Below are 144179 nucleotides of genomic sequence, written 5' to 3' on the forward strand. Positions count from 1 at the left end.
ATCGGCATGTGTGTAGGGCCTATAAGGGAGTAGGCTCAAAGGGAGAAGAAATATAATTTTAATATCAAAGCCTGAACTTAGCCTGGACGAAAAACTTACAAGAAAACATCAAGCAACACAAACAACAACAGATGAACTACTTATCAATATCAGCTGTATATGCTAATTTATCACCCTCCAACTTTCACTCTGTGAACACTATGCAATCCATTTGCAGAAAGGAACATATGTAAGATCAAGTTTCCATGCATAATCAGGATCACAAAGATCTTCATTTGGACAATTGTGAGTTCACCTTCTTATCACACCTAACAACTCCTGTCTGTCTAACCTGGACAATAGGGGTCATTCCGAGTTGTTCGCTCGTTATTTTTTTCTCGCAACGGAGCGATTAGTCGCTAATGCGCATGCGCAATGCGACTGCGCCAAGTAAATTTGCTATGCAGTTAGGTATTTTACTCATGGCATTACGAGGTTTTATCTTCGTTCTGGTGATCGTAATGTGATTGACAGGAAGTGGGTGTTTCTGGGCGGAAACTGGCCGTTTTATGGGTGTGTGCGAAAAAACGCTACCGTTTCTGGAAAAAACGCGGGAGTGGCTGGAGAAACGGAGGAGTGTCTGGGCGAACGCTGGGTGTGTTTGTGACGTCAAACCAGGAACGAAACTGACTGAACTGATTGCAGATGCCGAGTAAGTGTGGAGCTACTCAGAAACTGCTAAGAAGTGTCTATTCGCAATTTTGCTAATCTTTAGTTCGCAATTTTGATAAGCTAAGATTCACTCCCAGTAGGCGGCGGCTTAGCGTGTGCAAAGCTGCTAAAAGCAGCTTGCGAGCGAACAACTCGGAATGAGGGCCAATAAGCACTGTATTTTTATAGTTTTTTTTTTTTTTAATTTCCTTGAGTTACTTGTATGTTTACTTGCAGTATTCACAAACATCTTCATGCACATGCTGAACCTATATCATTTTGGGCGGGATGTACTAAAGCAAAAATGCAGTAAAACCCCCGAAAACGGGGTTTTTACCGCATTTTCAAATATACTAAGACCGTACTGCAGTGTTTTCGCCATCCAGGGTATCGCCATCTCTGGATGGCGATACCCTATAGAAGCCTATGATCTTCTTATCGCTGACCGCCGCAACCCGCCGACAACGCCGACCCCGCCGCAGACGCCTCCCCCCCCCCCCCGGCTTACTTTCCTCCAGGCTGCCCTGGACCCGGAAGGTCATCTCCTCCTCCCCCCTAGCAACGCAGTCGGACGTCCTTCCTTCTTTGCTTTACACACCTGCAAATCCAGTCTGAATTGCCTTTTGCTTTTTGCTAACCCTCTCTTGTCTTCTCATTTCTAACACCTCCTTCTACTTCAATTTCTGCAACTACATAAACTTTCTGCTGTAACCTAATTACTGCCACTGAACACTTCCAAAACTGCCCTTTCACCTGTATTTCTGCTATCCTACTGCTCTGTTCATCTTACAACCACCACTCCTATTTCCAAATTTATCATACTATTTACCTCCTCCACACTACAGCATGTCTAGCCTGTCACTATCACCCCCCAACACTGCTTGTCTGCCCTATCCTTTCTCTGTCCCCTGCTCCCACCTCTATCCTTCTCCCCTAATCTCCTACATTTCCGCCTCTCTCCCCTCCTTTGTCTCCCATCCACTCCACTGCCTCACTTCCACTCCTCCCCTGACACCCCACTGTCATTCACCTCTACCCGTACCTTGCACCCAATCATCCACCACTCTGCTCTGCTTCCTCCCTCCTCCACCTACCTCACCTCATACCCCTCTGTACCACACTTTACTCCCTCCATGCTCAACTGCTGCAGTGTCCCTTCCTAGCACAGGAGCCAGCGCCCTCACTACACCCTCTGTATCCCTGTCTTCTAATTCCATCTCACCTCATTGCTACAGCAACCCTGATAATCTCATTCACATCACTCCCTCAGACTCTCTCCTGTGCCCTCTGGAATGCCAGATCTGTCTGTAATATACTGGTCCCCACCCATGACCTTTTCATCTCAAATTCCTTGCATCTCCTAGCCATCACTGAAACTTGGATCACCCTCTCTGACACAGGGTGTCTCACATTCTCACACACACACACACCCAATCTGGGGGTCACCACGGTGGTGGTGTTGGGCTCCTACTACCCTCTAGCTACTCATACCAACTCATACCACCAGAACCATCCCTTACATTCTCTACATTTGAGGACCATGCCATACGCCTCTTCCAACCTGTTCATCTTTGAGTAGCTGTCATTTACCGCCCCCCTGGCATGCCCTCCAAATTCCTTGACAACTTTTGCTTCCTGGCTTCCTCATTTCCTCTCTTCTTACATTCCCTCCATTATCCTAGGTGATTTCAACAGTCCTATCAATAACCCCATAAAATCACCTGCCTCTACACTCCTTAACCTCAACTCTTCTCTTGGTCTCTCCCAGTGGACCTCCTCCCCCTCCCATGTGAGTGGAAACTCACTGGATCTGGTTTTCACTCACCGCTGTGATCTTTCTGATTTCTCTAACTCCCTGTTCCCTCTCTCTGACCATCACCTGCTCACTTTTAACCTATCTCTATCTGCTTCTCCATCTTTACCACCTAAGACTACCATCACTAAGCGTAACATTGAGGCTATTGACACCACTTCCCTATCTTCCCTGTTTGACTCACTGCTCTCTCCTATTCTCTCTTTTTATTGCCCTGAACAAGCTAAGTCCCTTTACAATGCATCCCTTACCTCTGCTCTTGCCTCTGTCGCCCCACCAATCACTATTCACCCTAACAGATCGACACCTCAACCCTGGCACGCCAAATGCATCAGATATCTGCAAAAATGCTCACGTACCGCTGAGCGACAGTGGAGGAAATCATGCAATAAGGCCAACTTCCTCCACTTCAAATTTATGCTCTCATCCTACTTTGCTGCCCTTACCCTCTCTAAACAATCTTACTTCAAATACCTCATCTCCTTCCAATCCTCAAACCCCAGGTGCCTCTTTGCCACTGTCAACTCGCTCCTCTGCCCACCCCCGCCTCAACTCCCCTCTTCACTTTCTGCTCTTGACTTTGTCACCTACTTCACATCCAAAATGAACTCTATTTGTCAGGTCATAACATCTCACCAGAACCTGAGCAACCCCCCTCCTCCATTTCTCAACCCCCATCTCCTTCCCTCCTACCAACTTGGACATCTTTCTTCCCTGTATCTGGAGAGGAAGTCATGGTCCTCATCTGGTCCTCACCCCCTCCACCTCCCCACTTGACCCTATTCTGTCCCACCTTCTCTGCTTCCTCTCTTCTTCTACCTGTTCCCATCTTGCCCATCTACTCAATCTCTCACTCTCATCAGGCACTGTGCCTTCTGCCTTCAAGCATGCACTTGTCTCCCCAATTCTTAAAAAACCTACCCTTGATCCAACCAATCTCTCCAACTACCGACCCATCTCTCTTCTCCCTTTTGCCGCCAAATTCCTTGAGAGTATTGTCTACAACCGCCTCACTGTCTTTCTTTCTTCCCACTCACTGCTTGACCCTTTCCAGTCTGGTTTCCGTCCTCAGCACTCCACTGAAACTGCCCTCACAAAAAAATGCCCTTTGCTCCCTTGGTTTGCATGATACTGCTCCCTCCTGGCTGTCCTCCTACCTTTCTGAACATTCCTTCTCTGTCTCCTCTCATGACACCACCTCCCCCCCCCCCACTTCCTCTACCAGTAGGTGTCTGTTCTTGGGCCTCTCCTTTTCTCTCTCTACACATCCTCATTAAGTGAGCTCATTAGCTCTTTTGACTTAAAATATCATCTCTACGTTGACGATACTCAAATCTACCTTTTCTCCCCTGACCTCTCCCCTGCTCTCTCTCCTCACTCGTATCTCCAACTGTCTCTCTGCTATCTCCTCCTGGATGTCCCAGCGCTTTCTTAAACTTAACATGTCTAAGACTGAGCCGATCGTCTTCCCTCCCTCCCGCATAACCTCACCTCCCACAATTTTATTTTCTATTGATGGCCCCCAAGTGCGATGTCTTGGAGTAATCCTTGACTCCTCCCTCTCCTTCAAACCACACATTCAGTACCTCCTAAAAACCTGCCATTTCCATCTCAAAAACATCTCCAGGATTAGACCCTTTCTCACCCAGGATGCTACTAAGACCCTTATCCACTCACTGGTCATCTCCTGATTGGACTACTGCAATCTCCTCCTATCTGGCTTCCCTCAAAAATGCCTCTCTCCACTTAAATCTATCCTCAATACTGCTGCCCGTCTCATCTTCCTCACCAAACGTACTACATCCACATCCCCTCTCTTGCAGGACCTTCACTGGCTACCCTTCCCATTTAGAATCTAATTCAAGCTTCTCACACTCGCCTACAAAGCCATCACCCACTCTTCTCCCTCTTACATCTCTGACCTTATCTTTACATTCCCATCCATCCTCTTCGCTCTGCTAATGCACGCCGTCTCTCCTGCCAGCTGATTACCTCCTCCTACTCCTACCTACAAGATTTTGCACATGCTGCTCCTTATCTCTGGAATGTTCTACCTCTCCCCATCCGATTCTCCACCTCTCTACAAAACTTAAAATGGGCTCTCAAGACCCACTTCTTCACCAAACCCAGCCAACTCTCCTCCTAACCCTCTTGTCTATGCTCACTGTCTACCCCTTCTGTGTCACTTCGGTCTGTAAGCCCCTCACCTTTTAGATTGTAAGCTCGCAAGAGCAGGGACTTCTCTCCAAATGTGGCTTTCCTTTTCTTACTTACACTATCTTATACGCCATACTCCCTTTGATGGCACCTAACCCTGGGTTTTCTATATCTGTCCTATATTGTCTTGTACTGTAGGTGCTGTTTTCTTGTTTGCTCATTTGATTATGTACTGTGTAATGGACGCTGCGGATCCCTTGTGGCACCATATAAATAAAGGATGATAATAATAATAATAATAATAATAATAATAATATGCCCTTAAAGTGCCAGATACACATATGCCCACACTGGGCCAGATACACATAGGCCCCCACAGTGCCAGATATACATAGGCCCCCACTGTGCCAGATATACATATGCCCCCACTGTGCCAGATATACATATGCCCCCACAGTGTCAGATAACATATGCCCCCACAGTGTCAGATAACATATGCCCACACTGTGCCAGATATACATATGCCCACACTGTGCCAGATATACATATGCGCACACTGTGCTAGAAAACACACACTATGCCAGAAAACATATGGCCACACTGTGCCAAATATATATATGCCCACACTGTGCCAGAAAACACACACTATGCCAGAAAACATATGGCCACACTGTGCCAGATATACATATGCCCACACTGTGCCATAAAACATATGCCCACACTGTGCCAGATATACATATGCCCAGACTGTGCCAGAAATCATATGCCCACACTGTGCCAGAAAACATATACCCCCAATGTGCTCACCGCTGCTGCTGCCTGTTGCCGGGGATGTCATACCTGGCTGTGTGTGAGGGCAGAAGAGAACAGCGCGCGCCTCTCCTTCTCCTCAGTCCAGTCTCCGGTGGTGGCGCGAGAATCTTAAGATAGGCGCCGGTTCATGAGCTAATCAGAGCTCGCGGACCAGCAGCTCCTGATTGGCTGCCGTTCTTTAAGCTCTGATTTGCTCACGAACTGGCATCTGATTTTAGATACCCTCGTCGCCGCCGGAGAAAGGTGGTCAGGCTGCCCAACCACTGCCCGCGGGCCATAAAAGTAAGTGGAGGGAGCCGCATGTGGCCCGTGGGCCACGAGTTTGACACCCCTGGATTAGAGAAATGGTCAAGAGTGTGGCAACAACAGTTTAATGCCAAAAAATGCAAAATCATGCACTTGGGTTTCAAAAATCCAAAGGCTAAATATAATATAAACAGCACTATATTGGAAACTACTGAGGTGGAATAGAATCTTGGAGTCACTATTTCAGGTGACGTAAAGGCAGGCACGCAATGTAACAAGGCAATAAATAAGGCAAGTCAGGTACTTGGTTGTATAGGGAGAGGAATTAGCAGCAGAAAGAAAGAAGTAATAATGCCCCTGTATAGGTTATTGGTACAGCCTCATCTAGAATACTGTGTTCCATTCTGAAGGCCTGGGGACAGGATGTTGGCCGAACCCAGACGTTTTTTAAAGAGGCATTCACTTACAAGGCAAAACCATGCCTTGTAAGTGATTGCTCCTATTAAAAAGCGTCTGAGTTCAGCTGGCATCCCACGCATTTGTCGAATATGGGCAGCATTACATCCCGCCCCATATCTTCAATACGGAATGGAAGCAAATGCATCCCACTTATCTGCATACCTCACAACTTTTGCTCCCATGAACTTCATAGACACATGCAACAGTAAAAGAGGCATGGTTTTAGACTTTAGGGGTGTGGCCTTGGATGGGAGGGGTGTGGCCTCATGCCATGAACCTGTTTTTAGCATTATGAAGGCACAATCGCACAGCATCTATTCATTGATCACTGATCAGTGCTGATCAAAGTCTCCCCCAACCTCCCCTCCACCTAGGGGATACTGCGGCCTGTGGGTGGAACAGTATTAATATTGCATATTGTGACACAAAGTACTGATTATCGGTACTTTTCGCATGCGCAAGATCCATTCTGCACGTGCGTGAATGGGTTCTGCGATGCAGGACGGCAGCAGGCTGTCAGTTATTGACAGTCTGCTGCCATCTGGGGTAGCAGCGACAGCCTTCATTTGTGAAAATAGAGGCATGTTTCCACCGATTAGGGGGAGGGTCAGGGATTTCCGTTGTGGGACGGAGATTTCCGGATATCTGCCGCGGGTGGCTAGCGCAGCACAATGGGTGCAGTAACCAGCCCGATGATGACTGAGTGATCCAATGCTGCATCCTAGGATGCAGGTCAGATCACTTCTGTAGTATGAGGTGTCTGCTTGTAATAGACTCCTTCTGCTGCATCACTGTATAGCGCTATCACTGCTGCTTCCAAGGAAACAGCGATAGCAACTCCAACCGCGTCTGAAATAGGCCCATTGTGTGCTGTTAAAACTTGCAGAGTAAGCACAAAGTTATATAATGCAGCTTCTTTTTGTGTTTTCTCAGTGGCACTGGCTACGCAACTGTTGCTGCTTTGCATTCCAAAGACTGGCTGGTCACACTGCTTTCTTGAGAAAGCTCAGGTGCTTCTTCTGTTGCAGTAAAAGTAGATGGCTGAAATAAAAATAGAGAAATATTAAAGAAATATATTTTCCAAAGGATACATGATGGCTGGGATACAGTAGGTCCAGGGTATTAGACAGAACACTACCTTTATAGACATTGTGACACACATTAGCATTATGACACACATCAACATGCAGCCCTCCATTATGACACACATCAACATGCAGCCCTCCATTATGACACACATCAACATGTGGCCCTCCCACCCTTAACCATCTCAGTACTGTTCATTACAGTATAAATTGATAGATGATGACAGATGATGCAGCACTCACCTGAATCCATCTTATTCCCATCACATCACAGTGGAAGGGTGTGAGGGTGCCATCTGCGCCCCCCACCCCCCCTCCAGCCTGTGCATTTTTTTATAATTTTGGGGCCGCTGAAACTCGTCATCCCATACTTATGACTGAAAACAGAGGCAGGCAAACAGGGTGATAGCAGTCACCCTCTAGATGCTGTCACCCGCCCGCTGCCAGCATATTTGCAAACTGCACTGCAGCACCAGCGCCCAGCAGTGCGGTGCTGGGCTGCTGTTCCCTCCCAGCATCTCAGGCTGGAATGCGTGTGGCATGATTGGAGTGGCCGTGGGAGAGGACGGAGTATCGAGCAGCCAGCAGCAGTGCATCTCAGCGCTGGGAGTAGCCTCAAACAACGGTGCACTGCATCGCGTCGCCCATGAATAGAGGACAACTGGTAGCTGCTGTGAGCCAGAGCTTGCCATCTGCTGTGTGGAGGAGACAATTTCTGCAAGTGCCCTGTCAAGGGGAGGGGAGGAAGGTGCTTACATATACAGTATATGCGAAGTCACATGTCAGTGTGAGTTGGAAGCAGAGCAGTGGAGGTGTTTGTGACAGAGCTGTCAGTGTGGTTGTGGTGAGAGTTGTGTGTGTGTGTGTGTGTGTGTGTGTGGGGGGGGGGGGTGATGAGTGTGTTAGAGTTGATAGTATTGTTAGTATGTGGGTAAAATGAAGTTGGGAGGAAAAGATGGGGAAGCGAGAGGAGATATGGTAGCGACAGGTCGGGAAGAGAAAGCGATAGGGTAGCAATAGGTGGGAGGAGGAGGATGGAGATGGGGAAGCAACAGGTGGGGAGGAGAAGATATAGAAGCAACCGGTACAAAGGAGGAGATGGTTAAGTGAAAGGTCCAAAGGAGGAGATGTGGTAGCGACAGGTGAGGAGGAGGAGGAGGAGGAGGAGGAGGAGGAGGAGGAGATGGGGTAGCAACAGGTTGGGAGATGGAGGAGATGGGGAAGTGACAGGTGGGGAGGAGAAGATATAGAAGTGACAGGTCCAGTGGAGGAGATGCGGTAGCGACAGGTCTGGATGAGGAGGAGATGGGGTAGCAACAGTTCAGGGGGAGGAGGAAATGGAGTAGCGACAGGTGGGGAGGAGAAGATATAGAAGCGACAGGTCCAGAGGAGGAGATGGAGGAGATGGGGAAGAGACAGGTTGGGAGGAGGAGGAAATGGGATAGTGACAGGTCGGGGGGAGGAGGAGAAGATGGGGTAGCAACAGGTGGGGAGGAGAAGAGATAGAAGAAGTGACAGGCTAGGAGGAGGAGATGGGGAAACAACAGTTTAGGACAATTACCAACTATATATATATATATATATATAAAACCAAAAGAAAGCGGCGCCACTTGTGATGATGACCACCAGTACAAACAAAAAAGATATTTTTTGCTTTGAGTGACACTCCTAAATGATATAGGCGTCAGCTGACCCTTAAGTACACAGTACTGGTAAGATACTGTAACAAACAATTGAAAAAAAGGGGGATAGGGGTTCAAGCGACCAATGGTGTCTATATGCTAGTATGTGGCTCTAATGAGCAGGACAAAAAAGTTTTTTCAGAATTTTTTTTTCAGAATAAGAAAGGGGAATTTTATTTTAGACAGAGTTTAACAATTGTTATAAAAATATGAATATATAGCAATTAATTACGTATATTAATAAAAAGTTGAATAAAAATCGAGATGTATAAAAAGTAGGTTCTTAGCTTAGTAAGCAGGAGGTCATAGAGGGAAAGTTCAACGCATTTCGTCCTTTAGACTTCTTCAAGGGGTTTTATATAAATATATATATATATATATATATATATACTATAGCAGTTGGCAGCACTCACGGCTCCAGTAGAAGGAAGACACAGACACAGTCTAAGTCAACGTTTCAATGTTAAAAGTGTAACATTTTCATCAGGACAAAGCACAATAAAAAAACACATACCTTTATATCCAAGTCCAACTGTCCATGGAGCCGCGCCCGCCGCACCCCGCTCAGATCAAATGACGTCATCATGGAGCGCCGGCAGCAGCATCACGGAGAGTTACAGACACCTGGGTACATCAAACAGAACAGTGAACTAACACCATAGAAAAGTAATGAAACATGGAAACTGTAACCACTTAATAGAGCATCTGAATACAAAGCAACTACAATGTATCAAGATACAGTTACAAAGCGCAACCACATAGCAGATAGAATCATAAATCCCATACGCATGTATTGTAGACCTTTTAAAGAATATTTCCACAATGGTTATATACTCTAAATAACAGGTCTAGAGCAAATACAATATACATCTCAAAGGAAGCATGTTAACCCTGTATGTTCGTTTAACCCTTTAGGAGAGAGGGTGTCAAGTAGGTATATCCAACGTGCTTCAGCCTTCAGTAATACAAGACCCCGATTGCCACCCCGTTTTAAGGGGGGGACATGATCAATAATGCGATGTCCTAAAGACGCCAAGGAGTGTTTGGCAGTTGCAAATGGTCGCTATGGCCAGAAGCTAATGCTGCCCTAATGGTGGTCCTATGTCCTGCCATTCGTTCTTTAAAAGAACACTCAGTTTTCCCCACATAGTGGAGACCACAGGGGCAGCTTAATACATAGATCACAAATTTAGACGAGCAGGTGACCCGGTGGCGGATTTTATACCTCTTTCCAGTATATGGGTGACAGAAGCTGTCACCAAAAAGCATATGATTACAGGTGGTACACCCTAAGCATTTAAAACACCCAGGTCTCTGCGGGTTAAGAAACATGTCAGATGTTGCTTGCTTAGATGGTGGATACTGTAACAAAGTTTTGACCAAATGATCCTGTAAGTTTTTACCTCGCTTGTATGCTGGCATCAAGGGAGTGTTAGATAGTGAGCTCAATTGTCAGATTGTATAATAGGCCAAAATTATTTACTGATATGATTAATTTGATGACCAGAGGCACCACACCTCACACCTCCATTACCCCCAATTGGGGTAATGGAGGTGTGAGGTGGGGTGCCTCTGGACTGGCTGAGCTGGATGGCCTTAGTGTGGCATACCTTTACATTCTATTAACACTTTTCACTTATTAATTTTTTAACACTATTTCTCTATTTTAATTGCATTTAATTTTTGTATCACTTTCTCTATAGCTTCGGCTTCCTAAATACTAATTTATTAACACTATAGTTTTTTCACTGGTATGCTACGCTGGGCTTTCTGGCTTATGCTGGTGTTTTGGGGTGCCACACCCTGCACCTAGATATAGCGCTAGGGACCCCAAATATACAGAGACGCCTTGATGCGGCTTTGGGGCTTATTCACACATTTGCGCAAATATGTGTAACGAAGATCTCTGAATTCTATTATTATGTGGAATTTATATCTGGTTACGGTTATCATTCAGGGTGCTGGGGGAAACAAATGCCTTTTTTTCTTGCATGTTTCTTAACCCGCAGAGGCCTGGGTGTTTTAAATACCTAGGGTGTACCACCTGTAATCATATTCTTTTTGGTGAAAGCTTCTGTCACCCATATACTGGAAAGAGGTATAAAATCCGCCACCGGATCACCTGCTCGACTAAATTTGTGATCTATGTACTAAGCTGCCCCTGTGGTCTCCACTATGTGGGGAAAACTGAGTGTTCTTTTAAAGAACAAATGGCAGGACATAGGACCACCACATTAAGGCAGCATTATCTTCTGGCCATAGCGACCAACCGATCGCAAGACATTTTGCAACTGCCAAACACTCCATGGCGTCTTTAAGACATCGCATTATTAATCATGTCCTCCCCTTAAAATGGGGTGTCAGTCGGGGTCTAGTATTACTGAAGGCTGAAGCACGTTGGATATACCTACTTGACACCCTCTCTCCTAAAGGGTTAAACGAATATACAGGGTTAACATGCTTTCTTTGAGATGTATAATTTATTTGCTCTAGAACTGTTATTGCGTATGGGATTGATGATTCTATCTGCTATGTGGTTGCGCTTTGTAACTGTATCTTGATACATTGTAGTTGCTTCGTATTCAGATGCTCTATTAAGTGGTTACAGTTTCCATGTTTTATTACTTTTCTATGGTGTTAGTTCACTGTTCTGTTTGATGTACTCAGGTGTCTGTAACTCTCAGTGATGCTGCGGCCGGCACTCCATGATGACGTCATCTGAACTGAGCGGGGTGCAGTGGGCGCGCGGCTCCATGGACAGTCAGACTCGGATATAAAGGTATGTGTTTTTTTATTGTGCTTTGTCCTGATGAAAATGTTACACTTTTAACATTGAAACGTTGACTTAGACTGCATCTGTGTCTTCCTTCTACTGGAGCTGTAAGTGACGCCAACTGCTATAGTACATGTTTGGTCACCATAAGGTTTTACCTGTGGAGGGCACTGGCTTTCTCATGCTCTTATCATGTATTAGTTTTGGAGTGCTGCTTTCACTGCTATGAAATATATATATATATATATATATAGCAAAGATGCGGCACTCCAGGCTTAAATGATTCACCACAAGCAAGTAAATACTTTTCCAGCAACGTTTCAGTAGTCGCACCTACTGTCGTCAGGCTTTATTACAAGATTAAAATAGTGTACATGCCTTTATACTGTCACCCCCCGTGTGAATTCCCGCCGACTCGTGCCGGGACTCCTCGCCCGCTGAGCCGCATAGCGTCTGACGTCATCGTCAAGCGACGGCGCCGTGAAACAAACACACCATCACCATAGCAACCAAGAAGCGTGCAGTGTAACATACGAGGTTAACTGTAACAATGTAATGACAATAAAATAACAGTATATTATCCTATATATTAATTTCACAAGTTGTTAAAAAACTTATATATATCCTTGTTAACTTACTTTAATAAATATTGAGTCTTAAAGCAACAGAACCTCTCAATGGTTAACACTTTCGGCTATTACCCACTCTGTTATTATTTTAGGAAACATGCATATGAGATATTTTCATTGAGGCCTTTGGGATATATTACATCTAAACGCAATATCCATCTTGTTTCTAATTGCAATAATCTTGCGCCTCTGTTGCCTCCTCTCATGTCTCCCACCACACAGTCTATCATTCTATATCTAATACTGTGTAGTGGATGTTTATTTTGGGCAAAATGCCGGGCTACAGGCTGTTCGCTATCACCTGTGTCCAAGGCATTACGGATGGCTGACCTGTGAGCTGACATTCTTTCCTTAAATTTTCGTTCAGTCTTGCCGATGTAGCTCAGGCCACATGGGCAAATAATTTGGTATATTACAAAACTCGAATTACAGGTTAGCTGATGTTTAATGGAGATTCTTTGTCCCGTATGTGGATGGTTAAAAGAATCTCCTGTCAGAAGATATTGGCAAGTGACACAAGCACATTTGATGTTACCTAATTTAACTGTCATCGACAAAAAAGTTGTTTTTTTAGAGGAGTCTCGCTTTAATTTTGCCATATCTGTTTTTACAAGTAAATCCCGCAAGTTTTGTCCTCGCGAATAACAGGGCATTAATTTGGTATCACTGAGATGTAACATATTGTCTGAACTTACAATCGACCAATGTTTTTTGGATATAGAATTAATATGCGTAGAATTAACATTATATTTATTAACCCATGGTAAAACTGGCCTATCTGCCCTGGTTTTCTTAGTTGTATTTAATAGTGTGTCTCTATTGAGGGCCATAACTCTGTCTTTTGAGCTTTTTAGACTTTTTCTAGAGTAACCTCTATCTACCAACTTGTCTATTAGACTATCTATCTGTTGTTCTGCCGTCTCCTTACTGCTGTTAATGCGTCTAATTCTAACCATTTGAGAGTACGGGAGACCTCTCATCATTGATTTTGGATGACAACTCCTAGCATGAAGTAGTTGTTGTCTATCAGTTGGCTTCATATAAACAGTAGTGGTAAGTGTATAATTTTTTATCTGAATATTCACATCCAAAAAATTAATAGCCTGCTGATTCATACAATAGGTGAATTTGATGGGTCCCTCTGTGGCATTGTACTCCGTGATAATGTTCTCCAATACTGTATGGTTACCTTTCCACACGATGATTAAATCATCTATGTACCTGTTAAACAGTAACGCCTGTGCTGTAAACAGTGGGTTGTTATAAAACAGATCCTCTTCCACCCCAAACATCACTATGTTAGCGTACACTGGAGCCACAGAGGACCCATCGCACACCCCTTAACTTGCAAGTAGAATTGTTTGTTATACAAGAAGAAATTCATTGTCAAAATTAATTCTAACAACTGTAATATCACATCTACCTTAGCCAAAGTAAATGTGTTTTTCTTCAACAAAAATCTTTTGACAGCATTTAATCCAAACTCGTGTGGAATTGATGTGTACAAACTTACTACATCTACTGTAATTAACCATGTGTCCTCTGGAATTAAAGTTAATCTCTTTAAATTATTAAGTAAGTTGGTTGTGTCTAGCAGAAAACTTGGTTCGTTCCGAATTAACGGCTGCAATAGAGAGTCCAACAGACAAGCTGTCGGTTGCAATAACGACCCTCTGGCCGACACAATTGGGCGGCCCGGTGGAGGATCCACCCCTTTGTGGATCTTAGGAATCAAATAAAAAATTGGTACCAATGGATACTCGGGAATAAGAATCTTAAATATATCTTCTGATATTAAATCTACCGTTAATGCTTGTTGTAAAATAACTTCCAATCTCTTTTTACAAACATTTGTAGGGTTAGATTGCAGTTTTGTATACACCTGTAAATCAGACAATTGTTTAAGAGCCTCCTTGTTATAATCAGTGAAGTCCTGGAGGACAATTGCTCCCCCCTTATCAGCTGACCGAATTATCAGATTATGATTGTTGGATAATGATTTCAACGCCTGTCTTTCTTGTAAGGTTAGATTAGGATGCTTGAACTGTCATTATTGGTGACAGCTTCCACATCCTTTTCCAGCAATCTCATAAAAGTTTTGATACTAGGGTTATATGATGTTGGTTCAAATGAAGATTTTGGGACAAATGATCTTAGTTGTTTAGGAATTGGATTTTCTTCTCCTCCTGATTGTCCTTTGTCTTTGAAATGTTCCTTCAGCTTGATTTTTCTCTGCAAAGAATGTTTCTCTATATTCCATTGTAGTGGATCAAATTGTACTGAGGGAATAAAAGATAGACCTTTATTGAGCAAACTGATTTCTGTCGGTGTCAGTTCATGAGAAGACAAATTGACTATGTTGTCTTTTTGGCTGCTGGAGGACGTCCTGCTCTTCCTCTGTCTTTCGTTTTGCCCACTTCTCCTGGTGCGCCATCTTTGTCTGGGAATCTTTCTCCCCGTGTTTTCACACCTAAAGGGGCAGCGGCCTTATTAGATCTATCAGTGTCGCTGTTGGTCTCTTGTGATGACTCTGTGTCAAACCTAGCAAAGGGTCTCCGATCTCTGCGGAAGAATGGTCGTCTCCTCCTCTCAGGTCTAGTGTCTGAGAGCCATCTATATACAGAATGTTTTTCATAGTCCTGTTCCACCTTTTTGAGTTTCTCTTGTTTAAAGGCTATCAATTCCCTCTTGTATTGGGACACTTGTTGTTGGATCTTTTCCATCCAATTTTCCTCCTTGTCGGCTATAAGTGCCGAAGTGTGCACCAATTCATAAGCTGATATCTTGTTTTTGATTACTTCAATTTCTTTCTTGGACTGCTCTATGACCAGAAGTATTAGATCTAATGAGCATTTGTTTAGTATAGCCGTCCAGCGTCGACAAAATTGAACATCATAGCGTCCAATAGTAGGACAATTCCTAACCCGAAACCCTCGGGGAATTTTCTTAATCTTATAATGATCACTGAGTGATAATCCGTGAAGATAGAAGTCTACTTCTTTCTTTTTTAATTTAAGTAGTTCTTTAAAGATATGTTCTACTGGCATGGCTTCCGCTTCGTCATTGATACCTTTATCACATAATATTCCCTCTGATTCAGAGAAAGTCAACGTGTCACCCACAGGGAATTTGAAGTGTCCAAATTGATCATCCGCTTGCTCCATGTTAACATTAGGGTAAATATCACCCCGCAGTGTAATCACAGTACTGCCTGTAACTGAGACCTCCTATAGAGCACTGCACAAAAACACTTGGCTGTGTGACTGTTAAAAACAACAAGTTCTAGATAATCCAGAACCACAGGAATTGCCCGGTAACAGAAAATTCTTTCAATAGCTGGGTGCCTTGACAGGAAATCAACTCTATTCAGTGATGATTCCAAATATATTCAACACAAAGCCTGGCACTCCCCAAGCATACTTCCAACTGCAGCCGGTGCCCTCATAGAAATGTAAACATATATAGCAAAGATGCGGCACTCTAGGCTTAAATGATTCACCACAAGCAAGTAATTTTAGGAAACATGCATATGAGATATTTTCATTGAGGCCTTTGGGATATATTACATCTAAACGCAATATCCATCTTGTTTCTAATTGCAATAATCTTGCGCCTCTGTTGCCTCCTCTCATGTCTTCCACCACACAGTCTATCATTCTATATCTAATACTGTGTAGTGGATGTTTATTTTGGGCAAAATGCCGGGCTACAGGCTGTTCGCTATCACCTGTGTCCAAGGCATTACGGATGGCTGACCTGTGAGCTGACATTCTTTCCTTAAATTTTCGTTCAGTCTTGCCGATGTAGCTCAGGCCACATGGGCAAATAATTTGGTATATTACAAAACTCGAATTACAGGTTAGCTGATGTTTAATGGAGATTCTTTGTCCCGTATGTGGATGGTTAAAAGAATCTCCTGTCAGAAGATATTGGCAAGTGACACAAGCACATTTGATGTTACCTAATTTAACTGTCATCGACAAAAAAGTTGTTTTTTTAGAGGAGTCTCGCTTTAATTTTGCCATATCTGTTTTTACAAGTAAATCCCGCAAGTTTTGTCCTCGCGAATAACAGGGCATTAATTTGGTATCACTAAGATGTAACATATTGTCTGAACTTACAATCTACCAATGTTTTTTGGATATAGAATTAATATGCGTAGAATTAACATTATATTTATTAACCCATGGTAAAACTGGCCTATCTGCCCTGGTTTTCTTAGTTGTATTTAATAGTGTGTCTCTATTGAGGGCCATAACTCTGTCTTTTGAGCTTTTTAGACTTTTTCTAGAGTAACCTCTATCTACCAACTTGTCTATTAGACTATCTATCTGTTGTTCTGCCGTCTCCTTACTGCTGTTAATGCGTCTAATTCTAACCATTTGAGAGTACGGGAGACCTCTCATCATTGATTTTACTGTTATTTTATTGTCATTACATTGTTACAGTTAACCTCGTATGTTACACTGCACGCTTCTTGGTTGCTATGGTGATGGTGTGTTTGTTTCACGGCGCCGTCGCTTGACGATGACGTCAGACGCTATGCGGCTCAGCGGGCGAGGAGTCCCGGCACGAGTCGGCGGGAATTCACACGGGGGGGTGACAGTATAAAGGTATGTACACTATTTTAATCTTGTAATAAAGCCTGACGACAGTAGGTGCGACTACTGAAACGTTGCTGGAAAAGTATTTACTTGCTTGTGGTGAATCATTTAAGCCTGGAGTGCCGCATCTTTGCTATATATGTTTACATTTCTATGAGGGCACCGGCTGCAGTTGGAAGTATGCTTGGGGAGTGCCAGGCTTTGTGTTGAATATATATATATATACACACTGTATATATATATATATATATATATATATATATATATATATGTATATATATGTATGTATATATATATATATATATATATATATATATATTAACAAATATACGCACATTTATTTCATGCTTGACTACTGTAATAGCCACACACATAAGAAACAAAATGGTTCCTGGTTAACATTAAAGGAGAGGAACAACATGCAAAATGGGGAGAAAGTAAATAAACTTAATTATGTAATAGATACAGTATATAATACTGTAGTGGTTAATAATTTTCTGAGTAGGGGTTAATTGCTAATGAGGAAATTACATTGTATGGTGTCAGAAATACTCTGTATTGTATGATTACTTTTAAGCAGTCTGTATTAACAGCAGTTACTGTGATGCTCTCTGTATTTTATGTCTCTTTCCCTCCCAACCCTATCTTGTGATTCTACCTGGCGTAACATGTAAAAGGGACTCTACCTGCCATAATGTGTACAAGGGACTCTACCTGCCGTAATGTGTATGGAGCTCTGCCTGCCGTAATGTGTAAAAGGGGGCTCTACCTGAAGTAATGTGTAAAAGGAGACTCTACCTGACGTAATGTGTGACAGGGGCTCTACCTGTGTACTGTGTGGCCTAATTTGAATAATGGAGACTACTGTGCAGCATAATATGAATTGGTATTATTTTATGGCCATGTCCCTTCCCCATGACGCCTACGGCGTGCTCTGGCCCTATTTTTAATATGGGGGGCACCAATGGAGTTTCTTGCACACAGCGCTAAACTGTCTAGTTACGGCACTGTCCAGTAGTATATTCACATTACGTCACAAAGTGGAGATCTGCCACAGTCATGGACCTTATAACACATTATGCAAGAGTAATGCACCACATAACACATTAGGCCACAGTAATGTCCCTTAGAATAATTTCTGCCACAGTTACGTCCCTTAGAATAAATTCTGCCACAGTAATGCCCTTAGAATACTATCTGAAACACAAATCTCCCTTACAATACAATCTGCCACAGTAATGCCCTTAGAATACTACAGTATCTGCAAAAGTAATGCCCTTAGAATATATTCTACTGTACCACAGTAATGCCCTTAGAATACAATCTACTGTACTGTACCACAGTAATGCCCTTAAAATACTACAGTATCTGAAACACAAATGTCCCTTAGAACACAATCTGCAACATGAATGCCCCTTAGAACCTCACCATACAACACCTGACTGTCATTTAAAGTACATTAAGGCAAACAGTAATGCTGCTATGGTTGTAATACAGAAGATACTGTAGACATTAAAAAGACAGACAGTCATTTGGTCAGCAATAAAAGGTTGACAGTCAAAAGGGCGACACTCAATGTTTGAAAACATTTTTTAACCCCAATTTGTGGAAAGACATCAAGGTCGATATGGAAGAAGGTCAACATGAGTGTTTTATGTTTTTTGGGTGTCGTTTTCTTTGTAAAGTGAACGGGAACCCCAGTTAGTGCCCCGTGTCCCCTCGTCATGCTTCGGGCAAGGTGACTTGCTGTGGTCGGCACAGGTTGCTATTCACAATCATAGTCCACGTATAAACGTGTTAAAAAAAACAGTTCTTCAAAAACTCATGTCGACCTAATGGCCATGTCAAACTATATATGGTGTAAACCAATTGGTGTTGACCTAAGGTGTGTCGACCTAGGCGGTGGCGTTTTTGACATGGATAGTAAATGCAAAAAAAATTGGAAATTTTTTTGTTGTTGATCTTTTGACCCTGGTTAACGTTTGCACCTTGTTTAACCATTTGTTTACCACAGGTACTGTATAGACTGGATACCTGCTGCTACAGCAGACCTTGTTTTATACAGTACCTGTAATTACAGTAACTTAAAGTACAGCAATCTACTGTACTGTACTTACAGTCACGAATGGCCTGCAGGTGTCTTGGGGTCCCCTGGACAAGGTCACTCCATCACCTTTGGAGTGACCTCACGGTCCTACTCCAGTTTTACTTCCGGAGGATCTCCCTGCATGCCCTCCGGTATGCTCTCGCCTTCTCCTCATTGCTGGCAAGAGCTTGGTCCCACCAGCAAATGAGGAGTCGGAGCTCACCTAGGGAATAGGGACAGTCCCTGGCAGCCATCATACTGCAATGAGCATCTCAGACGTTGTGTATCTCAGATGTCGTAAGTCCCAGATGTCGTGCGTTCCAAGCGGCGTGCATCCGAGACATCTCATGTTGTTCATCTTGTGCCCAGGACGTCAGTTCCCCTTGGTTTTGATTACTGCATGCCTTGTCTTTGAACATGGTATTTACCACCGCCTCCCCTTACCCCCATCCCACTTCCCCCTTCCCCCATGGAAGCCTACACAGTTCATACAGTAGACAGGGAGAGAGGTCAGGTTACAATAAATGTGCAACACAATACTACAATATTCTGTATATGAAAATCACAGAGAACTGCAGTCGCATTGATAGGTGTGTAAATGGTACAGTAGCAGTGATCCCTTCTCATAAAGTACAACACAGATTCTCTATCGCCGATGATCTACAGCACTGTGTTGCTCGAAGAGTTAATTGCATCAGGATACACTGATTTATATTTATTGGTATGCCTACGGGTGCTCATTACCACAGTGTATTTTAGATAGCGGAATCAGACGCTCATGCAGATGTACCCTGATTTATGTGAAACCTGTGTGCACCCTTCCATTGAATTTATTACAATGGATTACACAGGGAAAAAAAGAATAAAGTGAATGTCAGGGGAAAAAGAATTAGATTGGCAGTTTGGCAATCGAACCCGGGACTCTCAGCGTGGGAGGCAGAAAACTTCACCGCTTGTCTTGGAAGATGCACAAGTTCACGTGTAAAAGTAATGCAAGCAGCAATTCCTTCCCATTGGTGTTCGTTTATGCTGTTAGGGGACTCGGACGCTCATATCCAAAACACAGTATTTTTCACAGCAAAACATGGTATTTAGTGCACTGTACATTCTTTAAAGTCAATGAACTACATTATTCCTTTCACACATTAGTTGCGTCTGCATACTCTATTGCTTTGTCTACAGGACTTGTATGCTTACATGCAGTAACACGGAAATTGACAAGTGTTTTAATACGTTCTTTTGTGTCTGTATAAACAATTTTTTTTTTACTCTGTCCATCTGACCATTTATCACCATCTGTGTGTACAGTATGCAGTACAGGACTGTATATTAACATTACAGTCATCACTGATCATTTGCCAGAGCTTGTACTGTAGATCAATCCGCCACTATTTGAACTAAAGTACTGGATTAGTGGAGCATTAGCCACCCAGTGGGGGAGATGTGTATTGCATGCTGAGTATGTAATCGTGCCTCAATTCGTCTGTCCGTGATTAAACTCCGCAACCTAAGCTATCGCCTAGGCGTGACTAAACCTCCGTATAGGCACAGAAACAGCCAGGATAATGGAGGACCCATCCATACAGTGTAGTACAGTACATAGAAACAGTCTACCAGCCACAGTGTCCATCAACGGCAGCTTCCGAATACAAAACTGTTGTTTTGCATTTTATTTACAGGCATTGTCTTGGAATTTGACGAAGTTGAAGACCGCTTCAGGAGAGTTCAAGTGAGTGGATTAAACATCCGTACATTAGTCTAGGGAATGTGGGGGAGACTGAGTTGTATGGCTCTGGCATGCAACAGTTGGGCAGTACGGATGGTATGGTTAGCATTGTTTCCTCACAGCACTCAGGTCCTGGGTTCAATTGCCACCATGGCCCTAACTGTGTGGAGTTTGTATATTCTCCCTGTGCTTGTGTGGGCTTCCTCAATGTACTTTGGTTTCCTCCCAAAATAAAAGAATATACCGGTACAGTAGGTTAAATGCCTTTCCACCAAAAATGAAGCCGAATGTGTGCATATACATGTAATTAGGGCAGACTAGATGGGCCAAGTGGTTCTTATCTGCTGTGAAAATTTCTGGATTCTAACAGTTATTAATATTTGGTGGTAGGGTCTGTGTTAAATAATTTTTCACCTCTTAAGACAAATTAATATTTTTACACCACTAAAATTACCCCAACAGTATTTGCTGCAGTGTGCATACAGCATAGAGCAGGGGTGGGGAACCTTTTTTCTACCAAGGGCCATTCGGATATTTATAAAATCCTTCGGGGGTCATACAAAAATTATCAACTTAAAAATTAGCCTGCCCCCAGTCACTTGTTATGCCCCATTAAATGCCCCCTAGTAGTGCCGTGTACACACACACATACACTAAATGAAAGGAAAAACAACCCCACAATGCTCACCATCCCTGCTCCTGCTTCCGAACCGCTGCCCTCCGTCTCCTCAAAACTATGGGAGATGTCATGACGTCTCTCCCATAGCGCCGCACAGCCACATATGTACACTGCCTGAGCCAGAAGCTGGAGCTCAGGAGTGATTTCCTGCCTCCGGCTGCTGCTGAGGAGCCAGGCGCCCGCTGGTGGTAAAATCTCAGCGGGCGCTGGGCATCTACTCTCGTTTAGGTGGGCCGGGCCAGATCAAGTGGCTTTAAGGGCCTTATACGGCCCTCGGACCTGAGGTTCCCCACCCCTGGCATAGAGACTAATAACCTGTCCTCCCGCATCACAGAATCAAGACATGCCCCTGGGAAACGCTGTCTTACATTATTATGCACTTTCATTGTTCCTTTAATTAGGCTGATGATATTATCACGACACTCATGAATTACACAGGTTCTGTGGCTGGCTGACTACAAGCCTGCATTTCACCTGGTTTTAAGCAGCCACAGAACCTGTGTTATTCATGAGTGTCCCAGGTTAAAAGGATAATATGGTCAGCCTACTTTAATCCCTATCTATCCTTGCTCTGTGGTTGAGAGAAATCTATATAATCAGCTATGACCTGTCCTGAGGTGGATATATGCAGCGGGGAAGAGAGGGGAAGGAGTCAGGACAATGGATTGCAGAAAGAGAGGGCCAGGGAAAGTGTTGGGGGAGGGAACCCTCGTCTCAATGGTCACTGTGTCTAATATACTAGTGTATGTAATGATGGAATATTGTCCCCATTACGCTAGCCACCACTGACACCCCCACCTCTGCTTAATCTAGTCGGCTGATGGTCACCTGTAACCTTTATGTCCATCTTGTATTTTCTGAATTAAATGTAATAAACCTGTAAATTTATTAAGTAGCTTGTATTGGTGGTTACACTCTATATTTCTCTTAAAATGTATTTTTGTCCCTGTACACAGTACCATCGCAGACTTAAGCAAATGGAGAAAAAGAGAAATAAATAAGTGACTTTCGTAGCTGCAGAATGCAAATATAACTATTGTCCACTCACTCATCCTTTCCCATATCTATTATTGAAACCTCCTCCTTACAGGCCTCCCTCACTCCCATCTCACTCCTCTAAGGAGTGATACAAAAATATAAGTTTCACTATTATCAGTCTCATGCTCTCATGTGTTTTTTTTTTTTTTTAGCACCAAATACAAAGAACAGAATGAGTAAACATACTGAAGATAGGACTAGTTACCCATTACATGTTAGGTTGCATACAGACTATATACAAGTCATATTTTTAACATCATTTAATTATTATATGAGTGCTTTATTTTATATCTTTAGAAAGGTGGTTGGTGTTTGTTATGAATATAATATGGTGTTTTTAATAGGACAAGAAGGGGGGAAATATATTGTAACAGGAGACTTGCTAGAATGTGCTCTGCTACAAAAATCCAACAACGACCGTCTCGAAGCTTGTGCAAAGACAACGGATACCTTTTATTCCGCTAGCTCAAAACAAAGATATACATAAAACAAAGATCACTGTCTTTAGTATAAACTACCAGGGAGGTTAGGCCCTGCCTCACTCCCACTGATTTAATAAGGAACCCTCCAAGTACCGGCATCCTGACTCTAGTGCCCAGCCCTCTGGATCCCACTGTCCCTAGCAGGCATATCACCTGGACAACTAACTGCCTTCAGGAGCCCTGTCTCATGGGAGAGACTCTGCTTTAAACCCAGCACACATGTGCTGGCTGATGAACCAGCTTCTTGGGCTAAGAAGCCTATAAGACCTGGTCTGGGCCAAATGGATGAGAACCTGGTCCATCCACACTTCCCATCCACCCCTAGGACCCTGTGTGTAGCTTACAGGTGGCAAAGTACCTCTCCTGCCACATACCCTTTCCCTCAGCTTTTCATGGCTCAGAAAAGTGACATGTGACATTGTCAAGGTTTCACATTTGCCAATTACTTTGGGCTGACAAATCTTTGGGACATAACTTGGGCCCATACACCTGGGTCCCAAGTTCCTCTCCCAAGTACACACCTGAGGCCCTTTTATCTGGCCTTGGAATCTATTCCCATTAAAGGTTGGTGGCACCGACTCCACTGTGCCACCTCCCCTTCCCCTCCACTTTGGCATGGTGGCCAAAGTGGTGGTTTTAATGGACAACTTCCTGTTGCCCACTAAACTTCCCCTTCTCTTCATCTTTCCACCTTTAGGGATGTTTTCCTTATCGGGCTCGGATTTACTGGCTACTGAGGAAGTTGCTTCATTCTTTTCTGGGTTTTTGTGACACCTGACATTAACCAACTCTGGACTGGGGAAGGTTTTTAAGTTCACTCTGGGACAATTCCACCTTTTATAGCCCAGCTCTTGGCACCGTTAACACCTAGTCTCTGCCCCAACTTTAATTGTTCTGAGGTCATGGTCCAACTTCACCCCCACCCTATCCTTCAGAGTGAGGCACTGGTCCTGAGTCTCAGAAAGTCCTTTCATTTGTTGAACTTTTAGTGCTTCCTTCAGTCTTTCCAGCTTTGGTAACATTTCCTTCATTAACGTGACTGCTTCGTCCTCTGATCTCCCATCTTTGACCCTAGTCACTGTCTCCTGCTGTTCTATGACCTGCACATAACCCATTTTGAGTCTCTTGTCCAGGTCTCTTATTTGACTCCGTAGTTTAGGAATCTCCTTCACTGTTTCTTTTAGCTGGCTATTAGTTAGGGCCAGCTTTTGGAACTCTCCCCTCAAGTTTTCCAGCTCTCGTGTCTCATATAGAGAACTCTCCCTGGGTAGAGCAACCTCAGAAATGGGACTCTGCACTGATTCTTCTGAGACAGGTTCTTGCTCCTTACTTAGTATGTCCTTTATGAACTGTCCTAGTTTAGCAATTGGATCTTGAGCCTCTCGTGGTGGATCATGCTGGGGTGCAACAACCTCAAGATCGAAATCATGCACCTTGTTGTCCACATACACGAGTGGAACTCCTTCAGAAGCAGGTTCCCGGATGATTTTGGAAGTAGACTCCTGTATTGACACTAGCTTAGCCATGACTAGCTCATGTGGGCGAGACACCTCCAAAGGTACGGTCTTTGTCTGTGATTCATCAAAGTCTCATATGTGCTCTGGATGTCCAGATCCTGGGTTTCCAATACCTCAACAGAAGCAATCTCTAGCTCAGATAAGACTTCCTGCTCTAGGATGGGCTCTTGAGTAGTCATCAAATTACCATCTGTCCAGGTAGATTCCTGGGGTTCATCATTCTGCCACAGATCCAGGAGATTAGAGGATTCTTGTTTTGGAGGTGGATGATCACTTGACATCAAGTAAACCTCTCCCAGCTCCATTACCACTTCTTCCTCACTCCCTGTCAACTGAGGAGCAGCCAGGCATCCCACATCCACATCTCGTGTCTCCATAAACACATCTTCTGTGAGCCCCTGTGGCTGCCATGCTCCATATTGAACAAGTTCTACTGAACTCAGGGCTTTGTTCGACTCTTCACCCAAGCTACTACGACATTCTTTTTCCGGAGAATGAGGTGGTGCTGCTTCGGAGGAACTTCTCACTGCAGTCCTAGGGGTTAACAACAAAACACTGTCATCTGATGTGGCTCTCTCTTGCTGCTTGAAAAATTCCCGTGGACTTTCTGTGCACTGCCCAATAATGGCTGCAGCTTCCTCCATGCTCTGGAACGGCAATACCAACTGAATGGACATTAGTGCCTGTAAATGCTCTACCTCTAAGGAAGGGCCCTCATTTCCACTTTCCAGGCAGAAGGCCTTACTAGTCGCATAGCAGGGAGCCTTCCGGGCCTTAGGCACTGGCAGCTCTGGCTCAACTTTCCTGTTCCTTATTATTATTATCCTTTATTTATATGGCACCACAAGGGTTCTGCAGCGCCCAATTACAGAGTACATAAACAAATAATCAAACAGGAAAACAGCAACTTACAGTTGATGACAGTATAGGACAAGTACAGGGTAAATAAATATAGTTACAACAGCAGATGACACTGGAATAAGTATCAGGTGGCAGAAGACTGCTGGATTTGGTGCAGTTGAAGATTACTAAAGTAAGAAAGGATAAGCACATGAGGGAATAGGGCCCTGCTCGTGAGAGCTTACATTCAAAAGGGGAGGGGTAGACAGACAGGGGTGACACAGATGGGGTACATACAGAGGGTTAGGATGAGATTTGGCTGGGTTTGGTGAAGAAGTGGGTCTTGAGAGCCCGTTTGAAGTTTTGTAGAGAGGTGGAGAGTCTGAGGGGGAGAGGTAGGGAATTCCAGAGAAGTGGTGCAGCACGTGAAAAATCTTGGAGGTAGGAGTGGGAGGAAGTAATCCGTAGGCAGGAGAGTCGGCGTGCATTAGCAGAGCGAAGAGGAGGGGTGGGAGTGTAAAGGGCGATAAGGTCAGAGATGTAGATGGGAGAGGAGTGAGTGAGGGCTTTGTAAGAGAGTGTGAGAAGCTTGAAATGGATTCTGAAAGGGAAGGGGAGCCAGTGAAGGTCTAGTAAGAGAGGAGAGGTGGACGTAGTGCGTTTGGTGAGGAAGATGAGCCGGGCAGCAGCATTGAGGATAGATTGGAGTGGAGAGAGGTATTTGTCAGGAATGCCAGTCAGGAGGAGATTACAGTAGTCAAGTCTGGAGATGACCAGTGAGTGGATAAGAGTCTTAGTAGCATCCTGGGTCAGAAAGGGTATGATCCTGGAAATATTTTTTAGATGAAAACGGCAGGTTTGTGAGAGGTGTTGAATGTGTGGTTTGAAGGAGAGGGAGGAGTCAAGGATTACTCCAAGACAGCGCACTTGGGGGCTAGAGGAGATAGTAGTGCCATAAATAGATAATGAGATTGTGGGAGGTGAGGTTATGCGGGAGGGAGGGAAGATGATCAGCTCGGTCTTAGACATGTTAAGTTTAAGAAAGCGCTGGGACATCCAGGAAGAGGTAGCAGAGATACAGTTGGAGATACGAGTGAGGAGAGCAGGGGAGAGGTCTGGAGAGGAAAGATAGATTTGGGTGTCATCAGCATAGATATGATATTGGAAACCAAAAGAACTAATGATTTTACCTAGTGAGGACGTATAGAGAGAGAAGAGAAGAGGACCAAGGACAGAACCTTGGGGTACCCCTACAGTTAGTGGAAGTGAGGGGAAGGTGGAGTCATGAGAGGAGACAGAGAATGAACGGTCAGAAAGGTAGGAAGACAGCCAAGAGAGGGCATTGACATGCAGACCAATGGAGTGAAGGATTTGCAGTAGGAGAGGATGGTCCACAGTGTCAAAAGCAGCAGAGAGATCAAGTAGAACAAGTAGAGAGTAGTGTCCCTTAGATTTAGCAGCATGGAGGTCATTGCATACTTTTGTAAGGGCAGTTTCAGTGGAGTGGAGAGGACGGAAGCCAGACTGGAATGGGTCAAGCAGTGAGTGTGAGGAAAGAAAGGAAGTAAGGCGGTTGTAGACAATACGCTCAAGGAGTTTGGAGGCAAAAGGGAGGAGAGAGATGGGTCGGTAGTTGGAGAGAGTGTTTGGATCAAGGGTAGGTTTTTTAAGAATAGGAGAGATGAGTGCATTCTTGAAGGCAGAGGGGACAGTACCTGATGAGAGGGAGAGATTGGGAAGGTGGGAAAGATGGGAACAAGCAAAAGGAGAGAAGTAGCGGAGGAGGCGGTAGGGGATAGGGTCAAGTGGGGAGGTGGTGAGGGGACAGGAACGAATGAGGGCCATGACTTCCTCTCCAGATGCATGGGAGAAAGATGTCAGAGTAGGTGCGAGGAATGGGGAGGGTTGGTAAGGGATGGAAGAAGGCTGGTTACTGATGGTCTGGTGTGATGTGATGTCCTGACGTATGGAGTCAATTTTGGATGTGAAGTAAGTGGCAAAGTCAAAAGCAGAGAGTGAGGAAGGGGGACGAGGTGGAGGTGGGCAGAGGAGTGAGTTGAGAGTGGCAAAGAGGCGCCGGGGGTTGGAAGACTGGGAGGAGATGAGGTTCTTGAAGTATGACTGTTTAGCAAGAGAAAGGCCAGCACTGAAGGATGAGAGCATAAGTTTGAAATGGAGGAAGTCTGCCTTAGAGCGTGATTTCCTCCAGTGTCACTCAGCAGTACGTGAGCATTTTTGCAGATATCTGGTGCATTTGATGTGCCAGGGTTGAGGTGTTAATTTGCAAGGGTGATTAGTGGTTGTTGGAGCAACAGAGTCAAGAGCAGAAGTAAGGGATGCATTGTATGCGGAAGTGGCTTGTTCAGGGCATGAGAGAGAGAATAGGAGAGAGAAGTGAGTCAAACAGGGAGTTAAAGGAATGTGGTGTCAATAGCTTCAATGTTACGCTTAGTGATGGTATCCTAAGGAGGTAGAGATGGGGAAGTCGAGAGAGATAGGTTAAAGGAGAGCAGGTGGTGGTCAGAGAGGGGAAATGGGAAGTTGGAAAAATCAGAAATATCACAGCAGTGAGTGATGACCAGATCCAGTGAGCTCCCATTCACCTGGGAGGGTGAGGAGGTCCACTGGGAGAGACCAAGTGAAGAGGTGAGGTTAAGGAGTTTAGAGGCAGGGGATTGTGTGGGGATGTCAATAGGGATGTTGAAATCGCCTAGGATAATGGAGGGAATGTCAGAAGAGAGGAAGTTAGGAAGCCAGGAAGCAAAGTTGTCGATGAATTTGGAAGCAATGCCAGGGGGGCAGTAAATGACAGCTCCTCTAAGATGGACTGGTTGGAAGAGGCGTATGGCATGGACCTCAAATGTAGAGAATGTAAGGGATGGTTCTGGTGGTATGAGTTGGTAGGAGTAACTAGAAGGTAAAAGGACGGGGGGGGGGGGGTGTGAATGTGAGGCCCCCAGCAGAGAGAGCAGCAGGAGAAGTAGTGTCAGAGGGCGTAATCCAAGTTTCAGTAATGGCTAGTAGGTGTAGGGAGTTGGAAATGAAAAGGCCATGAGTGGGGACCAGTTTGTTAAAAACAGATCTGGCATTCCAGACGGCACAGGATAGGGGGTATGAGTTTGTGGGAGAGATGTGAATGAGATTATCAGGGTTGCTGTAGCGATGAGGTAAGATTACTTTGAGGGCAGGGATGATGAGAGAGTAGTGATGGTACGGGTGCCTGAGCTAGGAGGGGAAACTGCAGGAGGTGGGCAGGGAGGGAGGTCAGTGTAATGTGGATGGGGGTGTGGGGAGGTGACAGGGAAGGGAGAGAGGGAGCAGGACCATGGGGCAGAGGTGAATGAAAGTGGGGTAACAGGAAAGGAGGGGGAAGGAAACGGAGTGATGGAGGGGAGACAGAGGAGGGGAGAGAGGAGGAGGTGTAGGAGACTAGGGTGGAAGGATAAAGATACATTATTAGGTAGATACTGAGTGATGTGGGGAGTATAAGAAGCCTTGACATAGTGTTAAGTAGGTAAATAGGTTGAGGGAAAGGGGAAGTAGGAGGGGAGACTGTAAGGCAGTGGTTCTCAAACTCGGTCCTCAGGACCCCACACAGTGTATGTTTTGCAGGTAACCCAGCAAGTGTACAGGTGTATTAATTACTCACTGACACATTTTAAAAGGTCCACAGGTGTAGCTAATTATGTCACTTGTGATTCTGTGAGGAGACCTGCAAAACATGCACTGTGTGGGGTCCTGAGGACCGAGTTTGAGAACCTGTGCTGTAAGGGAATCAGAGCAGAAGAATTGCAGAAATGCAGGTAAGAAAAGCAGTGTAGGCTCAATGGGTGTAGACTTAGTATGAAATGAGTCAAAAGCATAGATAAAGTGGGTGCAGAAATGTATTTGGACTGTAAGAAATGAAAGGATTGTGAGAGGGTTAAGAAGCAATGGTAATTCTGTTAGATTTTTTGAAGTGTTTGTAGATGAGAAGATGAACTTACAATTGTCCCAAAGAAGATCTTTGTGATCCTGATTATGGATGGAAACTTGATCTTACATATGTTCCTTTCTGCAAATGGGTTGCATTATAGAGATGAGCGCCTGAAATTTTTCGGGTTTTGTGTTTTGGTTTTGGGTTCGGTTCCGCGGCCGTGTTTTGGGTTCGAACGCGTTTTGGCAAAACCTCACCGAATTATTTTTGTCGGATTCGGGTGTGTTTTGGATTCGGGTGTTTTTTTCCAAAAACACTAAAAAACAGCTTAAATCATAGAATTTGGGGGTCATTTTGATCCCAAAGTATTATTAACCTCAAAAACCATAATTTACACTCATTTTCAGTCTATTCTGAATACCTCACACCTCACAATATTATTTTTAGTCCTAAAATTTGCACCGAGGTCGCTGTGTGAGTAAGATAAGCGACCCTAGTGGCCGACACAAACACCGGGCCCATCTAGGAGTGGCACTGCAGTGTCACGCAGGATGTCCCTTCCAAAAAACCCTCCCCAAACAGCACATGACGCAAAGAAAAAAAGAGGCGCAATGAGGTAGCTGTGTGAGTAAGATTAGCGACCCTAGTGGCCGACACAAACACCGGGCCCATCTAGGAGTGGCACTGCAGTGTCACGCAGGATGGCCCTTCCAAAAAACCCTCCCCAAACAGCACATGACGCAAAGAAAAAAAGAGGCGCAATGAGGTAGCTGACTGTGTGAGTAAGATTAGCGACCCTAGTGGCCGACACAAACACCGGGCACATCTAGGAGTGGCACTGCAGTGTCACGCAGGATGTCCCTTCCAAAAAACCCTCCCCAAACAGCACATGACGCAAAGAAAAAAAGAGGCGCAATGAGGTAGCTGTGTGAGTAAGATTAGCGACCCTAGTGGCCGACACAAACACCGGGCACATCTAGGAGTGGCACTGCAGTGTCACGCAGGATGTCCCTTCCAAAAAACCCTCCCAAAACAGCACATGACGCAAAGAAAAAAAGAGGCGCAATGAGGTAGCTGTGTGAGTAAGATTAGCGACCCTAGTGGCCGACACAAACACCGGGCCCATCTAGGAGTGGCACTGCAGTGTCACGCAGGATGTCCCTTCCAAAAAACCCTCCCCAATCAGCACATGATGCAAAGAAAAAGAAAAGAAAAAAGAGGTGCAAGATGGAATTATCCTTGGGCCCTCCCACCCACCCTTATGTTGTATAAACAAAACAGGACATGCACACTTTAACCAACCCATCATTTCAGTGACAGGGTCTGCCACACGACTGTGACTGATATGACGGGTTGGTTTGGACCCCCCCCCAAAAAGAAGCAATTAATCTCTCCTTGCACAAACTGGCTCTACAGAGGCAAGATGTCCACCTCATCTTCACCCTCCGATATATCACCGTGTACATCCCCCTCCTCACAGATTATCAATTCGTCCCCACTGGAATCCACCATCTCAGCTCCCTGTGTACTTTGTGGAGGCAATTGCTGCTGGTCAATGTCTCCGCGGAGGAATTGATTATAATTCATTTTAATGAACATCATCTTCTCCACATTTTCTGGATGTAACCTCGTACGCCGATTGCTGACAAGGTGAGCGGCGGCACTAAACACTCTTTCGGAGTACACACTTGTGGGAGGGCAACTTAGGTAGAATAAAGCCAGTTTGTGCAAGGGCCTCCAAATTGCCTCTTTTTCCTGCCAGTATAAGTACGGACTGTGTGACGTGCCTACTTGGATGCGGTCACTCATATAATCCTCCACCATTCTATCAATGTTGAGAGAATCATATGCAGTGACAGTAGACGACATGTCCGTAATCGTTGTCAGGTCCTTCAGTCCGGACCAGATGTCAGCATCAGCAGTCGCTCCAGACTGCCCTGCATCACCGCCAGCGGGTGGGCTCGGAATTCTGAGCCTTTTCCTCGCACCCCCAGTTGCGGGAGAATGTGAAGGAGGAGATGTTGACAGGTCGCGTTCCGCTTGACTTGACAATTTTGTCACCAGCAGGTCTTTCAACCCCAGCAGACCTGTGTCTGCCGGAAAGAGAGATCCAAGGTAGGCTTTAAATCTAGGATCGAGCACGGTGGCCAAAATGTAGTGCTCTGATTTCAACAGATTGACCACCCGTGAATCCTTGTTAAGCGAATTAAGGGCTGCATCCACAAGTCCCACATGCCTAGCGGAATCGCTCCGTGTTAGCTCCTTCTTCAATGCCTCCAGCTTCTTCTGCAAAAGCCTGATGAGGGGAATGACCTGACTCAGGCTGGCAGTGTCTGAACTGACTTCACGTGTGGCAAGTTCAAAGGGCATCAGAACCTTGCACAACGTTGAAATCATTCTCCACTGCACTTGAGACAGGTGCATTCCATCTCCTATATCGTGCTCAATTGTATAGGCTTGAATGGCCTTTTGCTGCTCCTCCAACCTCTGAAGCATATAGAGGGTTGAATTCCACCTCGTTACCACTTCTTGCTTCAGATGATGGCAGGGCAGGTTCAGTAGTTTTTGGTGGTGCTCCAGTCTTCTGTACGTGGTGCCTGTACGCCGAAAGTGTCCCGCAATTTTTCTGGCCACCGACAGCATCTCTTGCACGCCCCTGTCGTTTTTTAAAAAATTCTGCACCACCAAATTCAAGGTATGTGCAAAACATGGGACGTGCTGGAATTTGCCCATATTTAATGCACACACAATATTGCTGGCGTTGTCCGATGCCACAAATCCACAGGAGAGTCCAATTGGGGTAAGCCATTCCGCGATGATCTTCCTCAGTTGCCGTAAGAGGTTTTCAGCTGTGTGCGTATTCTGGAAAGCGGTGATACAAAGCGTAGCCTGCCTAGGAAAGAGTTGGCGTTTGCGAGATGCTGCTACTGGTGCCGCCGCTGCTGTTCTTGCGGCGGGAGTCCATACATCTACCCAGTGGGCTGTCACAGTCATATAGTCCTGACCCTGCCCTGCTCCACTTGTCCACATGTCCGTGGTTAAGTGGACATTGGGTACAACTGCATTTTTTAGGACACTGGTGAGTCTTTTTCTGACGTCCGTGTACATTCTCGGTATCGCCTGCCTAGAGAAGTGGAACCTAGATGGTATTTGGTAACGGGGGCACACTGCCTCAATAAATTGTCTAGTTCCCTGTGAACTAACGGCGGATACCGGACGCACGTCTAACACCAACATAGTTGTCAAGGACTCAGTTATCCGCTTTGCAGTAGGATGACTGCTGTGATATTTCATCTTCCTCGCAAAGGACTGTTGAACAGTCAATTGCTTACTGGAAGTAGTACAAGTGGGCTTACGACTTCCCCTCTGGGATGACCATCGACTCCCAGCGGCAACAACAGCAGCGCCAGCAGCAGTAGGCGTTACACGCAAGGATGCATCGGAGGAATCCCAGGCAGGAGAGGACTCGTCAGACTTGCCAGTGACATGGCCTGCAGGACTATTGGCATTCCTGGGGAAGGAGGAAATTGACACTGAGGGAGTTGGTGGGGTGGTTTGCGTGAGCTTGGTTACAAGAGGAAGGGATTTACTGGTCAGTGGACTGCTTCCGCTGTCACCCAAAGTTTTTGAACTTGTCACTGACTTATTATGAATGCGCTGCAGGTGACGTATAAGGGAGGATGTTCCGAGGTGGTTAACGTCCTTACCCCTACTTATTACAGCTTGACAAAGGGAACACACGGCTTGACACCTGTTGTCCGCATTTCTGGTGAAATACCTCCACACCGAAGAGCTGATTTTTTTGGTATTTTCACCTGGCATGTCAACGGCCATATTCCTCCCACGGACAACAGGTGTCTCCCCGGGTGCCTGACTTAAACAAACCACCTCACCATCAGAATCCTCCTGGTCAATTTCCTCCCCAGCGCCAGCAACACCCATATCCTCCTCATCCTGGTGTACTTCAACACTGACATCTTCAATCTGACTATCAGGAACTGGACTGCGGGTGCTCCTTCCAGCACTTGCAGGGGGTGTGCAAATGGTGGAAGGCGCATGCTCTTCACGTCCAGTGTTGGGAAGGTCAGGCATCGCAACCGACACAATTGGACTCTCCTTGTGGATTTGGGATTTCAAAGAACGCACAGTTCTTTGCGGTGCTTTTGCCAGCTTGAGTCTTTTCAGTTTTCTAGCGAGAGGCTGAGTGCTTCCATCCTCATGTGAAGCTGAACCACTAGCCATGAACATAGGCCAGGGCCTCAGCCGTTCCTTGCCACTCCGTGTGGTAAATGGCATATTGGCAAGTTTACGCTTCTCCTCCGACAATTTTATTTTAAGTTTTGGAGTCCTTTTTTTTCTGATATTTGGTGTTTTGGTTTTGACATGCTCTGTACTATGACATTGGGCATCGGCCTTGGCAGACGACGTTGCTGGCATTTCATCGTCTCGGCCATGACTAGTGGCAGCAGCTTCAGCACGAGGTGGAAGTGGATCTTGATCTTTCCCTAATTTTGGAACCTCAACTTTTTTGTTCTCCATATTTTATAGGCAGAACTAAAAGGCACCTCAGGTAAACAATGGAGATGGATGGATTGGATACTAGTATACAATTATGGACGGACTGCCACGGTTAGGTGGTATAAAAAAACCACGGTTAGGTGGTATATAATACAATTATGGATGGACGGACTGCCTGCCGAGTGCCGACACAGAGGTAGCCACAGCCGTGAACTACCGCACTGTACACTGGTTGACAAAGAGATAGTAGTATACTCGTAACAACTAGTATGACGACGGTATAAAGAATGAAAAAAAAACCACGGTTAGGTGGTATATATTATAATACAATTATGGTTGGACGGACTGCCTGCCGAGTGCCGACACAGAGGTAGCCACAGCCGTGAACTACCGCACTGTACACTGGTTGATAAAGAGATAGTAGTATACTCGTAACAACTAGTATGACGACGGTATAAAGAATGAAAAAAAAACCACGGTTAGGTGGTATATATTATAATACAATTATGGTTGGACGGACTGCCTGCCGAGTGCCGACACAGAGGTAGCCACAGCCGTGAACTACCGCACTGTACACTGGTTGATAAAGAGATAGTAGTATACTCGTAACAACTAGTATGACGACGGTATAAAGAATGAAAAAAAAACCACGGTTAGGTGGTATATATTATAATACAATTATGGATGGACGGACTGCCTGCCGAGTGCCGACACAGAGGTAGCCACAGCCGTGAACTACCGCACTGTACACTGGTTGATAAAGAGATAGTAGTATACTCGTAACAACTAGTATGACGACGGTATAAAGAATGAAAAAAAAACCACGGTTAGGTGGTATATATTATAATACAATTATGGTTGGACGGACTGCCTGCCGAGTGCCGACACAGAGGTAGCCACAGCCGTGAACTACCGCACTGTACACTGGTTGATAAAGAGATAGTAGTATACTCGTAACAACTAGTATGACGACGGTATAAAGAATGAAAAAAAAACCACGGTTAGGTGGTATATATTATAATACAATTATGGTTGGACGGACTGCCTGCCGAGTGCCGACACAGAGGTAGCCACAGCCGTGAACTACCGCACTGTACACTGGTTGATAAAGAGATAGTAGTATACTCGTAACAACTAGTATGACGACGGTATAAAGAATGAAAAAAAAACCACGGTTAGGTGGTATATATTATAATACAATTATGGATGGACGGACTGCCTGCCGAGTGCCGACACAGAGGTAGCCACAGCCGTGAACTACCGCACTGTACACTGGTTGATAAAGAGATAGTAGTATACTCGTAACAACTAGTATGACGACGGTATAAAGAATGAAAAAAAAACCACGGTTAGGTGGTATATATTATAATACAATTATGGTTGGACGGACTGCCTGCCGAGTGCCGACACAGAGGTAGCCACAGCCGTGAACTACCGCACTGTACACTGGTTGATAAAGAGATAGTAGTATACTCGTAACAACTAGTATGACGACGGTATAAAGAATGAAAAAAAAACCACGGTTAGGTGGTATATAATACAATTATGGTTGGACGGACTGCCTGCCGAGTGCCGACACAGAGGTAGCCACAGCCGTGAACTACCGCACTGTACACTGGTTGATAAAGAGATAGTAGTATACTCGTAACAACTAGTATGACGACGGTATAAAGAATGAAAAAAAAACCACGGTTAGGTGGTATATATTATAATACAATTATGGTTGGACGGACTGCCTGCCGAGTGCCGACACAGAGGTAGCCACAGCCGTGAACTACCGCACTGTACACTGGTTGATAAAGAGATAGTAGTATACTCGTAACAACTAGTATGACGACGGTATAAAGAATGAAAAAAAAACCACGGTTAGGTGGTATATATTATAATACAATTATGGTTGGACGGACTGCCTGCCGAGTGCCGACACAGAGGTAGCCACAGCCGTGAACTACCGCACTGTACACTGGTTGATAAAGAGATAGTAGTATACTCGTAACAACTAGTATGACGACGGTATAAAGAATGAAAAAAAAACCACGGTTAGGTGGTATATATTATAATACAATTATGGATGGACGGACTGCCTGCCGAGTGCCGACACAGAGGTAGCCACAGCCGTGAACTACCGCACTGTACACTGGTTGATAAAGAGATAGTAGTATACTCGTAACAACTAGTATGACGACGGTATAAAGAATGAAAAAAAAACCACGGTTAGGTGGTATATATTATAATACAATTATGGTTGGACGGACTGCCTGCCGAGTGCCGACACAGAGGTAGCCACAGCCGTGAACTACCGCACTGTACACTGGTTGATAAAGAGATAGTAGTATACTCGTAACAACTAGTATGACGACGGTATAAAGAATGAAAAAAAAACCACGGTTAGGTGGTATATAATACAATTATGGTTGGACGGACTGCCTGCCGAGTGCCGACACAGAGGTAGCCACAGCCGTGAACTACCGCACTGTACACTGGTTGATAAAGAGATAGTAGTATACTCGTAACAACTAGTATGACGACGGTATAAAGAATGAAAAAAAAACCACGGTTAGGTGGTATATATTATAATACAATTATGGTTGGACGGACTGCCTGCCGAGTGCCGACACAGAGGTAGCCACAGCCGTGAACTACCGCACTGTACACTGGTTGATAAAGAGATAGTAGTATACTCGTAACAACTAGTATGACGACGGTATAAAGAATGAAAAAAAAACCATGGTTAGGTGGTATATATTATAATACAATTATGGATGGACGGACTGCCTGCCGAGTGCCGACACAGAGGTAGCCACAGCCGTGAACTACCGCACTGTACACTGGTTGATAAAGAGATAGTAGTATACTCGTAACAACTAGTATGACGACGGTATAAAGAATGAAAAAAAAACCACGGTTAGGTGGTATATAATACAATTATGGTTGGACGGACTGCCTGCCGAGTGCCGACACAGAGGTAGCCACAGCCGTGAACTACCGCACTGTACACTGGTTGATAAAGAGATAGTAGTATACTCGTAACAACTAGTATGACGACGGTATAAAGAATGAAAAAAAAACCACGGTTAGGTGGTATATATTATAATACAATTATGGATGGACGGACTGCCTGCCGAGTGCCGACACAGAGGTAGCCACAGCCGTGAACTACCGTACTGTACTGTGTCTGCTGCTAATATAGACTGGTTGATAAAGAGATAGTATACAATACTACTAATATACTGGTGGTCAGGCACTGGTCACCACTAGTCACACTGGCAGTGGCACTCCTGCAGCAAAAGTGTGCACTGTTTAATTTTAATATAATATTATTTATCATGTACTCCTGGCTCCTGCTATAACAACCTGCAGTGCTCCCCAGTCTCCCCCACAATTATGAGCTTTATATACAATACATTGATGTGCAGCACACTGGGCTGAGCAGTGCACACAGACTGAGTCACTGTGTGACTGTGTATCGTTTTTTTCAGGCAGAGAACGGATATATTAAATAAAACAAACAACTGCACTGTCTCTGGTGGTCACTGGTCACTGTGGTCGTCAGTCACTAAACTCTGTCTGCACTCTCTTCTAATCTACAGTATCACAGCAATCTCTCTCTCTCTCTCTCTTCTAAATCTAATCTAAATGGAGAGGACGCCAGCCACGTCCTCTCCCTATCAATCTCAATGCACGTGTGAAAATGGCGGCGACGCGCGGCTCCTTATATAGAATCCGAGTCTCGCGAGAATCCGACAGCGTCATGATGACGTTCGGGCGCGCTCGGGTTAACCGAGCAAGGCGGGAAGATCCGAGTCGCTCGGACCCGTGAAAAAAAAAGTGAAGTTCGTGCGGGTTCGGATTCAAAGAAACCGAACCCGCTCATCTCTAGTTGCATAGTGTTCACAGAGTGAAAGTTGGAGGGTGATAAATTTGCATATAGTTAATATTGATAAGTAATTCATCTGTTGTTGTTTGTGTTGTTTGAGGTTTTCTTTCAGTTTTTTCGTCCAGGCTTTGATATTAAAATTATATATCTACTCCCTTTGAGCCTACTCCCTTCGAGTCCTACACCCTGGATCAATCAGCCAGGCTTAATCAGCCAACTATACTCTAAAATGAACTAACATTAACATGTGTAAGGTATAGGTTCACTGATTAAAACCCCACCCATTGCCCAACACCCACTGGTGGGCAATAAAAGCTAAAACAAACAAATAGTGATATTGGAGGAGGACATCCCAAATTCCCCAAATATCTAACAATTAAAAAGCCTAAATTCTGCATATAACAATAACTCCAGATTACCTAGGCAAAACAGACACTGCAAGGCTATAGTATCCTAGTTCACTGTGCAGCTGGTGAGAGTTGTAGTAATTGTTTTGATTACCTAGGCAAAACAGACACTGCAAGGCTATAGTATCCTAGTTCACTGTGCAGCTGGTGAGAGTTGTAGTAATGTTTTGATTACCTTATGGCTGGAACAGGGAATCCAGTATAGCCGGATTACAATACAGTATGGTACTATTCTTCCACAGCCTGCACCACCGTTGGCATCATTTTCCCCTAAGATGCCATCTCCATTTCGGCTGATAATGTCTCTGACCCAACCTTCGGTATAACGTCTTCAGCAATTGGTGTAGCTACGCCTATGTCTGAACTGAAACTAGGCATAGCCAATGCTTTTAGCTTAGAAACCTCCTCCTGAAGCTTCGCCAAGTCTTGCGACAGAGCCTTATTGGCCAGCACCAAACTCCCATATCGTGTCTGGTCACAGGAGATTTCCTCTAATCGTCCTTGGCTATGTACTGCAAAGTTTTCAAATCTGGGTTTAGCCTTTGCCAAGGTTTTCTGCAACTCTGACACCTGGCCTGAGACCTTGGCAATCTCTTCTCTACTCCTTCCCAATTTGGTCAGAGAGTCAGACAAAAGAGATTCCTTCTCCTCCAGCTTTTGCGTTAAGTTGTTCACCTGCTCTTGAAGAAAATCAGCTCTTCTAGCTCCTGGTCCTTTAATTGGACATTGCTTTCAAGGTCACTTATCGTGTGACACCAAAAAAAAGGTTCAATGCTAAAATCTTCCCCAAGATCTGGATTACTCCCCAATAAGCTCTCCACTTTACTCTCCAACTGTGGGGCTTTAATAGGGTCACTTAAGTTCCTGACCTGAGGGGTTAGAGCGGTCACCCCTTTTATTTATTTAGCATGAATTCTCTTTTTGTTATCCATTTGAAGAGACACTTCAGAATATGCTGTATATCTGAAAATCTTTATTCACCCTGTCACCTTTGAAAACTGTAAGTGAAAGGGAAAATAAAAATTCCTTTTTTTCTTTTTAGCACAGATTAAGCTTTTAGCAAAGCACTGAAATGTAGCATGTACATAGTGATCACAAATATCATACACTGGTAGTGCAAATAAACAACTTCTCCCTTCAGGCTCTTAAAACTAGAACTCAGGGATTGCTGGGACACATAGTGCCACAAAGTTTCTCTATTTAAACAGAACCACATTTATAAAAGGTTTCAACTTTGCTTGATTGGTTTTAATGAGCTAATTAACAGGGACACCAGACTCCCATTACCAGATTTTGCAGGCACAGGTAAAAATAAGCTTGGAAAAGAAATTCAGTCAAAAATGATCAACTGCTTGCAATCCCTTAGAGCAAATCAGCACAGCTACTTTCAATGAATGGTGCAGAGAATCAGTAGCGGATCTTGCCACGGGCAAGCAGTACTTTTGCCCGGGGCGCCGCCTTCCGGAGGGCGCCGCACCAGAGCAAGATCCGCTGCTGCAGTGTGTGCCCCCCGGCCCCCGCTGTCGCCCTGCTGCCGCTGGCCGCTGGGAAGGGAAACTAGACGCGTACGCGTCTAGTTTCCCTTCGTGGAGAGGTCCTTTACTGTGCGGTGCGCGATGACGTCATCGCGCACCGCACGGCCAAGGTCCTCTCCACGAAGGGAACTAGACGCTACGCGTCTAGTTTCTCTTCGTTGAAAGGACCTTTGATGTGCGGTGGCGATGACGTCATCGCGTACCGCGCATCATTCCAGTCTGTACAGGGGGCGTAAATGACCACGCCCCCTGTATGAAGCCACGCCCCCCAATGCCGCCCGGGGCGCCAGAAGCCCTGGAACCGGCCCTGCAGAGAATATAAGACAGAACAGGCCAGGCAAACTGTTTAACCTCTTTGCTGCCAATGCAAACCTTTGCACCATAATCAAACACATTCAGTTTAAACAATATATATCATTATTTTTACCCCGTGGGGTTGGGATTAACCACTACTCACAACACTCTTGGGCCCTCATTCCGAGTTGTTTGCTCGCTAGCTGCTTTTAGCAGCATTGCACACGATAGGCCGCTGCCCTCTGGGAGTGTATCTTAGCTTAGCAGAATTGCGAACGAAAGATTAGCAGAACTGCTACTAAATAATTCTTTGCAGTTTCTGAGTAGCTCCAGACCTACTCACAGAGTGTGATCAGCTCAGTCCATTTAGTTCCTGGTTTCACGTTACAAACGCGCCCTGCGTTCGGCCAGCCACTCCCCCGTTTCTCCAGACACTCCCGCGTTTTTCCATGACACACCTGCTTTTTTTCGAAAACTCCCGGAAAACGCTCAGTTACCACCCAGAAACGCCCCTTTCCTGTCAATCATTCACCGATCAGCAGTGCGACTGAAAAGCGCCGCAGGATCCACAGCAAAACTGCTAAGTTTTTAGTTAAATAACTAAGCGCATGCGCTCTGCGTGCCTTGCGCATGCGCAATTAGCAACAAATCGCAGCATAGCGAAAATCGGCAACGAGCAAACAACTCGGAATGACCCCCTTGGTCTGGTACTTATGCCCACAAGTTCAGCTTGGTCTGGAGTTCGCTGATATGTGTGCCGCTACCTTGCGGCTGTTGGGTCCTCTGCCACGTGTGACACGACTAGCAGAAGGGTCCCTGTTCAGGCGCCATTTGTAACAGGAGACTTGCTAGAATGTGCTCTGCTACAAAAATCCACCAACGACTGACTCCAGGCTTGTGCAAAAACAACGAATACCTTTTATTCCGGTAGCTCAAAACAAAGATATACATAAAACAAAGATCACTGGTCTTTAGTATACACTACCACGGAGGTTACGCCCTGCCTCACTCCCACTTACTTAATAAGAAACCCTCCAAGTCCCGGCATCCTGACACTAGTGCCCAGCCCTCCGGATCCCACTGTCCCTAGCAGGCCTATCACCTGGACAACTAACTGCCTTCAGGAGCCCTGACTCATGGGAGAGACTCTGCTTTAAACCCAGCACCCATGTGCTAGCTGATGAAGCAGCTTCTTGGGCTAAGAAGCCTATAAGACCTGGTCCGGGCCAAATGGATGGGAACCCGGTTCATCCACACTTCCCATCCACCCCCAGGACCCTGTGTGTTGCTTACAGGTGGCAACGTACCTCTCCTGCCACAATATACATATATATATATATATATATATATATATATATATACAATGAAAACAGAGTGCGCTATAACATAAATGTTGATTGAAAATTATTAAATTCAAGATACGTAACCAAACTTCTCTTGGGTTCTGTTCCTCTTAGTGGCTTCCCAATTAGGGCCTACAGAAAAGCCCACTCACCAGAGAAATAGTCACCCAACAAAAATACAACAATTAGTAACAAAGTATTGTTAAAAAGGATTTTAATACATAGTCATAATATTGTATGACATCATAAAATATAGACATAAAAATACAATCAATTGGACACACACCAAAATTGCTTTAGATGGTATAATGGAATAACTTCCTCACCTTAACGGTGTGAGCTCTAGGGAGGATATTCAAAGCAAGAGGATAGTATACAATAATTGGGGAACCCTATGCGTTTTGTCCTATAGGACTTCTTCAGGGGTAAAAGATGTCTAGGTGAAAAAAGGGGGTGAAATGGAAAGGGGTTAAGGAAAGTACTTTGAACACATTCTCCAATCTGAGAACTGTGAAGTGGGTACCCACCTAAAAACGTATCGTGCTGGGATCCACAAAGGAGACTAACGATTTGCAATTGGATTCATAGAGAACCGATGTGTCACATGTGCAACTGAATCTATTGATTGCAGTTACAGTTTACATTATCCTTTAATCTGTAGGTGTAACCATTGTCTAAAGTATAAACAAAAGGGCTTCTCTCTAGGTATTTGCAACAGATGCATTTGTTGCATGGACGACAGCCTGTTTTAGGATGTAGAAAAACATCTACTTTATTGGGATCGCTTTGTTCACATTTTTGCTTCAACCTACTTGGTGCTAGAATACTTTTCAGGTTATTCGCTTTTTTGAAAATTATCTGAGGTTTTTGAGGTAGACTTGGACACAAAACAGGATCCTTAAGTAAAATATTCCAGTGTCGTTCAATGACTTTTCTTATCTTTAAATTTTCCTTATTGTATTGCGTGATGAATGGTCTACTCCCAAAATCTTTACTAGGTTTGGGAGTCGAGGTAAGAAGCTCCTCCCTATTTCTGACTGAGGCTCTCGATATTGCATCATCAATTTTAGACAGATTGTAGCCTCTTGTTAGAAAACAATCCTTCAATACTGATGCCTGGGAATAAAAGTCATCCATATCGCTACAGTTTCTGCGCAAACGCAAAAACTGTGCATAAGGGACACTATTCAGCCAGGTGGGATGATGACAGCTTTTTGAAGGTATGAAGCTATTTGCTAAAGCAATTTTGGTGTGTGTCCAATTGATTGTATTTTTATGTCTATATTTTATTATGTTATACAATACTATGACTATGTATTAAAATCCTTTTTAACAAGACTTTGTTATTAACTGATGTATTTTTGTCAGGTGACTATTTCTCTGGTGAGTGTTTTCTTTTCTGTAGGCCCTAATTGGGAAGCCACTAAGAGGAACAGAACCCAAGAGAAGTTTTGGTTACGTATCTTGAATTGAATAATTTTCAATCAACATTTATGTTATAGCGCACCCTGTTTTCATTGTATTTATCAATTTTTAAGATCCTATTCACAGGGAAGCTTTCAGTAGTGCTGCTCACTTTCAGCGCAGGAAAGGTATTCGTTTTTTGCTATATATATATATAGATATATATATACTGCAAAGTGGTGACCGGCACTCAGCATAAATAAACAATAGCCCCAGAGCCATCCAAGCTTCAAGCATGTAGTAGGATAGTAATCAGCGGCACTCAAAAGGTCTTGATAAGGAAGAAACACACTGTGGCAGAGAAACTGCCACTGTTGCCGCAGTGTGTTTCTTCCTTATCAAGACCTTTTGAGTGCCGCCGATTACTATATATATATATATATATATATATATATATATATATATATATTTATTTAGTACAAGGGAAATATATATATTTATTACAAACTGATATGTTCTGTGTGTGTTAGTATTCCTGACAGGGGTATATATTTTACAAGCAAGGCATTGTCCATTGTCTGGTTATATGACACCAAAACAAAACAAGTGTTTGGAGTTGGACATATGTCAACATTGGAATGTTTGCGTCTTTATTTGGAGACAATGGTGTTTCATCTTGTGAGTTAATCTATATAATACATGTTAATCAATGTATATAATATGTTATTTCTAACACTCAAAATTGAGGCAACAGTGCCCCCACTTTTTCTTAGCATTTATGTATATTTCGTAATATGAACTTTGTACATATGAAATAAGCTTACTCAGGAGTTCTCCAGCCTGTATAAGATAGAAATTTTCAATGTTAAAGCAGCCTAGATAGCCTGGATGAAACACGGACTGCAGAAGTGCCAGGATGATCTGAATATAATTCAGCCTCTAGACGAGGAGTGCAAGGCTCCTGAGTATGCTGATGTGATTGCTGTATTCAACATCTGCTGAATTGATCAATAACTTTAGCTAAGTATATAATAAATTTATATTTATATATTCAAGTTATTTGTTGAAGAACTTTTCTGGGAATCCACCCATCTGGGTCTCCTCGAACTTAACCCACCTGTAACAACTACCCTTCAATATTTTCTCACTGCTCCACATCTGCCTCCTCCCACTGTCAAGCCATAGAAAAATAGAATTTGATGGCAGATAAGAACCATATGGCCTATCCTGTCTGCCTTATACCTACTCTCCTTCCCCTATGGAATACTCCTAAAATCCTCAGCTCACATACAAGGCCCCCTCCAGCTCCACTGCTCCCTACATCTTCAACCTCATCTTCATACATACTCCCTCCCGCTTTTCTTCAACTCTAGTAACTACAGCATTTTCCCAATTTCTTTCCCTTATAATGTTCTTATTTATGGCCTTATACACTGTTTGCGCTGTGTACATAAGTGCCTATGCCTTTGTTACATACAAGGTTTCTCTTCTCTTTATAGGACCAAGAATCCATGCCCCTCATGGGAAAGTGATATTCCCTATGAGAGGTTAACTTAAAAAACATCCCAAAAAAATCACTGGGGGGTGGGGGGATATTTCCATACTGAGGTGGATGTTGAGGCCAGCTGTGATCATGTGGTAATTTTCTTGACTCTAGGGGGTAAATTTACTAAGATGGGAGTTCTATTTAAGATGGGATGTTGCCAATAGCAACCAATCAGATTTCAGGTATTATCTTCTAGAAGGTGCTAGATAAATGAGAAGTAGAATCTGATTGGTTGCCAGAACTCTCTTCTTAGTAAATTTACCGCCTGGAGAGGCTGGTAGACTTGAGGAAGTGTTGGTACTTACCTTAGGTGTAACTGTGGGGAACAAACCCTTTATTACCGTTTGTTACTATTTTATCTGGTAACTCCCCTCAGCTACACCTAAGGCCTAAGTACCAACACTTCCTCCAGTCTGCCATATTTCTTCTGTCCTTTCATAGAGCTTTAACACATGATCACAGCTGACCTTAACATGCATCTCAGTACGACAATTCCCACCAACCCCACCCTCCCCCCATTGACTCAACTCACATGGATTGGAACTTCAGTCTGACCTGGGTGCATGTGGCTGGGCAATGTCAGGTGAAACAACACATTCAGCCTACCCAAAGACAATTACTACTTTGCCACTTATCCACCTGAGGAATGTGAGCAGGCTACCAGGACCAGCTGTACCTGCTTCAAATCTTAGGCCTTTCCACCTCCCGCAGCTGAAACCAGGAAGCCCATCTGATGCTCCTGCACTCAAAATGAAGACCAGCCCCCCTGAGGTTTCATGCCATCAAGAAACTAACATTCATGAACCAGGACAGTTAAGTGGTCTGGAAGTTTATTACATCGCTCCAATTCGTGCAAAAAAAATAAAAAAATACAAAAATAAAACTCTTGCTCTTTGCTGTCATTTTTGTGATGCATATTGGGCCTGATTCATATGCCGTCGCAAAGTGGCTTCTGTTCGCAAATCGGTTGATGTTTACTTACTGTCCACAAATCTGAGCCACACGAGCAGCGAGTGAAATGCAATGGCGGTTGCAACAAGAAATTAGTTGCAAAGGGAGGGACAGGAAGACACTGTTTGGGGGTGGTAACAGGGAGTGTTTGAATAAACGCAGGCATGTCATTGTTGTCCAGATGGGAAACCCATGAGCCCTCTGCATCACAGGAGAGCAGCTCAGCTTGTGTGTCTACAGTCACTCAGACTCTCTGACATGAGCCAATTTGCACTGATGGCATCGATGTGCAACTGCAGTGGACGTCCCTATGCTCAGGTTAGCTTCTGCCCATATTAACTTATACTCGCAAATGCGTACGGCAAAAGATAGCAACAGCAGCAGCAAGAACAACAACCGCACCTGAATTAGACCCATTGACTTTAACAAAATTTCTTGTTTGTGGGCACTAGTTTTATGGTCCTTACGCTACGTACACACTGGTGCAACCAGCAGTTGTGCTGATGTGCAGGGCGATTACCCTTTGCACTGCGCATTGGAATATTGCACACTAGGCAGATATTAATGAACCCCGGAACAATCACTGTTCTGTCTCTCATTAATAATCACTACATGGCATGCAAGGTTGTGTGATTCGCCATGCAGAAAGGCCAATCGCACGACCTCGCATGCGACGCCTGGAAGCGTGGAAACGGCCATACACACTGCATGATATGGCCGATTTGTCGTTCTGATTCGCCCGGATCAGAGAAATCAACACAATATCGTCCAAGTATGTACCCAGCTTTACTTACATTTTTACTTATATATTGTCTCTAGTTCTCCTGAAGTTAACCCATTAAGAAGGAAATGGACATTTTTATTGGCTAATTGGGAAAGTAACACAAATAAGACCGAATTACTGAAAAGAATGGGTACGCCATTCCGTTTAAAGGGGCCATTTGCGAAGTATCCCTGTGGGTATTTACGATCTTTGAAAACAGGTGTCCCTAGAGAGGAAAAGTGAGTCGCTTGTAAAGCCACAACATCTGCTTAAAAAAGATGGATACAGGGCCGGCGCTACCATTAGGCAGCTTTAGGCAGCTGCCTATGGGCACCGGCCACTGGAGGGCGGTGCTGCATGCTGCCGTTGAAAGAATGCTTCCTTTATTCCTTGAGCTCAGCTGAGTACAGATGCTGCACCGCCCACCTGTTATCATCCAGTGTTGACAGTGTGCATATAACCTTCCAGGCAATAAGCAGGACGGCTCTTGTTGTCTGTGGCATGCTCCTCTTTCCATAACCGCCCCCCGCCAAGATAGAACCCTGTATATTCCTGCCCAGCACCATGACAGCAGCCCCCCCCTCACACCCGCGACTACCAACCGCCCCCCGACCTGCGACTGCCTCCAGCATGTCATCCTCTCTTGACTGCCTCCCGCAGGTTACCCGCCCCCGTGACTGCCTCCACTCCTGTGACTACTTCCCACGTTACCCGCCCCCTCTAGCGACTGCCTGCCGCATGTTACCTGGCCCCCCTCCCGCGGCTGCCTCCCACACGTTACCACCCCGCAAATGCATCCCGCAAGTTACCCACCTCCACCTCCCCACTACTGCACCCGATGACACCGGTCTGCTGATGGATCGTACATCAGTTGGGGACATAGAAAAAAGAGACCGCGGCACTGTTCCATCGTGTCACTGCTTTTAGAGAAGGTGATCAGCCAGCACACACAAAGGGTATGGCCTGAAAACTTTTGTGGACCTGGGGGGGAGGGGGCAGGACAACTCCCCGCCAGAACACATCACTCACTATACAAATACCTGAGTTAGCATTTGGGATGAAGAGTTTCACTCAAATTAGGGATTTCTGGAGAGATTTATTAACCCTTGAATTAATGTCAATACTACTACCAGTAACATTGATACTGAGTGCAAGTGTATAGTACTCATGTATAAGGTTTTCAATGGCTAAGTTTGTTTTCTATTGATTGATATTATTGTATACATCTTTGTAATGTGCTCTGAGTAGAGATTGGAGCACTGTTACTCCATTTTACCTAATTAAAACCTCATTTAAATGACATGCTCATTCACACATTGGTGACTCATTTGAGCATTCATAATATCTAAATAGGAAATTTTTGGTAGGTTGGGTATAATATGCCGGTGGTCAGAATACAAACCACTGCATCCCGATGATTAGAATGCCGACGGGAAGGTAAGTATATTTACCTTCCCCACCTGGCCCCCTAACCCTCCCTCCCCACTGCCTAAATCATTAGTGATATCGTACAGTGTGTATGCACAATGGGCCTAATTCAGACCAGACAGAGTGAAAACCCACCCCGTGCAAGTCTGCATATGCAAAATTTCACCAGGCAGCGGACAGCTGCAAATACATTCGCATCTCACTCACCATCCAATGTTTTTTTCGGGTGTAGTATGTTATGCCAGTGCTTGGGATCCCTGCGCCGACATCCCAACCGCCAGCATCCCGACCACCGGCATGCAGGCAGTGGGGTGAGCCCAAAAGAGACCCCTGCGGGCACGGTGGCGTGCTATGCACGCCATGCTATTTATTCTCCCTCCAGGGATGTCGTGGACACCCCAAGAGGGAGTATAGATGTCGGTATGCCAGCTGTCAGGATTCCAGCATCAGTATGGTGAGCGCCGAGATCCCGACAGCCGGCATATCAAATGCCACCCGTTTTTTACAGTCTATGCAGTCTGTGCGCAGCCCAGGACTTACTTCTCCAGTGCAATAGAATCAGGCTGATCGGGGCCAGAGCCGACCACACACCCTCCCTGAAAAGGCTTGGGAACGCGTGCGTTTTTCCTGACACTCCCAGAAAACAGCCAGTTGCCACCCACAAACGTCCGCTTACTGTCAATCACCTTACGTACGCCTAGCGATCAAAATTTTCGCACCATTCTGTCGCTGTTTGAGCTCGTTCATATGCATGCACAGTCATTTGATAATCAGCCGCGGTGCGATTTTGCACAACAACGATCAGGTCTAAATTAGGCCCAATATTGGCCTCCTGAGAAGGTAAGGAAACCACTAGGCGATATCGCCCATGGAGCGTATTGCCTAGTGTGTATGCACCTTTATGTTTCTAAATAGAATCTCTCATGGCATTAGGTCCTATGAGACTCAACCCAACAAGTGTTTTTCTCGCTGAAAATGTGTGACAAAACTACATTTTGAGCTTGCACTGATTAATGTAATATGCGAAATTAGTACGTCTGTGCGCAACCAGGGGTTAAAGTTGGCCGGAATGAGGTGGGACTGCGTTCCGGCAGTTATAATTGGAGACGGGTCATTCCACCTCTGCTTGCCCACCTTAACTACACACAGCGCCACATAAAGATAGCACTCTACTCGGCTGTGACAAGTCAGCAGGTAGCCAGTGTCACTAACACAGCAGCACCAGCTTGTTTGGCTCATTTGCATGAAGTGTGCAGTGTGACGTCATGACGTCATGCCACAAATTACAAGTAGCGCAAACTGTGGTAGTGCTGGACCCCGTCGCAGATGGACATGGAATGGAAGGGGGAATGGTTGCAGGCTGCAGTTTTGCCTAGGGTGTCGAAAATCCTTGCACCGGCCCTGGATGGATATGTCTAATCTTCGCTTACTAGGGGAGTTCAGCACCTTAACATTTAATGATAGAACTTGCACCATTTAAACAACAGGAAGGGAACTATAGAATTTGAGGCAAGAACCCAGTAAAGACTAGGTGAGGCAGAGTCTATGGAGCATTTTCCTGAAAAATAACTCAAAACCCAAAGGGGACGGCGATATAACATAAAAAAGAGGGACAAATGTAACACCCTGATAAATAAAGGGTTAATGGTGTATAACCTGCAAATACAAATGTGCATTATACTGTATATCCATCCCAGAGGGAAATATAATTGTGGGTTTCACTGTGCATCCCTCACAGAGGTGAATATAATTATGCATGAGACTGGTTTCACTGTGTATCCCTCACAGAGGGAAATATAATTTACAAAAGGGTTCCCATAGAGGAGCGCTGTAGATGGGCAGCGCCGGCGGGAAGGAGAAACTGACGGCACGAGCAGGCTCTGGAGACCCGTCCCGCACGAGAAAAAAACGTTTGAGGAGGCTCGCGGGGGCTGGAGACGAGTGTGGCGCAGTTGAGAGTAGTCGGGGAAGAGAGAGGAGGTCGAGTACCTGGGCTGCGGTGACGGGACTTGCGGGAACGAGCGGCGGTGAGCTCCGGTCCTCGTCTCTACAACAGAGGAGTCTATGCTTGTCGGGACTCCAGTGACCACATACGGAAGGTGTCATAGATCCGCCCAACAGGCGGGAGTAAGCGGCAGCTGCCCCTGAAGAGGGAGACTGAAAGAGGCACGGCCTAGAGGTGATTGACGGCCCTGGGGCGGGAACGACACAGGAGCCGAGCATACAGTGACCAAAGGGGGACGGTCAGAGAGGCGGATCCGCAGACCATATAAGGATGAGCTAATTACAACAGCTGAAACTACTAGTCAGGTATAGTGAATGTTACAGTAACACTAGCCTGCATCCCAACAGAATTGTCATTTCAGCCAGGGAACATTGAAAGCAGTAGTAATAATAAGTGCACTTATTATAAATAAAGTACTTTATCCATTTCTCCCAGAACTGAGATCCTATTATATAAAAGTTTTACAACGAACTCATCTCTTGTAACCCTGGGAGCAACTACAGTCCATAGACGTGCTAGAGAGATTGGTCTACAGCTTATTATTTCCCTACCAGAACTAAAATCATCACAGTGATAGCTCAGGAGCAACTATAACCGACCCTATTCTAAGGTACAGCATAATTGTACTCTAATTGGTTGGCAAAGGAATCAGTCACTTAGAACTAGCGGCGGAGGACAAACTTGCAGGGAAAGTGGATTACAAATACCCTTTGTAAACTCATCCATAGATCTGTTAGACTCAGTTTCATCCGTTTTGGATCGTCTAAGCTATATATTAGCACAGTACCCACAGGAAGGCATTATAGAGCTGAGTGACACTCATTTGACCAGTTAATAGAAAATTCCTTACGGACGCACAGCCAAAGAGCCATATATAACTATCTTATTATAACATTCATAAGACATTAGTCTAATCTGTTGTTTATACGAAATATCGTGGTTAGTATATGTCAAGGGGTATAACATTAGATGATATTTTTCGACAAGCCTTAGAGTTGAATGCAGGGACTGATAAAGTATTGTTTATGTTCAGTTAAATTATATCCGTAGAGTATGAATAGTATAATTTACAGATTCACCGGGTATTATATGAGTTTATTCGTATAGTCATAAGTGATCACTACGTGTTAACCTTTAAAAATTTAGAAAACTATCTGCTGGAAAGAACGAGTCGACACGTCACGGAGCAGTTAAATAAAATTGTTTATTTAACCTTAGGGTACAATATTTACTGGAGATCTTTGATCTAATTTTGTTGTAACTATTATATAAATTTATGTTTATGTGATCTGTACAAAGCTTTATTCGTAACCCTTGATTCAATAAACAAAAATACGTATAACGTAATTTTAAAGTGACGTAAGTTCTTTAGAGAAACAGTAGCTGCACCTCTCTGTGAGGATCCAAGAGTAGAAAGATTCTCCTAAGGTATCGAGAGATAAAGGTAATCGTAGCGACATTTACTGAAGTACGTACCAGAACATCACATTAAAAATTGGCGTCCCACGAACAGGATCACGAACAAAACATGTCAACCAATGAACAACTACCTGTTGAAAGTACTCAACCAGCTACGACCAGTGCCAACATGAATTCTGGCGCTACAACAAGCAATCAACCTGCTATGGCCAGTGCCACCGTAAATCCGATTACACTCCCTTATTATTTCGGAGCCCCGTGGCTTCCTATTTATACAGGTGAGAGAAGAAAGGACTCGAGCACTTTCATGGAACTCAAACGGAAATTACAGTCAATGTTCCGGCTTTACCCATTGGCTGAACAACAGCGGGTAGAGATTTTAGTCGGGCAGTTAAAAGAGTCCGCATTGAGAGAAGTGCTATCCTGGCCCTTGGGAGAAAGACAAACTGCAGAGCAAATATTTCAACGACTCGCCACTACGTTTGATATCAGCACTCTGGCAGAGCTGAAGTCTCGTTTTTACGCTCGCAAACAACAATCTTTGGAATCCCTAAGAGACTTTGCTTTAAGCTTGCAAGAGGCGTTGCGAGATATACAAGAGGTAGACGAGTTGGAAGTGAGGGAACCCGATGAAGTTTTAGTGAATCAGTTCATAGACGGAGTTAATAGTGAAAGTGTTCGAACACAGTTGAAGCTATTAAGAATGCAAAAAAGTACGGATTCCTTCTTGGACTTCAAGGAAGCGGCAATTAAAGTAGTTGGTCCAATAAAACAGAAAGAAAGCTCTTTTCCTGAATTGCCCGGGTATCAGGAGCAAGCCGGGGGTAATGACGTTACTTATCTAGTGTCGGGAGAGGCCCCCAAGCAGAAGAAACCCGCGGTTCAAAGTATACAAACACCAACCTCAGATCCTTTGCCCACTCTGAAGGGACAAATGGAGGAACTTACTCTTGGAATGGCTGAGATGAGTAGAGAATTACAGAAGTTATTGAAACGTTCCTCATCTGCACGACCTGAAACTGATTGGCATCCTGACCGACGACGAGGCTATAGCGATTGGTGGGAATCACCACAGGCCAAGGGCCGCAGATCTACTGATTGGTTTGATTCACAAGGCAGACCTTTCTGTAGAAGGTGTGACCGCAGTGGACATGTTGAACGCGTATGTAGACAACAAGAACCTTTAAACGCCAATGCCCCGAGGCCGGAGACCAACCTTCGGGGGGAACAGAAGGAATAGGTCCCACACCAGAGGAGTGGTGCCCTACTTATGTGGGGCAATGCCCTGTCATTAATGTATATATGGATGGGGTGGAAGTACCAGCTACACTCGATACAGGTTCACAAGTGACAACCATACAAGTGGAGGCTTTCCGTCATTATTGGGGAGAAAAAGGAGTAATACCACCCCCGCCTGCCTGGTTCCGATTGTTTGCCAGCAATGGACTTAATATTTCATGTAAGGGCTACTGTGAACTGGATTTTAAGATTGGAGAGGCTGTGTTGCCTCGTCAAGGATGTCTAATTACTAACGTCAATGATCAAACGGTTCCTCCAATTATCATCGGAATGAACGTGTTACAGAATTGTCCAGAAGAATTGATTGTGGCCCTGAAGAGTGAATTAACTGATGCACCTCCTGCAGCCCAACAACCCTTAAACAAGACCATTAGAGTGCTCCAAGGTCAACGGCAACTAGTGAAGCCAGATGGAGAAATTGGAAAGGTGAAGATTGCGGATCATAGACCTATTACCTTACGGCCAAATACGGAGACCATAATCTGGGGAAAGGTGAGATGCGGTCCACAGGGTAGAAGTTACACTGCAGTGGTCGAGCCTTGTTCAATGTCCACTCGAAGCGATTTGGTGGTGGCCCGGTCCTTAACCACCGTAGAGGGAGGACAAGTACCAATTAGAATCCTCAATCTGCATGACCATCCCGTTAAGTTACTCCGCAATTACACTATAGCAAAACTAGTGTGGACTGCAATCCAGGACATAATCGAGATCCCTATTGGAATCACACAAATGAACACGACCGCTGGAAAAGGAGGAGGGAGCGACGAGCGGCTTTTTGGTGGCAGGAAATTCAGATCGGAGAAACTGAGACTCCCGAGGAACTCAAGTCTGGAGTGTTGCGAGTAGTGAAGGAAAACACTGCAACTTTCAGTAAAAGTTCGGACGACTTTGGCAGAGTGGAACAAATTCAACATTACATCCCAACTGGGAATGCACCACCAATTAGAGAACGTTATTGACCACTTGCACCGGCATTGTATCAGCCTGTTCGCAAAATGCTGGAGGAAATGGAAGCAACAGGGGTCATTCGAGAAAGTTACAGCCCGTGGGCAGCTCCCATAGTCCTAGTCCGGAAAAAAGATGGAAGCCTGCGGTTTTGTGTAGATTATAGAAAGTTAAACCAAGTCACCCATAAGGATGCCTATCCTTTGCCGAGAATAGAGGAGTCGTTAACAGCTTTGAAATCTGCCACCTACTTTTCTGCTCTCGATTTAACTAGTGGATATTGGCAAATTGAGATGGCGCCGGAAGATCGAGAGAAGACAGCCTTCACAACACCTATGGGGCTATATGAATTTGATCGTATGCCTTTTGGTCTTTGCAATGCACCAGGAACGTTCCAGAGAGTCATGGAACACTGCCTTGGTCATAGGAACTTTGACATGGTGCTTCTCTATCTAGACGATATTATAATCTACTCCAAGACCTATCATGAACACCTACAGCATCTTCAAGAGGTGTTTGCAAGACTCGCAGAGTATGGTTTGAAAGTAAAACCTTCAAAGTGCCATCTGTTAAAAACCACCGTGCAATATCTGGGCCATATTGTAAGTGCAGATGGAGTTACACCTGACCCGGGGAAACTAGCAGCGGTTCAAGACTGGCCCGTTCCGAGCACCCTGAAAGAAGTACGTAGGTTCTTAGGATTTGTAGGATATTACCGGAGGTTTGTAAGGAGATTTGCACACATTGCGGCTCCATTGCACGAAATGCTTCGTGGGGTTCCTAAGACCTATCATAATAAAAATTTCCAGATAAGATGGATTCAAACTCAACAGGATGCATTTGATCAGTTGAAGAAGGCATTGACTGAAGCGCCTGTACTTGCGTATCCTGATTATAGTCAGATCTTCCACTTATATACGGATGCCAGCAATCAAGGCTTGGGAGCCGTCCTATCCCAAAAACAACAAAGCCACGAACGTGTAATTGCATACGCCAGTAGGAGTTTGAAGAAGACGGAACGCAATGATGCTAATTATAGCGCTTTTAAGTTAGAGTTGTTAGCTTTAGTGTGGGCTGTGACCGAAAAATTTAAGCATTACTTGGCAGCCACTCCGTTTATCGCCTTCACCGACAACAATCCGCTGTCCCATTTACCCACGGCTCAGTTAGGTGCATTAGAACAACGGTGGTCTTCCAGGTTGGCTAATTATCAGTATACCATCAAATACCGAAGTGGTAAGAGTAACACGAACGCTGATGCTTTGTCACGCCAACCCGAATCACGTGAACAGGAAATTGAGGCAGATCAGTGGGAGGATGTAGAATTGCCAGCTTTCCATGCATTCTTCGTCCAGCATGCCACGACCGCAAAAGCTTTTCCTATTTGCGATGACCATAATCAAGCTAACTCCGAAGAAGAATATGGTGAGATGTGGAGAAGAATGCAGGAAGAGAGTCCGCTGTTGACTCAACTTAAGGGTCTGCTATTTTCTGGGAAGGTTTTAAATAAACAGGAAAGACAAGGAGCTGATCCTGAATTGCTAAAACTATGGAGACAGCGAGATCGGTTACGAATTCACAAAGGGCTCCTGATTCGCTGTGGAATTAACCCTAGGACTCACTGTCCCATCAAACAAATTGTTCTACCTAGACAAGATCATGACTGCATACTGCGGGCTTACCATGACCAGTCAGGTCATTTTGGCACTCAAAAATTGGAAGCAAATGTACGAAAGCGATTTTTCTGGATTAGTATGCGGGATGATATCGACAACTGGTGTAAGAGGTGCCCTAACTGCAATATCAAAAGGAGAGCGCAGTCGGATCAAAAAGCACCATTGCATCCTATCGTAAGTCATCATCCTTTGGAGATAGTGTCTATCGATCACGTGAAGTTAGAACCCAGCCGGACGGGCTATCAATACGCCCTTACTATAATAGATCATTACACCAAATTTGCAGTGGCCCTCCCGGTCCGGGATTTATCGGCAAAAACCACGGCTGAATTACTTTGGAGAGCTTTTGTCAGACCATATGGTTATCCAGAAAACATACTTACTGACCAGGGAGCTGCCTTTGAATCAAAGTTGTTTCAAGAGTTGTGTGACCTTTACGGGTGTAAGAAGCTAAGGACTACTGCATATCATCCACAATGTAACAGACTCTGTGAGAGGATGAATCAGTCTTTAATTAACATGTTGAGAGTTATTCCACTCCCAGAACGCCAGGAGTGGCCCACACTACTTCGGAGCATAGTTCCACGGGGTACACCCCGTATTACCTACTCTTCGGCCGAGAAGGCAAGTTACCGGTGGATCTGCTTCTGGAAGTACCTCAAGGAAATGCCCAAGAGACCATTCCACAAACAGAATGGGTGAAAGAACATCAAAAGAGATTGAAAGCCGCACAGACAGTGGTTAACCAGAAAATGGAACAAGTACGACAGCGGCAATCCGAACACTACAATGAGACTGCCCTAGCTGAGCCATTTCATGTAGGCGATATAGTCTGGAAAATAAATAATCGACGCCAAAGCAAGTTGGATGGACACTGGGAGGTAAACCCTTACATTATCACCGAGATTCCACGACCGGAGGTTGATGTATACAACATTTCTAAAGACAATGGAGAGTATTCCTTAGTGGTCCATCGAAATCAGCTTAAGAAATGTATAATGCCCCTGCGAGACTACGTTGATCAAGAAAAGGCAGAGAGGTTGAGTACATCAGAAGAATCAGCTTATAATGACTATTGGAACGACCCAATGAATATGTTCTGCGCGGATTGGTTAGTGTAAGAAATCCTGTTAGTCAGGAATTTACTAATTTAACCGAAAGCACATTGTCTGGTCTATTTGAAAGTAACAGTAACAAAGTACCAGAGCTTAATAATATGCTGCCTGATGTAGCTGTAGGTGATGTAGTGGAGGCAGATCACAAGAAAACGGATGTCCCCTCGGTCCTGAGGAGGTCAGAGAGGAGTACAAAAGGTGTCCTGCCTCTAAGATATAGATACTAGATTGCCAAGTTATATAACTGGGAACACAGGGTTAGTTAACATTATTGTGTGTGAGGACACGCACCCTTTTAGGGGGGATGCATGTAACACCCTGATAAATAAAGGGTTAATGGTGTATAACCTGCAAATACAAATGTGCATTATACTGTATATCCATCCCAGAGGGAAATATAATTGTGGGTTTCACTGTGCATCCCTCACAGAGGGGAATATAATTATGCATGAGACTGGTTTCACTGTGTATCCCTCACAGAGGAAAATATAATTTACAAAAGGGTCCCCATAGAGGAGCGCTGTAAATGGGCAGCGCCGGCGGGAAGGAGAAACTAACGGCACGAGCAGGCTCTGGAGACCCGTCCCGCACGAGAAAAAAAAGTTTGAGGAGGCTCGCGGGGGCTGGAGACGAGTGTGGCGCAGTTGAGAGTAGTCGGGGAAGAGAGAGGAGGTCAAGTACCTGGGCTGCGGTGACGGGACTTGCGGGAACGAGCGGCGGTGAGCTCCGGTCCTCATCTCTACAACGGAGGAGTCTATGCTTGTCGGGACTCCAGTGACCACATACGGAAGGTGTCATAGATCCGCCCAACAGGCGGGAGTAAGCGGCAGCTGCCCCTGAAGAGGGAGACTGAAAGAGGCACGGCCTAGAGGTGATTGACGGCCCTGGGGCGGGAACGACACAGGAGCCGAGCATACAGTGACCAAAGGGGGACGGTCAGAGAGGCGGATCCGCAGACCATATAAGGATGAGCTAATTACAACAGCTGAAACTACTAGTCAGGTATAGTGAATGTTACAGTAACACTAGCCTGCATCCCAACAGAATTGTCATTTCAGCCAGGGAACATTGAGAGCAGTAGTAATAATAAGTGCACTTATTATAAATAAAGTACTTTATCCATTTCTCCCAGAACTGAGATCCTATTATATAAAAGTTTTACAACGAACTCATCTCTTGTAACCCTGGGAGCAACTACAGTCCATAGACGTGCTAGAGAGATTGGTCTACAGCTTATTATTTCCCTACCAGAACTAAAATCATCACAGTGATAGCTCAGGAGCAACTATAACCGACCCTATTCTAAGGTACAGCATAATTGTACTCTAATTGGTTGGCAAAGGAATCAGTCACTTAGAACTAGCGGCGGAGGACAAACTTGCAGAGAAAGTGGATTACAAATACCCTTTGTAAACTCATCCATAGATCTGTTAGACTCAGTTTCATCCGTTTTGGATCATCTAAGCTATATATTAGCACAGTACCCACAGGAAGGCATTATAGAGCTGAGTGACACTCATTTGACCAGTTAATAGAAAATTCCTTACGGACGCACAGCCAAAGAGCCATATATAACTATCTTATTATAACATTCATAAGACATTAGTCTAATCTGTTGTTTATACGAAATATCGTGGTTAGTATATGTCAAGGGGTATTACATTAGATGATATTTTTCGACAAGCCTTAAGGGCCCTACTCACTGGCCGACCCGCCGCCGAGCTGCCCGACGGCGGATACGGCCGACGAGCGACCCGGCGGCGGGGGGGCAGTGACGGGGGGAGTGAAGTTTCTTCACTCCCCCCGTCACGCGGCTGCATTGAAGTGCAGGCAAATATGGACGAGATCGTCCATATTGGCCTGCATGCACAGCCGACGGGAGACCAGCGATGAACGAGCGCGGGGACGCGCATCGTTCATCGCTGGAGTCTCCACACTGAAAGATATGAACGAGTTCTCGTTCATTTATGAACGATATCGTTCATATCTTTCAAAAAATCGCCCAGTGTGTAGGGCCCATTAGAGTTGAATGCAGGGACTGATAAAGTATTGTTTATGTTCAGTTAAATTATATCCGTAGAGTATGAATAGTATAATTTACAGATTCACCGGGTATTATATGAGTTTATTCGTATAGTCATAAGTGATCACTACGTGTTAACCTTTAAAAATTTAGGAAACTATCTGCTGGAAAGAACAAGTCGACACGTCACGGAGCAGTTAAATAAAATTGTTTATTTAACCTTAGGGTACAATATTTACTGGAGATCTTTCATCTAATTTTGTTGTAACTATTATATAAATTTATGTTTATGTGATCTGTACAAAGCTTTATTCGTGACCCTTGATTCAATAAACAAAAATACGTATAACGTAATTTTAAAGTGACGTAAGTTCTTTAGAGAAACAGTAGCTGCACCTCTCTGTGAGGATCCAAGAGTAGAAAGATTCTCCTAAGGTATCGAGAGATAAAGGTAATCGTAGCGACATTTACTGAAGTACGTACCAGAACATCACACAAAGAGGAGAAAACCAAACAACCCAGTATATTGGGTCTGCATAACTACTGCAGGGAGAGAAACTAGGTGCAGTAGTACAACATGTGGGGACACATGGCCGAGTGCCTCCACCCATTAAATCAGTACACACTATAAAATACAGAATATTGCATACCTAAAACATGAATGTTAAGCATATGCACAAGTAACTAGAGCATATGTCTGATAATTATGAGACAATACATTAAAGAAGACATATGCAATATGGAGAAACAAAACAAAACTCGAACAGAATAAATGACTATCACATCAACCCATGTAACCAGAAGGAAGTACACTGCTAAGGTGTCGGGAAGCCTAAGGAGAACAATCCGGGCATAATAGGCCGAACCTAGTAACCATCCAGGATCGTAGGAGAAGCTTCTCAGGCAGTGGACCATTACGTGTGAGGTGAAGGTTGTTTCTAAAGCCCAGAGGGAAGCTTAACAGAAATGTCCCAGTCCAGCAGCTAGACTCTAGTGTTTAATCACTTAACTGACAATTTCCCCTCCCAAAAAAACGCTCAGAAATTGTCAGGTTTTTTTATGAGTGAATTAGGTGAAGAACACGAATTTAACCCTATCCAATATGATTTTAGTTATAAAAAAAAAAAAGATAAAAAATTGTCTTTTTTGTTAAAAATTCATTTTTTCAAACATCGGAATATCGATTGGGAACATTGTGACCATCGGAACATTGGTAACATCATGACCATCGCGAATTTAGTTTTTAGAGCCCAGACAGCTACCAGGTACACAAGGGGGGCTTGGGGGCGATGATTTACACTTACCAGCGGCTGCTATTGTCTGCAGCCGCTGGGGTTGAGGGATCCTGCCATGCTGACCGATCAGCAATTATCTGCAGCACAGCAACACTGGGGGCTGGAAGGCAGAGGAACCTTCCGGTCCCTCTGACAGCTGCAGCGGAGGGAAGTTTCTGATGCAACCATGCCAGGCAAGGGGTTAAGGGGGACACAATAAATGCCACCTTGAGCATACATTCTTTGGTGGTAAAGAAATTAACGTGAAGAAGAGAATCCCCCGGGAGAGAAGATGAAACTGTACTAGAGATGAGCGGGTTCGGTTCCTCGGAATCCGAACCCGCCCGAACTTCAGCTTTTTTTACACGGATCCGAGCGACTCGGATCTTCCCGCCTTGCTCGGTTAACCCGAGCGCGCCCGAACGTCATCATGACGCTGTCGGATTCTCGCGAGGCTCGGATTCTATCGCGAGACTCGGATTCTATATAAGGAGCCGCGCGTCGCCGCCATTTTCACACGTGCATTGAGATTGATAGGGAGAGGACGTGGCTGGCGTCCTCTCCATTTAGATTATAAGAGAGAGAGATTTACTGGAGCTTAGGACTAGGAGGAGTACTGTAGAAGTGTAGAGAGTGCAGAGAGTTTACTAGTGAGTGACCACCAGACAGTGCAGTTTATTTAATATATCCGTTCTCTGCCTGAAAAAAGCGATACACACAGTGACTCAGTCACATACCATATCTGTGTGCACTGCTCAGGCTCAGCCCAGTGTGCTGCATCATCTATATATATTATATATCTGTCTGACTGCTCAGCTCACACAGCTTATAATTGTGGGGGAGACTGGGGAGCACTGCAGTGCCAGTTATAGGTTATAGCAGGAGCCAGGAGTACATAATATTATATAGTGAGTGACCACCAGACAGTGCAGTTTATTTAATATATCCGTTCTCTGCCTGAAAAAAGCGATACACACAGTGACTCAGTCACATACCATATCTGTGTGCACTGCTCAGGCTCAGCCCAGTGTGCTGCATCATCTATATATATTATATATCTGTCTGACTGCTCAGTTCACACAGCTTATAATTGTGGGGGAGACTGGGGAGCACTGCAGTGCCAGTTATAGGTTATAGCAGGAGCCAGGAGTACATAATATTATATTAAAATTAAACAGTGCACACTTTTGCTGCAGGAGTGCCACTGCCAGTGTGACTGACCAGTGACCTGACCACACTGACCACCAGTATAGTTAGTAGTATACTTATATTGTGATTGCCTGAAAAAGTTAAACACTCGTCGTGTGACTTCACTTGTGTGTTGTTGTTTTTTTTATTCTATAAAAATAAAACTCATTCTGCTGACAGACAGTGTCCAGCAGGTCCGTCATTATATAATATATAATATATACCTGTCCGGCTGCAGTAGTGATATATATATATTTTTTATATCATTTATCATCCAGTCGCAGCAGACACAGTACGGTAGTTCACGGCTGTGGCTACCTCTGTGTCTGCACTCGGCAGGCAGTCCGTCCATAATTGTATACCACCTAACCGTGTTTTTTTTTTCTTCTTTATACATACATACTACTACGACATCTCTTTATCAACCAGTCTATATTAGCAGCAGACACAGTACAGTACGGTAGTTCACGGCTGTGGCTACCTCTGTGTCTGCACTCGGCAGGCAGTCCGTCCATAATTGTATACCACCTAACCGTGGTTTTTTTTTCTTTCTTCTTTATACATACATAGTTACATAGACATCTCTTTATCAACCAGTCTATATTAGCAGCAGACACAGTACAGTACGGTAGTTCACGGCTGTGGCTACCTCTGTGTCTGCACTCGGCAGGCAGTCCGTCCATAATTGTATACCACCTAACCGTGGTTTTTTTTTCTTTCTTCTTTATACATACATAGTTACATAGACATCTCTTTATCAACCAGTCTATATTAGCAGCAGACACAGTACAGTACGGTAGTTCACGGCTGTGGCTACCTCTGTGTCTGCACTCGGCAGGCAGTCCGTCCATAATTGTATACCACCTAACCGTGGTTTTTTTTTCTTTCTTCTTTATACATACATAGTTACATAGACATCTCTTTATCAACCAGTCTATATTAGCAGCAGACACAGTACAGTACGGTAGTTCACGGCTGTGGCTACCTCTGTGTCTGCACTCGGCAGGCAGTCCGTCCATAATTGTATACCACCTAACCGTGGTTTTTTTTTCTTTCTTCTTTATACATACATAGTTACATAGACATCTCTTTATCAACCAGTCTATATTAGCAGCAGACACAGTACAGTACGGTAGTTCACGGCTGTGGCTACCTCTGTGTCTGCACTCGGCAGGCAGTCCGTCCATAATTGTATACCACCTAACCGTGGTTTTTTTTTCTTTCTTCTTTATACATACATACTACTACGACATCTCTTTATCAACCAGTCTATATTATTAGCAGCAGACACAGTACAGTACGGTAGTTCACGGCTGTGGCTACCTCTGTGTCTGAACTCGGCAGGCAGTCCGTCCATAATTGTATACCACCTAACCGTGGTTTTTTTTTCTTTCTTCTTTATACATACATAGTTACATAGACATCTCTTTATCAACCAGTCTATATTAGCAGCAGACACAGTACAGTACGGTAGTTCACGGCTGTGGCTACCTCTGTGTCTGCACTCGGCAGGCAGTCCATAATTGTATACTAGTATCCATCTCCATTGTTTACCTGAGGTGCCTTTTAGTTGTGCCTATTAAAATATGGAGAACAAAAATGTTGAGGTTCCAAAATTAGGGAAAGATCAAGATCCACTTCCACCTCGTGCTGAAGCTGCTGCCACTAGTCATGGCCGAGACGATGAAATGCCAGCAACGTCGTCTGCCAAGGCCGATGAATAATGTCATAGTACAGAGCATGTCAAATCCAAAACACCAAATATCAGAAAAAAAAGGACTCCAAAACCTAAAATAAAATTGTCGGAGGAGAAGCGTAAACTTGCCAATATGCCATTTACGACACGGAGTGGCAAGGAACGGCTGAGGCCCTGGCCTATGTTCATGGCTAGTGGTTCAGCTTCACATGAGGATGGAAGCACTCAGCCTCTCGCTAGAAAAATGAAAAGACTCAAGCTGGCAAAAGCAGCACAGCAAAGAACTGTGCATTCTTCGAAATCCCAAATCCACAAGGAGAGTCCAATTGTGTCGGTTGCGATGCCTGACCTTCCCAACACTGGACGTGAAGAGCATGCGCCTTCCACCATTTGCACGCCCCCTGCAAGTGCTGGAAGGAGCACCCGCAGTCCAGTTCCTGATAGTCAGATTGAAGATGTCAGTGTTGAAGTACACCAGGATGAGGAGGATATGGGTGTTGCTGGCGCTGGGGAGGAAATTGACCAGGAGGATTCTGATGGTGAGGTGGTTTGTTTAAGTCAGGCACCCGGGGAGACACCTGTTGTCCGTGGGAGGAATATGGCTGTTGACATGCCAGGTGAAAATACCAAAAAAATCAGCTCTTCGGTGTGGAGGTATTTCACCAGAAATGCGGACAACAGGTGTCAAGCCATGTGTTCCCTTTGTCAAGCTGTAATAAGTAGGGGTAAGGACGTTAACCACCTCGGAACATCCTCCCTTATACGTCACCTGCAGCGCATTCATAATAAGTCAGTGACAAGTTCAAAAACTTTGGGTGACAGCGGAAGCAGTCCACTGACCAGTAAATCCCTTCCTCTTGTAACCAAGCTCACGCAAACCACCCCACCAACTCCCTCAGTGTCAATTTCCTCCTTCCCCAGGAATGCCAATAGTCCTGCAGGCCATGTCACTGGCAATTCTGACGATTCCTCTCCTGCCTGGGATTCCTCCGATGCATCCTTGCGTGTAACGCCTACTGCTGCTGGCGCTGCTGTTGTTGCTGCTGGGAGTCGATGGTCATCCCAGAGGGGAAGTCGTAAGCCCACTTGTACTACTTCCAGTAAGCAATTGACTGTTCAACAGTCCTTTGCGAGGAAGATGAAATATCACAGCAGTCATCTTGCTGCAAAGCGGATAACTGAGGCCTTGACAACTATGTTGGTGTTAGACGTGCGTCCGGTATCCGCCGTTAGTTCACAGGGAACTAGACAATTTATTGAGGCAGTGTGCCCCCGTTACCAAATACCATCTAGGTTCCACTTCTCTAGGCAGGCGATACCGAGAATGTACACGGACGTCAGAAAAAGACTCACCAGTGTCCTAAAAAATGCAGTTGTACCCAATGTCCACTTAACCACGGACATGTGGACAAGTGGAGCAGGGCAGGGTCAGGACTATATGACTGTGACAGCCCACTGGGTAGATGTATGGACTCCCGCCGCAAGAACAGCAGCGGCGGCACCAGTAGCAGCATCTCGCAAACGCCAACTCTTTCCTAGGCAGGCTACGCTTTGTATCACCGCTTTCCAGAATACGCACACAGCTGAAAACCTCTTACGGCAACTGAGGAAGATCATCGCGGAATGGCTTACCCCAATTGGACTCTCCTGTGGATTTGTGGCATCGGACAACGCCAGCAATATTGTGTGTGCATTAAATATGGGCAAATTCCAGCACGTCCCATGTTTTGCACATACCTTGAATTTGGTGGTGCAGAATTTTTTAAAAAATGACAGGGGCGTGCAAGAGATGCTGTCGGTGGCCAGAAGAATTGCGGGACACTTTCGGCGTACAGGCACCACGTACAGAAGACTGGAGCACCACCAAAAACTACTGAACCTGCCCTGCCATCATCTGAAGCAAGAAGTGGTAACGAGGTGGAATTCAACCCTCTATATGCTTCAGAGGTTGGAGGAGCAGCAAAAGGCCATTCAAGCCTATACAATTGAGCACGATATAGTAGGTGGAATGCACCTGTCTCAAGCGCAGTGGAGAATGATTTCAACGTTGTGCAAGGTTCTGATGCCCTTTGAACTTGCCACACGTGAAGTCAGTTCAGACACTGCCAGCCTGAGTCAGGTCATTCCCCTCATCAGGCTTTTGCAGAAGAAGCTGGAGACATTGAAGGAGGAGCTAACACGGAGCGATTCCGCTAGGCATGTGGGACTTGTGGATGGAGCCCTTAATTCGCTTAACAAGGATTCACGGGTGGTCAATCTGTTGAAATCAGAGCACTACATTTTGGCCACCGTGCTCGATCCTAGATTTAAAGCCTACCTTGGATCTCTCTTTCCGGCAGACACAAGTCTGCTGGGGTTGAAAGATCTGCTGGTGACAAAATTGTCAAGTCAAGCGGAACGCGACCTGTCAACATCTCCTCCTTCACATTCTCCCGCAACTGGGGGTGCGAGGAAAAGGCTCAGAATTCCGAGCCCACCCGCTGGCGGTGATGCAGGGCAGTCTGGAGCGACTGCTGATGCTGACATCTGGTCCGGACTGAAGGACCTGACAACGATTACGGACATGTCGTCTACGGTCACTGCATATGATTCTCTCAACATTGATAGAATGGTGGAGGATTATATGAGTGACCGCATCCAAGTAGGCACGTCACACAGTCCGTACTTATACTGGCAGGAAAAAGAGGCAATTTGGAGGCCCTTGCACAAACTGGCTTTATTCTACCTAAGTTGCCCTCCCACAAGTGTGTACTCCGAAAGAGTGTTTAGTGCCGCCGCTCACCTTGTCAGCAATCGGCGTACGAGGTTACATCCAGAAAATGTGGAGAAGATGATGTTCATTAAAATGAATTATAATCAATTCCTCCGCGGAGACATTGACCAGCAGCAATTGCCTCCACAAAGTACACAGGGAGCTGAGATGGTGGATTCCAGTGGGGACGAATTGATAATCTGTGAGGAGGGGGATGTACACGGTGATATATCGGAGGGTGATGATGAGGTGGACATCTTGCCTCTGTAGAGCCAGTTTGTGCAAGGAGAGATTAATTGCTTCTTTTTTGGGGGGGGTCCAAACCAACCCGTCATATCAGTCACAGTCGTGTGGCAGACCCTGTCACTGAAATGATGGGTTGGTTAAAGTGTGCATGTCCTGTTTTGTTTATACAACATAAGGGTGGGTGGGAGGGCCCAAGGACAATTCCATCTTGCACCTCTTTTTTCTTTTCTTTTTCTTTGCATCATGTGCTGATTGGGGAGGGTTTTTTGGAAGGGACATCCTGCGTGACACTGCAGTGCCACTCCTAAATGGGCCCGGTGTTTGTGTCGGCCACTAGGGTCGCTAATCTTACTCACACAGTCAGCTACCTCATTGCGCCTCTTTTTTTCTTTGCGTCATGTGCTGTTTGGGGAGGGTTTTTTGGAAGGGACATCCTGCGTGACACTGCAGTGCCACTCCTAGATGGGCCCGGTGTTTGTGTCGGCCACTAGGGTCGCTAATCTTACTCACACAGCTACCTCATTGCGCCTCTTTTTTTCTTTGCGTCATGTGCTGTTTGGGGAGGGTTTTTTGGAAGGGACATCCTGCGTGACACTGCAGTGCCACTCCTAGATGGGCCCGGTGTTTGTGTCGGCCACTAGGGTCGCTAATCTTACTCACACAGCTACCTCATTGCGCCTCTTTTTTTCTTTGCGTCATGTGCTGTTTGGGGAGGGTTTTTTGGAAGGGCCATCCTGCGTGACACTGCAGTGCCACTCCTAGATGGGCCCGGTGTTTGTGTCGGCCACTAGGGTCGCTAATCTTACTCACACAGCTACCTCATTGCGCCTCTTTTTTTCTTTGCGTCATGTGCTGTTTGGGGAGGGTTTTTTGGAAGGGACATCCTGCGTGACACTGCAGTGCCACTCCTAGATGGGCCCGGTGTTTGTGTCGGCCACTAGGGTCGCTTATCTTACTCACACAGCGACCTCGGTGCAAATTTTAGGACTAAAAATAATATTGTGAGGTGTGAGGTATTCAGAATAGACTGAAAATGAGTGTAAATTATGGTTTTTGAGGTTAATAATACTTTGGGATCAAAATGACCCCCAAATTCTATGATTTAAGCTGTTTTTTAGTGTTTTTTGAAAAAAACACCCGAATCCAAAACACACCCGAATCCGACAAAAAAAATTCGGTGAGGTTTTGCCAAAACGCGTTCGAACCCAAAACACGGCCGCGGAACCGAACCCAAAACCAAAACCCGAAAAATTTCAGGCGCTCATCTCTAAACTGTACATGGTTTAGAGAGTTGGATTCTATCAATAAGGAAATCTCTTGCATTCGCTTAAGGCAGTAGTCTGCAGAACAGGGACAAAGCATTGTCCTCCAACTCTGCGTTAGCATTGAAACGGGAATTCCACAAATTTTATTATTCCATCTTGAGTGATCCTCCATGTCAGCAATCTTCTCTTTAAATGCCTCCAACTCGATTTGTTGTTGATCATGGGCGGAGATAAAGTAATTGTGGGAAGTCACCAGTTCCTCCATTCTACACTCCAAGTGATCTGTATGGTCAACAATGGCAACCAACTCTGTTTTAACCTCTCAAATGGTGGCTGACAGGTCTTAGGTAAGGTCAGTTTTAAAGGCCAATAGGATTTGAACAAAGGGTTTAGACTGTGAGGGGAGGGTCAGAATCAGAGTGAATCCCAGGAATGGAGAGAAGACCAGGAGTACTGCCTGTGTTCCACTCCCAGAAGGGATAGAGGAAGAAGGTCCCAGCGGAGAGTGAGAGGTGCGGGCAACTTTCTGAGTGGGGAATGTCACACAGGGAGGGAGCACCCCCCTGGACCTCTTAGAAGGCATTGCAGTGTGTATGAGGTGGGGGGAGAGCTTGAAATGGAAGTGTATCACACTCCCAGCCTGAACTCTGATATGCTGCTGTGGTGGTCAAAAGCGAAGATCAATAGGTAAGCATATATCACATGGGTGGAGGGTCAGGAGAAGAAGGGTTACATCAGTAGCTTTTAGCAGGAAGCAATCAATAGGATAGCTATTATTCCTAACCGAGGGTACTAAAGGTGGTCTATACAGACAGCCAGGAGCAGCCACGGGGTCTGAGTTATCCCGGACACCAAGCCTTGCAGTGAGGCTACAGTGACATCGGTAAATTCAAAGGCACTTCCAGGAAAAAGAGCAGGGCTCAGACACTGGAACTGCAGATGTGGCAGCAGCCACTCCTGAAAAGCAGACCAAGGGTCCGAAATCTCCCAGTACCAGCCAGCACAGGTCATAGGAGGTGGGATGCTCTTGGATGTCCAGGCGCTGCGAGGCTGTGTAAGAATACCCTATGTAGGGAGCTAGGCTAGGTGGGGAGATAAAGCAGGGAAGTGAAGTTGGAGGACACACCACTAACTGTCACTGCAGTCTGTGTCCTCCCCGTGGCGCCCTCCGGTAGAGTTGAATCACAGGTGGGAGGGAGGGAGGGGGTGGTTGAGTACCAGCCGACCCAGCCCTCTGTACAGCCATCAGTCTTCGACACTGATCCCGGGAGGCCCGGTTAACCATTCCGTAACGTATGTCACCACCGGGCAGTTCATGAGATGCAAGGTCGTGGCAGAGGTAGCCTGCAGAGACTCCAGAGCATCTCCTGGCCTCACGCACCTTACCTCTGCTACCCCACATTGATAAGCAGGTCTAGAGTGATCAGAGTGACCAGGAGCAGCAATCCGGCAGCATGATTTAAAGAGTCCTCTAGGTAAGCACGTCTGCTCTGGACACAGGCTAGGCCACGCCCCCCTCAACAATTAACATTTAATGGACAATTTAATAAAAATTCTTGCTGGGACATGGGTTTTCGATAAGAGCCTGCCCTGGCAAAGAGTCTTCAGTAAAGTAATAGCGGCAGCCATAAAGTCACGCATCTGCAGAAACATTTTGAGAGGATGGGAGGAGCATCGAGTCTGACAGGAAGGACTTTAAAAATCCCTCTCTGGCAAAGCTCTCCCCATAGGGTTACTGCAGCCAACACCCTCTGTTAGTTAAAGGGTCAAGCTTTTTAAAAAGTAAACTTTTGGGGTGTTGGTAAACTGCCCAAACCACTGTTCTCATTGAGAATTTTGGGAACTGCTGTTTTCAGCATGGTGTACCCAGTGTAGGAGTAGGGATAGCTATCGGTGGTTAATACATTGATGGTCACCATCGATGATGGTACCATTGATGGATATATGTTAGAGATCCATCATTGGTTTCACTCACTGATGTTCATCCCTGCTTTACTATGGAATGGCCTGCAGGCCAATCAGCAACTTGGGGTGGGACTTTGTGTGTGTCAGGGGGTGGAGCTATGCTCCATGTCCCGACACACTGTAGGGACATGGAGTTTGTTCTTTACACAATGACACTATTCAGAGCAAATTGCATCATTAAACCCTGCCCCAGCTCACTTCACTAGGGAAGAGGGAGGAATGTGAGAGTGGTCTATATCTTCAGTAAGTCCTAGACAACCTCCCCAAATTATGGCATATACAAATCAATATATTAAAGCCAATTGAAGGTGAAAATGCTCTCTATGTACATTGCTTTGTAAGCTACAGCTGTCAGACATGCTCTAGCAGGATATTCTGGTACTTGTAGTTCCACAGCAGCTGGGAAGGAGGCACAGGTTAACTATCTCTGGTCTACGCAATTAAATATAATTTCTGTTCCCATTTTTGTAATATTAAATGACTGCAGTATGCACCCACACCAGTCCACCATATTGCTATCTACTAAAGGTTAGCTGTTTCCCTATCAATTGTGAAAAGCAGCTTTAAGCTCACACCACTGTATGTATTGGTCTGGTACGGGCCTGAAAGAAATACATATTTGTTGTGAAGGAGCTCGGCGTTATCATACTATGAAAATCCACATTAGAATAGCCCATAGGCTACTATTGGCTAATTAATATATTTTGTATTTATTTGTTAACAGTTCTTATATAGGCCCTCATTCCGAGTTGTTCGCTCGCTAGCTGCTTTTAGCAGCCGCGCAAGCGCTGAGCTGCCGCCCTCTGGGAGTGTATCTTAGCTTAGCAGAAGTGTGAACGAAATGATCGCAGCGATGCTACAAAAAAAGATTGTGCAGTTTCTGAGTAGCTCGAGACCTACTCCTAGCTTGCGATCACTTCAGACTATTTAGTTCCTGTTTTGACGTCACGAACACACCCTGCGTTTGGCCAGCCACACCTGCGTTTCCCCAGCCACTCCTGCGTTTTTATCTGAGACGCCTGCGTTTTTACACACACTCCCAGAAAACGGTCAGTTACCACCCAGAAACACCCACTTTCTGTCAATCACTCTGCGGACAGCAGTGCGACTGAAAAGCGTTGCTAGACCTTGTGTAAAACTGCATTGGCTTTTCTGCGCAGAAGTGCCGATTTTTAGCCTGATCGCTGCGCTGCGAACGAAAGCAGCTAGCGATCAACTCGGAATGAGGGCCATAGTGTAGCATATTCCATTGCTCTTTACAACTGGAACAGTGAACAAAACTGGGTAATAACAGTCATTGAGGTAGGAAGGCTCTGCTCACAAGCTTACAATCTATAGGGAAATAGGCATTGATACACAAGGATAGATGCTACCTATTGCATAATGGTCCTGCCAGGTTGTTGAGGATCTTGGTGGTCTGTATGATATGGTCACACAGCAATGTTGCCATGGGGTCAGGAGGATGTCACAGTGAGGATATGTGTGGACTCTACAGTGGGGATGTAATTGAATAGGAAAGTTTATGAAGGTTATGTGGTTGGATCTGGAATTTGATATGCTTGCTGAAGAGGGAACGCTTGAAGATTTAGAGACTAGAGGAGAGTCTTATTATGTGTACGGTAGGGTATTCCACAGATTGCGTGCAGCCCAAAGAAAGTCCTGCAATCGTGAATGGGAGCAAGTAATGAGTGTGGATGAGACACGCAGATCTTGTGCAGAGTGGAGCACGGTAAATCCGACAGCATAACAGCCTCCATAAAGCCATGTAGGCTGCCTTGTGGATGGAAAGTGGTGTTGAGGGCGTGGGGTCTATCTATTGAGGAGCTTGGGACCTGATTGTACGCAGTTGCGGCCTTCTTTGTGTCTTTTGCTGCAGTTGTGCCTGAGCCCTGGGGCAGATTGGGAACTAAAAGTGGCCATATAAAATTTTGTAGAAGTGGACCGACATGGGCAGTATAAGAGGTATAACATACCGTGTAGCCATGGCAGCATCACTGGATGGCAGAGTTGCTGTACTGCAGAGATGGAATAACAGAATGAGGGCGGAGGGCTGCCTGTCATGTGGGGGATGGGGTCACATGACAATACACAAAACAGGTCCCACAGAAACGTCGGCCTACCAGGAATCTTCCTGGTGATCCCTATGGCCATTCCGCCCCTGCCCGCAAAGGGCACTTGCCAAAGAGAAGTAGATTTTATATTATAGACTTTCCAGAGCTAGGCAAATTGTGGAGAGCGCTTTTGGAATTCTAAGTAATAGATTCCACATTTTTCATACAGCCATCAATCTGCATGTTGACAAGATTGACTGGGTCGTAATGGCATGCTGTATATTGCAATACTTCCTACATTCTAAAAGCCAAAATCAAATACCCACTAGCACAGTTATGCCAGATTAAGTGGAGCATGCAGAGGAGGAGGTTAGATAGACACCACTTGCTGCAACTTTTATTGTAAACACTTTTCATTTGAAGGATCACATATAATAGGCGCATACAAAATTCGCAAGGAAACCTTGCAACTTAAACTTATTGAAAAAAAAATGCATTGAATAACTACAACAAAGATGATACAGGTTTTATAATACCTGTATATAGGAACCAGAGAGAATTCTCGCAGCAACGGTGTGGCCATCCATCTTAGAGAATCCAGAAAAGAGAATAAAAGAAAAAAGAAAAGATTGATAAAGGAAAAAGAGAAGGATGGCTAGATAAAGAAAAAGATGACAAGTCAAGAAGAGAGGGAGGGGTGGCCTCCAGGCTCAAAGCTATTAAGCATTATGAGTAACTGACTAGGTAACAAATGGTAAGGGAGCACGTTGAATGCCAGCAAGAGAGACCAAACTTTGTCAAATGATTTGGATGAATTGCAAATTATAGTGGCTATGTATTCCATTTTATAGACGTACCATATTCTTGATATTATTACCTGCATGGGGACTGTCGTAAGGCTTTTCCAGTAAGTGGCTTTTTGGCAGGTCATAGCAGAAACTATATGACACAATAATTTATTTTGGTATCTAGTAAGATTAGGGAGAGTCAAGGGAAGCAAAAAGTATTAGTGATCAAAAGGGATAGTGGTTTCAAATAGGTTTGGGAGTAGAGTAGTGACAGCCCGCTAAATACTGGAGAGTTTCGGGCAGGACCACCAGGTATGTAAAAAAGAGCCCTGATCTGCACACCCCCATCAACACCTATCTGAAACATCAGAGAACATAGCATTCAGTCAAGAAGGTACATTGGGGGTCATTCCGAGTTGATCGCTAGCTGCTTTCAGTCGCTGCGCAGCGATCAGGCAAAAAAATGGCACTTCTGCGCATGCGTATGCGGCGCAATGCGCATGCAAGACGTACTTTTACAATGGCCGATTTAGTTTCACACAGAGTCTAGCAAAGCTTTTCAGTCGCACTGCTGACCGCAGAGTGATTGACGTGAAGGAGGCGTTTCTGGGTGTCAACTGACCGTTTTCAGGAAGTGTTCGAAAAAACGCAGGCATGCCAGGAAAAACACAGGCGTGGCTGGGCGAACGCAGGGAGTGTTCATGATGTCAAACCAGGAACTGAATAGTCTGAAGTGATCGCAAGCGCTGAGTAGGTCTGAAGCTACTCTGAAACTGCACAAAATTATTTTGTAGCCGCTGTGCGATCCTTTCGTTCACACTTCTGCTAAGCTAAAATACACTCCCAGTGGGAGGCAGCATAGCGTTTGCACGGCTGCTAAAAACTGCTAGCGAGCGAACAACTAGGAATGACCACCATAATACCAGCAATATAACAATTTATAAATGTTTTCTTTTATTTTTAAGCAAATTGAAATGGAAGCAGCATTATCCCATATTTCAGCCCAGTTTTCACTATCTATAGCAGGGGTGGGGAACCTTTTTTCTACCAAGGGCCATTTGGATATTTATAAAATCCTTCGGGGTCCATACAAAAATGATCAACTTAAAAATTAGCCTGCCCCTAGTAGATATGCCCCCATTAGATATGACCCCTAGTAGCGCCGCTTACACACACATTAAGAAAGAAAAAACACAATACTCACCAGCCCCGCTCCTGCTTCCGGACCCTTGCCCTCTGCCTGGCTGCCCGCTCATCAGAACTATGGGAGAGACGTCATGACATCTCTCCCATAGCACCGCACAGGCACACACGCACACTGCCAGAGCCGGAAGCCGGAGCTCAGGAGTGAGCTCCTACCTCCGGCTAATCTATAGCATTTCCTAGATCTGTCTCCCAAGCTAATATTACAGAATACTGAACAAAACAAAGAAAGAAAAAAATTAAAAAACAAACAACATTAACAGTAATAACAGTAAGATGCCATCAATAAAAATAATATCTAAAAGAAAAGTATGTGTCTACGTGACTTTTTTCCCCCAACTCACAGTATGCCACATCAGATTCCTGTAAGCAATAGCTTATCGAAAACAAGTTCAATCCACAGCATATTAGATATAGAAAAATAAATGTGATATGGTACCATCTGAAATGCAGTATACCATGCCATATAGCATGGATTTGGCAGAGGCATAGTGGGTCATTCCGAGTTGTTCGCTAGCTGTCGTTCGCAGCGCAGCGATCAGGTTAAAAAACGGCATTCCTGCGCATGCGTATGGGCCGTAATGCGAACGCACGTCGTACGGGTACAAAGCCCGTTGTGGTTGTGCACAGGTTGTAGCGAAGTTTTCAGTTGCACTGACGGCCACAAGAAGATTGACAGGAAGGGGGTGTTTCTGTTTGTCAAGTGACCATTTTCAGGGAGTGTTTGCAAAAATGCAGGCGTGTCTGAAAAAACGCAGGCATGGCTGGGCGTTCGCTGGGCGGGTGTAAGACGCCAAATCCGGACACGAATAGGCTGGAGTGAACGCAAGCGCTGAGTAGGTTCAGAGCTACCCTGAAACTGCTAAGCTAAAACACACTCCCCAGTGGGCGGCGGCATAGCGTTTGCACGGCTGCTAAAAACTGCTAGCGAGCGATCAACTCGGAATGACCCCCCATAGTCCCATCATCCCTAATCAGTCTAGAACTACATCACCTATCCCACTTCTCAGAAAACTTAGAGCCTGTGCCACATGCTTTGAACATATATCGTTCATGTCGAGCCACATCATTGACCAATTCCCTCCACTTATATATATCAGGGGAATCAGGAGAGAACCAGACTCTTGCTATAACAACCTTAGCTAAAGTGGTAAGGCACAAGACATATCTATATATCGTGACAAAGGGGGTCATTCCGAGTTGATCGTAGCTGTACTAAATTTAGCACAGCTACGATCATTCACACTGACATGCGGAGGGACTCCCAGCACAGGGCTAGTCCGCCCCGCATGTCAGTCCGGCCACCCCTTCGCAGAAGTGCAAATGCATCGCACAGCGGCAATGCCTTTGCACTTCAGGAGTAGCTCCCGACCAGCGCAGCGAAGCCGCAGCGGCCCGCCCCCCGTTCAGTCTGGCCACGCCTGCGTTGGCCGGACTGCGCCTACGAAGCGGCGGCCATCGATCAGGCAGAGGCGATCGCTGTCCTGCTACGGCCTTCGGCCGTCTGGCATGCGCAGGCGCACTGCAGCGCCAGCCCATGCGCAGCAGGGACCCGTTCGCTCTGCTGCATTACAACGCAACGAGCGAACGGGTCGGAATGACCCCCAGAGTGTGTCTCCTTAAGATCAAGTCCAAGAGAGCAGAAAACGTAGAGGAGAAAAGGAAAAAGAGGAGGATGGTGACCCCACCCGCTCGTCTAAGAATCCTGCCATACTAAGGTCCACGGTATTTGTAGTCCAACTATTATTATTATTATTATCCTTTATTTATATGGCGCCACAAGGGTTCCGCAGCGCCCAATTACAGAGTACATAAATAATCAAACAGGACAGCAACTTACAGTTGATGACAGTATATGACAAGTACAGGGTAAATAAACATAGTTATATCAGCAGATGACACTGGAATAAGTATCAGGTGGCTGAAGACTGCTGGATGTGGTACAGTTGAAGATTATTAAAGTAAGACAACGGATAGGCACATGAGGGAAGAGGGCCCTGCTCGTGAGAGCTTACAATCTATAGGGGAGGGGTAGACAGACAGGGGTGACACAGATGGGTACATAGAGAACGTGGAACAGAGGGTTAGAATGAGATTTGGCTGGGTTTGGTGAAGAAGTGGGTCTTGAGAGGCTGTTTGAAGTTTTGTAGAGAGGTGGAGAGTCTGAGGGGGAGAGGTAGGGATTTCCAGAGAACTGGAGTAGCTTGTGAAAAATCTTGGAGGTAGGAGTGGAAGTAATCCGTAGGCAGGAAAGTCTTTGTGCATTAGCAGAGCGAAGAGACTGGTGGGAGTGTAAAGGGTGATACGATCAGAGATGTTGATGGGAGAGGCATGGATGAGGGCATTGTAAGCGAGTGTGAGAAGCTTGAAATGGATTCTGAAAGGGAAGGGGAGCCAGTGAAGGCCTAGTAAGAGAGGAGAGGTAGACGTAGTGCGTTTGGTGAGGAAAATGAGCCGGGCAGCAGCATTGAGGATAGATTGGAGTGGAGAGAGATGTTTGTCAGGAAGGAGGAGCGAGTGCATATAGCGCAAGCGGGCATAAACTTCTAGGCTGTGAGGATTGCATGAGTTTTACACAATGTGTAGGTTATCTAACAGTTAATAGGCTTGGGGGGTTGGTCTTAATTAGAATAGTGGGAGTGCTGGGAGGAGCTAGCGGACATTTTAGAGAGACAGAATCTGCATCCTGCCTCTTTCTCTTAGGAGTTTCCCACCCTCCCTCCCCGAGTCACTTTTTCCCCACCCGTTTTTCTTTTTCTTTGCCGGTTGGGGTTTGTCAACCACTCTCTGTGGCGGGAAAGAACGGCAGTTACAGTGGCTATTGCGCCGCTGTTTGTGGGTGCGCTTTTTGACCAATACATCGTATACTCTGGCCCTCCTTACCGGGGGTCATTGGGGCTCGGCTGTCTGGCCGGCTCTATTATGGTGTATTGGGGAGAAAGTTGGAAACTCAGCACTTATTGGCGTAGCCAATGAGATAAAGCAAGTCATGTCGTGGACATGCGTAGCGGCAATAAGTCGTAATGTCACTGTTGGTCTGGCCATTCTTTCTTATTGCCACCATACTTAGCTTAAATATATCATAATAAATAACGGTTGACCGATTTTAATGGCATTTCAGTGGTCTGTGTCGTTATTTCTCTGTGTCATTTATTTCTAGATAAGTTAAGTTAGTTCATATTTATTTGTAAGGTTATTGTGTAATGATGTCATGCGGTCCGACATCGGCCGATAGAAAGTTTATGCCAGTCAGGAGGAGATTACAGTAGTCCAGTCTGGAGATGACCAGTGAGTGGATAAGAGTCTTAGTAGCATCCTGGGTCAGAAAGGGTCTGATCCTGGAAATATTTTTTAGATGAAAACGGCAGGTTTGTGAGAGGTGTTGAAGGTGTTGTGGTTTGAAGGAGAGGGAGGAGTCAAGGATTACTCCAAGACAGCGCACTTGGGGGCTAGAGGAGATAGTAGTACCATCAATAGATAGTGAGATTGTAGGAGGTGAGGTTTTGCGGGAGGGAGGGAAGATGATCAGCTCGGTCTTAGACATGTTAAGTTTAAGAAAGCGCTGGGATATCCAGGAAGAGGTAGCAGAGAGACAGTTGGAGATATGAGTGAGGAGAGCAGGGGAGAGGTCTGGAGAGGAAAGATAGATTTGGGTGTCATCAGCATAGAGATGATATTGGAAACCAAAAGAACTAATGAGCTTACCTAGTGAGTGCGTATAGAGAGAGAAGAGAAGAGGACCAAGGACAGAACCTTGAGGTACACCTACAGTTAGTGGAAGTGAGGGGGAGGTGGAGTCATGAGAGGAGACAGAGAATGAACGGTCAGAGAGGTAGGAAGACAGCCAAGAGAGGGCAGTGTCATGCTGACCAACGGAGTGAAGGATTTGCAGTAGGAGAGGAAGGTCCACAGTGTCAAAAGCAGCAGAGAGATCAAGTAGAATAAGTAGAGAGTAGTGTCCCTTAGATTTAGCAGCATGGAGGTCATTGCATACTTTTGTAAGGGCAGTTTCAGTGGAGTGGAGAGGACGGAAGCCAGACTGGAATGGGTCAAGTAGTGAGTGTGAGGAAAGAAAGGAAGTAAGGCGGTTGTAGACAATACGCTCAAGGAGTTTGGAGGCAAAAGGGAGGTGTCACGATCCGGGTATCTGGACGCCATTTCTTACCCATCAGATGCCTCCTAAGGCTGGCTCAGCGCTCCAGGACCGGATCCCATCTGTTATCCTAATGTTCACATTCCTGCATCCTCTCCTGTCTCTCTGAGACGCTGTCACAGTAACGCCTTATTACATCTGGCATGGCGTCTCCCGCGGCCTCCGCCGCCGTCCCTGAGCTTCTGCATGCAGAGTGTCAGAGTGGCGATTACGTCAGCCGCGGCCTCCGCTGTGTCCGCGTGGTTGGATGTGCACTTGTCAGCCTGGCGTCTCCTGTCGCCAGTGGCCGGCGCCGCCATTACTGTTTTCATTACCACATGGATTACAAACCAAACTTCCCTCCAAGTGTCTGCATGGGCGCAGCCATCTTGGATTCTGTTAGCTGATCATTTCCTCCAATCTGTTGTCAGTATTGTTAATCTGCATAATTGCCTAGCCAATCCCTTCCTTGCTGCAGGTATAAATACACTGTGCCTGAGCAAGGAAGGCGTCAGTGCTTTGGTTGTCAAACCTAGTTCCTGTTTGTCTCTCTCCTGTGATTGTCTTCCAGGTTCCAGCTCCTGTCTCAAGACTTCCACCATAGAGACCCGCACCAGCATTCCACCTGCGGTGTAGCCTGACTCTCCAATCCATTGTGGATTCATCTGTTTCCAGCTACAACATTACCTGCTTCCAGCCCAGCTTTCAGCAGATTACAGCTTCTCTTAAAGGGCCGGTGTCCTTTCTACACTTTACCACTCTCCACCGGTATTATTATTTATCCGCTCTCAAGTTCTACATTTCAGTTCATATTTCATCGCTCCCAAGTTCATTTATTATTTAACTGGTTCCAGCCAGTATCCACTCCGTGCTAACAACAGTCTGGTTCCAGCCAGTATCCACAGCAGCCGTTTTATCTTCAGCAACCCAGCTTTTCCTGGAACACCAGCTGGTACAATCCTGGGTTATCTCCATTGCTACAGTCGGGCCTGGTAAGGACTTTCCATCTAGAAGATTATAAGAACTATCTCACACTACCAGTGCCCTGTGGCTCCTGCCATCCTGTAGTACCCAGGAACTGTATTTATTCTTTGCTGACTTTTACGTTTTCTTTTACTGCTGCTGTGTTGCGGAGTTGTCATAATAAACATCATTGACTTTTATCCAAGTTGTCGTGGTCACGCCTTCGGGCAGTTATTATTCATGTTACTTACATGTCCAGGGGTCTGATACAACCTCCCAGGTTCCGGTACATCTCAGCCCCTACAACTGAGGCTGCCTCCCGTCAGCTCAGGCCCTCAGTTGTGACAGTAAGCACTGACCTAATGAATCCAGCCGGAGACCAGGATCAAGCGGCCAGGCCGATGCAAGAACTGGCAGCCCGACTAGAACATCAGGAGGCTGCACAGGGCCACATCATCCGCTGTCTCCAGGATTTCTCTACTCGGCTGGATGGGATTCAGACAACTCTCCGTGGATCAGGCGCGTCTGGTGCGTCAACCACAGTGACTCCAGCTATAACCCCACCCACCTTACCCATTTCTGCTCCACGTCTTCATCTTCCAACGCCAGCAAAATTTGACGGATCTCCAAGATTCTGCAGGGGATTTCTCAACCAGTGTGAGATTCAGTTTGAGCTACAACCTGGCAATTTTCCCAGTGACCGTACAAAAATTGCCTACATTATTTCTCTTCTCAGTGGCTCAGCCCTTGATTGGGCATCACCGTTATGGGAGAGGTCCGACACCCTGCTATCTTCCTACACTGCCTTCGTGTCAACATTCAGGCGTATCTTCGACGAGCCAGGCCGGGTAACCTCAGCTTCATCCGACATTCTCCGTTTACGCCAGGGGTCACGTACTGTAGGACAATATCTGATACAGTTCCAGATCCTGGCATCCGAACTGGCATGGAACGACGAGGCCCTGTATGCTGCATTCTGGCATGGCTTATCTGAGCGTATTAAAGATGAGTTAGCTACCAGAGACTTACCTTCTAAGTTAGATGAGCTAATCTCACTCTGCACGAAAGTTGATTTACGTTTCAGAGAGAGAGTAACTGAGCGTGGAAGATCATCTGCTCCAAAATCTTCTGCTCCTCCTCCTCGTCAACTGTCACCATCTAAAGATGAGCCCATGCAACTTGGCCGTTCCCGTTTAACTCCTGCTGAGCGCCGAAGACGTCTCTCCGAGTCTCTCTGTCTCTATTGTGCAGCTCCGTCTCACACCATTAATGCCTGTCCCAAACGTCCGGGAAACTCCAAATCCTAGCTCGCCAAGGAGAGGGCCGGCTAGGAGTAATGATCTCCTCTCCATCTCCTCAAGATTGTAATCTCCCAGTCTCGCTTCAAGTTGCTCAACGTTATCGGAACGTCATTGCCCTCCTTGATTCCGGAGCAGCTGGGAACTTTATTACCGAAGCCTATGTTAAACGGTGGTCCCTACCCACCGAGAGACTTCCTTCGTCCATTTCTTTAACTGCCGTGGATGGCAGCAAAATTTTTGTAGCAGTTATTTCTTTAAGGACTCTACCAGTTCGTCTGAGAGTGGGAGTTCTTCATTCCGAACTTATTTCTTTTTTAGTGATTCCAAGAGCCACACATCCTGTGGTCCTGGGCCTTCCATGGCTCCGTCTTCACAATCCTACAATTGATTGGACGACTACGCAAATCCTGGCATGGGGTTCCTCCTGTGCTGAGACATGTTTGTTTAAAGTATTGCCTGTCTGTTCTTCCTCCCCCAGGTCGTCTGATGTTCCACCTCCTCCATATCAAGATTTCACGGATGTGTTCAGTAAAGCTTCTGCTGATATCCTTCCTCCTAATAGAGAATGGGACTGCCCGATTGATCTCGTTCCAGGGAAGGTTCCACCTCGAGGCCGAACTTATCCGTTGTCTCTGCCTGAGACGCATTCTATGGAGGAATACATTAAAGAGAACCTAGCAAAGGGGTTCATTCGACCTTCTTCTTCCCCAGCCGGCGCAGGATTCTTTTTTGTAAAAAAGAAAGATGGTGGTCTGCGGCCGTGCATCGACTACAGAGGTTTGAACGACATTACCATCAAGAACCGTTATCCTTTACCCCTGATTACTGAGCTCTTTGACAGAGTTAGCGGAGCTACCATCTTTACAAAGCTGGACTTGAGAGGTGCATACAATCTCATCCGGATCCGAGAGGGTGACGAGTGGAAGACCGCCTTTAACACCCGTGACGGACATTATGAGTACCTCGTCATGCCCTTCGGATTGAGTAATGCTCCAGCTGTCTTCCAGCATTTTGTCAATGAGATCTTCAGAGACATTCTATACCGTCATGTCGTGGTCTATCTAGACGATATCCTCATTTTTGCCAACGATTTAGAGGAACATCGTTTTTGGGTTAAAGAGGTTCTGTCCCGTCTCCGTGTCAATCATCTCTATTGCAAATTAGAGAAATGCGTCTTTGAAGTCAAGTCCATTCCGTTTCTAGGGTACATTGTGTACTGTTCCGGACTAGAGATGGATCCTGAGAAACTACAAGCAATCCAAAATTGGCCGATACCCTTAACCCTCAAAGGGGTCCAGAGGTTCTTGGGGTTCGCCAACTATTACCGAAAGTTTATACGAGACTTTTCCACCATTGTGGCGCCTATTACTGCTTTCACTAAGAAGGGTGCTAACCCGTCCAAGTGGTCGGAAGAAGCCATGCAAGCATTTCATCTTTTAAAACAAAGGTTCATCTCTGCGCCTGTTCTGAAACAGCCTGACATCGACTCTCCTTTCATCTTAGAGGTGGATGCCTCCTCCGTTGGAGTAGGAGCGGTGTTATCTCAGAGGGCTAAAGATGGCCATTTACACCCTTGCAGTTTCTTCTCCCGGAAGTTCTCCCCAGCTGAGCGCAACTATGCCATTGGCGACCAGGAGTTGCTAGCCATCAAGCTCGCTCTAGAAGAGTGGAGGTATCTGTTGGAGGGAGCTTCTCATTCAATCACCATACTTACAGACCACAAGAACCTTTTATATCTGAAAGGCGCACAATGTCTCAACCCTCGTCAGGCCAGATGGGCACTTTTCTTTTCCAGGTTCGACTTTAAACTCCAGTTCTGTCCGGGCTCTCAGAATCGCAAGGCCGATGCCCTTTCCCGCTCATGGGAGCAAGAAAATGAGTCAGAGTCTTCAGACAAGCATCCTATTATAAATCCGTTGGCATTCTCCACGGTAGGGATGGACTCTACGCCCCCATCAGGGAAAAGTTTTGTGAAACCGATGCTAAGGAAGAAGCTCATGCATTGGGCCCATGCTTCCCGTTTTGCCGGACATACAGGTATCCAAAAAACCCTGGAGTTTATCTCTAGGTCCTATTGGTGGCCAACTCTGAAAAAGGACATCTTGGAGTTTATTGCATCTTGCCCAAAGTGTGCTCAACATAAGATATCCCGCCAGTCGCCTGCGGGGCAACTGGTTCCACTATCTGTTCCCCGTCGACCTTGGACCCATTTGTCGATGGATTTTATTACAGATTTACCCATGTGCAACAAGTTCAATACCATCTGGGTGGTAGTTGACCGGTTCACCAAGATGGCACACTTCATTCCTCTCACCGGTCTTCCGTCAGCTTCCAAGTTGGCTCAAGTATTCATACAAGAGATCTTCCGACTCCACGGTCTTCCTGAAGAAATTATCTCAGACCGAGGAGTTCAATTCACAGCCAAATTCTGGCGAAGTTTATGTCAAGTCCTTCAAGTCAAGCTAAAGTTTTCCACGGCTTACCATCCTCAGACCAATGGTCAAACCGAGAGGGTGAATCAGGACTTGGAGGCCTTCCTCCGCATCTATGTGTCCTCCTCTCAAGATGACTGGGTTCAATTACTTCCCTGGGCCGAGTTCTGTCATAACAACCAGTATCATTCTTCATCTGCTTCAACACCATTCTTCACTAACTTTGGATTCCACCCTAAAGTCCCTGAGTTCCAACCGCTTCCAGCAACTTCTGTTCCCGCAGTGGATATCACCTTGCATCAGTTTGCCAATATCTGGAAGAGCGTACGATCAGCTCTGCTCAAGGCATCGTTCAGGTACAAGAAGTTTGCGGATAAGAAGCGTCGAGCAGTTCCTGCTCTCAAGGTGGGTGATCGGGTATGGTTATCCACGAAGAATTTGAGGTTAAGAGTTCCCAGTATGAAGTTTGCACCTCGCTATATCGGTCCTTTCAAGATTGAACAAGTCATCAATCCTGTTGCTTACAGACTTCAGTTGCCTCCCTTCTTAAAAATACCCAGGACATTCCATGTTTCCCTGTTGAAACCGCTGATCTTGAATCGGTTTCATTCCTCACTTCCTCCAACTCCGAAAGTCCAAACTCAACGAGGCGTTGAGTATGAAGTGGCCAAGATCCTGGACTCACGTCACCGTTACGGTCAACTACAGTATCTTATTGACTGGAAGGGTTACGGCCCTGAGGAACGTTCATGGACCAATGCTTCTGATGTCCATGCTCCTGCCTTGGTCCGGAGATTCCATTCCAAGTTTCCTCAAAAGCCAAAGAAGTGTCCTGGGGCCACTCCTAAAGGGGGGGTGCTGTCACGATCCGGGTATCTGGACGCCATTTCTTACCCATCAGATGCCTCCTAAGGCTGGCTCAGCGCTCCAGGACCGGATCCCATCTGTTATCCTAATGTTCACATTCCTGCATCCTCTCCTGTCTCTCTGAGACGCTGTCACAGTAACGCCTTATTACATCTGGCATGGCGTCTCCCGCGGCCTCCGCCGCCGTCCCTGAGCTTCTGCATGCAGAGTGTCAGAGTGGCGATTACGTCAGCCGCGGCCTCCGCTGTGTCCGCGTGGTTGGATGTGCACTTGTCAGCCTGGCGTCTCCTGTCGCCAGTGGCCGGCGCCGCCATTACTGTTTTCATTACCACATGGATTACAAACCAAACTTCCCTCCAAGTGTCTGCATGGGCGCAGCCATCTTGGATTCTGTTAGCTGATCAGTTCCTCCAATCTGTTGTCAGTATTGTTAATCTGCATAATTGCCTAGCCAATCCCTTCCTTGCTGCAGGTATAAATACACTGTGCCTGAGCAAGGAAGGCGTCAGTGCTTTGGTTGTCAAACCTAGTTCCTGTTTGTCTCTCTCCTGTGATTGTCTTCCAGGTTCCAGCTCCTGTCTCAAGACTTCCACCATAGAGACCCGCACCAGCATTCCACCTGCGGTGTAGCCTGACTCTCCAATCCATTGTGGATTCATCTGTTTCCAGCTACAACATTACCTGCTACCAGCCCAGCTTCCAGCAGAGTACAGCTTCTCTTAAAGGGCCGGTGTCCTTTCTACACTTTACCACTCTCCACCGGTATTATTATTTCTCCGCTCTCAAGTTCTACATTTCAGTTCATATTTCATCGCTCCCAAGTTCATTTATTATTTAACTGGTTCCAGCCAGTATCCACTCCGTGCTAACAACAGTCTGGTTCCAGCCAGTATCCACAGCAGCCGTTTTATCTTCAGCAACCCAGCTTTTCCTGGAACACCAGCTGGTACAATCCTGGGTTATCTCCATTGCAGTCGGGCCTGGTAAGGACTTTCCATCTAGAAGATTATAAGAACTATCTCACACTACCAGTGCCCTGTGGCTCCTGCCATCCTGTAGTACCCAGGAACTGTATTTATTCTTTGCTGACTTTTACGTTTTCTTTTACTGCTGCTGTGTTGCGGAGTTGTCATAATAAACATCATTGACTTTTATCCAAGTTGTCGTGGTCACGCCTTCGGGCAGTTATTATTCATGTTACTTACATGTCCAGGGGTCTGATACAACCTCCCAGGTTCCGGTACATCTCAGCCCCTACAACTGAGGCTGCCTCCCGTCAGCTCAGGCCCTCAGTTGTGACAGGATGAGAGAGATGGGTCGGTAGTTGGAGAGAGTGTTTGGATCTAGGGTAGGTTTTTTAAGAATAGGAGAGATGAGTGCATGCTTGAAGGCAGAGGGGACAGTGCCTGATGAGAGGGAGAGATTGAGAAGGTGGGAAAGATGGGAACAAGCAGAGGGAGAGAGGTAACGGAGGAGGCGGGAGGGGATAGGGTCAAGTGGGGAGGTGGTGAGGGGACAGGAACGAATGAGGGCCATGACTTCCTCTCCAGATGCATAGGAGAAAAATGTCAGAGTTGGTGGGAGGGATGGGGAGGGGTGGTAAGGGATGGGAGAAAGCTGGTTACTGATGGTCTGGTGTGATGTGATGTCCTGGCGTATGGAGTCAATTTTGGATGTGAAGTAAGTGGCAAAGTCAAGAGCAGAGAGTGAGGAAGGGAGACGAGGTGGAGGTGGGCAGAGGAGTGAGTTGAGATCGGAAAAGAGGTGCCGGGGGATGGAAGACTGGGAGGAGATGAGGTTCTTGAAGTATGACTGTTTAGCAAGAGGAAGGGCAGCACTGAAGGATGAGAGCATAAGTTTGAAATGGAGGAAGTCTGCCTTAGAGCGTGATTTCCTCCAGTGTCGCTCAGCAGTACGTGAGCATTTTTGCAGATATCTGGTGCATTTGATGTGCCAGGGTTGAGGTGTTAATTTGCGAAGGTGAATAGTGGTTGGTGGAGCAACAGAGTCAAGAGCAGAAGTAAGGGATGCATTGTATATGGAAGTGGCTTGTTCAGGGCATGAGAGAGAGAGAATAGGAGAGAGAAGTGAGTCAAACAGGGAGGAAAGGAATGTGGTGTCAATAGCCTTGTTACACTTAGTGATGGTAGCCTTGGGAGGTAGAGATGGGGAAGTCGAGAGAGATAGGTTAAAGGAGAGCAGGTGGTGGTCAGAGAGGGGAAATGGGGAATTGGAAAAATCAGAAATATCACAGCGGTGAGTGAAGACCAGATCCAGTGAGCTCCTATTCACATGGGAGGGTGAGGAGGTCCACTGGGAGAGACCAAGTGAAGACGTGAGGTTAAGGAGTCTAGAGGCAGGGGATTGTGTGGGGATGTCAATAGGGATGTTGAAATCGCGTAGGATAATGGAGGGAATGTCAGAAGAGAGGACGTGAGGAAGCCAGGAAGCAAAGTTGTCGATGAATTTGGAAGCAACGCCAGGGGGGCGGTAAATGACAGCTACTCTAAGATGGACTGGTTGGAAGAGGCGTATGGTATGGACCTCAAATGTAGAGAATGTAAGGGATGGTTCTGGTGGTATGAGTTGGTAGGAGTAACTAGAAGGTAAAAGGACCCCAACACCACCCCCATGGCGACCCCCAGGTCGGGGTGTGTGTGTGTGAATGTGAGGCCCCCAGCAGAGAGAGCAGCAGGAGAAGTAGTGTCAGAGGGAGTAATCCAAGTTTCAGTAATGGCTAGTAGGTGTAGGGAGTTGGAAATGAAAAGGTCATGAGTGGGGACCAGTTTGTTACAAACAGATCTGGCATTCCAGAGGGCACAGGATAGGGGGTATGAGTTTGTGGAAGAGATGTGAATACGATTATCAGGGTTGCTGTAGCAACGAGGAGAGATTAACTTTGAGGGCAGTGATGATGATAGAGTGGTGATGGTGCGGGTGCCTGAGCTAGGAGGGAAAACTGCAGGAGGTGGGCAGGAAGGGAGGTCAGTGTGATGTGGATGGGGGTTTGAGGAGGTGACAGGGAAGGGAGGGATGGAGCAGGGCTGAGTTGTGGGGTAGCAGGACCATGGGGCAGACGTGAGTGAAAGTGGGGTAACAGGAAAGGAGTGGAAAGAATACAGAGAGATGGAGGGGAGACAGAGGAGGGGAGAGAGGAGGAGGTGTAGGAGACTAGGGGGGAAGGATAAAGACACATGATTAGGTATACACCGAGTGATGTGGGGAGTATAAGAAAGCCTTGACATAGTGTTTAGTAGGTAAATAGGTTGAGGGAAAGTGGAAGTAAGAGTGGAGGCTGTAAGGGATTCAGAGCCGAAGAATTGCAGAAATACAGATGAGAAAGCAGTGTCGGCTCAATGGGTGTAGATTTAGTATGAAATTAATCAGAAGCGTAGATAAAGTGGGTGTTGAAATGTATTTGGACCGTAAGAAATGAAGATTGTGAGGTTTAAGAAGCAATGGTAATTGTTAGATTTTTTAAGTGTTTGTAGGTAAGATTGCATTGGTGCAGCTGTGCAATAAAAACAAAGTTACATTAATACAGATACAAGCATTTGTGGTGAAATGGATGGTTTTTGAAATGTCCAAGTAAGGTAGTTCCGTGCTATTTAATCAGATGCAACAATCAGGAGGTGAGTGATCTGAAGAGTAAGTAACTCACATTTGTTATTAGATTTGTTATTAATTAGATAGATTAGTCAATTGTGCAGTGATATAATAAAACCTAAGATTAGGAAGGCCCAAGCCCCCAGACAGCTGAGACTTATATAAAGTTTTAATGGAGACTCTAACCAGTTTGTTGCCCCAAATAAAGGACGATAGAATACTCTCTATCCCGCTAAATATTTTCTTCGGGGGAGTTTTGCAAGATATATAAAAATTTAGGCTTAGTGGCCATTTTAAACAAATTAATGTGTCCAAGAAATGATAAAGGCAATTTTCTCCAGGCATGAGCTTTTTCCTTAAACTTCAACACTATGGGATCGATATTTTGAGCCACATATTCCGAAGCCCGGGGCGTGATCCAAATACCAAGGTATTTGAACCGCAGTGTCCATTGCAGAGGATGAGCTACCTGCTCATCCTCTGCAATCCACAACATCCACAACATCCACTGTCTCCCCACCCCTAACCCTCCAGATCTCCTTAGAGGTACGTAACAAACTGGCCAGGGGTTCAATGGCTTTAGCAGACAACGCCGGCAACAACGGGCATCCCTGCCGGGTCCCCCTCGCCAGCGGAAATGTAGCTGAAGTAAATCCATTTACAGATACTCGGGACATTGGGGAGGAATACAATATTTGAAGAAAACTAATAAAGCGTAGTCCAAAAGCACATTTTTTATGTACTCCCCATAGGTACACCTATTCCATGGTGTTGAAGGACTTGGCAGCGTCAAGAGACACCACCACTGCCCCCGACTCTATTAAATCCTATCTCTGCAAGTGGCAGAACAATCTATGCAGATTTTGGGTAGTGGATTTACCTGGCATAAACCCTGTCTGATCAGGGTGAATGATAGACGTAATAACAGAATTCAGACGGGTTGAAAAAACCTTCGCCAAAACTTTAACATCCGTGGTCAAAAGGGAAATGGGCCTATAAGAGTCCAGTACTGTGGGGTATTTACCTGGCTTAGCTAAAACAATAATATTAGCTTCTGACATAGAGTGAGAGAAAGTTCCCCCTTTCGAAAAGTGAATTAAACAGTTCCAACAGATATGGAATAAAGAATTCTTTAAATTTTTTGTATACCTCCACAGGAAGACCACTGCACCCATGGGCTTTTGAAGTAGGGAGAGACGAGACCGCTGCCTCTATCTCCTCCAATGTGAATGGAGCATCTAAGACTGCAGCATTTTCCTGAGATAAACAGGGCAGCTCAATCCGTGCCAGATATTCCCCAAGCTGCTCAGCAGAGTAGGAGACCCGAGAGGCATATAGGGAGGAATAATAATCACGGAAAGCTGCCGCCACAACTGCTCCAGAGCAACATAACTGATCACTAGAGTTTCACACATACCGGACAACATTACCGCTTGATTCCTTATGAGCTAAATAGGCCAAATAGCTACCACCCATTTCCGCTTGGACGTATTGCTCATGCCTAGAGAAAAGAAGCCTGCGCCTAGATTTCTCGAACAAATAATCTGACCACTCCTTCTGTGTATCTTGCCATAGTATTCTATCAGATTGTAACTGTGAAAGAATATATTGAGCCTCCAGACGTTGACATAAGGTTTCCAAACGATCTTCTTCCTGACGACTAAACATCTTGAGTTTAGAGATTCTTTTAATAAATGAACCACGCATGAAGGCCTTAAAGGCATCATGTTTAATGACTGGGTCTAAGTAGGTTGAATTGTCAGTTTGGAACCCCTCCCAGGATGCAACCAAGTCTGAGCCTGCCCCTAGCAAAGTTAACCAGAAAGGACTGAGTTTCCACATTCTCGCTCCCCAATCCTGATCCAACTTCAAGGTAAGAGAGATAGGAGAATGATCGGAAATACCCCTCGGGAGATAGTCCACCCCCACCACAACTGGCGACAGATCAGGAGAAATTAAAGCTAAATCTATACGTGCGAGAGTGTGAAAAGTAGCTGAGTGACATGAAAATTGGCTAGCAGCAACATTACGGGTTCTCCAGATATCCACCAACCCCAACTCTTCAACTAAGCATGCAAAGGGGGTGGAGGAGGGGGGCTTAGAAATAGGAGGCACAGCGCTCTTTCTCCAGCTATCTAGATATTTGTCCATTACATTATTAAAGTCTCCCAAACACACCGTAGGGGTCGTCGGGGATTGGGATATGAATCTGGCAGCACATCGGAGAACCTCATTATTATATGGCGGGGGGACATAAACAGCCAGCACGTGCAACAGGCTACGGTTAACATAAGCACGTAAAAAAATATATCTGCCATGTACGTCCACTTCACAGGACTCCAATTGAAACTGTACTGTTTTTCTAATAAGCACTGAGACACCCCTAGCATTACTAGCAAATGTAGAGTGGAACATATGGCCGACCCAGGGTTTCTTAAGTGCCAGGACTTTGCTGCCGAGTAAATGTGTCTCTTAGAGACATGATATCAGCTTGATATTTTTTAACCTGGGACAGTATCAAGGACCTCTTAATCCTATCATTCAACCCCCTAACATTCCAGCCGAGCAGGCAGAGTCCACCAGAGTCAGCAGCCATAAGGTCTAAAGAGAAAGAGAACAGCAGAATGGGACAGAAAGAGACAAGGAGGAGAAAAGAGACAACATCTCGCTGCGAAATACAACCAAGTACCATGAGGAACAGCAGAGAACAGTACTAATTGTACAGCACACAACACCTGAGCAGTTTCCAGCATAGAAAGCATTACATTAAGAAGTACACAAAGAAACACAAAATGATGGCATGAAAAAAACCACCTGTCCGCCCCCCCCCCCCACCCCGTTTAACCTTGAGAACCTAAGGCATACCTATACCCCATAACAGAACAGCTAAAACGTAGCAATTAAGCCGTAAAACCCAATCCTAGGGATAGGGAAAAATAGGAAAATTCCCTACACTATATTCAGTAGGGGCTTGCCACTAACAACAACAAAAATATGGGTCCCTGGCACCACATAATAAACATTGAAGAAAACAAAAACAAAAAACAGGCAATAAGGTACAATGGTATCATAGCCTATGTGAGCAGGTGAATATAGACTATCACAAGAAAAACTAAATAGTAGGGCCACATTTAAGTATCCCCCCCTGTTGTAGAAAAGAAAAGGATATAAACAACAGAAAAGTCTACTCAGTGGGGAGCATGAGGCTGCTGCTCCAGCCAGTCATCAGCATCTTTTGGAGAATTGAAGAAGTGGGTAGTGTTGTTGTATACCACTCGCAGCCTCGCCAGAAATAGCATTGAGTACTGTACATTACAGTCTCGGAGCTTCCTTTTAACTTGGAAAAATTGTGAGCGGCTCTTTTGCACCTCCAAAGCAAAATCTGGAAAGACAGAGATGTTATGTCCATCAAATTGTAATGGGCCCTTTGTCCGAGCCAACCTAAGTACAGCGTCCCTGTCTTTATAGTGTAGAAAACATGCAATAAAGGTTCTAGAAGGAGCTCCTGGTGGAGGAGGACGAGGCGGAAGTCTGTGTGCATGCTCCACAGTGAACTGAGGAGTGAACGCATCCCTAGCAAACAACTTAATCAGCCAGGCCTCAAGAAATGTCTCCAGGGAAGTGCCCTCCGCCTGCTCAGGGTGCCCTACGAACCGAACATTGTTGCGTCGAAGTCTGCCCTCTATATCAAACAGTTTAGCTTGCATAGAGACCATCTTGGTGGACAAGTCGTCTACTTTGTTTGCTAAAGGAGTAGTGGTGTCCTCAAGAGCCGAGATCCGGTGTTCAGTCTCACCCACTTTCTCCATTATTTTCTGTAAATCCTGCCAAAGTAGTGAGACATCAATTTGCACTTGTCCAATCTTATCAGCAACCCTCTGCTCAGACGCAAAGATAGCTTGTAAAATTTGCTGACTAGAGTGTACTGGTTCAGCTGATTCAGGAGCATCTCCCTCTTGGGCAGGAAATGATGGCTTCAAACTCCCCTGCCGGGCAGATTGAGAGGCCTGCAAGGATCTCGCAAATTTTTTTAGCTTCGCCGCAGCTCCCGCTTCTTGTCCGCCTTTTACCATGACTAGGCACAGAAACAAGCCTGAAGTAGGAACGGTGCAAATCTGGAACAATCACAATGAAAGAGGGCACTAGGCTGGAGTATTACAGTCACAGTACAGAAAAATAGAAGTAATGAAATAGCCGAGCAGGTGTGCAGTGTCAATATCTTCACAGCTGCAAAGTAGGTACGAGGCACTAGGAGTTATTCAGTGATATAATGAAAGCAGCGGTAGGAACAAAATGTTACAGGATATAAGATATAGTGGTGTTCCTCTACAGAAACAGCACTCAGTATCTCAAGCAGAAACAGAGTAAGCAAGGACAGTGTGTGAGCCCAGTCACTGATAGACACATATGGGCGTCTGACAATCCAGACAAGTGTTAAATCCCCAGTAGCTGCAGAGCAGAAAGGAGCCTCTGTTGTGTTCAACAATAGTGACAGAAGCCCTTACTAGGAAGCACAGGAGAAGATCCTCTGTATATACAGCCCAGCGACACCTCAGGCACCTCATGCAAGTGGAACCAGCGTGGGAGGGAAGATGGCGGCTCCATGGCGGGAAGATGCACCCGCAATATTCAGCAGAGCAGTCCCGGCATGAAAGAGCCCCCCGTCACTACAGCCGCTGACTGCCCGAACCCAGCGACACAAACAGCTAGCCAAAGAGGCAGAGGAGAGCCGCGACCGGAAGTGGAGCAGTGCCCGGCATATTTCTTCCAGCGGGGCCGGTGGCAGCGTCCCACATACAGGCCGCTTATCAGAGCTCCAGAAGGCAGGGAAGGGCAGCAGACACAGCCACACCACACACATCGGGGGGTAAGTGTTCACATGCCCACACAATAGGTTTAAATCAACCTAGCGCCAGGGAGCAGGATATTATAGAGGATTTATAGAGGGAGCTTCAGCTTAGTGCTGCTACCCCATGCTGATCCAGGCCACCCCCCCCCCCCAAGTCTGTGGGTGTGTTTGCCATTCCATCATATATATAAGAACTGAGATCAGCAAGCGTCAGTACTACTACTGATGTCATTAATGATGTCATTAAGATCATAATATATGTTGCCTAAGAGCCAAGTAGTGAAGGGGGACCTACAAAAACCAAGGGGGAAATCTGGGTTATGAAATAGTGGAATCAGAGGTGACTGATATGGGGCTAGTTTAAAACGTCTAATTACTAAGTCGCAAATGGCTAGCGAATAGTGTACTACAGGGTGGGAGAGGACCGCTCGAGGACGCCAACTCCTAGGGAGTCACAGTAGTGCAGCTATTGTGGCTAGTTCCATCTCCTCAGCCTCGGCCTTCACCCAAATCTTCCCCAGTCCTCCTGAATTGCACCATTGCATGCAGTGTGAGAGCTGCACTGCGTAAAAGTATTTTCTATTTCTACCCCTCTAGAAAGGCACTGGAGGAGTTTAAGTCTAATCCGTGGACGTTTACGGTCCCATAAAAAGCTGGAAATTTTGCATTGCAAAGTTTTGAACACATAGGGAGGGATATATATCAGAAGGGACTGGAACAGGTATAGGAGTCAAGGGAGCATGCTCATCTTATTTGAATAGAGTGTTTTTATTCGACAACATAATTAATGATACAGACATTTCAGTGTACACTGGGAAGCACATTTGACATTGTACAGTACACTAAACCATACACCTCCCCAAGGATGTACATATACAGAGGATGTTCCCAGTATTGCTGTTCCAGTGCATCCTTCCCACAGAATACATTTTTTTCTGAAGTCCGTAAACAAATCATGATCCACATACTTAACATTTTAAATGTTTTCTCCCCGAACCATTATTGTAAATACCCCATCTAGTAGGCCAGATATAGCCCACAACCCCCCTAACCCAAAACAAAACCCCCTTAAACAAACTCAAACCTAGCCAACCTAAAGTGTGTGAGGTGAGGTACAGTAGCAAAATAATTAAACAAAATACAATAAAGGAGAGAGAGAGGTCCGGCTCGGCGCCTCAGGGCCCAGAGAACGCACCACGGTTACGGCCAGTGCCCCCTAAATCCGAAGGGCAAGGGATGAGTATGTGGAATTGATCCAAGGAGACCATATTTTCTCATATTTGGTAAGGGCGTTATTTTTCATATATACATAGCGGTCTTTCAATAGAGTATCATTTACCAAAACCTTGAATGCAGGTATCGTGGGAGGATGCGGAGCCATCCACGCCCGCGCAATACACACCTTAGCAAGAACGCACATACTGCGGGCATACATGCCCTCCCACCGAGACGCATAGTCAGGATTGCCCACCCCCAAAATACAAAATCTTGGAGTCAGCAAGCCTCTCGATATCCCCGTATGTTCCAGAATTGACCCGACCCCAGCCCAGAACGCCTGCAGCAACGGACATTCCCATGTAAGGTGCCAGAAGGTACCTCTGGCAGCCCCGCACTTGGGACAAATATCAACACTATCAACCCTAAATCTGGCCAGCCTAATTGGCGTCATATATGATCTGTGCAAAATGAAGAGCTGTATCTGTTGGAACCGCAGTGATTTGTGGACCTGGCTCGAATTACCCAGAGCACCCTCCCAATCCGAAGATTCGAGAGTGGGTCTGCATGAATTGTTTTAAGAAGGTACGAGTAGGCGAAGGAGATCACCTTGACTCGACCCAGTGAGTGTAGAAAGGTCTTTATGGGGAAGGGGAGAAGCGCCGGGGGAGAATCTCCGAACTGTGCCTGCAAGGCATGCCTGATGTTAGGTTCCTGGTGCTCAGAACAAGGGAGATGTTGCGTAGTGAGTCCTGAGCACCAGAACGTGACGCTGAAACAAGGTGTGGTGTGGAAATAGCCCCTAGCACCCTACCTCCGTTGTTTTACCCGTGTGGTCAGTTCACGCCTGCATGACTATGGTTTCTTGGGCCCATGGCAGCCGCGTTTGAAGGGCGGATTAGGTCTGCCCAACTCCAATGCCCCCGCAGGTCTTAGGGAGACAAAGCGTGAACTGAGACAGGGTAATAACAAGGGGACCTCTAACTGAAACAACCAAAGCCAGGGGCTACTGACTAGCCTAAAACTAAATGTATGTGCGGCTTGCCGCCAAAGGAAAAGACCAACCAAAGGAAATGCTGTCCACACGCCGACACAATGCTTTTGTGTACCGGCGGTGACAGCATAAGCAGAACCCTCTGCAAAACACCAGTAACTAAATATAACAAAGGAATACAGCGGCCTAGGCCGACGGATGCGGCAAAGCCGCTACTCACAAAACCGGTACAAATACTGGCAAACGGACAGGAACCCCCAATGCTGCCGACACAGACTCTCAGAACTGGAGGACAGGCAGAATCCCAAACGACAGACCAGTGGACACCAAGAAGCCAGAAACTCGACCAGGCACAGGCAAAGCCACAGGACTTCTGGACAGGAATGCTTCACGGCAGGACACGGAATCAGACACAGGAACTGACACAGGAATCGACACAGGAACCGACACCGGAAGCAGCTAGACAGACACTGCTAGACAGAAGCTCAGGCACTGGCAGGGACTAGCTCAGAACTCAAGAACTCTGGAACCCAGGAAATATCACCAGCGTCTGTGAATTGCACTGAGCCAGCATATAACAGAGAGGCCTAATTAATTATGTCGTGCAGCTGCCCTGTTGCATGACTCCAAACTGACAAGATGCAATTAGCAGACAGGTGAGGCCAACCACATGGAAACAGGCTGCAATTACACAGACTCACCACTGACAGAAAAACAATAATCTTCTAAACCAGAGCAAAGGGAAATCCTGGCCTGCAAGAGAACTAAAAACATAAAATAAGAATTTACTTACCGATAATTCTATTTCTCGTAGTCCGTAGTGGATGCTGGGGACTCCGTAAGGACCATGGGGAATAGCGGCTCCGCAGGAGACTGGGCACAAAAGTAAAGCTTTAGAACTACCTGGTGTGCACTGGCTCCTCCCCCTATGACCCTCCTCCAAGCCTCAGTTAGGATACTGTGCCCGGACGAGCGTACACAATAAGGAAGGATTTTTGAATCCCGGGTAAGACTCATACCAGCCACACCAATCACACCATATAACTTGTGATCTAAACCCAGTTAACAGCATGATAACAGAGGAGCCTCTAGAAAAGATGGCTCACTACAGCAATAACCCGATTTTTTGGTAACAATAACTATGTACCAGTATTGCAGACAATCCGCACTTGGGATGGGCGCCCAGCATCCACTACGGACTGCGAGAAATAGAATTATCGGTAAGTAAATTCTTATTTTCTCTAACGTCCTAAGTGGATGCTGGGGACTCCGTAAGGACCATGGGGATTATACCAAAGCTCCCAAACGGGCGGGAGAGTGCGGATGACTCTGCAGCACCAAATGAGAGAACTCCAGGTCCTCCTCAGCCAGGGTATCAAATTTGTAGAATTTTACAAACGTATTTGCTCCTGACCAAGTAGCTGCTCGGCAAAGTTGTAAAGCCGAGACCCCTCGGGCAGCCGCCCAAGATGAGCCCACCTTCCTTGTGGAATGGGCTTTTTCAGATTTTGGCTGTGGCAGGCCTGCCACAGAATGTGCAAGCTGAATTGTACTACAAATCCAACGAGCAATAGTCTGCTTAGAAGCAGGAGCACCCAGCTTGTTGGGTGCATACAGAATAAACAACGAGTCAGATTTTCTGACTCCAGCCGTCCTGGAAACCTATATTTCCAGGGCTCTGACAACGTCTAGCAACTTGGAGTCCTCCAAGTCCCTAGTAGCCGCAGGCACCACAATAGGTTGATTCAGGTGAAACGCTGAAAACCACCTTAGGGAGAAACTGAGGACAAGTCCTCAATTCCGCCCTGTCCGAATGGAAAATCAGATGAGGGCTTTTACAGGATAAAGCCGCCAATTCTGACACGCACCTGGCCCAGGCCTGGGCCAACAGCATGACCACTTTCATGTGAGATATTTTAACTCCACATATTTAAGTGGTTCAAACCAATGTGACTTTTGGAACCCAAAAACTACATTTAGATCCCAGGGTGCCACTGGAGGCACAAAAGGAGGCTGTATATACAGTACCCCTTTCACAAACGTCTGAACTTCAGGGACTGAAGCTAGTTCTTTTTGGAAGAAAATTGACAGGGCCGAAATTTGAACCTTAATGGACCCCCATTTCAGGCCCATAGACACTCCTGTTTGCAGGAAATGTAGGAATCGACCTAGTTGAAAATTCCTCCGTCGGGGCCTTACTGGCCTCGCACCACGCAACATATTTTCGCCAAATGCGGTGATAATGTTTTGCGGTTATATCTTTCCTGGCTTTGATCAGGATAGGAATGACTTCATTCGGAATGCCTTTCTCCTTCAGGATCCGGCGTTCAACCGCCATGCCGTCAAACGCAGCCGCGGTAAGTCTTGGAACAGACAGGGTCCTTGCTGGAGCACGTCCCTTCTTAGAGGTAGAGGCCACGGATCCTCCGTGAGCATCTCTTGAAGTTCCGGTTACCAAGTCCTTCTTGGCCAATCCGGAGCCACGAATATAGTGCTTACTCCTCTCCATCTTATAATTCTCAGTACCTTGGGTATGAGAGGCAGAGGAGGGAACACATACACTGACTGGTACACCCACTGTGTTACCAGAGCGTCTACAGCTATTGCCTGAGGGTCCCTTGACCTGGCGCAATACTTGTCGAGTTTTATAAACATGTGGAAGACTTCTGGGTGAAGTCCCCACTCTCCCGGGTGGAGGTCGTGTCTGCTGAGGAAGTCTGCTTCCCAGTTGTCCACTCCCGGAATGAATACTGCTGACAGTGCTATCACATGATTTTCCGCCCAGCGAAGAATCCTTGCAGCTTCTGCCATTGACCTCCTGCTTCTTGTGTCACCCTGTCTGTTTACGTGGGTGACTGCCGTGATGTTGTCCGAATGGATCAACTCCGGGTGACCTTGAAGCAGAGGTCTTGCTGAGCTTAGAGCATTGTAAATGGCCCTTAGCTTCAGGATATTTATGTGAAGTGATGTCTCCAGGCTTGACCATAAGCTCTGGAAATTCCTTCCCTGTGTGACTGCTCCCCAGCCTCGCAGGCTGGCATCCGTGGTCACCAGGACCCAGTCCTGAATGTGCAGCCCTCTAGAAGATGAGCACTCTGCAACCACCACAGGAGAGACACCCTTGTGCTTGGTGACAGGGTTATCCGCTGATGCATCTGAAGATGCGACCCGGACCATTTGTCCAGCAGGTCCCACTGGAAAGTTCTTGCGTGGAATCTGCCGAATGGGATTGCTTCGTAGGAAGCCACCATTTTTCCCAGAACCATTTCATTGATGTACTGAGACTTGGCTCGGTTATAGGAGGTTCCCGACTAGCTCGGATAACTCCCTGACTTTCTCCTCCGGGAGAAACACCTTTTTCTGGACTGTGTCCAGGATCATCCCTAAGAACAGAAGACGAGTCGTCGGAATCAGCTGCGATTTTGGAATATTGAGAATCCAATCGTGCTGCCGCAACACTACCTGAGATAGTGCTACACCGACCTCCAACTGTTCCCTGGATCTTACCCTTATCAGGGAATCGTTCAAGTAAGGGATAACTAAAATTCCCTTCCTTCGAAGGAGTATCATCATTTCGGCCATTACCTTGGTAAAGACCCGGGGTGCCGTGGACCATCCATACGGCAGCGTCTGAAACTGATAGTGACAGTTCTGTACCATAAACCTGAGGTACCCTTGGTGAGAAGGGTAAATTGGGACATGAAGGTAAGCATCCTTGATGTCCCGAGACATCATGTAGTCCCCTTCTTCCAGGTTCGCAATCACTGCTCTGAGTGACTCAATCTTGAATTTGAACCTCCGTATGTAAGTGTTCAAGATTTTAGATTTAGAATCGGTCTCACCGAGCCGTCCGGCTTCGGTACCACAACAGTGTGGAATAATACCCCGTTCCCTGTTGCAGGAGGGGTACCTTGATTATCACCTGCTGGGAATACAGCTTGTGAATGGCTTCCAAAACTGCCTCCCTGTCAGAAGGAGACATCGTTAAAGCCGACTTTTAGGAAACGGCGAGGGGGAGACGTCTCGAATTCCAATTTGTACCCCTGAGATATCACCTGAAGGATCCAGGGGTCTACTTGCGAGTGAGCCCACTGCGCGCTGAAATTCATTGAGACGGGCCCCCACCGTGCCTGATTCTGCTTGTAAAGCCCCAGCGTCATACTGAGGGCTTGGCAGAGGCGGGAGAGGGTTTCTGTTCCTGGGAACTGGCTGATTTCTGCAGCCTTTTTCCTCTCCCTCTGTCACGGGGCAGAAATGAGGAACCTTTTGCCCGCTTGCCCACGAAAAGACTGCGCCTGATAATACGGCGTCTTCTTATGTTGAGAGGCGACCTGGGGTACAAACGTGGATTTCCCAGCTGTTGCCGTGGCCACCAGGTCTGAAAGACCGACCCCAAATAACTCCTCCCCTTAATAAGGCAATACTTCCAAATGCCGTTTGGAATCCGCATCACCTGACCACTGTCGTGTCCATAACCCTCTACTGGCAGAAATGGACAACGCACTTAGACTTGATGCCAGTCGGCAAATATTCCGCTGTGCATCACGCATATATAGAAATGCATCTTTTAAATGGTCTATAGGCAATAATATACTGTCCCTATCTAGGGTATCAATATTTTCAGTCAGGGAATCCGACCACGCCAACCCAGCACTGCACATCCAGGCTGAGGCGATTGCTGGTCGCAGTATAACACCAGTATGTGTGTAAATACATTTTAGGATACCCTCCTGTTTTCTATCAGCAGGATCCTTAAGGGCGGCCATCTCAGGAGAGGGTAGAGCCCTTGTTCTTACAAGCGTGTGAGCGCTTTATCCACCCTAGGGGGTGTTTCCCAACGCACCCTAACCTCTGGCGGGAAAGGATATAATGCCAATAACATTTTAGAAATTATCAGTTGTTACGCATCATCACACACCTCATTTAATTTCTCAGATTCAGGAAAACTACAGGTAGTTTTTCCTCACCGAACATAATACCCCTTTTTGGTGGTACTCGTATTATCAGAAATGTGTAAAACATTTTTCATTGCCTCAATCATGTAACGTGTGGCCCTACTGGAAGTCACATTTGTCTCTTCAGCGTCGACACTGGAGTCAGTATCCGTGTCGGCGTCTATATCTGCCATCTGAGGTAACGGGCGCTTTAGAGCCCCTGACGGCCTATGAGATGTCTGGACAGGCACAAGCTGAGTAGCCGGCTGTCTCATGTCAACCACTGTCTTTTATACAGAGCTGACACTGTTACGTAATTCCTTCCAACAGTTCATCCACTCAGGTGTCGACCCCCTAGGGGGTGACATCACTATTACAGGCAATCTGCTCCGTCTCCACATCATTTTTCTCCTCATACATGTCGACACAAACGTACCGACACACAGCACACACACAGGGAATGCTCTGATAGAGGACAGGACCCCACTAGCCCTTTGGGGAGACAGAGGGAGAGTTTGCCAGCACACACCAGAGCGCTATATATATACAGGGATAACCTTATATAAGTGTTTTTCCCCTTATAGCTGCTGTATTTTTAATACTGCGCGTAATTAGTGCCCCCCTCTCTTTTTTAACCCTTTCTGTAGTGTAGTGACTGCAGGGGAGAGCCAGGGAGCTTCCCTCCAACTGAGCTGTGATGGAAAATGGCGCCAGTGTGCTGAGGAGATAGGCTCCGCCCCCTTCTCGGCGGCCTTATCTCCCATTTTTCTGTGTATTCTGGCAGGGGTTAAATTCATCCATATAGCCCAGGAGCTATATGTGATGTATTTTTTTTGCCATTCAAGGTGTTTTTATTGCGTCTCAGGGCGCCCCCCCCCCAGCGCCCTGCACCCTCAGTGACCGGAGTGTGAAGTGTGCTGAGAGCAATGGCGCACAGCTGCAGTGCTGTGCGCTACCTTGTTGAAGACAGGACGTCTTCTGCCGCCGATTTTCCGGACCTCTTCTGTCTTCTGGCTCTGTAAGGGGGCCGGCGGCGCGGCTCTGGGACCTATCCATGGCTGGGCCTGTGATCGGTCCCTCTGGAGCTAATGTCCAGTAGCCTAAGAAGCCCAATCCACTCTGCACGCAGGTGAGTTCGCTTATTCTCCCCTTAGTCCCTCGATGCAGTGAGCCTGTTGCCAGCAGGTCTCACTGAACATAAAAAACCTAAAACTAAACTTTTCACTAAGCAGCTCAGGAGAGCCACCTAGTGTGCACCCTTCTCGTTCGGGCACAAAAATCTAACTGAGGCTTGGAGGAGGGTCATAGGGGGAGGAGCCAGTGCACACCAGGTAGTTCTAAAGCTTTACTTTTGTGCCCAGTCTCCTGCGGAGCCGCTATTCCCCATGGTCCTTACGGAGTCCCCAGCATCCACTTAGGACGTTAGAGAAAATAGGAATGAACCACTACCTGTGGTTCATAACAGTATCCTCTCCTTAAGGGTGAGCTCCGAGCACCCCATGACACCCACGGGGAACATAAACAGAAGTATAACATAAAATACATAACCAAAATGCAAAACAGGAATGAGCCACAGCCGTGGCTCATAACATCTGAGCTGTAAGAATCTGTAAAAGTGAGAGTTCGGAAGTCCAAACTCCTCCTTTAGTTGCTGAAACGATTTCAATGAACCATCGCTATATAGCTGAGACATTGAAATGATCGAATACGGAGCCCACACCTCCCCACCCACGAGAGACCCCAGTTCACTGAGCGATGTGGAGTGCCAAAGGGGAGTATCTGGGTCCATGCCATCATACCCGAGCAGACCCTTCAAAGCTAGCCATATCTTCATGGCCTGAAAGACAATAGGAGGTGAGAATCTAGAAGGGCTCCCGCCCACCAGGACCTGCGCCGGGGAGAGATCCGGGTAATAACACCTAAGGAACGCCCAGCATAAACCAGCCTCCTCCCCTCCTCGGAGCCAAATACCGATATGTGACAACTGAGCAGCGTAGTAATACAATTGGAAGTGAGGCAAGGCCAAGCCGCCATCCGCTTTTTGTCTGGTAAGGGTAGTTTATTTTATTCTAGGCCTTTTCTTGGCCCAGATCAAGGACATTATGACACTATTTAATTTCCTGAAGAAGGCTGGAAAGATGTACACAGGGGATTGCAAGAGAACATACAGTAGTTTGGGCAAAACTACCATTTTAATGAGGCTAACCCTGCCCGTCACTGTCAGCGGAAGCTTACACCAAGCTCTCGACTTGCGCACAAATGACTGTACAAGAGGATCAAGGTTCAAGGACACAAAGTCTGACGGATCGTTAGTAACTAGGATCCCAAGGTACTTAAACTGGTCTGTCCAACATAGCGGCAGGGATAGCCTCGGAACCTGGGGGGGAGAGCCCATAATGGGCATAATAAATGATTTGGACCAGTTTATGCGGAGACCAGAAAAACCACCAAAGGTCTCTATGACCTGCAACACAGTAGGCATATCCACCACGTAGTCTCGGAGGAATAACAGCAAGTCATCCGCATAAAGGGCTATTTTGTCAGTGCATGAACCCGTATCAATTCCCCCAATGTCCGGGTGCGACCTAACCAAGCAAGCCAGGGGTTCGATGGCTATGGCAAACAAGGCAGGAGAGAGGGGGCAACCCTGTCTGGTGCCCCGTGACAAAGGAAAGGAGGAGGAGATGTAGCCGTTTACCAGGACCCTGGCGCGTGGATTTTGATATAACAATTTGATCCATTGTATAAAATTAGGGCCAAAGCCTATGTTCCTCATGACTCCCCACAGGTAGGGCCACTCAACGCTGTCGAATGCCTTGGCCGCATCCAATGAGACCACAACCCCGTCCGAGGGGAAGTCATGAGGAGCCTGCAAAATAGTGTACAGCCTGCGCAAATTAATGGACGTGGATTTCCCGGGCATGAAGCCGGATTGATCCGGATGTATTATAGATTCAATAACTAAGTTGAGCCGGACCGCGAGAATTTTCGGCAGGATCTTGGCATCGGTGGGGATGAGGGAGATCGGCCTGTAGGACTCCAAAAGTTTAGGGTCCTTACCAGGTTTTGGGAGCATTATAAGGACAGCCTCGGACATTGAGGGAGGAAGGCGATTATTAGCGGTAAACATATCAACATACATGTCATGCAACTTAGGGCCAAAGAACTTTATGTACTGTTTATACAGTTCCGTGGGAATACCGTCACTACCCGGGGATTTGCCACTAGGAGACATCTCCACCGCCGCCGTCACCTCCTCCAGAGTCAAAGGCGCTTCTAAAGCATCCCTAGCCTCGGGGGAAAGTTTAGAAAGTGGTATATTTGTCAGGTACAGGTCTAAGTCCTCCATGGAGCATGTCAGCTGAGTATCATAAACCTCCCTAAAGTAAAGGAGGAATATCTGTGCAATGTCAGGGGTGTTATCTACCGTGGAGCCGTCAGGGCCAAGCAGCTGCGCTATCGTAGTCCCAGGTCGGTCATAATGCACCAAATGGGCCAGCAAACTACCTGGTCTGTCCGCCTGCATATATATATTAGTAGCCCTAAACAAGAGGGAGCATGCATTTTTGTCTGAAAGGTGAGCCAGTCAGGCCTCCTGAGCCATCAGCCAACGGGCCTTTAGCGCAGAGGTACCCTCGGTCAGATAACGTGTCTCCAGATCCCTACACTCAGACTCAAGCTGTCTCTCCGTCGCCCTACGAGCTACCTTGCAGGCAGCAATTTTGCCAATCAATGTACCACGTAAATAAGCCTTGAATGCATCCCAAACAACCGGGGCCGGGGCCGTGCCCACATTATCCGCAAAAAACCCATCCCACATGGACGCTAAGTCCGGGCAGTCGCCCAGCTGTGCCAACCAAGACGGATGCAACCTCCAATACGACTGTCCCCTCTGGCAGTCCCCATCCAGTGACAGCATCAGGGGCGAGTGGTCAGACACCCCCCGTGCCTCGTAATGGACATCCGTTACACTAGGTAAGAGCTCAGGTGAGACCAGGGCCAGGTCGATTCTGGAGAAGGAGCCGTGCGTACTAGAGAAGCAGAAGTATTGCCGAAGCGTAGGATACCGAGTCCTCCAGACATCCACCCACTGCATACTATCTAGAAAATCCGCAAACTTAGATCTAGATGAATTCGGGTCGCCCCCCACCCCTGAATCCCGAGGAGTCCTCCATCTGTTCAAAGAGACATCCAACACATTGTTGAAGTCCCCCAGACAGATGATAGGAGTGTGGGGGGAGGAAGCAACAAATGAGGCGGCCTTCTGCAGGACATCATACGAAAACGGGGGAGGAACATACACAGACAATAGGAAAAAATTACGGGAATACAATTTACATTCTAGAAACACGTATCTACCATATGGATCTGTATTTACCGTGATCAACTCAAACTGTACAGTCCTCTTTAGTATTACCGACACCCCTCGGGAATAGGAGGAGTGCGAGGAATGATACGACCAACCCACCCAAGGCCTGCGGAGCGACAACAGCCTATTACCCTCCAAATGGGTTTCGCTCAGGCAAATAATGTCCGGGCCATATTTCTTGATCATTTTAAATACTAATGATCGCTTTACTTTGTTATTAATGCCCCGGACATTCCACGCCAAGAATTTTACGGGAGACATGTCAGCCAATGTACCAACAGGGACACAGCACTCCTAGGTACCAGAAGGCAAAGAGGAAATACCATCATCAATGCTATCTGGGCATCTGCCCGCCCGTATGGTGCCCCACCCCCATAGTCATATCGTCCGCAGGCCCCGGTCCCCAAGCCAAACCCCATAAAACAGTACAACCTCACCTCACCTCACTGTCTGATAGACAAATATATTAGAGATGAGCGCCTGAAATTTTTCGGGTTTTGTGTTTTGGTTTTGGGTTCGGTTCCGCGGCCGTGTTTTGGGTTCGAACGCGTTTTGGCAAAACCTCACCGAATTTTTTTTGTCGGATTCGGGTGTGTTTTGGATTCGGGTGTTTTTTTCCAAAAACACTAAAAAACAGCTTAAATCATAGAATTTGGGGGTCATTTTGATCCCAAAGTATTATTAACCTCAAAAACCATAATTTACACTCATTTTCAGTCTATTCTGAATACCTCACACCTCACAATATTATTTTTAGTCCTAAAATTTGCACCGAGGTCGCTGTGTGAGTAAGATAAGCGACCCTAGTGGCCGACACAAACACCGGGCCCATCTAGGAGTGGCACTGCAGTGTCACGCAGGATGTCCCTTCCAAAAAACCCTCCCCAAACAGCACATGACGCAAAGAAAAAAAGAGGCGCAATGAGGTAGCTGTGTGAGTAAGATTAGCGACCCTAGTGGCCGACACAAACACCGGGCCCATCTAGGAGTGGCACTGCAGTGTCACGCAGGATGGCCCTTCCAAAAAACCCTCCCCAAACAGCACATGACGCAAAGAAAAAAAGAGGCGCAATGAGGTAGCTGACTGTGTGAGTAAGATTAGCGACCCTAGTGGCCGACACAAACACCGGGCACATCTAGGAGTGGCACTGCAGTGTCACGCAGGATGTCCCTTCCAAAAAACCCTCCCCAAACAGCACATGACGCAAAGAAAAAAAGAGGCGCAATGAGGTAGCTGTGTGAGTAAGATTAGCGACCCTAGTGGCCGACACAAACACCGGGCCCATCTAGGAGTGGCACTGCAGTGTCACGCAGGATGTCCCTTCCAAAAAACCCTCCCCAAACAGCACATGACGCAAAGAAAAAAAGAGGCTTTTTACTGATATTTGGTGTTTTGGATTTGACATGCTCTGTACTATGACATTGGGCATCGGCCTTGGCAGACGACGTTGCTGGCATTTCATCGTCTCGGCCATGACTAGTGGCAGCAGCTTCAGCACGAGGTGGAAGTGGATCTTGATCTTTCCCTAATTTTGGAACCTCAACTTTTTTGTTCTCCATATTTTATAGGCAGAACTAAAAGGCACCTCAGGTAAACAATGGAGATGGATGGATTGGATACTAGTATACAATTATGGACGGACTGCCACGGTTAGGTGGTATAAAAAAACCACGGTTAGGTGGTATATATTGTAATACAATTATGGATGAACGGACTGCCTGCCGAGTGCCGACACAGAGGTAGCCACAGCCGTGAACTACCGCACTGTACACTGGTTGATAAAGAGATAGTAGTATACTCGTAACAACTAGTATGACTGACTATGACGGTATAAAGAATGAAAAAAAAACCACGGTTAGGTGGTATATATTATAATACAATTATGGATGGACGGACTGCCTGCCGACTGCCGACACAGAGGTAGCCACAGCCGTGAACTACCGCACTGTACACTGGTTGATAAAGAGATAGTAGTATACTCGTAACAACTAGTATGACTGACTATGACGGTATAAAGAATGAAAAAAAAAACACGGTTAGGTGGTATATATTGTAATACAATTATGGATGGACGGACTGCCTGCCGAGTTCCGACACAGAGGTAGCCACAGCCGTGAACTACCGCACTGTACACTGGTTGATAAAGAGATAGTAGTATACTCGTAACAACTAGTATGACTGACTATGACGGTATAAAGAATGAAAAAAAAACCACGGTTAGGTGGTATATATTATAATACAATTATGGATGGACGGACTGCCTGCCGACTGCCGACACAGAGGTAGCCACAGCCGTGAACTACCGCACTGTACACTGGTTGATAAAGAGATAGTAGTATACTCGTAACAACTAGTATGACACTATGACGGTATAAAGAATGAAAAAAAAACCACGGTTAGGTGGTATATATTATAATAATACAATTATGGATGGACGGACTGCCTGCCGACTGCCGACACAGAGGTAGCCACAGCCGTGAACTACCGCACTGTACACTGGTTGATAAAGAGATAGTAGTATACTCGTAACAACTAGTATGACTATGACGACGGTATAAAGAAAGAAAAAAAAATACCACGGTTAGGTGGTATATAATTATACAATTATGGATGGACGGACTGCCTGCCGAGTGCCGACTGCCGACACAGAGGTAGCCACAGCCGTGAACTACCGCACTGTACTGTGTCTGCTGCTAATATAGACTGGTTGATAAAGAGATAGTATACAACAATATACTACTATACTGGTGGTCAGGCACTGGTCACCACTAGTCACACTGGCAGTGGCACTCCTGCAGCAAAAGTGTGCACTGTTTAATTTTAAATTAATATAATATTATGTACTCCTGGCTCCTGCTATAACAACCTGCAGTGCTCCCCAGTCTCCCCCACAATTATTATAAGCTTTTATACATTGATGTGCAGCACACTGGGCTGAGCTGAGTGCACACAGACTGAGTCACACTGTGTGACTGCTGTGTATCGTTTTTTTCAGGCAGAGAACGGATATAGCAGAGAACGGATATATTAAATAAAAGTTAACTTAACAACAACTGCACTGGTCACTGTGGTAAACTCTGTCTGCACAATCTCTCTCTCTCTCTCTCTCTTCTAATCTATTCTAATGGAGAGGACGCCAGCCACGTCCTCTCCCTATCAATCTCAATGCACGTGTGAAAATGGCGGCGACGCGCGGCTCCTTATATAGAATCCGAGTCTCGCGAGAATCCGACAGCGTCATGATGACGTTCGGGCGCGCTCGGGTTAACCGAGCAAGGCGGGAAGATCCGAGTCGCTCGGACCCGTGAAAAAAAAAGTGAAGTTCGTGCGGGTTCGGATTCAAAGAAACCGAACCCGCTCATCTCTAAAATATATAGAAACCAAAAATCTAAAAAACAGAACAAAAAAACTGCTGAGAAACCAACAGCGGCCCCAGAACAACCCCCCACCCCGTATACCTCCCCGAACTGTGGCATACACATATCCCTAACAGAACTCTAGCCCTGGAGATCCCAAAGCCTACGGCAACACTGTACTAGGTGTACAGATCAAAAACAAACCCAACACTGAAACTCTTATACGTTTATATCACTTTTCAGCAAAGTCCAGAACCACTAAACAAGAGGAAGCTCCCCGGACTTATACTTGCAGACTGTAGGCCCATGGAGGAGGGCGACCTGGTGTCAGTCTGGAGCCAGCTGGCGGACCCCTGGAGCATATCTGTGCAACCAGGCAGCCGCCTCCCTTGGTGAGCTGAAGAACTTGGTCTCCCCATCTGCCACCACACGCAACCTGGAGGGGAACAGCATCGAGTAGGGTAGACTCAGGTCACGAAGATGTCGCTTAATGGGAAGAAACTGGGCCCGGTCTTTTTGACCGTCCGCTGCAAAGTCCGGAAATGCCGACACCCGGATTCCGCTCCGAAGTAGGGGGCCCTTCACGCGTCCCAGGCGCAAGACAGAGTCCCGGTCCTTATAGTGCAGGAATTTTGCAATAAAAGTTCGTGGCGGGGCGCCTGGGGGCAAAGGCCGGAAGGGTACTCGGTGAGCCCGCTCCACTGCAAACTGGGAGGTAAAGGATTCAGTGCCATATGCCTCTTTTAGCCAGGACTCCAGGAAATCTTCAGGATGTGCCCCCTCCTCCTTTTCAGGTAGGCCCACGAATCTCACATTATTTCTGCGGAGTCTGCCCTCCATATCCAGGAGTTTAGTTTGCAGTGTCGAGACTTGTTGTGTAACTGCAGACACAGATCGTTGCAGAGGGCCGCTGAGGTCCTCCAGATTAGAATCCCGCGTCTCGGTTTCGCCCACCCTCTCCCGGACCCGCTGGACGTCCTGTCGCAGCAATGATAAATCACACTGCACCTTCTCCATTTTGTCCGACAGGCGTTGTTCGCTGGCCGCTATGGCCTCCAGGACCTGTTGGATGGAAGGAGCAGATGGCTGCACGTTCACCCCTGAGTCGGCCCCGGCCGGGGGATCCATTCTGGCAGAATGGGAGGGCTTAGGAGGTGACTGCGTCGGCTGGGTAGCAGGCTGTCGAGCAAACCTCTCCAATTTAGCCGCGGCCGCGCTCTGGCCGCCCCTCACCATCGTATCAAGGCCCAGCAGTACTCAAAGTCCCAATATTCAGTGTCAAGAAGTATAACAGCGGGTGGTGAATGCAATATCAACAGCACACCAGGGACCAGGACATCCAGCTGTAATACTGAAGGGGGAAGGGGGGACCAGAGGGATCCAGTAGTATATATATATATATATATATATATATATAGTGTAGATAGTCCAGCAGCAGAAGGCAGGGCAGCGGGGACCAGCCTTAATTCATCCAGCCCAGCTCTATCTTCATATACACTGCACCATGCAGTGAGGAGGGACACAGGAAGCTGTAGACAAAATGGCCACCCAGCACACTGGCTCTCCCTTCTTCACACCCAGCATCTGCCTTCAGGGGAGCAGGATTGTGCCAGTATGGAGCCTTGGGGGTGCAGGAGTGGGGTGCCGCTCTCCTCTGATGCCGCAGGCTGCTGTGGTCGCCGTGGGTGCGCGACCGCGTACGTGCGCGCGCGCCCGGCGGAGCTCCGTAAATTGAGGCCGGGACTTGCTTGCGGCCTAGGCCCGAGGTCCAGCGGCCACTGGCGCGAGCCGGGAGCGCTCGCACGGGTCCTCCAGCGATGCCCGCCGCCCCCGCAGTGCCGCTAGACAGGAGAGGAGCCAAGGGGAAGCCACAAAGAGAGCCCCAGGATTTGGTCAGGATTAATATCCAGGGAGCTCCTCGATCCTGCTGCCTAGTCTCTTGCCGCCGTGGCCACGCCCCTAAGGGAGCATGCTCATCTTAACAGAATTTATTCTGCCGATCCAAGAGATGTAGTAATTAGATCATTCAAGTAGGTCAGACATGATATTTTCTAATAGGCAAGGATAGTTTGCCTGAAACAGCTGATGGTGATAGTGAGTCAAATATATACAGGGTAACAGACATTATAGCCAGAATGTTGAGAGTACAAATTAATTTCGGATAGAAAAGACGGCAGGGATCGTGCTTGATCAGTAAGCGAGATCAGGATGTCATGAGCGTATAACGCGATTTTGTGTTCAGATAACAATTACCAAATAAAGCGCTGCATACCAGAAATCATTTTGTGCTTTTTAATGACACATTGATCAATTAAAACATATATATATATACCATACACACATAGACACACATATAGACCCGGCCGGTATTAAAATTATCCTGATATTAAAATTTATGCAGATATCATACCCTCTAAGACATGACCTAACAATGATGCATCACTGGTATGTTTAGTCAATTAATGACATATATGCTTAAGCTGGGGGGCCCCCTGATATCCAGTATTCAGTCACAGTTCTGTCCGTATAAACCAATGGAATGCTGAATGTGTTAATGTCCAAATAACAGGTTAATTGGTTAGTATAGCCAGCAATGTCCGTAACTTAGATTAGGTCAAATAACGATTAGTAGGTTACTGCAGTCCTGCAAAATCAACATGGACCTACAACCATATGATAAACAGCCCTCTGAATGAGGTTCTCATATTGCATCCTGGGCACTGGAGAGAGAGAGGTCCAAGCACACGGACCTGGTCATATTCATATCTGGGACACATCCATCTAAACGGGTCTGAGGTGAGGCGTGATACAAGGGAGGAGTCGGCAGCAGAGACTTTGTTACAGCAGACAATCAGCTGGTCGGTGAGAACCCCTGACAAACAAAGCCCACCTAGTAACCAGTGCCCAGGATGCAATATGAGAACCTCATTCAGAGGGCTGTTTATCATATGGTTGTAGGTCCATCTAAGTTACGGACATTGCTGGCTATACTAACCAATTAACCTGTTATTTGGACATTAACACATTCAGCATTCCATTGGTTTATACGGACAGAACTGTGACTGAATACTGGATATCAGGGGGCCCCCCAGCTTAAGCATATATGTCATTAATTGACTAAACATACCAGTGATGCATCATTGTTAGGTCATGTCTTAGAGGGTATGATATCTGCATAAATTTTAATATCAGGATAATTTTAATACCGGCCGGGTCTATATGTGTGTCTATGTGTGTATGGTATATATATATATGTTTTAATTGATCAATGTGTCATTAAAAAGCACAAAATGATTTCTGGTATGCAGCGCTTTATTTGGTAATAGTTTGCAGTCTTTTTTACTTTTTTTAGGATTATCAGTGATCTCCTAGATAGAGCTGCAGCATATCAGGACATTTGTAGCTTCATATAAGAGATTCCTTGTCAAGTCAGCGCCGAGTTATATATATTTTTCTTTTTTTCTTGTGTTCAGATAAGCCCGTGTTTGCCTCCAGAGGCTCCATAACCAGTGCAACTATTAAAGGTGAATGTGTGAAGCCCTGTCTAGTATCGTTGGCAATCCTAAATTTAGCTGATGTAACGCTATTAACTGAAACCTGCGCAGAAGGGGAGCTATAAACTGCCTGAACTCCAACCAGGAATTTATCGGAAAAGCCCGTTTTTTCAAGGACAACAAAAGCAAATGGCCATGAGATTCAGTCAAAGGCCTTTTCTGTGTCAAGGGGCCAAAATAAGAGAGGGAGTTTTTTGTTTATAGATAGAATAAATTAGGTTTATAGCTCTTCTGGTGCTGTCTGATGCCTGGCGTCCCGGCACAAAACCGACCTGATCCAGGTGAACCTGGCAAGGTAACAGGTGGACTAGAAGATTAGCTAGGATTTTCGCATAAATGTTCAGATCCACATTCAGTAGCAAAATCAGTCTATAGTTGGAACATCTAGTTGGGTCTCTGTCAGGCTTTGGGATTACCGCGATATCCACTCGAGCCGTATCAGGCATAAAAGAGGCTCCATCTAAGATGTCATAGAATAAGAAGGTAAGATGTGGTGCCAACTCTTTCAAAAACAGTTCATAATATTGGGCTGCAAATCTGTCGGGAATTGTTGCGGCAAATGTACACGTGGGGTAAATTTACTAACATTCGTATTTTCCCGTTTCAGGTCAAAGTTCAATCACGAATGACATCGAAAGTGTAAAACTGCAACTTTTTGAATTTGTTACGACGGATTTACTAAGCTGCCGTATTCGGGTTTTTCTTTTGTTCCGATGTCGATGTCATTCGTGTTTTTATTTTTATTTTTACGGCAGTGATTAGCAAAACACTGCCGACTTTTTTACAATGAATCTCAGCCGGATCTGTGTGATCCGTGCTGGGGTTCATTTTTTTTTTTTTTTTTTTTAAATTAAACACTCTAAAATCCTTAAAAAAAATTGCGTGGGGTCCCCCCTCCTAAGCATAACCAGCCTCGGGCTCTTTGAGCCGATCCTGGTTGCAGAAATATGGGTAAAAAAATGACAGGGGTTCCCCCATATTTAAGCAACCAGCATCGGGCTCTGCGCCTGGTCCTGGTTCCAAAAATACGGGGGACAAAAAGAGTAGGGGTCCCCCGTATTTTTAAAACCAGCACCGGGCTCCACTAGCTGGACAGATAATGCCACAGCCGGGGGTCACTTTGATATAGTGCCCTGCGGCCGTGGCATCAAAAATCCAACTAGTCACCCCTGGCCGGGGTACCCTGGGGGAGTGGGGACCCCTTAAATCAAGGGGTCCCCCCCCCAGCCACCCAAGGGCCAGGGGTGAAGCCCAAGGCTGTCCCCCCCCATCCAATGGGCTGCGGATGGGGAGGCTGATAGCCTTTTGTGATAATGAAAAGATATTGTTTTTAGTAGCAGTACTACAAGGCCCAGCAAGCCTCCCCCGCATGCTGGTACTTGGAGAACCACAAGTACCAGCATGCGACGGAAAAACGGGCCCGCTGGTACCTGTAGTACTACTACTAAAAAAATACCCAAAAAAACACAAGACACACACACCGTGAAAGTAAAGATTTATTACATACATGCACACAAACATACATACATACTTACCTTATGTTCACACGCAGGTCGGTCCTCTTCTTCAGTAGAATCCAAGGGGTACCTGTTGAATAAATTCTACTCACCAGATCCAGGGTCCCAGGCTCCTCGGGGCATCCATTTGTAATCCACGTACTTGCATAAAATAAGAAAACGGAAAGCCGAGCCACGAACTGAAAGGGGCCCCATGTTTTCACATGGGACTCCTTTCCCCGAATGCCAGAAACCCACTCTGACTGATGTCTAAGTGGGTTTCTTCAGCCAATCAGGGAGTGCTACGTTGTAGCACTCTCCTGATCGGCTGTGTGCTCCTGTACTGAGTGACAGGCGGCACACGGCAGTGTTACAATGTAGCGCCTATGCGCTCCATTGTAACCAATGGTGGGAACTTTCTGCCCTGCGGTTGACCTAAAGTAACGTCACCGCTGAGCAGAAAGTTCCCACCATTGGTTACAATGGAGCGCATAGGCGCTGCATTGTAACACTGCCGTGTGCCGCCTGTCACTCAGTACAGGAGCACACAGCCGATCAGGAGAGTGCTACAACGTAGCACTCCCTGATTGGCTGAAGAAACCCACTTAGACATCAGTCAGAGTGGGTTTCTGGCATTCGGGGAAAGGAGTCCCATGTGAAAACATGGGGCCCCTTTCAGTTCGTGGCTCGGCTTTCCGTTTTCTTATTTTATGCAAGTACGTGGATTACAAATGGATGCCCCGAGGACCCTGGGACCCGCGATCTGGTGAGTAGAATTTATTCAACAGGTACCCCTTGGATTCTACTGGAGAAGAGGACCGACCTGCGTGTGAACATAAGGTAAGTATGTATGTATGTTTGTGTGCATGTATGTAATAAATCTTTACTTTCACGGTGTGTGTGTCTTGTCTTTTTTTGGGTATTTTTTTAGTAGTAGTACTACAGGTACCAGCGGGCCCGTTTTTCCGCCGCATGCTGGTACTTGTGGTTCTCCAAGTACCAGCATGCGGGGGAGGCTTGCTGGGCCTTGTAGTACTGCTACTAAAAACAATATCTTTTCATTATCACAAAAGGCTATCAGCCTCCCCATCCGCAGCCCATTGGATGGGGGGGGACAGCCTCGGGCTTCACCCCTGGCCCTTGGGTGGCTGGGGGGGGGGGACCCCTTGATTTAAGGGGTCCCCACTCCCCCAGGGTACCCCGGCCAGGGGTGACTAGTTGGATTTTTGATGCCACGGCCGCAGGGCACTATATAAAAGTGACCCCCGGCTGTGGCATTATCTGTCCAGCTAGTGGAGCCCGGTGCTGGTTTTAAAAATACGGGGGACCCCTACTCTTTTTGTCCCCCGTATTTTTGGAACCAGGACCAGGCGCAGAGCCCGATGCTGGTTGCTTAAATATGGGGGAACCCCTGTCAATTTTTTCCCCATATTTCTGCAACCAGGATCGGCTCAAAGAGCCCGAGGCTGGTTATGCTTAGGAGGGGGGACCCCACGCAATTTTTTTAAATAAAATAACAACTTTCCCACCCCTTCCCACTGATATACATGCACGGATCTCATGGATCCCTGCATGCCTATCCAATCACGGAAAAAAAAAGCAGGTCTGTTTTTTTTTAGCACTTTTTTACGAGTTGTAATTTTTCACGGCAGTGTTTGTTTTTTTTTTGCTTTGCACTTCTTAGTAAATTACCGAGATTCATACTTAAACAGCCGCGTTTTGACCGATGGTGTATTCATTCGTAATTTTTTTCTTGGACTTGCAAAAAATTACGAATGCCCTCATCACTGCCGTGATTATTGCTTAGTAAATTACCGAGATGACACTTTGATGAAAAAACGGCATCTCGGTCAAAATCGGGAGCTTAGTAAATTTACCCCATGGAGTGTATCGCAGCTATTGTCTCTTCATACGAAATTCGACTATTAAGTGCATTTAACTGAGCATCTGTAAGAATAGGTAGGGGAATATCAGACAAATATGAGCATACTCCCTCAGTTCCAGCCTGGGATAAAAAGGAAAGGCCCGGTAGATTATAGAGGGAACTGTAAAAGGTCCTAAATTCCTCAATCATCACCTCAGGGTTGTAAGTATAAGAACTGTGTTGTGGTAAGTATAGTTTATCTATTGCGTCTAATACCTGCTTGCAACGCAGTTTGTTATCAAGTAAGGAGTCAATTTTATCTGCTTTGTCATAGAAGCATTGCCAGAATGTCTGTAAAATTTGTGCTCGCGGTGGGACAGAAGGGTGTTCAGCTGACTTCGTAGAGAATCTTAATGTCTAGTGTGGCTTTTTTGTTGCCGATGATTTTGTGATGAGGGAACCTCGTATGGGTGCTTTATGAGCTTCCCAGAGGACACTAAATGAGATGTCAGGAGATGTATTCTCTGTAAAGTAGCGGGTGATCGTCTGTCTTATTTTGGACAGCATAGAGGGGTGCTACAAAAGAGTCGTCTAGACGCCATTTGAAAATCCTAGAAGGGGAGCAAAATATGTCTATGGAGAGATGAACACCTGCGTGATCTGTCCATTTAAGTGGAGTGATACCTGTATCAATAATGAACAAGGAGAGGGTAGAAGAAATAAGAATCATATCGATCCTGGACTAGTGTTGATGCAGGGCCGAAAAGTCGGTAAAGTCCTTGGTATGAGCAGGGCCGGTGCAAGGATCCTCAGCTCCCTAGGCAAATCTTCGGGGCCCCCCCCCCCCTCCTAAATACACAGTCCCTTAGGTGAAAAAGTGTGGGGGCGCCATCTTATAGGTTCCACAGCCACCGCCTGATAAAGAAGCAGCACTGCAAACTATCATTTTGCACCCTCCCTTAACTCATAAAGGGACAGCGTGCTGCAAAAAAGGGGGTGTGGTCTCACAAGGAAGGGGCAGAGCAGGGAAGCTGAGGGGGAGTTAGAGGAAGGGTGAGGGCAGGGACGCTGAGGGGGAGTTAGAGGTAAGGTGAGGGCGGGGATGCTGAGGGAGGGTTAGAGGGAGGGCGAGGGTAGGGGCGAGGACAGGGAGTTAGAGGGAGGGTGAGGATAGGGACGCTGAGGGGGATTAGAGGGAGGGTGAGGGTAGGGAGGCTGAGGGGGGTTAAAGGGAGGCTGAGGTCAGGGAGGCTGAGGGGGAGTTAGTGGGAGGGTGAGGGCAGGGACGCTGAGGGGGGTTAGAGGGAGGGTGAGGGTAGGAACACTGAGGGGGTTAGATGGAAGGTGAGGGCAGGGACGCAGAGGGGAAGACAGTGGGAGGGTGAGGGTAGGGACACTGAGGGGGGTTAGAGGGACGGTGGGGGTAGGGACACTGAGTGGGGTTAGAGGGAGGGTGAGGGTAGGGACACTGAGGGGGGTTAGAGGGAGGGTGAGGGCAGGGACGCTGAGGGGAAGTTAGAGGGGGGAGTGAGGGTAGGGACGCTAACGGGGGTTAGAGGGAGGGTGAGGATAGGGACGCTGAGGGGGATTAGAGGGAGGGTGAGGGCAGGGACGCTGAGGGGGAGACAGAGGGAGGGTTAGGGTAGGGACACTGAGGGGGGTTAGAGGGACGGTGAGGGTAGGGACACTGAGGGGGGTTAGAGGGAGGGTAAGGGCAGGGACGCTGAGGGGGAGTTAGAGGGGGGTGAGGGTAGGGATGCTAACGGGGGTTAGAGGGAGGGTGAGGATAGGGACGCTGATGGGATTAGAGGGAGGGTGAGGGCAGGGATGCTGAGGGTGGTTAGAGGGAGGGTGATGATACCGCTGAGGGGGATTAGAAGGAGGGTGAGGGCAGGGACGCTGAGGGGGGTTAGAGGGAGGGTGAGGGTAGGGACACTGAGGGTAGGGACGCTGAGGGGGGTTAGAGGGAGGGTGAGAGCACGGACGCTAAGGGGGAGACAGAGGGAGGGTGAGGGTAGGGACACTGAGGGGGGTTAGAGGGAAGGTGAGGGTAGGGATGCTGATGGGGGTTAGAAGGAGGGTGAGGGCAGGGGCGATGACAGGGAGTTAGAGGGAGGGTGAGGGTAGGGACGCTGATGGGGTTAGAGGGACGGTGAGGTTCGGGACGCTGACGTCAATGGGATGGTGGGGGCAAGTGTACATAGGATGCAGTAATCTGTGTACCTAAGATATACTTTTCCTGACATATGCCTTCTGTGGAATTTTATTTAAAATTATGTGTATATAAATATAAGTGTGTATGTGTAACATTAAAAAAATATAGCTCTATTAGAATAAACAAATGCTTTAAATCTATGTGTGGGATTTCTGAAAATTAAACGTAATATGTAGTCTATATGCTACGCAGAGAGCCCCCGACTGTCACTTACCTGATAAAGGCTGAAGCAGTGCCTCCTCTCCACTTAAGGGACAGGCAGCTGTCACATGTGGGTCTCTATTTCTGATGTCTCTCTTCTCCACCTCCTAGTTATTGCGTGCCACTCCTCCTCGGTTAGTCTTTGCAGGGGGAGGGTCAGGCTTTGCTCTTGGTGTGACATCATCATGTCACACCAAGCAGCTACCCGTGGACTTAAAGCAGCGCAATGGGGAGGCGGAGCTCGGGACGGGACTCAGATCTGCTAGTCTCCTCCTGGATTTGACAGGGCGGGCGGTGACAGCGGAAGTATATTTAAAATTTCTGTGATATGGCCAATGGGTGGTCCCAGCCTGGTGCACACCTGGACCCCCTTTAGTTTCGCCGGGCACGGTCATCGAGAGAGGGGGAGAGGCAGGACGCGCTCTTCATGCTGCTGGTGCCGCTACCCACTGCCTGACATTCAGTGAAGGGCAGAGGCTGCGGCAGCTACAGTGCACATCAGCAAGGTAGCAGAACAGGGAGAGCGCCTCCCTGCTTTGCAGACCTTGCTGAGCGATCAGTCGGTGGTTGGAGAAGTACTGGCCGCTGCTGTAAATCTTGCCATCCCGGGTGAAGGTGCCGCCCCCGTCCTCTATCAGCTCTTCTCCTTACACAACTTGTCAGCAAGGGCGTCAGAACATTTATAGGTTGGGGGGGGGGGGGGAGTCAGAGCCTGAGTTTGGCGCCCCTGGGGGCGGAGCCACCAGAAGAAGGAGGCGGAACTACAGGGACAAATTGAGGCAGCACCACGGTCGGGAGAGTGTCAAGGATAGAAAGAGGGAGAGAGACATGTGTCAGGGAGAGAAAGGGAGACCGTGTCAGGGAGAGAGAGAGGGGGAGACAGTGTCAGGGAGAGAGAGAGGGAAACAGTGTCAGGGAGAGAGAGAGGGAAACAGTGTCAGGGAGAGAGAGAGGGAAACAGTGTCAGGGAGAAAGAGAGAGAGAGAGAGAGAGAGAGAGAGGGAGACCGTGTCAGGGAGAGAGAGAGAGGGAAACAGTGCCAGGGGGAGAGGGAGAGTGTCAGGGAGAGAGAGACTTTCTCAGGGAGAGAGAGACTTTGTCAGGGAGAGATAAAGAGTGTCAGGGAGAGAGAGAGGGAGAGGAGCAAGTGGGAGAGACAGAGACACTACCCGATTACACAGCACAGCCACACAGGTCTCCTATGGAGGCGGGCACTCCTTGGCATATAGATGGTGTCCCCAAAGAAAAGCAGTTTGTGGCGGGGATAGGTAGTAGGAGATGGAGTTGGATTGAGGGTGACAGCAGGGAAATGTAGAGGGTGACAGGCAGTGGGTGACACTGTGGAGAGGTAAAGGGGGACAGCCGTGAGTCAGTGGGAGACATGACGAGGGTGACGCTGCAGACAGACAATGGGTGACAGTGAGAGGTAGAAGGTGACAAGGAGAGGGTAAAAAAAGAGAGAAAGGGTGATGGGGAGATGGTGATGGGTGAAAGTCAGTGGGTGACCGGGAGAGGGTAACTGGTAGAGGGCAAGAGTCACTGGGTAACAGGGAAAGGGTGACAGAAGAGAGGTGATGGGGAGATAATGAGAGTCAGTAGGTGACGGGGAGATGGTGAGAGTAAGTGGGTATCAGTGAGAGGGTAAGAGTCAGTGGGTGACAGGGAAAGGGTGACAGGGAAAGGGTGAGAATCAGTGGGTGACAGAAGGTGACAGAGGAGAAAGTGATGGGGAGATGGTGAGAGTCAGTGGGTGACAGGAAAGAGAGGTGACGAGGAGATGGTGAGAGTGAGTGGGTGAAAGGGAGAGTGTGACAGGAGGAGGGTGACAGCCGGGGAGAGGCAGCAGGAGGTGATGGCCAGAGGGTGGCACTGCGGAGAGGCAGTGAGTGAGAGGCTGTGGAAAACAATAAAGATATGTAAGCTTACCTCACAATCACTTGACTCCAACCGGACAACGAGTGAAGGTCCTCACCGTGCTACAATACCTACAATGCACAACATAATATGTTTATGACGGGGAGAGGCAGTGGAAGACGGATAGAGGGTGATGCCAGAGAAAGGCAGTGGATGGCATGGAGAGAGTGACAGGGACGAGAGGTGGTTTGGAGAGGGTGAGAGTCAGTGGGTGACAGGTAGAAGGTGATGGGGAGATGGTGAAAGTCAGTGGGTGACAGGAGAGAGAGAGGTGATGGCCACTGAAAGGGTGACAGGGACATAGTGAGAGTCAGCGGGTGACAGGTAGAGAGGGTGACGGAGAGATGGTGACGGCCTGTGGGTGACAGGAGAAAGAGGTGATGGGTAGAGGGGGAGAGTCAGTGGGTTACAGGGAAAGGGTGAGAGTCAGTGGGTTAAAGTAGAGAGGTGACGGGGAGAGGGTGATGGCCGGGGAGAGGCAGCGGGAGATGGCGGGCAGAGGGTGATGCTGCGGAGAAGCAGTGGGTGACAGACAGTGGGAAACAGCATTAAAAAATGTAAGTTTATCTCACTTGACTCCAATCGGACAGCCAGAGAAGGTCCTCACCGTGCGACAATACCAACAATGGACAAAATCATATGTTTATATTATAATTAATGATTGCAATAATCATAATTAATATAATATTATAATTCATATTTTAAATTAAATCTACACATATACAGATTTAGCCACACTCATCGTGGCTACATGCTGGCGGGACATGCCCTCCTGGTGCGGCTAGGCGCGCCCACACCTAGCCGCGCCGGACTGCGTCTTTTGCCGCCTCATTCACTGTGAATGGGGTGAGTGCACATCTAAATCTAAGATGCGCACGCGGTCGTGGCAAACGAGGCACAAATGCACCTGGATATAGCCACTACATGCGTGATTACATCTGTACCCCACTTCACCTCACCCCACCCATTACGATTTTCTATAACCCAAATTGTTTTAAATATTCCCTTATTACATAGCTACAAACATTTGCAATAAAAAAAAACTTACCTTTTTTCTGCAGCAGTGTGCTTCTTCTGCCTTTTCCACTCCTGTTCTTGATGGCCCTCCTCTTTCTGCATAGGCTCCTCTTCTGCTGGACGCCGTTACGCTCCACTCCTGTGAGGGGAGAGAAGAAAAAGAGGGGGGGGGAGAAAGGGGGGGAGGCAGTGCTGAAGACTGCAGTGGCTTTAGAGAGAAGGGAAGAAGAGGGGGTGGTGCTGCTGCCTATCTGTCAACTAGTTTGACAGGGCAGGAGGGAGGAGAAATTAAGTAAGGAAAGGGAGGGGGGGTTTGGCCGTGCGGGGCCCTGCCTGCGTCTGTCGCAGGGAGAGAAGGCCTGTTCATGCTGCCAGCGCCGCTGCCTATAATACACTGTGACAGGCAGTGACTGAGGCAGCCGGCAGCAGCAGTTAGGACAGGAGCCATAGACTAGAGGCAGGGCAGAAGGACAGAGATGGAGGAGGCGGGCCGCGGGAGCCGCTCTGCATGGTGCCGGCGCCGCTGCCTGTAATACACAGTGACAGAAGCGGCAGCGGGCAGCTACATGCAGGCGAGTGGGGGGACAGTCACTGCCCATTCAGTAAGGAGTCAGGGAGGGGGAAGCACCTCTTCATGCTGCCGGCGCCGCTGCGTGACAGGCGCAGGCTGCGGCAGCCGGCAGCAGTATAGTAGCAGAGCAGGGAGAGCTGCTTTGCGGATTGCGCTGATCTACCCGCCGGCTCGCTCCTCCTGTAAATCCGCCGACGCCTCTGCTTGTCAGTGTAGGTAGGGAGCGGATCTTCTCCCTGGTCATCGCAGCAGCATGGAAGGGGGAGAGCGAGCGATCATGCAGGAGGGGGAGGTGGGGACAAGACCCTGACATCCAACACCAGGTGAACAGGGATCGGGCGCCTCGCATCCCTCACAGCGCACATCCTGTGACATACTGTACTGCACTCCACTCAGCACCGCCCTCCAAGTGCCGGCGCCCATAGGCAGCTGCCTAAAGCTGCCTAATGGTAGCGCCGGCCCTGGGTATGAGGGTGTTGAAAACACCAGGCATTGCAAAGATCATGACTTTTTAGGGAAGCAAAGAGAGTCTGTGAGGCCCTAGGCAGGGTTGTCATAGAGGCGCGAGGGGGAGGATTGGATCTATCTAATAATAGGTTGTTCATTGTATTGAAGTAACCGCCCATAATACTATGACCTTGCGCCTCTTTATCTAGGCCTTAGACAGGGAGTCAAAGAACAGGGATTGGTCTTGGTTGGAGGCATAAACTGAGACTAAAGTGAGGACCATTGAGCGTAGGGTACCTTCTGCCTCACCTGCCTCACCCCACTGCACGTTACTGGTACCTATTACTATAAGGAAACAACTATCAGGATCCTTCACTGTCTTAGTATGAACAAACGGGATATTTTGGTGTATTAAGATGGCTACTCCATGCTTTTACAATCCCATAGGTGAAAAAACCCTTTTTGATGCAGGACCGCTACAAAGTTAATCAGCATAAATAACAATTTTAACATTTAAAGGGAGCACGGGGGTAGTGGTAAAACTATACAATGAGCTCAGGTCTGCCTGGACCATATATGAAGTAAATAACTGTCATGTCGAGTGAAGGGTGAAAGAGGCTAAGGAAGGGTAAGGGGTGACAAAGAGAAAGGTGGAGGTGGTGGTGGTGGGGAGACTACAGGAGGTGTAGGGAGGGAAGGGGAGAAAGAACATGATATAATGGTGTAATATCACGTGTAAATCATAAAAAAAACATCAAACTTTAGAGAACAATACAGCCAACATAAACTTATGCATTGGGAAAACAAGATAAAAGACTAGGCCTCCATCATCCAACGGACTTTGCAAAGCAGGGTAGTGCAACCCTGAAATAATGAAAGCAAACTTCTAAAGGGTACCTTCATATATCAGGGAGGTTCATCATTCTCAGTACGATGGCGGGATATCCTTGTCCATTTAGGTGAGGGAGGTTGGGGGCCTTGTGGTTTAGGAGAAGTAGCAGCCCCGTCTGAAGACAAAGGGGTATATTTACTAAGGTCCCGATTTTGACCGAGATGCCGTTTTTTCATCAAAGTGTCATCTCGGTAATTTACTAAACTCAAATCACGGCAGTGATGAGGGCATTCGTATTTTTTGGGTAGTCCATGAAAATAATTACGAATGAATACACCATCGGTCAAAACGCGGCTGTTTAAGTATGAATCTCGGTCATTTACTAAGAAGTGCAAAGCAAAAAAAAATAAAACACTGCCGTGAAAAATTACAACTCGTAAAAAAGTGCTAAAAAAAAACAGACCTGCTTTTTTAATCCGTGATTGTATAGGCATGCAGGGATCCATGAGATCCGTGCATGTATATCAGTGGGAAGGTGTGGGAAAGTGGTTATTTTCTTTAAAAAAATTGCGTGGGGTCCCCCCTCCTAAGCATAACCAGCCTCGGGCTCTTTGAGCCGATCCTGGTTGCAGAAATATGGGGAAAAAATTGACAGGGGTTCCCCCATATTTAAGCAACCAGCATCGGGCTCTGCGCCTGGTCCTGGTTCCAAAAATACGGGGGACAAAAAGAGTAGGGGTCCCCCGTATTTCTAAAACCAGCACCGGGCTCCACTAGCTGGACAGATAATGCCACAGCCGGGGGTCACTTTTATATAGTGCCCTGCGGCCGTGGCATCAAATATCCAACTAGTCACCCCTGGCCGGGGTACCCTGGGGGAGTGGGGACCCCTTCAATCAAGGGGTCCCCCCCCCCCCCCCAGCCACCCAAGGGCCAGGGGTGAAGCCCGAGGCTGTCCCCCCCATCCAATTGGCTGCGGATGGGGGGCTGATAGCCTTTTGTGAAAATGAAAAGATATTGTTTTTAGTAGCAGTACTACAAGGCCCAGCAAGCCTCCCCCGCATGCTGGTACTTGGAGAACCACAAGTACCAGCATGCGGCGGAAAAACGGGCCCGCTGGTACCTGTAGTACTACTACTAAAAAAATACCCAAAAAAAGACAAGACACACACACCTTGAAAGTAAAGATTTATTACATACATCCACACAAACATATACACATACTTACCTTATGTTCACACGCAGGTCGGTCCTCTTGTCCAGTAGAATCCATGGGGTACCTGTTGAAAAAATTATACTCACAAAGTCCAGTGTAGATCGGTCCTCTTCAAATTCATTTGTAATCCACGTACTTGAGAAAATAAAAAAACGGAGTCCCGACCACGAACTGAAAGGGGCCCCATGTTTTCACATGGGACCCCTTTCCCCAAATGCCAGAAACCCACTCTGACTTCTGTCTAAGTGGGTTTCTTCAGCCAATCAGGGAGCGCCACGTTATAGCACCCTCCTGATCGGCTGTGTGCTCCTGTACTGACTGACAGGCAGCACGCGGCAGTGTTACAATGTAGCGCCTATGCGCTCCATTGTAACCAATGGTGGGAACTTTCTGCCCTGCGGTTGACCGAAAGTGACCTCACCGCTGAGCAGAAAGTTCCCACCATTGGTTACAATGGAGCGCATAGGCGCTACATTGTAACACTGCCGTGTGCTGCCTGTCAGTCAGTACAGGAGCACACAGCCGATCAGGAGGGTGCTACAACGTGGCGCTCCCTGATTGGCTGAAGAAACCCACTTAGACAGAAGTCAGAGTGGGTTTCTGGCATTCGGGGAAAGGGGTCCCATGTGAAAACATGGGGCCCCTTTCAGTTCGTGGTCGGGACTCCGTTTTTTTATTTTCTCAAGTACGTGGATTACAAATGGATTTGAAGAGGACCGATCTACACTGGACTTTGTGAGTATAATTTTTTCAACAGGTACCCCATGGATTCTACTGGACAAGAGGACCGACCTGCGTGTGAACATAAGGTAAGTGTGTATATGTTTGTGTGGATGTATGTAATAAATCTTTACTTTCAAGGTGTGTGTGTCTTGTCTTTTTTTGGGTATTTTTTTAGTAGTAGTACTACAGGTACCAGCGGGCCCGTTTTTCCGCCGCATGCTGGTACTTGTGGTTCTCCAAGTACCAGCATGCGGGGGAGGCTTGCTGGTCCTTGTAGTACTGCTACTAAAAACAATATCTTTTCATTTTCACAAAAGGCTATCAGCCCCCCATCCGCAGCCAATTGGATGGGGGGGACAGCCTCGGGCTTCACCCCTGGCCCTTGGGTGGCTGGGGGGGACCCCTTGATTGAAGGGGTCCCCACTCCCCCAGGGTACCCCGGCCAGGGGTGACTAGTTGGATATTTGATGCCACGGCCGCAGGGCACTATATAAAAGTGACCCCCGGCTGTGGCATTATCTGTCCAGCTAGTGGAGCCCGGTGCTGGTTTTAAAAATACGGGGGACCCCTACTCTTTTTGTCCCCCGTATTTTTGGAACCAGGACCAGGCGCAGAGCCCGATGCTGGTTGCTTAAATATGGGGGAACCCCTGTCAATTTTTTCCCCATATTTCTGCAACCAGGATCGGCTCAAAGAGCCCGAGGCTGGTTATGCTTAGGAGGGGGGACCCCACGCAATTTTATTTAAAGTTTTACAGTGTTTATTTAAAAAAAAAAAAAATGAACCCCAGCACGGATCACACAGATCCGGCCGAGATTCATTTTGAAAAAGTCGGCAGTGTTTTGCTAATCACTGCCGTAAAAAACAGAAAAAAAAAACGAATGACATCGATATCGGAAAACCCGAAAAGGCAAAATACGGCAGCTTAGTAAATTAGTCGTAATAAATTCAAAAAGTTGCAATTTCACACTGTCGATGTCATTCGTGATTGAACTTTGACCTTTTTCCGAAAATTACGAATGTTAGTAAATATACCCCATTGTCCCTGAATTAGAGTTTTAACGACACGAACAGAGTTATTTACCGAAACTTGGAGCATAAAAGGGAATCCCCATCTGTACCAGATTTGATGCTTATGTAGAATCCTAGTGACAGGTTGGACGTCTCATCTTTTTTGGATGGTAGAGGGGGCTAAGTCCTGAAAAACTTCAGGTCTGAACTGCGCATGCACATGTGCCGCAGTGCGCCGGTGCATGCCAGAGATGCGATCAGCATCTCTGCCCAGCGATCGCCTCTGCCTGATTGACAGGCAGAGGTGTTCGTTGGGCGGGAGGGGTGGGCCAACGGCATTGGGCCACCATTTTGAGGGTGCGGTCCAGGCAACGCAGGCATGCACGGACCACGCGGGGGTGGGCCATGGCAGCTGCATGATGTCACACTCAGCCGCTGCGACCCAGAGAGCGACGGGTAGCTCCCTGCCAGAGCGCAGGAGCTGCGCTGGTAAGGAGCTACTCTTCAGGTACAAAAGCATCGCTGCTGTGCGATGCATTTGCACTTGTGTGGCAGGGGGAGGGCCAGACTTGTGGGCCGGACTAGCCCTGTGCTAGGCGTCCCCCCGCATGTCAGGGTGGCTGATCGTAGCCGTGCAAAATTTTGCATGGCTACGATCAGGTCTGAATTAGCCCCATAGTTCAACATGTGACAGCTTATCTAAAAAATGGTGCTTTTGGTGTGTTTGTGTGTGTGTGTGTGTGTGTGTGTGTATAGTAGTTTAAATTACATCTCATTACTGATATGGTCAGCCTCGTCATTGTCTGCTTTGACCAGGTCCAAGGAGTCCAATAATGCCCTCTATGCCCCTGGATCCAGAGTAAATGTCAGCAAGTTATAGTATCATAGACTTGGCACGTCATCTGCTGTAGAACATTTTTTTTTTACCCATTCTGCCTGCGTCAGCTGGACTGTGGAATGAATTGCTGACAGATATCAGGGCCTCAATAGCTGCAGCTCTTTTTACTTTGACAAAGACATTCATTTTGCCCAGGGGCAGAACCCCCGAAGGCAACAGAGTTGGTTTCCGCCGGGCCCCAACCCTGAAAGGGGCACATGGCTCCTTCATGTACCCTGACTCATAATCGTGCACACGCTAAATATAAACAGCCGTGACCAATAGCGCAAGTACCGCCACTGCACACTGCAGCGTGTGATGTGCCTCTTCCCCGAGTACCACCATGCCAGGGCTGCAGGTAGACGGGAGCACGGCACTGGCATTACATCACAGCCACACACGCTTCCTATCTGTCTGATCGGGCAGTGAAGAAGTGGCGCCTGCCCTCACTGTCTGTCCACTGGCTCACTGTCAGGTAAGGGTGACTACCAGTGAATGGGGTGGGTAAGGCAAGGGGGAAAGAGGTAATATGCAGGCTGAAAGACTGGTGGGAGGGTCGGCAGTGGGAGGCGGCAGGCTGAGAGATAAAGTGAAGGTGAAAGCTGAGAGGCACAGAGTGAAGGAGGGGGCAGGCTGACAGACACAGACAGAATGAAAGGGTACAGGCTGAGCGGCACAGAGTGAAGGGGGCAGGCTGAGAGACACAGAGTGAAGGGGGTGTCTGAGAGCCACAGAGTGAAGGGGACAGACAGAGAACTACAGTGTGAAGGTTGGGGGGCACAGAGTGAAGGGTGAGGCTTAGAGACACAGAGCGAAGGGTGCAGGCTGAGAGGCACAGAGTGAAGGAGGGCAGGATGGGAGACACAGGTGGTCATTCCGAGTTGATCGCTCGCTAGCTACTTTTAGCAGCCATGCAAACGCATAATCACCTCCCAAGGGGGAGTGTATTTTCGCTTTGTAAGTGTGCGAACGTGTGTGCAGCCGAGCGGGACGAAAACGTTTTTTGCAGTTTCTGAGTAGCTCTGGACTTACTCAGCCCTTGCGAACACTTCAGTCTTCTTGGTCCTGGAATTGACGTCAGACACCCGCCCTGCAAACGCTTGGACACGCCTGCATTTTTCCAAGCACTCCCAGAAAATGGTCAGTTGACACCCACAAAGGCCCTCTTCCTGTCAATCTCCTTGCGTTTGGCTGTGCGAATGGATTCTTAATTAAATCCATCGCCCAGTAACGATCCGTGTTTGCTGCAATGCGAAAAACGGCAGCGAGCGATCAACTCGGAATGACCCCCACAGAGTGAAGAGTGGGAGGCTGAGGGTCACAGAGTGAAGGGGGGAAGGCTGAGACACAGAGTGAAGGGTGGGAGGTTGAGAGACACAAAGTGAGGAGGATGGTGAGAGACTTTGGCATGGCAGAGAGACACAGGCGGAAGATGATGGAGTGCTGAGACGACTCAGGGAGGAGAAGATGGTGTTGCTGAGAGACGTGGGGAGAGATAATGGTGTGGTTGAGAGATGCAGGCAGGAGATGATGTGTGGCAGAGAGATACAGGAAGGAGATTGTGGTGTGGTTAAGACACAGGGAGGAGATGATGCTGTGGTTTAGATATGTAGGGAGGAGATGATGGTGTATCTGAGAAATGCGGGCAGGAGATGATGGTGTAATTTAGGGATGCAGGGAGCAGATGGTGTGGCTGAGAGACGCAGGGAGGAGATGGTGTGGCTGAGAGGGATCTGGTCTCTAAGTCGACAGTAACTAGGTCGACAATGTCTAGGTCGACCACTATTGGTCGACGGTAACTATGTCGACAGGGTGTCTAGGTCGGCAGGGTCATTAGGTCGACATGTTCTAGGTCGACAGGTCAAAAGGTCGACATGAGTTTTTCACAATTTTTTTCTTTTTTTGAACCTTTTCATACTTAACGATCCACGTGGACTATGATTGGTACGGTAATATGTGCTGAGCGAAGCGGTAGCGGAGCGAATGCACCATGCCCGAAGCATGGCGAGCGAAGCGAGCCATGCGAGGGGACGCGGTGCACTAATTGGGGTTCCCGGTCACTCTACAAAGAAAACGACACCAACATAACATAAAAAACTCATGTCGACCTTTTGACCTGTCGACCTAGAACATGTCGACCTAAAGACCCTGTCGACCTAGTTACTGTCGACCAATAGTCGTCGACCTAGACATTGTCGACCTAGTTACTGTCGACCTTTCATACCACACCCGGCTGAGAGACGCAGGTGGGAGATGATAGTGGGGCCTGAGAGACATGGCTCACACAGGGGAAAGGGGGTATATCACTCCCACAAGAGAAGGGGAGGGCATGGCTCACATAGGGAAAAGGGGTGTAATTACTCCAACAGGGGAATGGGGGCGTGGCTTACACATGGGTCAGGGGAAGGCGGGTACATGGCTCTCACAGAGGGGTAGGAATGTGACATGGCTCATACAGGGGCCAAGAGAAGGGGGGCAGGGGTTCTTAATTATAATAATAGGTAGAGACACGCCAAGCAGCCAATGTGTATGTGTGTGTTTTTTTTCCTGTCAGCGCCAATGTGTTGATTATTTTTCTTGTGAGGCCAATGTCTTTTACTATTTTCGTTGTTGTGACCTATGTGCTATATTATTTTCCTGTGGTGGACAATATGCTGTATTATTTCCTGCGGTGGCCTTTGTGCTGTATCATTTTCCTGCGGTGGCCTATGTGCTGTATCATTTTCCTGTAGTGTCCTGTATGCTGTATTATGTTCCCGCAGTGGCCTATGTGCTGTATTATATTCCTTGTGACACATTTGAAACATTCCATGGCTTTCTGACATTAGCTAAACCCACCAGCCCTAGCTATCATCTGGCTGCTATTCAGTTTTGGATACCCTGCCCACTGGACCCCACAGTCCCTTTATCACATCCACACATCCCAGATCAATCACATCCATGTAGTGCAGTTGTGTGTAGAACCATTCCCGCAGATAAACGCAGGATACTTAGCCCTGTCTGTCCTGTTCTGGACATCAGACATTTGCCACATATCATTTCTCTTAGCTTTGCTTTTCTCAAATACCTCTTGGAAAGCGCAAACTCCCACAACAGGGCATCAGCATTATTATGGAGAGCCCCAGGTTTATGTTCCACTATAAAGGTGAAAGGTTGTAATGTCAGAAACCAACCATGACAGTAGCATTTACCTCATTTGTATGCATTCATCATAGTGGAGCTGTTATGATCTATGTACTCGGAGCCCGAGAGACAGGGTGGCAATTGATGAGCTCCGAATACAGAAACGTGAGGCTGCAGTTCAAACTGAGATTTGCAGCAACCCCTAACGGGAAACCCTGACTCTATTGTCCTTCCCTAGTGGTCGATTAACGCCTGCAAGACTCTGGTTTCGTGGGCCCACGCCAGTCGCGTTTGAATGGGTGGATTATGTCTGCCCAAACTCCGATGCCCCCCGGTCTTAGTAGGTGACAAAGCGTTAACCAGGACAGAGAGAGAACAAGGGGAAAATCTAACTAAGACAGACACAAAAGCGAAAGGGAAAGCTACAGAAAATAATAAACTAATTTATGTGCAGCGCGGCTTCCAAGAAAAACCGTAACCAAAGTAACGCTGCCCAAATGCCAAATACGAATCCGTTGTAGTTTTGCAAGGACAACAGTGGCGGAACCTCCGCAGAAAACACAAATGGCAAAAAGATTAGAATTATATGGCTTCAGCCGTAAAGGTGCGGCAGAACCGCTACTCACGACACTGGAGAGGGTGCACGTAGAAGCAACAGGACCACAAGGCTGAAGTTCAAGATCACTAGACTGGAAGGCTGGAACAGATACCAAGGACCAGGCTCCGGAAACAGGGACACAGGATGCAGGAATGAACTGGCTGAAAGCCAGAACACTCCAGAGGCAGGATACAAGCTCCACAGGAAGCTATCACCGGCGAGGCTGCAATGTGCTGGCTCCCATAAAAAGGCCCTGCTGGCAAATCACAGGAGAGCCAGCAAGACCATCCCCCAGACCCTAATTGCCCAGCTGTTATGTGGCGCGCTGAGCATGGCGTCCCGGCTGCTTAGTAACTGCTTAGTAACAGCCGGGACTGCAGTGCAGGGTGGCTGCCTGGCGTCTCCGGTTGCTAGGCAACTGGCCGGGGACAGGGAGTCAGCGGAGGAAGTGACGCGCCGGCCCCATTGCCTAGTAACGGCCGGGCACCGGCGCGACCCGCCAACGCTGACAGGAGTGTGATCGTTGACCAGGGTTGATTCCCTAATGAGTAGGGGATACTGCAGGGCTTCTACTGCACACTAAATGGCCAAACATTCCTGCTCCATCGCGTCATATTTCTTTTCTCACAGGAGAAGTTTATGGCTGAGAAAAGTAATTGGTCTCTCCTCTGCCAGTACCGTCTGTGACAACACTGTGCTCAGACTCATCCCGGTGTCATCTGTTTGCAGAACAAACTTCTCCTTGAAATTAGGTGCCTGTAGCACCAGTGCTGTACACAAGGCTTTCTTCAAATCCTTCCATGAAGCCTCTGAAGATATGGACCAATTCAATCTATCCAGGTTTTTCTTTCTAAGGAATTATGTCAACAGAGTGGCCCAGGTAACAGATTGTTGCTGGTATCTTGGCTTGGAGATAATGCCATCTCCAAGTGCCTACAGAAGAGTTCCAGTGCACATGGTGTGAAAGGGGTCTTTCCAGGGCTGTATTTTTGTATGGGCTCAATGGGCACTTTCCCAAGGGCCCCAGAAGTATGAGGGCCCTAGGCTGATAGCTGAGGGTCCCCTCTTTCCAGGGGTACCAGATTTTTGAAAATCGGCCTTGGGGAACCGGAGATATCCGACTTCAAAGCAGTGGTCCCCATCCAAGCCTGTTATTTGCACTTCCCAGCAAGATATCTTGGGTTCTGTCTGACTTAGAGTTTTTCTGAGGATATACTCCAAAAGCTGGGACTCTCCCCTTTCGGTGGACACTGGCAGTTTTTCTCTACTGTACCCAGAATTAGAGATATCAGCCTTCAAGCAGCTGGTCCCTGCTCCAGCTCCGCACGCCTAATATGCAGATTTATATTTTCATTGGTGAATTGCTCTGGTTCCTGAACTCTGATCCAAAAGTCCACAGTACCTCCTAATAGGTGGAACTCTCTAAATTGTTACACAACTAAAGCTAAGAAAACTATTTCAAGGAAATTGAGATATCTGCAGTCAAGCAAGTTGTCCTCCCACCAGAAAATGGTGAATATTAAGCCCACTCCACTATCCACCCCTCCCATACGTATTAAACACCCCCTAACAACCTGGATGTCATGTACCAGGGCCCCTTCATTCACTCCAATGCCCCCTTCTACAGTTTAGTGTTCTCCCTTCCACCACATCTGTGCAGTAAAGGAGTAATTAGCAGAAATTACTGCTCCAGGTCCTACATGTTGAGCAGAAGATAGAACACCCCCTGCCGCCCACGGGACATCAAAGTTGCACTGATAGCACCCTCCACCTCTACTGCTGGAGGATGGGTAGGGAGCTCAGTGCATCGCTGTGTCCAGGGGCCTACACTGCTGTTAAGACGGCCCTGGGTCTTTCCTGGGTCTGAGCCCATTAAGAACCATGTTCCAAATCCTGGGTCACACCTGGGACTTTGGTGTAAAAGGGGTATTAGACACTTTATCAGAGTAGCTGAGTGTTTATTCATGGTAAGAATATGGCTGAAATGTGGGATTCTTTTAACATTTTGCTCGATAAGTACACTAATATGTTCATTCCCAAGGGCAGCAAATGCAGGAGTATTATATTCAAACCAATGTGGCTAAACAAGATGGTTAAGGAACAAATGGATAAAAAGAGACTCGCTTTCAAAGCATTTAAATCGGACGGGAAGGCGGATTCATTCCAGTACTACAAGGAATGTAAGAAAAAATGCAAAAAAGAAATCCGAGCAGCTAAAATAGAAAACCAAAAACAAATCAACAAGAAGAGTAAAACAAACCCTAATTTTTGTAAAATATATAAATGGTAAAAGGTTAAAAAAGGAGAATATAGGACCATTAAAGGGCAAGTCAGGTGTCTTAACTAATGCTGACAACGATAAAGCAGATTTAGGGCCTAATTCAGACATGATCGCTGCTGTGTGTTTTAGCACAGCAGACGATCAGGTCTGAACTGCGCATGTACCGCAGACAGCTGATGGCCATCTCAGCCATGTGATCGCCTCTGCCTGATTGACAGGCAGAGGCGGTCACTGGGCAGGAGTGGGTGGGCCAGCAACATTTGTCCGCCGTTTTAGGGGCACGGTCCGGGCAACACAGGCATGCCTGGACCATGCGGGAGGTGGGCTGCAGCGGCTACGTGATGTCACACGCAGCTGCTGCAACCTGTGCAGTGACGGGTCGCTACTCGTGAAGTAGAAAAGCATTGCAGCTGTGCGATTCTTTTGTACTTGTGCGGGGGGTGGGAGGGGCGGGGGGTGGGCCTGACATGTAGGGCGGACTAGCTCTGTGCTGGGCATTTTCCCCTTCATGTCTGTGTAACTGATCGTAGATGTGCTGAATTTAGCACATCTATGATAAGGTCTGAATTAGGCCCTTATTGAGAGAGGACCTGTTGGTGGGAGTAGTACATAACATAAGCTATGATAACTTTCCATTGCTAAGTACTTGGTTAAATGAAGAAATAGTTCGGGAGAGACTAAGTAAAATGAAGATAACTACATTAAGATAAACAAATCTCCTGGTCCGGATGGACTGCTTCCAAGGGTTCATATGGAGCTTAGCTCAGAATTGGAAAGGCCCTTATATTTGATTTTCTATGATTCAATTACATCAGGAATGATACAGAAGGACTGTCGTATAGCAGAGGTAGTCCCAATATTTAAAAAGGGTATTAAAACTCATCCCAGTAACTATAGACCAGTAAGTTTGACATCTATAGTGGGGAAAATACTGGAAGGTATAATAAGGGATAGCATACAAGAGTACTTGGCTAACTCCAAGGTTATTAATAGGAATCAGGATGGTTTTGTGAGGGACAAGTCATGTCAAACTAACTTAATTAGTTTCTATGAGAATATGAGCAATAATCTTGACCAGAAAAACGCAGTGGACATGGTCTATTTATATTTTGCTAAAGCCTTTGACACAGTGCCACATAAGAGACTGATCTTCAAATTCAGAAAGCTTGGTTTAGGAAACACTATCTGTACTTGGGTAAGTAATTGGCTGGATAACAGGGAACAGCGTGTGGTGGTTAATGGGATGTTTTCTGACTGGGCTTCAGTGCTCATTGGAATACCGCAAGGGTCAGTACTCAGGCCATTACTGTTTAACATATTTGTTAATGACCTAGTAGTGGGTCTGGAAAGCACAGTGTCAATTTTCGCAGATGGTACTAAACTGTGTAGAGTAATTAATTCAGACATGGGTGTTGAGTCTCTACAGAACGACTTATTTAAACTGGAGGTTTGGGCAGACAAATGGAGAATGAGGTTCAATATAGAAAAATGTTAAGTTATGCACCTTGGGACTAAGAATAATCAGGCCGCCTACAAATTAAATGGGGAAATTTTAGGGTAAACAGAAGTTGAAAATTTTTTTGGGGTGCTCATTAATAATAGACTTAGTAGCAGATCCCAATGTCAAGATGCAGCAACAAAAGCAAATAAGGTGTTAGGAATCTTACGCATAAAATGGGGAATGTAGACAAGGGATGACAGTGTAATCCTGCCACAGTATAAATCATTGGTACGGCCACATCTTGAATATTGTGTACAGTTCTGGGCACCGCACTATAAAAAAGATGTCTTGGAACTTGAAAGGGTTCAGAGGTGAGACACCAAACTGACCAAGGGGTTAGAGGCACTGGATTATGAGGAAAGGCTTACTAGTTTAGCTATGTTTACACTCGAATAGAGGTGTCTATAAGAAGACATTATTAATATTTACAAATATATAAAGGGACAATACAAGGATCTATCAGGGTTTTTTTTTTTTCAGAAAAGGCTCTACACAGGACACGTGGGCACCCTTTGGGGTTGGAGGAGAGAACGTTTTATACCGAACAAAGAAAAGGGTTCTTCACAGTAAGGGCAGTAAAAATGTGTAAGGAATTCTCTGCCAGAGACGGTAGTAATGGCCGACTCAGTTATATTATGTTTAAATATGGATTCGATAAATTTCTAGCTGTACGAAATATCCAAGGATCTAGCATTTAAAGGAAGAGAATTTTAGAAAAATCATGAATTATAGCTGTTATTTAGACTTATAAACATAACTTAATCTGGGTAATTATAGTTAATTAGTTATATACAGAGTAGTGTAAGAATTATAATACAGGTTGAACTCGATGGACATTAGTCTTTTTTCAACCTCATCTACTATATTACTATGTTACTATGTTTATTCAGAACACAATACTAATGATGACTGATCATCTGAACCATTGATAATTGGACTACTGTGAGAAGCATCACATGCAGGTGAGATTACTCTTAATGTTATTTATTTTATTATTTGTTTTTAAAATGTATGCTTAATACAGTGATGTACAGTATATTTAACACTGAAATGGTTTGCAGCAGCATCTGTTAATAGTAACCCAGCATGTATAGAAACATGAACTTTGGGCCTAATTCAGACCTGATCGTTAGGGTGCATTTTTTGCATCCCTGCGATCAGGTAGTCGCCCCCTACAGGGGGAGGGTATTAGCTGTGTGTAGGTGTGTGATCGCATGCGTTGCAGAACTGCACAAATATAAGTTTGTGCAGTTTCTGCTCAGCCCAGGACTTACTTAGCAGCTGCGATGATCATGGCCGGAGTTGACATCGGAATCCCTCCAAATGCCTGGTCCCTCCTGCGTTTTACCGAACACTCCTTAAAAACAGTCAGTTGCCACCCACAAATGCCCTCTTCCTGTCAATCTCCATGCGATCGCAGGTGCGTTCTGATTTTTCGCACCATCCCATCGCTAACATTAACACAACATAAATTAGGCATGCTGCTGGACAAGCTCATTTTGTCCAAGAAACCACTTGTGTACTTTTAAAGAAATCCTTCACAATATTGTCATTATTAACATGCTGTATGCCATTATTTGTCACAATATGCCTGAAACAAATTGCTACAATATTATAATATGTAAATATACTTATGCACAGGGCTGGATTAATGCCTGAGGGGGCCCCAGGACAGCAAACTTGTGGGGGCCCTTGTGGGGTCCCCTATCAATAAAATTATCAAAGTTATATAGTAGTAATTAGTAATTTTATATATATATGGCGTAAGTTCGCCCCAGTCGCCCGGAGGCATGATAAAATGTTGGTGCCCCCCCACCACCCCTATACATATAGGGATATATATACATATAGGGATATATATATATATATATATATATATATATATATATATATGTATATATATATATATACACATACGCCATATGTAGATCTCTGGTACACAGGGTGAACAGTAGCAGTGTACTCAGGCGCCTTTCAAAATAGTATAGATACACACGCCTCTTTTCTTTACACACACACGCCTTTTTCACTTTAAACACACACACCTCTTTCACTTACACACACACACACACACACACACACACACACACACACACACATCTTTTTCACTAACTCGCAAGCCTCTTTCATTTACACACGTCTCTTTCATTTACACACACGTCTTTTTCACTTACACACACCTCTTTCACTAACTCACACGCCTCTTTCATGTACACACACGCCTCTTTCACTTACACACACGTTTTTTTCACTTACACACAATTACACACACACGTCACTTTCACTTACTCACAATTACACACACACGCCACTTTCACTTACATACACACGCCACTTTCACACACACACACACACACACACACACACACACACACACACACACACACGTGTCACTTTCACTTACACACACAAATTACACAAATGCCTCTTTCACCTACACACCCACACACAATTGCACACACGCCACTTTCACTTACACACACGCCACTTTCACTTACACACAATTACACACACACACGTCACTTTCACTTAAACACACAATTACACATGCCTCTTTCACTTACACACACACACACAATTACACACACATGCCACTTTTACTTACACACAATTACACACACACACACACACACACACACACACACACACGCATCTTTCACTTACACACACGCCACTTTCACTTACACACAATTACACACACATCACTTTCACACACACAATTACACAAACACACACATGCCACTTTTACTTACCCACAATTACACACACACGCCTCTTTCACTTAAACACACAACTTTCCTTTAAAAAACACAGACACACACCTCACTTAAAAACATTCACACACATAAACACAGTGCTGCCAACATTTATTAAAGATACCCCCCCCCCACACACACACACAAACATACACATACACCACACACATACACACACAATGCAGCAGCTGGAGGCAGGTGGTGCCAGTGCCTACCTGTTGCTATCCCCAGGACAGAGGAAGAGAGAGCTTCAGCCGGCCAGCTCTGTTGGATGTACTGTGAGCAGCTGTGCGCTAGAGCTCCCCCTAGCTGCAGCCAGCTGAGCTCTCATCTCTGTGCATAGATACGAGGAGGCAGCTGCTGCTGCTGCCGTGTCCACAGCTCCTCCGTCAACTCGCGGCGATGGATTGTCGGGTGGGAGGCAATGGAGAAGTGCCCCCTGCGGGTCAGGAGCCCGGCGGCAGCCAACTCCATTGCCTCCCACAGTTCCGCCACTGTATACATATATATATATATATATATATACATATATACACACACATACACTTACTATACATGACTATACATACAGATCTGAGGGCGCTAATCTATAGTACTGTTCATCACATTAATAATTAACATTAAAAAAAACTTTATAAAAACTCAATATATGTTTTTATTGTGTACATAAAATATACATATGGCATCTGTACAATCACACAGAAACGAAGTTCCAAGTCTCATCTGATTTGTATTCAGTTTCCGAAACAGTTCTTTGTCAGCACATAACATAGATGGAAATATAGTGCCTGGAAAACCCAACGAGTTTCATCCCTTCTGGTATTTCCTCAGGGGGTATAGAATCTAAATAGTAGAATACAACAACTAAGCAATAGAACAGTACTAAAAAACTTATAAAAGGGAGTTAATATATTATAACCATACATACCAGATGCCCAATAAATTAAGGGAATCCTGAAGAAACATAGACATCACTGTGTGCATCGACTAGAATAGGTATAAAACCTAATGAATAAGACAATATATTAAAACTCTATACAATGAATCATGGATGAACAGCCGAGGAAGGGGAATATCGATACATACCAAGTTGATTGTAGCAGGTAACCAAGTACTGTATATATATATTAGAGATGAGCTGATTCGGTTCTCAGAGAACTGAACCCTACCGAACTTCACGTCCAGAGCCCGGATCCGAGCACGGCTCGGGTTATCCTGCCTGACTCGGAACCAGAGCGAGGCAAGACGTCATCATCCCGCTGTCGGATTCTTGCATGGTTTGTATACTATATAAGGAGCCGGGCGTCGCCGCCATTTTCACTCCAGTCCTGTAGAGTGTAGTGAGAGGACGTGTCTCCATCCTCAGTGTCTGTGCGGGTGGGAAAGTGGGGTGGCGATTATAGTGCTGTCTTGAGCTGCTCAGTCCAGTATAGTGTCTTATGCTGCATCAGTCAGTCCAGTGACCAGTCACAGTGGTAGTGTCCTCTGCTGCCATATGTCCAGTGCTGCTGTATAAGTCCCTTACAGTGTCGCTGTGTTATCCTGCATCAGACCAGTGGTAGTTTCCTGTGTATCAGTCAGTCCAGTGACCAGTCACAGTGGTAGTGTCCTCTGCTGCCATATGTCCAGTGCTGCTGTATAAGTCCCTTACAGTGTCGCTGTGTTATCCTGCAACAGACCAGTGGTCAGGGCCGGTGCAAGGTTTCTCAACACCCTAGGCAAAACTTCTGCCTACTGCCCGCCCCCCCCCCCCTCCCCTCCCAATACCCTCTTTCCATCTAGGAAAGGTGAGAGGGGTGAGTCATGGTGTGTGAGGGTTGGTTGTAAGACAGAACGGGGAGGAGAGAGAGAAAAAGAGGGTTTCAGGGAGAGAGAAAAAGAGGGGGGAGCAAGGGAGAGAGGGGGGGGGGTGAGTGAGAGAGACTGTATCAGGGAGAAAGAGAACAGTGAGATAGTGAAAGAGGGTGTCAGAGATAGAGAGAGAAAGGGTGTCAGGGAGAGAGAGAGAGAGAGAAAGAAACGAAGAGCGAGAGAGAGAGGGTATCAGGGAGAGAGAGGGTGTCAACCAAGGAGAGGGGAGGTTTTGGGAAACAGTCAGCGAGCACAGCAATTTAAGTCAAAGTAGTTAGAGAGGGGTCAAAGAACAGTCCACATCAAAATTACATCAAATAACTAGCGTATATTTCATATAGCAGGTGGAGGTATGCCCAGATAATAAATATAGTATTAACAGAAAAATGACAGAAAGAAACTCTTTTGTTGTGCACTCTTGTCTATGAAAAAATTGAAATAGTTAAAACTTAACTTTTATTAGTTAGAATTAGAATAGATATATGATAGCTCTCAGATAAATTTCACATCGGGCATAACACAAGAAAGAAATTTCTAGGGTTGGCAAAAATATCAGGAATAATATTAAGAAATTGGAGTTCAATTACTCAATTCAAAACATATAGGCAGTCCTATATAAATATAATGACAGTCTGATACTGTTATAAAATTGTCCAGAACCTGAAATATAGATAATAAAAAGCCGGATGCTTCGATATAAGGAGTTTCATCAATTATAGGTCAGACTGACACTATATTAGGCCGAAGCTATTTACACACACACACACACACACACACACACACACACACACACACACACACAATAGTAACACATGCATGCAGTCACAAAATACATGAGTGGCATATGCAGTCCATTTCAATAACCTGGATGTTAATGGCTAACAGATTCCCTCTATATGGTAACAAACAATAGTGTGTTGCTGAACTGGCTAACAATGTGTCAATGTAAAACTTAATGTGATACAATACTGCTGTGTAAGGGTGGTGGTAATGAAAGAAACAAATCAGAATCATTAAAGTACAGTTCAAAATAAGTCTGCCGCATAAATGGGTACAATGTATAAGTTGTGCAGTGAAAATATTACTGATTAGTTTAGATTCAGTGATGTACAGTATCTACCACAATAAAACCCTGGATGGGGTGATAGAAAAGAAGGGGTGATAGAAAAGAAGGTCTCACGGTGTATGAGCTCTGTAGGGCAGCTGCGGCTCTGTCACATGAAAAGGGTCGCAGTGATGACAGAGTGACCGTGTCCACAGAGCCGGCACTCTAGAGAGGAGACGGGGGTATATAGAATATCTGCTATTGGAAAAAAATTGTCAGATTGTCCCTGATGAATTAAATTCAGTGCAGGGACACTGCTGACACATGATCCAATGACAGCACTTTGGATTGGAGAGGTAGAGAGATGAGATGTGGGCAGAGGAGAGGACTAGAGCTGCAGAGGGGTAGAACAAAGTTCCGGTGAGGTTCTGGAGAGCCGCTGCTGCCTGCTGTGTGTGATGTATAGTCACAGTGGACAGCAGTGAGCGGGTCCTGCCGCAGCTGTGACCGGATAGAAGGAAGGAAGAACGGGCAGCTATGAAGAGCAGTCGAGTTAGTAGCGTGCACTGTTTTGAATTGAGTAATTGGACTCAAATTTCTTAAAATTATTCCTGATATTTTCGCCAACACTAGAAATGTCTTTCTAGAGTTATGCCCCATGAAAAATGTATCTCAGAGGCTATCGTATATCTATTCTAATTAGAACTAATAAAAGTTACGTTTTAACTAAATCCATTTTTTCATAGACAAGAGTGCCCAACAAGAGTTTCTTTCTCTTTTTTTCTGCCGAGAGAGAGAGGGAAAGAGGGAATGAGAGAAAGAGAGTGGAGAGAGAGAGAGGGTGTTAGAGAAGAGAGAAGGAAAGAAAGGGGGGAAAGAGTGACTGAGAAAGAGGGATAAGAGGGAAGAGAGAGTGAGGGGGAGAGAAAAGAGGGAGAGAGACAGTGTCAAGGAGAGAGGGAAAGGGAGGGGGAGTGAGTGGGAGAGAGACAGAGGGTGTCAGGGAGAGAGAGAGTGGAGCAAGAGAGAGTGTGTGTCAGGGAGAGAGGGGAGAGCCAATGAGAGGGAGGGGCGAGTGAGCTAGAGTGAGAGACAGAGGGTGTCAAGGAGAGAGAGCCTGTCAGCGAGAGAAAGAGGGAGCGACAAAGAGGGAGGGGAGCAAGTGGGAGAGAGAGGGTGCCAGGAAAGGAGGGAAACAGAGAGGGGGGAGCAAAAGAGATGGGTGGGGTAGTGAGTGGCAGAGAGAGCGTGCATCAGGGAGAGAAAGAGCGGGATGGGAGAGAGAGAGAGAAAGAGAGACGGAGGGGGAGAGAGGGAGATGGAGGGGGAGAGAGAGGGGGGTGAGATGGAGAGAGGATGGAGAGAGAGAGAGGATGGAGAGAGATGGTGGGGGAGAGAGATGGGAGAGATAGAGGGAGAGATAGAGGGAGAGGGGGGAGAGATAGAGGGAGAGGGGGGAGAGATAGAGGGAGAGAGAGGGGAGAGATAGAGGGAGAGAGAGCGGAGAGATAGAGGGAGAGGGGGGAGAGATAGAGGGAGAGAGAGGGGAGAGATAGAGAGAGAGAGCGCGGAGAGATAGAGGGAGAGAGAGCGGAGAGATAGAGGGAGAGGGGGGAGAGATAGAGGGAGAGAGGGGGGAGAGAGAGGGAGAGAGAGTGGAGAGATAGAGGGAGAGATAGAGGGAGAGAGAGCGGAGAGATAGAGGGAGAGGGGGGAGAGATAGAGGGAGAGAGAGCGGAGAGATAGAGGGAGAGGGGGGAGAGATAGAGGGAGAGAGAGCGGAGAGATAGAGGGAGAGAGAGCGGAGAGATAGAGGGAGAGATAGAGGGAGAGAGAGCGGAGAGATAGAGGGAGAGAGAGCGGAGAGATAGAGGGAGAGAGAGCGGAGAGATAGAGGGAGAGAGAGCGGAGAGATAGAGGGAGAGGGGGGAGAGATAGAGGGAGAGAGAGCGGAGAGATAGAGGGAGAGAGAGCGGAGAGATAGAGGGAGAGAGAGCGGAGAGATAGAGGGAGAGGGGGGAGAGATAGAGGGAGAGAGAGCGGAGAGATACAGGGAGAGGGGGGAGAGATAGAGGGAGAGAGAGCGGAGAGATAGAGGGAGAGAGAGCGGAGAGATAGAGGGAGAGATAGAGGGAGAGAGAGCGGAGAGATAGAGGGAGAGGGGGGAGAGATAGAGGGAGAGAGAGCGGAGAGATACAGGGAGAGGGGGGAGAGATAGAGGGAGAGAGAGCGGAGAGATAGAGGGAGAGAGAGCGGAGAGATAGAGGGAGAGATAGAGGGAGAGAGAGCGGAGAGATAGAGGGAGAGAGAGCGGAGAGATAGAGGGAGAGAGAGCGGAGAGATAGAGGGAGAGGGGGGAGAGATAGAGGGAGAGAGAGCGGAGAGATAGAGGGAGAGATAGAGGGAGAGAGAGCGGAGAAATAGAGGGAGAGGGGGGAGAGATAGAGGGAGAGGGGGGAGAGATAGAGGGAGAGATAGAGGGAGAGGGGGGAGAGATAGAGGGAGAGATAGAGGGAGAGGGGGGAGAGATAGAGGGAGAGAGAGAGGGAGAGAGCGGAGAGATAGAGGGAGAGAGCGGAGAGATAGAGGGAGAGGGGGGAGAGATAGAGGGAGAGAGGGGAGACATAGAGGGAGAGAGAGCGGAGAGATAGAGGGAGGGGAGGGAGCGATAGAGGGAGAGAGAGGGCAGCGACAGAGGGAAAGAGAGGGCAGCGATAGAGGGAGAGAGAGGGGAGCGATAGAGGGAGAGAGAGGGGAGCGATAGAGGGAGAGAGAGATAGAGGGAGAGGGGGGAGATAGGGAGATGGATAGAGGGAGGGAGGGGGGAAGAGAGAGAGAGGGGGGAGAGAGAGAGGGGGGAGAGGGAGAGAGAGAGAGGGGGGAGAGAGGAGAGAAAGGGGGGAGAGAGAGAGAGGGATGAGGAGAGACACACTACCTGTTCCGGCCTTGGTAGGCATCAGGGGATGGTTGGAGTTCTAGCCTCTACCATCAGGGGATGTCTCTGATGGGGGCGGGCAAGTCACGGAAGTAGGCCCCGCCCCCTTTCCACCCGCGAATCGCGGCAATGCATTCCCCTGCTGCCACATTGTGGGGTCCCCTGGATGACCGCTCCGCCTCGTCTTTCCTATAATCTGGCCCTGCTGCATACATACACAGCAAGCGGGCACTACAGAGCCAGGCCAGGCTCCAGGGAGGAAACGCCAGCGCTGCCATAATCACACTGACTCACCATGTATCCACGGGTCTCCTGTTGGTGCCCCTGCTGCCAGTCCGGCCGAAGAGCTGCAGCGACTCATCAGCGCGGTCATCATACAGGAGGGATGTCGGTGGAAGTGGCTGTCCAGCCTGCCCTCGGAAGTGGAGGAGCGCCAGGTACTTGGGGTGGGGAGGGGAGGGGGGGGGGGGGGATGTGACATGACCACCTGACCTACACACGCTGACCACCTCTGGCGAATAGGAAAAGACATGGGCGGGCGCACACTCGTCAGACTGAGTGCAGTCTGCCATCACCGGGTGTCTGGTAAAAGAGCTTCATTTTTTCCCCAGGCAGCCTCAGCGGGCCGCCCTTCAGGTCCTGGCGCCCATAGGCAGCTGCCTAAAGCTGCCTAATGGAAGCGCCGGCCCTGCCAGCTGCAGTAGGCGTTACACTCAAGGATGCATCGGAGGAATCCCAGGCAGGAGAGGACTCGTCAGACTTGCCAGTGACATGGCCTGCAGGACTATTGGCTTTCCTGGGTAAGGAGGAAATTGACACTGAGGGAGTTGGTGGTGTGGTTTGCAGGAGCTTGGTTACAAGAGGAAGGGATTTAGTGGTCAGTGGACTGCTTCCGCTGTCATCCAAAGTTTTTGAACTTGTCACTGACTTATGATGAATGCGCTGCAGGTGACGTATAAGGGAGGATGTTCCGAGGTGGTTAACGTCCTTACCCCTACTTATTACAGCTTGACAAAGGCAACACATGGCTTGACACCTGTTGTCCGCATTTGTGTTGAAATAATTCCACACCGAAGAGCTGATTTTTTTTGTATTTTGACCAGGCATGTCAATGGCCATATTCTTCCCACGGACAACAGGTGTCTCCCCGGGTGCCTGACTTAAACAAACCACCTCACCATCAGAATCCTCCTTGTCAATTTCCTCCCCAGCGCCAGCAACACCCATATCCTCATCCTGGTGTACTTCAACAGTGACATCTTCAATTTGACTATCAGGAACTGGACTGCGGGTGCTCCTTCCAGCACTTGCAGGGGGCGTGCAAATGGTGGAAGGCGCAATCTCTTCCCATCCAGTGTTGGGAAGGTCAGGCATTGCAACTGACACAATTGGACTCTCCTTGGGGATTTGTGATTTAGAAGAACGCACAGTTCTTTGCTGTGCTTTTGCCAGCTTAAGTCTTTGCATTTTTCTTGCGAGAGGATGAGTGCTTCCATCCTCATGTGAATCTGAACCACTAGCCATGAACATAGGCCAGGGCCTCAGCCGTTCCTTGCCACTCCGTGTCGTAAATGGCATATTGGCAAGTTTACGCTTCTCATCAGACGCTTTCAATTTTGATTTTTGGGTCATTTTACTGAACTTTTGTTTTTTGGATTTTACATGCTCTCTACTATGACATTGGGCATCGGCCTTGGTAGACGACGTTGATGGCATTTCATCGTCTCGGCCATGACTAGTGGCAGCAGCTTCAGCACGAGGTGGAAGTGGATCTTGATCTTTCCCTATTTTAACCTCCACATTTTTGTTCTCCATTTTTTTATGTGTGGAATTATATGCCAGTATCAATAGCAATGGCCTACTACTATATATACTGCGCACAACTAAAATGCACCACAGGTATAGAATGTAGATGGATAGTATACTTAATGACGACACAGAGGTAGGTATAGCAGTGGCCTTCCGTACCGTACTGCTATATATAGTATACTGGTGGTCACTGTGTCAGCAAACTGCAAAACTAAAATGCACCACAGGTATAGAATGTAGATGAATAGTATACTTAATGACGACACAGAGGCAGGTACAGCAGTGGCCTTCCGTACCGAACTGCTATATATACTGGTGGTCACTGTGTCAGCAAACTGCAAAACTAAAATGCACCACAGGTATAGATTGAAGATGGATAGTATACTTAATGACGACACAGAGGTAGGTACAGCAGTGGCCTTCCGTACCGTACTGCTATATATACTGGTGGTCACTGTGTCAGCAAACTGCAAAACTAAAAAGCACCACAGGTATAGAATGTAGTTGGATAGTATACTTAATGACGACACAGAGGTAGGTACAGCAGTGGCCTTCCGTACCGTACTGCTATATATACTGGTGGTCACTGTGTCAGCAAACTGCAAAACTAAAATGCACCACAGGTATAGAATGTAGATGGATAGTATACTTAATGACGACACAGAGGTAGGTACAGCAGTGGCCTTCCATACCGTACTGCTATATATACTGGTGGTCACTGTGTCAGCAAACTGCAAAACTAAAATGCACCACAGGTATAGAATGTAGATGGATAGTATACTTAATGACGACACAGAGGTAGGTACAGCAGTGGCCTTCCGTACCGTACTGCTATATATAGTATACTGGTGGTCACTGTGTCAGCAAACTGTGAAACTAAAATGCACCAAAGGTATAGAATGTAGATGGATAGTATACTTAATGACGACACAGAGGTAGGTACAGCAGTGGCCTTCCGTACCGTACTGCTATATATACTGGTGGTCACTGTGTCAGCAAACTGCAAAACTAAAATGCACCACAGGTATAGAATGTAGATGGATAGTATACTTAATGACGACACAGAGGTAGGTACAGCAGTGGCCTTCCGTACCGTACTGCTATATATACTGGTGGTCACTGTGTCCGCAAACTGCAAAACTAAAATGCACCACAGGTATAGAATGTAGATGGATAGTATACTTAATGACGACACAGAGGTAGGTACAGCAGTGGCCTTCCGTACCGTACTGCTATATATACTGGTGGTCACTGTGTCCGCAAACTGCAAAACTAAAATGCACCACAGGTATAGAATGTAGATGGATAGTATACTTAATGACGACACAGAGGTAGGTACAGCAGTGGCCTTCCGTACTGTACTGCTATATATACTGGTGGTCACTGTGTCAGCAAACTGCAAAACTAAAATGCACCACAGGTATAGAATGTAGATGGATAGTATACTTAATGATGACACAGAGGTAGGTACAGCAGTGGCCTTCCGTACCGTACTGCTATATATAGTATACTGGTGGTCACTGTGTCAGCAAACTGCAAAACTAAAATGCACCAAAGGTATAGAATGTAGATGGATAGTATACTTAATGACGACACAGAGGTAGGTACAGCAGTGGCCTTCCGTACCGTACTGCTATATATACTGGTGGTCACTGTGTCAGCAAACTGCAATACTAAAATGCACCACATGTATAAAATGTAGACGGATAGTATACTTAATGACGACACAGAGGTAGGTACAGCAGTGGCCTTCCGTACCGTACTGCTATATATAGTATACTGGTGGTCACTGTGTCAGCAAACTGCAAAACTAAAATGCACCACAGGTATAGAATGTAGATGGATAGTATACTTAATGACGACACAGAGGTAGGTACAGCAGTGGCCTTCCGTACTGTACTGCTATATATACTGGTGGTCACTGTGTCAGCAAACTGCAAAACTAAAATGCACCACAGGTATAGAATGTAGATGGATAGTATACTTAATGACGACACAGAGGTAGGTACAGCAGTGGCCTTCCGTACCGTACTGCTATATATAGTATACTGGTGGTCACTGTGTCAGCAAACTGCGAAACTAAAATGCACCAAAGGTATAGAATAGAGATGGATAGTATACTTAATGACGACACAGAGGTAGGTACAGCAGTGGCCTTCCATACCGTACTGCTATATATACTGGTGGTCACTGTGTCAGCAAACTGCAATACTAAAATGCACCACAGGTATAGAATGTAGATGGATAGTATACTTAATGACGACACAGAGGTAGGTACAGCAGTGGCCTTCCATACCGTACTGCTATATATACTGATGGTCACTGTGTCAGCAAACTGCAATACTAAAATGCACCACAGGTATAGAATGTAGATGGATAGTATACTTAATGACGACACAGAGGTAGGTACAGCAGTGGCCTTCCGTACCGTACTGCTATATATACTGGTGGTCACTGTGTCCGCAAACTGCAAAACTAAAATGCACCACAGGTATAGAATGTAGATGGATAGTATACTTAATGACGACACAGAGGTAGGTACAGCAGTGGCCTTCCGTACTGTACTGCTATATATACTGGTGGTCACTGTGTCAGCAAACTGCAAAACTAAAATGCACCACAGGTATAGAATGTAGATGGATAGTATACTTAATGACGACACAGAGGTAGGTACAGCAGTGGCCTTCCGTACCGTACTGCTATATATAGTATACTGGTGGTCACTGTGTCAGCAAACTGCAAAACTAAAATGCACCAAAGGTATAGAATGTAGATGGATAGTATACTTAATGACGACACAGAGGAAGGTACAGCAGTGGCCTTCCGTACCGTACTGCTATATATACTGGTGGTCACTGTGTCAGCAAACTGCAAAACTAAAATGCACCACAGGTGTAGAATGTAGATGGATAGTATACTTAATGACGACACAGAGGTAGGTACAGCAGTGGCCTTCCGTACCGTACTGCTATATATACTGGTGGTCACTGTGTCAGCAAACTGCAATACTAAAATGCACCACAGGTATAGAATGTAGATGGATAGTATACTTAATGACGACACAGAGGTAGGTACAGCAGTGGCCTTCCGTACCGTACTGCTATATATAGTA

At 46.6% G+C, this 144179-nt stretch overlaps 1 long non-coding RNA gene across 1 annotated transcript; it reads right to left on the reverse strand.

Annotated features, from left to right (window-relative positions):
* Positions 1–5880: 5880 nt before the first annotated feature.
* LOC135051099 (uncharacterized) lies at positions 5881–117098 on the reverse strand. Its single transcript, XR_010242033.1, has 3 exons — positions 117047–117098; positions 116487–116545; positions 5881–7219 (listed from the first exon to the last, which is right to left on the reverse strand). It is a non-coding gene; the product is annotated as an uncharacterized LOC135051099 (long non-coding RNA).
* Between the last annotated feature and the right edge of the window lie 27081 nt (positions 117099–144179).

Source organism: Pseudophryne corroboree, chromosome 2 (genome assembly GCF_028390025.1).
Source record: "Pseudophryne corroboree isolate aPseCor3 chromosome 2, aPseCor3.hap2, whole genome shotgun sequence".
Classification (NCBI taxonomy): domain Eukaryota; kingdom Metazoa; phylum Chordata; class Amphibia; order Anura; family Myobatrachidae; genus Pseudophryne; species Pseudophryne corroboree.